General features: G+C 40.1%; 1 protein-coding gene across 1 annotated transcript; it reads right to left on the bottom strand.

The window, feature by feature from the left end:
• Window positions 1–3027: 3027 nt before the first annotated feature.
• Window positions 3028–87055, bottom strand: zmat4a (zinc finger, matrin-type 4a). Its single transcript, XM_028413878.1, is given in 7 exon segments — window positions 3028–3128; window positions 16685–16906; window positions 31602–31758; window positions 51962–52051; window positions 70361–70462; window positions 86856–86947; window positions 86950–87055. Coding segments are annotated over 7 exon segments (870 nt in total).
• Between the last annotated feature and the right edge of the window lie 25496 nt (window positions 87056–112551).

Raw genomic sequence — 112551 nt, 5'->3', positions numbered from 1 at the left:
CCCATGAGGCTGTGCTATGTGCTGTTTTGTGAGGACCGTTAGGTTACCACTGTCCCTGGAGAGGGGCAGCTCATAGCATCAGTTCCCGCAGCTAAAGCGCTTCCCTTAAAGTCTGTTACTCTACTGTTCACATTAAATACTAACAACAAAACATTCCCCACAGCTTTAGATATGCGACACTTTCAGGCACTGAGCATGCATTCATTGGTGACAGAGTAGGACTACTTTGGTTTTCACACACTAACATTGCAGTTAGTAACAAAACATTACTGTTACACTCTACACTACATCACTCTTCCCTGCTGTTTTTGTTCATTTAGAAACTGCTTCTTTTCATCAATCCAGTTTTGGTAACAGGCTGCATGAAAGGGGGGAGAGTCACTACTGATCATTTACACACACTAACCATTTTGTGAAGATATAATGCTGGCTCCACAATCATCAAAGTTTGCTTTAATGCTGAAAATAGCTGCTTGTTGCATCTGTTAAAGGGCCATCAGATGAAAACCAGTAAGCTGTCAAAACAAAGTAATGAGCATTAAAATGCTGCACAGAGTGGGGGGGAAACTGCAGAGCTCCAGAGATAATTCTGTGTGGTTTCATCTCAGAAAGGATTTTTCAAAAGGCAATCTCACCGCTCTTTATCTCCTGAAAGTTAAAAATTGATAGCACATCAGAAGGACAGACATACTGTAGTGTCATTTAATAAATGGTATAAATGGAATAAAAATCAATGGTTGCAACTTTCTTTAGCTTACGAAAATGTTTGTTATGTCACTTATTTACTAATAAATTTACATAGCAGAAACTATCAAACCAAATATTACCTAGAGACAATGTTAAACCCTTTGGTGATAAAGGACACCAGACACATCAAATATCTTCACCCCCTCTGTGAAGCTGTCTTATAAAACAGATAGGCCTTTATTCTTTTCCCATAAACTGACATTAATCAAATGACCTAAAAAGACCTCAGGCAAAGTTGTTGGCTGTGGGGATGAAATCAGGCTGCTCAGGGTGGAGGTCAGAACTGTGTGGGGGTTACAGGGTTTCCTGTAATAGCTCTGTCCCACTCAGAGTGGGGGGGTGGGTGGAAGTGCGTACGTGCGACAGTATGAGTAGATCTGTATGGAAACCCGTGGCTCCTCCATCCGTGACTAAAACACGCTGCGTGTTAAACAGCGTGTCACGCCTCCTGATGCCTGCATCCACTTGGAGAGTGTGCAGCCAGAAAGTGGCCAAGAGGGGGAATTAATTCCAGGACACGCACCATGTAAACCCCATCAGTTTACACCTATTGCCCAGAGCCCACGCAAAAGCTCACATAGTTTGCAGTCCCCTTGCAAACTACACTAAAGTGTCTTTGGCTGATCGGTGCAAAGAAAATAGATGAATAAATAAGAAAGCAGGGGACGGTGGTGTGAGTGGATAGGGGAAAACACTTCACACATTCCCAGTTAAAAGGACGAAAATCCCCCTGAAAACACTTAAAATCATGTCAGTTTGCTGCTGACAAAGTGCTTAGTTTTCATTTGCCCGTTCCTGTCCACTGACCATAACTGTAAGTGGAGGCAGATGGCCGCCCACCCAGAGTCTGGTTCTTTTAAGAGTTTATTCTCCTCAAGGGGGCATGCTGGGTTTCTCTCTACAATATCGACACAAAGCACAGTTATTCTGACAATTCACCATCATTTTTGGTATTTTTGGTTTATTTAAAATAGAAGCCTAAGCTGACTGTTTCAACACAATCCTTTACACGTCCCTAATACAGTATATATGTATGAAATCCTTTGAAAATTAAAAAAATAATTGTTCCCTACAGTTTTATTCTAATGTAATGTGCCAGCAGCGTGGGAAATTGCCACAGGACATGTTTAGAAAGGACTGGCCCCAGGTGATTGGAAAAATACATTTGTCAGTCTAATCATGAGGAAATTTCAACCAGTCAAATCAATGATAACCCTGAAAAGGAAACACGATCTCCTAACACTCTATGACAGTTAAAACAAAGCCATATTTCTAAGGAAAATATGTTAAAAAATGGACATTGGTCACTTCTTGCCACCTTCTCAACAGGATTCAAGCTACATAAAACATGGCTTCAAGTACTTTCTCAAAAGACACTGACTGGTCTTGGACGGTTTGTGTTAGTTTGTCTGTGTTTTGCTTTACACAGCATAAATGTGTGACGTAACTGCGATGTTGTCCTCCTTTTTTATCTTTTATCTTATTAAACGTTGTTAATGACACATACTTATATAAATTGTTATTATGGCTGAACAGTAACTTATGACCTTCATATCAGTTTAAACACGACAAATTGAGAGCTATCTTGCGTTTACAATAATGTGACAACCGAGTGGAGAGACAACCTGGAATACTAATAAATAACTCCTCCAGATGTGGCCAAAGGCACAGAAGGAAAGCCAGCTGGTGTACTTCACTATAATTTTAGAAAGGTGAATACCTACATTTAGTAAAATATCTGTTCAATTTATTGAATTTCAGTAGCAAAAAAAAATGGTTGATGGTTGCAGCTTGTGTAAATGAGATTTTGTTTTAGCCCATTTCTAGATGGAAGTCTACTGGAAAGCAGGCTGCCTGACTGACCTACAAGACATAAAAGCCTGCTCTGTTTGAGATGTTTTCCTGAGTGCTGCAGAGTCACCAGTTAGCTACAGTATAAAAGCAAAAGAAGGCTCAATTAGACAATTTTCCTTAAAAATGTAGACTGAAATTAAATGGAGTGGGGGGGGGGTGCCTTTAGCAAAATGGGCTCATTTGACATTTCTGCCTCAGCTCACTACAATATACTTATCATTTATGCATGCACAGAGAAATGCACTGTATCTGAAGTGCATACTGTGGGCATTCCTTAAGAAGCTGGGGATTTCAAGGGCGCAGATGAAAGCAAAGAAAACAACATATTTCGTGCCAGAAGATGAGCAGGAGCCATTTAGCGTTCTCCACTGCAGCATTACGACTTAAAAGTCAAAAATTAGCTCTGTTTCTGCTGGTGCGATCCACTCACTTGTTTTGGTGCTTTGAGCCCTGCAGATGTGCATGGTACTGCGCCACCGAGTTGAGCGTGACACTGCAGACTTCACAGGTGTAGCTTCGTTTCAGGCCTGGAATTAGAAGAAGACAAACACATGAATACACATCCTGCTTTGTATCCTCCTTGTTACAACACAGTGACATTTTCAAATCATGATATGGTAATGTGACACACTTCTACAGACAGTCAATCTAAAAATCAATCCATCAAAAATGAACAGCCCCACTGTCGACAACCTTTCCTCTATGCAGGAAGTATGAGTCTCACAGCTGCTGGGGCATGATTGCCTTAACAGAGGCTGCTGGTGATGAAGCGAAAAAATCCATTAGACCTGCAGATACACTGAAATGTCATGCATTTCAGATAGTATCAGGGTCACCTCCAAAACCTCCTAAAACCTTTTAAAGTTTGGTTTGCTGTTGTCTTAGGTTAGGGTCCACCAGGGTCCACTCAATCCTCTTACTGTACAATGTGTCCTCTCTGTTAGCCACTAGCTCTCCCTGACCCCCCTGCGGTTTGGGAGCCTGTGACATTAGTTTCCTGTCAGTGGTTTCAGTTCCTTGTACAATATATTAAAACAAAAGCCAAGTCTTAAGAGGAAGGTGTTGTCAGTCCGAAATGTGGCTTCAAGTGTCCTTTTGTAGATTTCCAGGAAATCCACATTCACTTGAAAATCACATAAGGATTCACCACACCATGTATGCCACACCTTCCTTTGCTTAGTTGTGTCCCCTCATGTAACATGCATAATGTTACATGAAACTTGCATCCATCTCATCTCATCACATGTTGGAAGCATCATCCTTTCAATGCTGTAGGAGGATCCTTTGTGTCCCATTATTGCCCCATCAAGCAGGAGGTGGGGTATGTTTAAAAAAAATCAGTTTTATGCTTCTATGCTTGTCCCAGTGTTAGCAAAATTTCGTCTGGGTTTTGGGATTTAATTTATAGGGTTAGCTTGGGAGCTTGCCTTTATTTGGTTGTGGTGCCAAATTCAACTTCTCCCAGTTGATTTAAAAGAGGTGCCAAAAAATGTCCAATAAAGTGTGCTTCACCCTCACACTCGCCAGAGTCCATTTCTCAGTCCTTGAATAGACTGTTCAGTCCAACAACCTGCTTCTCCGGCTGCTACACAATTCGGATCATAATGAGACCTCTCAGGAATATACAAAGGACTATGTGTTCTGTAACTCCAGCTCTGTGTCTAATGTATTATTTGCTGCCTAAAAAAAAAGATCAACATGGTCTCATGGTGCTTTTAGACCCTGATCGTCCAACCACAAAAAATACCATGAGACCTCCTGAAAGTCGTCCTGAAAAAAAAAATTGCTTCACACCCATTTTCCAACGCCCGACAGCCAGTAATCAAAGCAAAAAAGTGACTATGTCATCACCAAGGAAATTAATTCCATTTCAAATTCCCAAACTTAGTTAATAGGTTCCCTAATTTCCTTAAATATCACACAACAGCAGTGCCCTCAGTGTGATGGGGGCTGAATTGAGTCAGCGCCCCGTTGGTGCAAATTATGAGCACCCTGTGTAATCGTTGTCATGTTGTACTAATCTTATTGTGCTATAAAAAATGGCCGCCTTGATTGCCTCGCTCTCACAATTGAGTTACCTCCCCCATAAATATTCCTCAGAGCGAAAGGCCAAGACAAAATAAATGTCACCCCGCACTCATTGAATCACATTTCCATATCCTCCTCAATCAAATTCCACCTTGACTGATCGTTTACTAAACCGTCTCACCTAAGATCGAGCTGCTGAAACTTAGAAAGTGTTTCCTTCTTTCAGGGTTGTGGCAGGTGATGGTAAAAACTTCACACTTTGCTAACAATTTACTTCTCAGGTGTTGATGTCAGCTGTTTCCTGTCTAACATATTGATGGAGGGCAATATTCTCCACAGAGAGAGCAGCAAATCTTTCCTTTTCACTTCCCTGCTGATAAGCTGCACAATAACCACTCTGTCAGTCGGCTGCCACCTGAACTGAGATTTCAATTTTGCACAGCCGTCCCCAGACGCAGTCACGAGCTGACATTAAAGTTCTGCAGTGAGGCCCTGTGACGACCTGCTTCTCAAACAATTTCCGAAAGGGTGAAAGATTATGCCGTGACTTTGGCATCCATCACTGCCAGCCACCTGTGGCTCGGCCCTCCTGGCGCTGCCTTGCATGAGCGATGAAGCAACGGGAGCCATCGGGCCGCTGCAGTTCCTCCCCCTCCATCACCTTTACCTTCCTCCTTTCCTTCTGTGGCATCGCAGGTGAGTCTTCTGAGACTTGTTTTGGTTAACTTGTCCCTTTGCTGAGAAAGAATAGGTAGCTCAGGAGAGGGCACAGTAGAAGAAAAATGTGCTCCTCAGGCTCATTTATTTGGGTTAAGTTGGAGCTAGACAAAAATGCTGCTTATTTAATCTTACAGTAACAGAGATAAGGTTTAAAAGAAAGAAGCCGAAACTGCATATTAGCTGCTTATCTTTAAGCAAAAGCAGCTCCGGTCACACAAACTTCCTGTTAGTTATAACATCCACCCAGTCATTTTTATACCACTTAATCCCTCAGAGTTGCAGCCCAGATCTCCCTGTCCCCAGTGACCTCCTCAATCTCCTTCATGGGTATACCACGGTCCATCCCCAGTCACTTACAGACCAGTAAGAAAATGCACTTCTTCTAGCAGCCTCATGGTCAGTTCCCCCAACACCCCAGGACTGGCAAACTTGTTGGTCGTCCCAATTTTTAAAAAAACTTGGAAACAATTACCACCATCACACTTCTCTGCCTCCCCAACATTCATGGGACATTTTAACTGTAAAATTAGCTCCTCACCCAGACTTGCAGTCAGCATGTAACACATGTTAACAAAACATGCTTATAATAAACATATTTTTATGGCTTAGTTAATGAGAATCCATTCAGCTCTCCAACAGGAGATGCACTGTGACAGTAAATATGAAATTTCCTATTAGAATTAGAATCTAAATGTTCTAAAGTGACAGATCATTAAGCACAATAAAAGAATAAAATGAAATAAATAAAGCAGAAACTGTGGTACTGCTGGGTTATCTAGTAAAATGATGCTCATGTATATTTAGACGATCGGTTTGTAAATTGTGCTTTAAATTTGTGACACATCTAATTATCAATGCACTCCTGTGTATATATGAAGTGTTTCACATTTATTTAGATAGACTGAACACCTTCAGGCAGCAAGTGGATATTCTCATAGTGGCTGTTATAAGCAGGAAAAAGGAGAAGCAGAAGGACCATATTGTGCCTGGGTCTGAGCACCTCCAAAACTGCAGCTCTTTGCAGGGTGTTCCTGGTGTGTAGTAGTCCAAGCAAAGGAAAACTGGTGAATTGATGACAATGCCTATTGATACATGTGGGGAGTGAAGGTTGGCTCTAATGTAACAAACAAGCTACTGCAACTCAAACTGCTGTGAACAGAAAGGTGTCAGAGCACACACAGTATCATGCTTTGCTGCATATGAAAATTTAGCATTAAAACAGGTTTAGGAATTAAGGTAAGAAACTTACTTAACACATGCTACTCCTTAGGGACTGTCTGTGTGTACTTGTGTTTTCACAGTATTTTGTTTGAGCATTTATATTTTAAACTAGAATGATACATTTAATTAACTGCTTAGATGACATCTACTTTTCATCAAAGCAGCTCAGCTTTAGATTACAGCTTATTTTTTGTCTCTCACTAATTTTGTTTCCTAATACAGACTATGCTGTGTTCCAGAGTTAATAATCAAGAATGCTGGAAACCACTAGCTTCACCTGTACACTAACTCAACATTAAGCCACAGATTAGGCTTTCTTATTGGGTGCTGAGTTGTGCTATTTCATTTGGTCTGTAGTAAATCTCTTGTTGTCTTTCGGCTAATTGAGACCTATTGCCTAAACCGTCGGGAGGGTGCTGGGTGGCAGTATGACTGATCAGCAGTGCAGTCCTCTGTGCGGACTGTTTATAAGCAGGGAACAAGGTGGTGCTGGTCCGGGGATTCATGCTAAATTAACCGCAGCCATCTGCCCTGCTCACACGCTCTACATTTAGCCTGTTCCTGCTCTGGCTGAAGGAGCAAACACTAAATCAGAATTTGTCATGAAACAAATTGTTTGTTAGGGCACAACTGTGGGTATTATTATAATGGACTGCTTTGTGAAACAGACCTTAAGAATGAAATCATCACTTAAAAGTGTTTTCCCTCCCATAGAAGCATTAAACACGAGTAGATTGTGCTTTAAAATCCAACACAAGCAGTTAGTAGAGAATATCTATAACAGCATTATCTGGCAACCAATTGACTGCCTGCTATTGGTCCAATCTAATGTTTTAAATTGAACCAGTTAGAGGACTTTGAACTTTAATCAGCCTGTTGATTTTCACCCTCTCTGAGCCTTATTATTAAGGCAGTGATAGATCTATTTTAGAACACACAGCTGAGAGCAACAGCTTGAGCACTGTGACTGAGCCTGTGTAACAGGAAGAGGTGGAAAAAAAGTGAGAAAGATGGAGAAATCACATCTGAGATGCCTCTCTGATTAACAGCTGTGATGGAGTCTGGAGGAACACAATTTGTCTGTCTCTTTGGCATGCTTAGACTGCAGTCTAAATTTAGTGGTTTCGAGTAAGAGCCGTCAAAAACTCAAAGAGCACTTTGTCTTCTTTTAGCAGCTACAATAAGAATCACAAAATACTCAGTGACCAGTATAATGTCAGAGAAGAAGCTGCTGCTTGATCAACGAGAACATAGCAGAGGACAGACTTCTGAGGTCAAATCAGGTAGCAATCCAATAGTGCTTCATCTTTTCCTAAATAAACAAATAATTTATTTATTTCACTTATCAGACAGAAAAAGGAGCAAAATTAAAGATTTTTTTCCTAATAATTTGAAGTCCAAAATAAAAGTACATTAATTTGGTCCACGCTGCACAAATGGAATGTGAAATATAGCAACAGGCGAGAGCTTACATGTTCACAACCACACAACTCAGTGGAGTGGGCATGTTGTTACCAACCAGCAATATAGAAGGTCCACATTGTGTAAATACAGATGCCAAATTTAAATGGCACTATTTTTGGTTACTATGAGCCAATTATGTACAAAGGCCTGAAATACACTCAACAAAAATATAAACGCAACACTTTTGTTTTTGCTCCCATGTTTCATGAGATGGACTTGAAGATCTAAACTTCATTCCAGATACACAATATTACCATTCCTCTCAAACATTGTTCACAAATCTGTCTAAATGTGTGATAGTGAGCACTTCTGCTTTGCTGAGATAATCCATCCCACCTCACAGGTGTGCCACATCAAGATGCTGATCTGACATCATGATTAGTGCACAGGTGTACCTCAAACTGCCCACAATAAAAGGCCACCCTGAAATGTGCATTTTGTTTCTGCTTTATTGGCGGTCTGGGGACCCAGAACCAGTCAGTATCTGGTGTGACCACCATTTGCAGTGCAACACATCTTCTTCGCATAGAGTTTATCAGATTGTCTATTGTGGCCTGTGGAATGTTGGTCCACTCCTCTTCAATGGCTGTGCGAAGTTGCTGGATATTAGTGGGAACTGGTGCGCGCTGTCGTATACGCCGGTCAAGCACATCCCAAACATGTTCAATGGGTGACATGTCCGGTGAGTATGCTGGCCATGCAAGAACTGGGACATTTTCAGCTTCCAAGAATTGTGTACAGATCCTTGCAACATGGGGCCGTGCATTATCTTGCTGAAACATGAGGTGATGTTCATGGATGTATGGCACAACAATGGGCCTCAGGATCTCATCACGGTATCTCTGTGCATTCAAAATGCCATCAATAAAATGCACCTGTGTTCTTCGTCCATAACAGATGCCTGCCCATACCATGACCCCACCACCACCATGGGCCACTCAATCCACAACATTGACATCAGCAAAGCGCTCACCCACACGACGCCACACACGCTGTCTGCCATCTGCCCTGAACAATGTAAACCGAGATTCATCCGTGAAGAGAACACCTCTCCAACGTTCTAGACGCCATCGAATGTGAGCATTTGCCCACTCAAGTCTGTTACGGCGACGATCTGGAGTCAGGTTAAGACCCTTCGTTGAGCTTCCCTGAGACGGTTTCTGACAGTTTGTGCAGAAATTGTTTGGTTATGCAAACCAATTGTTTCAGCAGCTGTCTGAGTGGCTGGTCTCAGACAATCTCGGAGGTGAACCTGCTGGATGTGGAGGTCCTGGGCTGGTGTGGTTACTCGTGGTCTGCGGTTGTGAGGCCGGTTGGATGTACTGCCATATTCTCTGAAACGCCTTTGGAGACAGCTTATGGTGGAGAAATGAACATTCAATGCACGAGCAACAGATCTGGTTGACATTCCTGCTGTCAGCATGCCAATTGCACGCTCCCTCAATGCTTGTGGCATCTGTGGCATTTTGCTGTGAGACAAAACTGCACATTTCAGGGTGGCCTTTTATTGTGGGCAGTTTGAGGTACACCTGTGCACTAATCATGATGTCAGATCAGCATCTTGATGTGGCACACCTGTGAGGTGGGATGGATTATCTCAGCAAAGCAGAAGTGCTCACTATCACACATTTAGACAGATTTGTGAACAATGTTTGAGAGGAATGGTAATATTGTGTATCTGGAATGAAGTTTAGATCTTCAAGTCCATCTCATGAAACATGGGAGCAAAAACAAAAGTGTTGCGTTTATATTTTTGTTGAGTGTATATCAACCTGTTTTTCTTTTATGTCCTATGGCTGAAGACGACCTGCTTTTACCTGTAGTAAGAAGCAGCATGTACTCATTCACTCCACATAATATCTCTCTCAGTGAAATGGATGTGGAGTCTTCTCAATTCACAGCCAGTTCCACATGGTACAAACCCTATTGTATAAACTGGGGAGGCCTTTATGTGATAGCTTGCTGATTGTATCGTTCAACTTTGTAGAATTGCTAATAACACCCAGAATTTCATATGTGTACCTACTGCACTGCATGTCATGTTTTTCTGTTTATCTTCGTCTATGATGAAGTAAGTAAAGTAAGGATGTCTGGTTTTGCTATACATTTGGAACAATATCAATTTTACTCAAATGCAAACTAAAGTAATCAATGAATAATTACAGTGTATTGGTCTCTGAGCATTTCAAAATATTGGTAGCTTACAACTCAGCAACCATGGTAGCACACCTCCTGCATTAGCATGCTGCCCACTGCTCACCTTTGGTTGAGATCCAGCTTGTGAATTTAGACAGGGCAGCATTATATATGTGAACAACCCCTGGTAGACTTGTATTCAGAAACAAGCTGATGTTCTTTTCTCACACTTTGTAGCTTTCTATACTTAAAGTTACACTCACATAATACCATTTTAATCAGAAATCCATCTTCCATCTTATAATTGCAGAAAGTGAATCTTAATCTAACCTAAGTGTCATTGTGTGTCCACTCCACAGGCTGCCACTCACTTTATTCATAAAAAAGCAAGTCTGCAAAGCCAGATAAGATGTAGACATGAAGTTTTAAGTGTTTCCAAGCAGACTTCACAGCTGCTTAATCGCTCAAGCATTCCCTTCACTGAAGAGGAGGAGCCTCCTCATGAGAAGCACTTTGTGAATATGCACAGCTCTGTCTGAATTATCTTTAGGGTCGGTTCAAACAAGACACAGAGCAGACATGAGGCATAATGAGCTGCTCTTTTGACAGGCATGGTAATGGATGGGAGTGAAAACAGCCGCTGTGATGTAGCATGGAGTTTAAGTGAGTTTCGTGTTTTCTTTTCTTTACTGTGATTCACTTTTTACACAGTGTCAGATACACTAGAGAAAATACTAACTCATAGGACTGGAAGATTAATGTCTCTCATTTGATTTCCTGGAAGAAATACAACTTGTTCCATCTTGGATTTAGTCTGCAATGGCTTGCACCGAAGTAAGGCTGGTGGAGACCATTCAGAAACTGAGCTGTCAGCTGGCACCTGTGCACAATGCAACTGAAACCAAATTTGAGCACTTTTGTACATTTCAGGAAATTTCAGATGTAGTCTTTTCAGGTTGACAACTCATAAGAGGCCCATGTGTGTCTTACAATTCAGTTTTACTCACTGAAGGGGTGCTAGAAATCATTTTCAGGGTCCCAACTTGCATTCAGCTTGTTGAATCCCTAAAGGTAATTCATTTAATATGTTTGGCTGCACTCCTGTCTGCTTTGCATCACTGAATATACCATCCGCTCTGGCATAAAATAAGTTGGTCAGTGGCTGTATTTGATGTCTGCTGGTGTTTGAAATCACATTAAGTAGCCCATGTGAGAGTTTGTTTAAATATAAAACAGGGAAAATGAGAGCATGTAGGCAGATTTTAAGAAACAGTGTTTACAGATAGAGGCTAAATAGTAAATGGCTCTATATCTGAGTATGTATAATGTTACTCTATGTAAAGTTAATGCTGAGCCCAACAACGATGTTTCCTGATATCCTGAAGAAATCACAAAGACAGCGCTATCAAAAGCAGCCGGCAGCCACTCTGGCAGGTTAGCGAAGTTCTGGCTGATGGTCAACTGTCTGCTGTCTCTTTTTACATTGTCAGGTTGTCAGTCACAGACTCTGGGATGCTTTTTCACTCAGACGCTCCCACCATTGAAGCAGGATGCATGCAGAGGCTGTGGGTCATGTTCCATTCATCTGCTGCAGGGAGACTGAATGCAGGAAGATAAAAGAGTCTGCAGTATGTCTGATATTTCAGCCTCTTATAGGGGCTCCATTACATTCCCGTGCAATAAAGAGAATTAGGTAGAAATCATCTCCTGGTGATCCTCTATATTCAACATCTTTATTGCACAGGTCTTCCACACAGAAAGTGTTTAATGCCTGCAAAATTCAATGTCAGATGGATCCCTGCATTAAAATCATCATATAAAACGAGTACTGCCCTGTGGCCCTAGCCCAGATCTAGCTAGCTCCCAATGTATCAAAGAAACTACTGTTAGCTCTTTGTATATGTAGAGACCTATTTTTATTTCTGTACAAAAGCACATCTTTAACTGCACTGTCCCTGTTGTAATTCACGACCCAGTGTTTGAGAGTTTACCTCACAACTCATGTTGGGAAATCTACGTATATGCCTGTTCTGTCTCTTTAAGAGTTGAGTAAATATGATATGATCTTCACAAATGATAAACAAACAAACCTGTATGTTTGGTTCAGTCACCTGTATCCCAGATTACAGGTACAGCTGTACAGGCCGTAATCTGGGATAGATGAAGAGCCTGACAGCCGATGATATTCAATTATCAGAGCTAATTTATGCTAACTAAGCATTCATTAAATAAACGAATGGAAAGTGAAAGGCACAGAATGCGCTCATTTAATGTACATGCATAGCCATCTGCAACATGTGACTTGTGTATTAGTGTAGCAATGTAGTTGAGGTTAGCACCTTTGTGCTCGCTAAAGACAAAGACATGCTGCTCTGCTAGTTTTAGCCAAAATATGACAGCCGCTCATCCAAAAGACTCAGAATGTGCTTCCCACCAATACACAAGCCAGGTATGAAGGATACAGGACGAATGTGGAAAGTGACTAGGTTCCATTCCAGAGTGAGGATGCTCTGAGAAGTAGATTCTAGGTAACCTCTTATATTTTGACTGTATTTTTTTGTCAAATTACCACCGTTAACTTCAAGACAAAGCACAATTATCCCTTCTAAACCCACCACAGAGATAACTGAGGAGAAGTGCTTACACAATCTGCCCATTAAGACATTAGTGTCTTAATGGACTATCTACCACAAATTCATTTTCCATCCCATTTACACTTCTGCAAACATTACAGTTCTCATGGTTACAGTAAATGAAACGTCTCATCTCAGCACTGTCCTCTATTAGCTTTGAACAGAATGAGCCTCAGATATAAAAGAAAATTAGAGCACTAAAGGGGGAAGGTTTGATCAAAGAACTTAAAGCTATATTGCTAAGGAGAAGAATCAGTTTTAGTATGAATGTATAGTAAAGCTCTGGATTCTTTCTGTAAGCATTCTGACCTCCTTTTAAAGAAGGTTTTGTTTTTATCCTGTGGTGCTTACAGCTTAAAACAGGAGGGGCAGCAGGTGCGCTTGACCCCTGGAGGGTCTCTTCACTTGCGCTTAAAAGCCTGCTCGTGCCATTATTTTCTCATCTCTATGCCAATTTCTTTCTATAGCTGCACTGTAAACACACAACAACAACAACATGCCAACCCTGAAATGACGGCACCTCCTCCTCTATGGGAGCTGCTGAATATTTCATCATAGAGCAATCTTCAGAGGTAGACTCTGTATTTTTCTTGGTAAAGGGGTGGAGCTGGAGGTCAGGGAGAGTGGACGGCAAGCAGAGGGTGGGCAAGAAAAGAGGAGATGCTGAAAGAGATGGATGCACAAACGGTTCTCTGGGTACAAAATGTGAAGGACTTTTCTCCAGCAGCATCCCACTGTCCCACCAGCCTGGCTGCCTGTGAAGCCTGCTGCTGGTCCCATTCTCCTCTCCACAGGCTCACACTGTTTTTCCCTGATAGGATGATTTGCCACTTCATTACTAATTGATAATCGCCGGAGAGAAACGCTCATTAGTCCAAGTGCTGAACAGTGCAGCGAGCATGCTGACATTTTCAGCCTCTCCATAATGACTGTGTTGATGTTGGCAAATCTGTCTCCTCCTAACACACTGCAAAAACAGGCACTATGAAAAAGAGATGAAGACACAGATATAAGTGACTGTTTAAGTTTACAGCAACACAACATCAAATACTGACTGACTGAGAGCCATGCTCACAGGTGGTAGGATGTAGGATGGACCACATTCACTCTCTGTGAACTTGTTTGTTTCTTAAAAACCTACCTAATAGATGTTTCACATGGACACAGTATAAAAAAATATATAGAACAACCAGAGCTGCAGGCAGCTCCTATTCGTGTTAAAAGTTGTTGCCGCCACACTTGAGCATTGCATAATAATTATATGTTCTCTGTGTTTCTTATTTTTCTCCTTGTCCATGCTACAAATCTTCTGCCATTCTGGTTCGAGACAACTTTGCAACCAAGCAGCATCAGACCCCTATGTTATGTCATCACCAAGACCTGAACACGAGTGCGGTGTGTGTGTTGGTTGTATTTCAATAATCTCTCAACCTTTAAACAGCACCAAAAATCAGCCTATATCCATGAAAGGAGTGGGTTTAAAGCTACAAATTCCTTTGTTTTAGTTCCACAGCTGGGATTAAACACAGATAACCCCCCTCTGCAGAAGGAAAAATTATGCTAAAGTAAATGTCATCCTCCGAAAACTATTAGATGTCACTTTCACAGGGTTATTCTCACACCCTACTTCTTCCAGCTGGCGCACTATTTTAGTTAATCCAAGGCACTTGGAAACATTACTGCATTATTTCCTGATTTATTCACATTCCTCTCAGACTCAGTTTTAAAGTTTGGCAACTTAACCTAAAGACTTAGTTTTAATTTGTTTACTGAGTTGGGAGTGCATCTTACCTACAGACTGTTAAAAATGAGAGTTTAAGTGGAGCTGAGGAAGGTGGAAAATCATGGAAGGGTGAAACTCACAATGTGATTCTGTGACTCAATTAGATCATTTCTATAATTAGGCCAAATTTTAAGGCTTAATTTCATTAAATTGAGGGAGTTGTACTCCCATACAATTGTCCTAAGAATGGAATTGATCAAAAAATATTTATCAGGTTGTAAAATATTCTGACTTCATTTCTCAGCCCTACAGCTGCTGTTTTTTATTTATTTATTTTTATGTAGGCAGGACTCAAGGGCTCTCTGTCTCTATCAAGAAGCTCCACTCTTCACAGTGCATGTGCTGTCTTTCTCACCTCGGTGTCTCATCTTTCATTTCATTAGGCCTCTCCTCTGAGTCCTCCACCTCAAATAAACACAGACAACTTAAAAAGTCCTGAAGCTCTCTTTGTAATGAAGATCTCTGATGCACTTCACACAAAGGCAGATCATTTCTGTGCCGAGATTTCAAAACACACATGCGTATCTATCACAAATGAAAATAAGCAACAATATTTAGCCAGATCAGCCCTGTAAACCACTTAAATGGTATTAAATGTAGCCTTAGGATAGCTGCAGAGCTCATGCGTTTACAAGTGTCTGAACACTTACATTTTATCTTTCTGTAGGACCCATTGTTTCTGTAATTCACTTGGACAGCACAAAATTATTCACTTTACAAAAACAGAATACAAGTTGAAAGGACCATTCATATCTCAATGTTCCTATCCTAGCAGTCTCACAGCCCTTCTTCCTCCACCACTCCATCCATCTTCACACTGGTGTTCTTGAAATAGACGTCATCAATATATATATATATATATATCATATACACAACACATCAACAGCCAACGTGACAAAACTGAACTGACTGCATCCTCTCTATTTCCCCTCAGCCACCTGTAAGTCATACGGAGCCAATCAGGCCTCAAGTTAGGCGGCCATGTCCAATCAGCTGCAAGAACTTGTTTTCTCTCATTTGGTGCGGTCACGCACCAATGCCCTTTACAACACCTCTGGGCCCCTTCTGCTCTTCTGGCAGCCGGCCCTCCACCAGCTGGAATAATATTATGTAATTGTTATTGACATATTGTGACTGGGAGATGATAAGAGAATTCTCACCCCCTCCTCAGTAAAATTAACAGCTTGTGACACGCTGGTGGACTCCACGGGGAGTCAAGCTGACAGCTGCAGTCAAGAGGCCTGAGTCTCAGTCCAACAGTGAAGGACTTACTAATAGTTCATGATGTTTCCAATTGCATATAGCACTGATTAGCCCCTCAGTCACCAAAGTTTGTCAAATTTGTCATAGAAAGAAACACAAACACTGAACTTCCTGATGGTTCTTGAATGCACCATGTGTATGTGTATGGGTCTATTATTCATGACCCCTTCATTCAACATGTCTCAATACATGGCAATGAAATGAATTTCAAATTCATATTATGGCAAAAAACTCAACTACATAAAACAGTCTATCATTATTTTTAGACATGAAGCCCAAATAATTTCAAGAACTTTGAATGTATCCTCCAGTGCAGTCCCAAAAACCATCACATGCTGTGATGAAACTGGCTCTCATGAGGACCACCCCAGTAGAGGAAGACCAAGAATTACCTCTGTTGCAGAAGTTCATTATAATCACTGGCCTAGGAAACTGCAAATTAACAGCATCTCAGATCGAGTCCACATAAATGCTTCACAGAGTTCAAGCAGCAGGCACATCTCAACATCGACTGTTCAGAGAAGACTGCATGAACAGGCCTTCATGCTCAAATTGTTCAAAGAAGCCACTACTGAGGTAGAACCAAGAGAAGATAATTGATTGGGGCCGGAAACCACAAAGAATGGACATTAGACTAGTGGAAGAAATAAAAGAGAGGTAAATCCAATCTTTAGCTATTTGTGCTGTTTTCACAGAAGTGCTGGACAAAATGTAAAGAACAATGAGCCCACACTGATTAAAAAGGTGGCTCTTACTGTTCAGAGGCTGTACAGTAATCTGGGCCATGTCATGTATTGCCAATGTAATAAAAGTTGTATCTCTCTGTGCTGCTTACCTTTCATCTCTCCCATGTCCAGGGTCTTGCCCAGCTGCTCCAGCAGATCTGCTCTGGCAGCGTTCTTCTTGTGCTTCTTGCCATCATAATGTTGTTGAGCCATGCCGGGGTTGTTAAACCAGGCATTGCATAGCTGGCAGTAGCGGTCCGAGTCCCTGCGCTGTCGTGGGGAGGTCATGGGAGACGTTTCAGGTGAGCTCTTTACAGGACTGGGGGACGCCTCTGAAAGGGGAAAGAAACATAGTGAGACAGATGTGACCCACTGAACCTTAAGTATTTGTTATTCAACAATACCATTAGGAGCAAAAAGCCACTATCAGATTTCAGTCACGCCTGATCCCAGGCAGGGACAGCTGGTGGTGATGACAAATATTTGTAATATTACAGTAAAGCTCGGGCGCACACATTTCAACAAAACTTATGACCCATAGGAATAAACTATGCATGTATTAACTAATCTATTAACACATGCCACATCATCATCACTAATGCATTTGTCTGTTTTTAGGTAAGACGGTAACAAACACAATGCATTCTGGATGTTGATGTTTTATTTGCTGGCATTGGGGGACTACAGAAAGTATTTTCTCATTTTTTCTGGTTCTTATCGCACTGATTTTTAAAGTACTTTCACATTTCTACACTAAATAAACTCAATGTTTGTGACAAGTTTATCTTTTCAGTTGCGAAGAATCACTTTAACAACATGACAGTTGTTATTTAGGTCAAAATATGTGTGTTTTTACAGAGACAAAGAAAAAATGAATAATTCTCGACTTTAAGGGAATGATTGAATAAAGAAGCTTTACTGTGTGAAGTAAGTTATGTTGAGAAGAATGCAGACTATTAACTGTGTGTCAACTGTGCCTGCAAACACAAGTTGGCTTTTTAAAGGGGAGATTTGTAGCCAGCGGACACAGAACAATGTAAGGACCTTAATGAGCACCCATCAGCAGCAATGTAACTGTGACTGCGCTGCCTGCTAGTGCAGCCCTCTGAATAACAAGCTGTTATCCCCATTAAATGCCTGAAGAGAAAAACCTAAATTCTACTTGGCAAACGGAATAAAGAGCCTGCTCTTCTCAGGGCTGCCCACTTGTGCCTTCATGCATGGATGACGGCATTAACCCCGAATGAGCGCAGAGCGCGCCTCGACACAAAACGGCACTATCAACTTAATCAGTTTTAACACCCCAGTGCTCCGCTCACCCAAAGTCAACATTTAGGGTTCTCCCATTACATTCCACACACCAGTCAACATTTCAAAATGGCAACCTTAGTGATAAACATACAGGGAAGACAATGTATGGAACTCAGTGTTCTCCTGTGAGTCGGAGCAGAGTTAATATCTGCATTATATTTTACATTTCAGCACTTGGCTGACACTCTCCTCTACATCAGCTTGGTTATAATGTGGGATTTAAATCAGGGACTTTGTGGTTAAGGGGCAGCCTCTCCGGCTAATAGGCCAATGTAAACTGTCAGACTTAATTTAATCTCCATAGTCGTCTTTGCAAGCAGGTCAGAGGTCAGCATTATAACCACAGCCTTGAAGCTGAATGGAATTCACAGGAGGAGGGTTTGCCTTCTAACAAATGAAATCCCAGGACTGAAAGCGAGCAACTCTTTAGCTCATCAGAGTGAGTGCAAAAGCAGAATAAAATACACCAAATTAATTGCACAATACTCCCTCAAAGCAGTTTAGACATTCTCTGGCATATGAGACACATCCTGAAAGCACAGCTCCTGTTATCAGTGATGCTGCAACATTCAGGCAATTACCTGGCAGAGCAGAGACAGGGATGACAAAATGATGAATGGATTCAGAGGGAAATATTTACAATTGTTGGAGATAACAGAGCCAGGCAACAAAAGGAAGATAATTATTACTTCTAATACAGTTCTATGCTCAAAAAAAAGTTACATTATGATTATTATCAGTGATGCTGATTTCATGTAACACCTCAGCTGCACAAGCTTTGTTTAAACAGAAGCCTCTGCTAATTATAATTAGTAGGATACAACACATTAATCCCCCTGCAGGGCTTTGCAATTTTCATATCTGTCTTTGTGTGTGTGTGTGTGTGTGTGTGGATATCAAATGTTCTTATGTGAACAATTCTGTAAGAGATCCAGTTGCCCCCTCTCTGTGGCTGTTCACACTGTCCTTGCTGCACATGGCAAACATTCAAACTGCACGATTTCATGGCACAGTAGCTGCATTTGTGCTATTTACAGTAATTACAGTACTACTCCGGGCTTGGATTCTTATAACCAAATTAAAGACATTAGCAAAGTTACATCAAGTTGAAAAAAAGAAAAGAGAGAGAAATTCTATTTTAATTTGTCTGAGCTTCTGCAGTTATTGACTTATATTTATTTATTTAAGTGCTAAATTACCATTACATAAGATGGTAGATGCAATTAATTGTCAAAAACCGGTTACAGACTTAAAATTTTTTTTTTTTTTTTTTAAACCTCAATGTGTCTCATAGTCCTGTATTCCTAATGCGCTGTTGTGGTCACTGTATACAGTGGCTAAAAAGCAGGTTACACATTAAAGTTAAAGCTGTGCAGTCTTTATTTTTTTCTTTATTACTGAGATGTTGTACTACTCTGCACCGTAGAAAAGAAATTCTTGAATTCTTGAGTCCTTTCGGAAATTCTACCTAGCTGCTTGGGAAGCTTATGCTGTGAAAAATCAATAATGTAGGGTTGCCGTTCTTCATGATGTTTAGTCGACCAGATTGTATTTTTCAGTGTATACGGGGCCTTCCGAAACTGAAAAGGTGAAACTGACATTATTGTTCATCCCAGCCATTGTAATTAAAGTCTATTGGAACTACCACTCACCTTTAGCACTATATAGGTGACACAGACCGTGTGCCATGTAACTGAACATACTTTCAAGTCTGCTGGGATGAGAAACAATGACCTGCAGGTGCAAAAATGCTCTTTGGTGCTTATGCTTTGGTGCTAGCATTTAATCAATGGTTCACACTGATATTGATTGGTACAGCCTACATAACACATGTGGCACACAGTGTAAAAAAAAAAACATCTCTGCACTTTGTATCCTCAATATCCACAGTGACCATTATACCACAGCACTGTGGATTATTAGAGGATGCATCTTTTTTACATAAAAGGGGAAACAACAGTAAAGAATTAACGAACCATGATTACAGGACCTAAGCAAAGATCATTTCTCATGATCAGTGCGACCTCTGCCTCCTCCAGTGTGGTGTAATCAGACTCCGATTTAATATTCTTACTACTGTACTTTACCACACAGCCATTTGTCTGGCAGAGTTTAAAGCAAATTCTTTATGTTGGATACGAGGCTGCACACTCCTCACTTATTACAGGTTGTGTTATTGCAGGATCACTAACCAGAATCATAGATAACCTGGCAGGCACATAAAGGAATAAAACCTCCTTCCCTCCGTTTAGTGCATCATTAGAACCACACTGTTTAACACCACTCTGTGCTTTGATGAAGGGTTCAGCTCAAATCAAGAGGCGGGGCGCACCGCCATCACCAAGAGGCAGATGTGGTGTGTCACCTGCTGCGTAAAGGACACTTTAAACTCTGTGTAAAAGCCTTTCCCTTTCTGTATTATAGGTTCGCTATAAAATCGTGGCTTGTTTTGCTGCAGAGAGATGAATTTGAGAGCTTTCGTCACACTGTGCTAAACATAGAGAATAACACTAAAAACCACTGAGAGGAACGCAGCCTTTTTCCCGAAGCCTTACAATTTATTTGACATTGATGTCTGAGAGGAACATTTTTAGGGGAATTATCAGTGCACCAGGGTATGAATCATCTGAGCCTGATGGTCTTGATTTATCATCATCTAGTCAAGGAGACAGTACACATGCCACATATCATAAAGGCAGCCTTCTAGCTGGTTAGTCAGAGGACACACAGGCACATACACACTGCAGAGGTTTATTGGCTCTCTGCTGCTGTCTCACCTAATGTGAGACTGAAGGCTTCGGCCTGTTGGTTTGGATTGCTAAAAAAAAAAAAGAACAGACACAGGCTTCAAATTTCTTCACCTCCACGGTTTGAGCTGACAGTTTGGCCAACAGGGGGTCTAATGCTATAAGGTTTGATTGTGGAGCCAAACGCTAACCAAAAAAAAGATTATTATTATTAAAACATAAATACAGACACCATTAACTCCAGGCTTGACTAGCTGTGTGAACCTTATAACCTGATGTACCTGATATCAAAGAGGCAGGCAAACCTGGCTGTCAAAAACAACAAGCACCGAGGCACTGTAGGGCACATAGCTGGAGGGGAATGAAAGAATAACAGCAAAAACACACATACAGTGGTAACCCCGAGCAGGATACCAAAACTTTTAGACAGACTAAAATACATTTTGACCAGTAGAACAATTGAATGGATCTCAATCAGATGATTAAGCAACTCCTATTTCTTCATTCCTCTGGTAACCATATCTTCTCTACAGTAGCATTCAGTACATCATTAGGATCATTTCCTGCACACCATGAGTCTAGGTTTCATTGCAACTGATGCAGAAATTATTCCTGTTGCATCAGGTTAGCAGTCATTTTGATAGCTGTTAGGGAATTACCTGGATCCAAACATTTGTGCCCATAATTATAAGCAAGGCCAGAGAGCCGAGAGATTAATAATGTTACGACTCAGCTCTGCTAGGGAAGGGGGAAGTAACATAAACTAGATGGAATTGGTTAAGCAAGGTGCATAATTGTTAAAACAAAGCAAAACAATGGGGTACATGGGGTAACAGAAACAAAATCAACACCTTGTGTGACATTATTCATTAAGTCCAATAAAAGTCTCACAGATATGGGTTGTCAATGTAAACCTGAACAGGACAGAGTGATTTTAGAAGGTTTGGACTGAAGACTGGTAACCGACAAGCTGGTTACATATAAAATTAGTACCCTTATATCTTCGTAACAAAAATGAATTTATGAAGGTTGTGTGTTTCTTGGCTGTAATTAGTCACTATTACATCACTTAGTGTTTGTCTCTGGGGGGATGCAGTCCACTCTTGTTAGAAGCAAAGCTTACATTTCAAACGGCAGCTTTACATAAACAGCCCTTATTTTCACATTCATGCAAATACATTTATGAATTATACAGCAGTATTTGATTTTTTTGGGGGCCTTTTTAAAAACATATTGGGAGTTGGGAGGTTTTGATGCTGGGGCTGCACTACAGTGAACACTTTGCTGTTGGCTTTGTCAGCTGTCAATTTGAAGCTAATTTAAATGTATTTATTCAGGCCTCATGTGGCTGTTTGTGTGAAGATTTCGCTCATCACTGACCAGCTTAGTTAGTCACAGGAAACAGAAAGTCTATTAAAATGTAACGTACTGTACAGCAATGCAATCCTCTCTGTACACTGTTGCCACATTCTCAAGTCGCCTGCACTAGCTCCTATAGCACTGAGCTGTGCTGAAAAATCCAAATCCCCTCTTTGCCTGGCATCTGTATGCTGAAAAATGAGAACTATTTAGCATGAACTGAGTTAAAAATCTGAGGACATTCAGCATCTGTGAGGAGAAGGGGATTAAAGCGAAAACACACACTCTTCTAACAATATCCTCCCCACTGGGCTCTTCCCCGTGACAACCCCCCCTCCTCACCTTGTCTCCGAGGAGGAAAGTCTGCAAGCTGTGCAGCCAATGGAAAGCAAACAAACACAACAGCTTTATCCTGGAGATTTATTATTATGTTAGTCTGACAATGCTGAACCTGCACTTCAGACTGTGTCGTTTTAGATTCTGTGACTGGGATCAGTCACTAAATCTTTTACTAAAGTGTTCTAATGTTCTTTCCACTGGAGGAGAAAACATGCAAAGAAGGCAGAAAAATGAGGAGTGTTCTGGAGATGAACCTTTCTGCTGCTGAATACTGGTTTAACTAAAGACTCTTCTCTAACTGCACGTTTGAACCCATAAGAATAGTGTCACATTTGAGCAAAGATTCTGTGACAAACTTGTAAACTTTAAAGATGAGATTATTTCTGTGGACACGTAAAAATACAAAGTACCTGTTTTAACAAGCATGACTGTATGTTACTGGATCTGGATTAGAAGTTGAAATCATATTCTAAATAAATCAAATCTGCAGCAGTTCTGAGCCAAGAGCTCTGCTTTTCTTTCCTTCCCCCTTCTCATAAAAAAGAGATCAAACAGGCAATTTTCAGCAGCTGCGCTTTTCTTCCAATTCACTGTCTAGATACATCAGTGCTGCCTTTACTGAAATAAATCGGGACAAACTGTCACAAACACAGTTTAGTACCTATTTAGAATGTAAATATCCTCTTTTAATGCTTTACAGTGACAGTGGAACATTAGACAAAGTTTTGAGGCTGGATCTGAATAGTCAGGTATTTAGGTATATGTTTTTTAGCATATGGATAAGTATACTGCACATTTACAGCTATTTTTTTTGCTGGAAGTTTTGACATTTCAGCACGGGTTTCATTCCTCAGCCCTTGATGCTGCCACTTGGTAGAAACAGAGACTCATTGGGCATCATTAGCCATTTATGTTTTTCTCATCTAAGTTCAGATTCCACTTTCTGTTGTAATCCTGACTTAATTGCAGTTTTAGATCATCTACACTCAAAAAAAACTACCTCTTTAGGTCTCATGGCATCTGATTAATGCTAAAGCACTTCCACTGAAATCGCACACTATCATTTATGTTCAAAACTGACAATAGGGCAACCCAATGTCAGAATGGGTCAGTGTGAGACCCCCTTGATTGTAAGAAACTCTAATAATAACAATAAATATCTTAATTAAATTATGCCACAACAATTTCATTAGGGATACACCGAAATGAAAATTCTTGGCCAAACCGAAAACCAAAAATGAGGAAACCAAAACCGAAAACCAAAACACCGAAAAAAACTATTATGCCAATTATTAGTACCTTTGCATATATGGCTATGACTGTGTCCTAACCTCACTAAAATCAAGGCATTGCAAATATGCTTAAATTAATATTGATGTTTCAAAGAACAAAGCAATTACAAAATTATGAAAATATTAGCTTGACTAAATACTTAGCTTGACCCCACTCGTGTATATTATGTGTACCAGTACATCTTATTTAAATAGGGCCAGTGCATAAACATTTTTGTCAAGTTAAAAAAAAATGCCTAGCAGAAAAATAAAAAAAAAATCTGACAGTCACATATATAGTAAATCAGAACAGAATAGCCTTTTTGAGACACTCATTTCACTGAACATATCAGACAGCGAGGGCGCGCTGTGCGCTTCTCTGTCTCCAAGTGGGTTCTACGCATCCACGCGGCCTGGATCATTTCTTGTGCACGCCGCTTTATTCCCACATCCAAGTATGATCTTTATAATGCAGATCAATACCGTGATGAAGGGCAGAGAATCCGAGTAGATCTCAGTGAAAAGTGTGCTGACAGACTCTACGAGTGTACTTTTTAATGATTTCACGCGGTCCGGCTCAACCTCTTTGCTTAGAAGACGCTTTAGTGCTGCGTTTAACGGAATAACGTCAGCTACAGATGCTTTAGAGGAGCTGATCTCTTTAGTTAGCTGTTCAAATGGGGCAAGAAGAAGACACCGCAGTCCAGACTAGCCCGTGCTGGCTGCGTCATCACATCATCCTGTTTTGTTTTGGTGAAAAAATAGTTTTGGCCGAAAACCAAAAATGCACTTTTGGGCCATTTTTGGATGAAAAGTTTCGGTGGACGGAAATTCGGTGCATCCCTAATTTTCATACTGATCTTATCAGAAAAATGGCAGTAGTGGTTAAACTATAACGTCTAGTGTGGTCCAAACAGGGGACACCAACTACAACTTCCTGGATGAAAGTCTGAGGCAACATCATCCACCATCCACTATTGTGACTGTCTGAGCTTGTACAGCTTTTGCAGCCAGCTTAACTGGATCTGACATTTTTGTATTCCTTAGCAATAAACGTGTTGAATATTTTATTAGCTATGTCATCCACACTGTATTAACTGGTGAGGCTGCAAAAAGGCATTGTTCAGAATAAGCTTTCATCAAAATTGCTGAAATGTAAGACACACATCAAATCACAATTCATCTAAATTAAGGCCATCATTCGAGTGCAGCACAGGGCACAGTATTTTATAATAAAATAATAATCACACTGTAACAGCATAATGTTATGGTCCTTCATTTCTGCTAGCTCCAACCTTATGGGAAGGAACTGAGCAGTAAAAATATTGGCTGCATCCTTAAAATATAAATGTATGAGTGGTAGAAATGTTAGGAATGCTTAGGCAGCCCATTAGATAGTTTGAGAAACAGCAGGGAGCCAGAAGGCAATTTAAAAAATATAGGATCCATTTAAATGTTCCTGTTATGATTCATACATTTAAACTGTTGGTTATTTGTTAGAGGGCAAGAACATCTTGAGATAATAGTCCCAGTTAAATATAATGTAAGAGCCATGGCCATGATACAATATGAACATTTTATCCAAATCATGTCTCAGTGAATCAGTGCAGGGAAAATATATCCCACATTAAGCTGCAGATGTTGAAGGAAGTCACATTCATAGCAGCTATTGTGCCCACAGCCCCAGACTATTGGAAACGGGCCACAATGTGCAAAATAGTCCCTTTGAGAAAGCATGAAAATACATGGGCTGTGATTATATAAAAGCACTAATGAAAAACATTCATTCGGCCACCCTGTGCTCTGAAATAGAAAGCCAACATGAATTGCAACACATTGCAACAGCGGCAGCTGATTCCAGTAAAATGCATGCAGATCAGCATGCAATGTGGGGCAGAGGAGGTATTTAAATTTAACACAACTGCGCTTTAGTAAAAAAGGGGCAAAGAAGGGTTATCTCTTAGCCTATAGCAAAGAATGTGTAACAGTGCACCTGCAGTGGAAGCATTAAACATTCATTTTAACTGTCAGAAAAGTTTGGGATTTGAAACAACAGCTTACGCATGGCAACAGTCTGACTGCTGTCTGATGATGCAAATGCTCATCATGGGGGTTTGAATGGGGCACAAAAGAAGGATGAACACCATCTGTTCAAAAGTGGGGGAGAGAAAAGAAACAGAAACGTCGATGCTGAATATTTTCTTTGCTTTTTCACCTGTGTGGATTTTAGTATCCACATTTTCAAAAGCTGGAATTTTTGTATCCAGGCTGACAGCAGGTCAGAACAACAGCAAGTCCCGAGAGTGTGGTGGATCAACAGAGGAACTCAGCCAGGCACGCTGATGTTACTTATGTAGAAATCAATAGCCTGGGCCTCTGGGTGACCTGGATTTATCTTCCTGACATTTTCTATTTGTGACAGATCTAGGTGCCTGTACAACAGAGATGCTTTAAATTACAGTTTCAGAGGAAAAAAAACAAGCTCAATCCAAAAGTAGCAGTTCTTTGTGAGCTGTTTGGACAAGAACAAGAACAACACACTCCAGCTGTTATTGATAGACTCAATCTTTTCCCGTCTGATTCGTGCAGTTTGTATGCATTGATGGTGAGACAGAGCACCATAAAAAACAATTGTGTTGAAGAGTAATATATGGACCTGCTATTAATGTGGCCATTTCAGCGAGCATGATGAAAACTGCCAAATTTAAACCTTTCAATATTAGCTATGTTTTTTTCTGTGTCTATCGGGTAGGGAGGAGGTTTCACGCGGTCTCCCAGTAGTTTGCTAGATGTCAGAGCGATTGATGGCTGTGTCACCCCCTCCTTTGGCTGGGACGGTGCTGCCTCTGTTCTGAACCATTGGCCACAGATGGCATCCTTAATGGCTGTGTCTGTCACTGACATGCGGCACAGAGAGCAAATAGCGGAGGGTGGTGTCTGAGTGCTACATCATCAGATGGCAATTTGAGTTGTTGTAAAGCAAAGTGCAAATGCGTGTGTTAAAGGTCTCTGAAGAGGAAGCTTTCCTGGTATTTTTAGTGTTTAGTCTTTTGAAAAATTAGTATATAAATTGTCTAAGAAGTCTGTGACACATCCAAGACCTACAGGTGGTGAATTCATGTTCACCACCTACAGTATATCACCCAACTAGGCATACAATGGAAAATTTAAAAAAAAACATTTTGGTGTCTCTATCCAACAGAAAAAATCCAACAGCTCCAAGATCCAACAGCTGGCATTGCTAATAAAGCTAAGAAATAAATAGGAATACTGTAACACAGGAGATATCCTGCCATTGTTTTCCCTTAGCTGTGATAGCAAGTGGAGGAAGCATCAAAGAGAATCATGAACTGTTGTCAAACCTTGACCATCTTTGCGTCTGCTGCATCAGAATTTGTCTTGGTGGTGCTTATAAAAAAGGGCCCCCAAGTGGCTCATCAAAGTTTATGACACATCAGATATTCACCCAAATACCTGGCAGCTTTTCAGGACCAGGTGATCGCTCACAACACCGCACGGCAAAAAAAAAAAAAAAAAAATGCCTGATGAAGCTACAATCCAACCCAACTCTAAAACAGGTTGTGTGCTCTCAAATCGCATGCCTGTCTTAAGATTAGCATTGGTCCTGCTTCAACAAATGAAAAAAAAACAGTAACATTTATCGACATTTTGACCATTTAAAAAATATTCTGTGACACTGTTTGATTCCTTCTAGACCTTCCAACATTCCCCATGTTGTTATTGTCCACCCACACAAACACCTTCTGTACTTACTGTACCACAAAACAGCTGTCAAGTTTCAGACAAATCCAAATTCCCCACTGCCTCTGCACTCTGTGTCTACCAACAAATCTGAGTCAGTGAGGTAGTTGGAGTGATGCTCAACATTTGAACTAAAATTAAATTAAATTATATGGTAGAAAATCATAATCCTTCAACAACTATACTATACTTAATGTTAGAACATGTGGGTAGAAAAGAGTAACAACATGTCAAAGTGTTGGGACATGTTAAATTTAGCTCTCCAAACTTTCTCATCATCTCAACAGAAAGAAAAAAAGGTTTCCTTAAAACACTGGCTGCTCCAATCTAATACATAATAATATATAAATGGTTTGCACCAAAAAGGACAAACAATCAGATATTGGATCTAGACATTTTAACAGCTTGGTATCAGGTATTCCTCCAAGACAGGCCAGCAGCAAGCTAAAAATCAAGGTTTAAAGAAGCACCTATCAGTGCTATGCACCAAATAGGAAAACTATTAAATAAAAACTTGCTAGGCATCAGGCTCTGTTTCAGTCACAGCCTAAAAACATAAGATATTTCACCCCAGCAGGAGCACAGACAAATCGATGAAGACCCCAGAATAAAGAAGCAGGATGGTGCAGGAGTGCTGGATGAACATTTGGTCACAACCTTACAGTCATTTCAGGTGCAGCAGAATGAAATGTCCTTTTGGAGTGTATATTTGGCCTGAAGTAGCTGCAGACTTGTGCTGCCTCACTTTCAAGCGCTAATGCTGTTCTAGTGCTGCTGCTGCTGCTGCAGTGAAAGGAATTATTCTATTCATTTTTTTTTCCATTCTAGCCAGAGGCTTCAGTCAAACATTAACTCAAAGACAAGAGGTTTGTGTGCCAATCTAATGATTCCATCCCACCACTTTGGAGGGTAAAAAAGGCTGAGGCAGTATTAACGCAGGATACATTCAAGATGGAACACAGTTTTTAAAAGTAGTGGTAAGAACATAAAGTAAAACACAATATTGTGAAGTGAATATAAATGAGTCAGTCAACAGGAGTGCCAACAAAACCTCAGTAAACAAACAAAAGCTCAAGGCTGAATTCCCCTCACCCAACGCCCGCTCGCTGTGGACTCAGGTGTTGGGCTCCAGTACAGTCTGGAATGATCATGTTTACTGTTTCTTGTTCCCCCCTGTGAACTCTGCTCATTATCATCACAACTGCCAATTTGTAAGTAGACTCAAGGTGAGCAGCTGTCAGCAGATAACATCAGCAGCAGACTTCAATCACCCCGAGGTAAGGAGCAGTTGGTGATTAAAACTGCATGCACAGACTGAAGAAACAAACACAGACAAAATGATTTTAGCTTTCTAGTGTTATCTGACTGTATGGGACATAATTACTGCTAACCAGCTGATACAGTGTAGGATCCTGGACATCTCATGACATCATTTACAGCAGTGTTGTTTTATAGACACCAAGTCCCACTTGTTCTGATGAACTAACACTGAGCCTTATTTTGGAAATCATATGCTTATGTAAGATACTGTGAGAATATGTAATTAAATAGAATATACACCCAAGGAGACAAATGTTGGGTCTTCCAGACAAGCTCTGGAAAACTAGGACCCAACTTCATGTTTGGCTGTTTATGTTTTTTTACCTACTTCTTCTTCTGGCTAAAAAAGGATTAATTTTAACAAAAGTAGGAGTTGCCTGCTCTTAGTCACCTCAGGGGTGAGAATGCTGTTTTCCAACATTCAACCCAGCATCCTGCTCTTACATTCACACTGCATCACCCCACTTTTGTTTGTGTTCTGTTGCAGGAGAGGGGAGAAGTAGAAAAAAAAAAAAAAAAAACACAGCACGGATGCCTCAAGGGGAGCTCGGCCTTGGCGTTGGAGGTCAGATAGTATGAGGGCAGAAAGTGAAAGTGTGGGAGACACAGGAAGTTCGCAACCGACCATTTAAATGATAAACCCTGAGGTGATGTGTCAATGTCAGAGGGCTGTAAGTTTTGTAAGTTTTATAAGGACTTTTCTTTGTTTTTTTTTGTCCCTCTGGCAACAAACACAAAACAAAGAGATATGGTGATTCATAAAGAACTCAGGTTCCATGCCATAAACATCCTATCTGATCTAACCAGTGCACTTAATGAGTTTCATACATATACTAAGGTTGTAGAACAGAAGGGGGGGATTACTCCTGCAGGATGAAGGCTGTGTAAAATCCAAACGTAAAAAATGTCTGGCAGGGTGAATGAAATCAGTCAACTGCTCTGTGAAAAACAATGCAATTAACTCTGAAAATGTTCAGGTCATTAAAAGGTTTGGCTAATAAAACTACTAAAGTACTTGTTACCAGAGGTGGGTGACTGTTGGTGCAAACTCCCAGATGGAAATCTAATATATGACACAGTGCCATTGTCATGTGCAGTACTGTGGTGATGTAGTGGTGTGGCATACATACAGTGTCTACAGTATATAAAAATCAGAGTTTATAACACATGTACTGTACATATATGGAAAATATCAGGGTTTCCCATACATAGACCAATTTGTGGCGGGCCACCACATAATCAACACCCTGCGCCACAAATGATATGTTTTTTTTTCACCAATGTGATTTTATAATATAGCTATCCTTCTGCTCATTCAACTCCGCGCAACTCACACACACACAGCAGCTGATGCGACTGCCCCTCCTCTCCATGCAGTGCCTGACGCCTAGACTGTTGAAGGAAAACTGATATTTGCACAGACAAGGCGGTCAGCGATATCTGGAGTCATCAACGTTACTGATAATGAAACATCGTGCACCCTAATTCACCACAAACCATCAGGCGATTTGAGGTGAAATGTCAAGTATTTGTTTAGTCGTTTCTAATTCTATTATTTATATTATTAATGTAATTATGTGGTTATATCACATTATTTGTTTTAACAGAAAATGTCATTTTACAACACAAGCACAGGTTGACATATGGGCCGAGGTCAGTGTTAACTTCATATATTGAAAAAAACCTTCAGCTTGTAATCCATTCCTTGAATGATACAGAAACTAAAGATTAGAACTAAAGTAGGCACAAATTCAAGTAAAAACTTTAATTTCAATTTGGTGAGTAATTCATGAAACATGACATTTAAAAGAAGGTCTTCCTCTAATATAAAGGCCAGGTATCTGTATGAGCAAACTCATTCTACTGGCCTGTAATGTATGGAGTTGAGGTGGGGAAAGCTCCAGGCAATCACTCTTATCACTCAGAACTGAGAGAATTAAGATTTAACTGAATAAATTCAAAATGCTTCTTGTAGCTTTAAAAATTGTCATAGATAAGCATAGAGGTGTATATTTAACCTGTAAAAACCCTGATGATTGACTCGCCGACCGACGTGAAATGGCGCCAAGAAGCCACCACAAATTGCCAACTTGTCTGTGGGAAACACTGAATATCCATTCTGATTAATTATTAATATTTATATGCTATTTTACATTGGGTGCGTAAATATATAAATATATACAAAACCTAAAAACTAAAAGTGTACATGTGTATAGTTTTAAAAATTACACATATTACATATGTACTGTACAAATATGATGAATTCTAAATAATTTTTGGAACCTTTTTGGCCTTTATTTAAATTATTAAATTATTATTATCCAGAAAACAGGAGGTTACATGGACGGTAAGGTGCCACCCTCCTTTAAAAGATTTCTATATGCACAATACATACATAGGCTAAAACACCATTACTTTGGATTTAGGCCTAATTAATTAAATACTTTGTTTCCTGCAAAGTTGTTTCCATGTGATGAGCATGTCTTACCACAAACCAAAGCCCAGAGAATGATTGCTGTGCCAAGAGCAACAGCTAAATGCAATTTGTTCCTTTCTGGCATGCTGCTCTATAGATTTGGCCTTTGGACTCCTGCTGTGCATCCTGCTCCCTTGCAGCACCTCTGTGTGTGTTTGTGTGTGTGTCAGCCTCTGATAAAAACATCTCCAGTGGTATTTGTTATGACTCCAGTGGTAGAAATGCATATCAAACACTCTGAGTGCTACATATATATTTAAAATCAAGCTCTGGGGTTCTGCCCCACTTCACACGTTCACACTGTAACAACAGCTCGCAGACAATGACAGCACATATGGCATCCTGTTTCTCATTCCCTTTCCTTCTCAATAATAAATCCCTTTGAGCACATGTAGCTCCTCTATTTTTTATACCCACAATGCATTTTTAACAGGGGCCATACCTTTGGTTGTGATGGAGGGCTGCTCTCCCAGTAGCAGTTTTAGCCTCTTAGCATGGATTTTACCCTGGTAGTGTGACTGTGCCACCACTGCTGAGGTGAAGGACATGTTACACAGCGTGCAGCACTTATTCTTGTCCACGTCGCCCTCGTCACTGCCCTAAAAAAACACAGAAACATCTCATCAATCATGCATCAATCCATCACGTAGGATTCAATCAAACATGCGGGCTACTTTTCTAGCCAGACATCTGCACATTGAGCGCATCACTAATCTCAGATGAGGGGAGAACTGCAAGACTTCATGTCTAAAGTATTTAGATCCTGGCGGGGTGCAAATGAAGTTGATGTTCGTGTTTTAAGAGGTGATAACGGGGCCAGAGCGTTCCATCTGTGCAAGCTGCACCGAAAACCCATTATCCTCGGAGAATGGGGAGGACACACAGCGATCCTCGGTGCCCTGAGAGAAGGAGGCTTCTGTTGAAGAGAGGGAAACTGTGTCCTAGCCAAAGCAGGCTGGCTCCTTCAGCTGTCTGTGCATTTGTCTGGTACAGATGTAGTGAGCCAACAGCAGGTCTGAGTGTGAGGAACATGAACTGTCTTGAACTGTCTCGGCTTGACATGAGATAATGAGCCTGCTCACCTTCACGATAAATATACAGCTAAAATAGCTGGCTGTTTTTGTTTTATTATATATATTTAATGTTGTTAAATCTAAATTGAAAATTGTTACTTGTAAGCTTAACACTCTACACACTGCACAGGGATCAGGCTGTTTTAGGAAGTCACCGACAGATGCTCTTAAGTTAAATGAATGCTGGTTACATTAAAAAATAAACAAGTTTAATTATCCTGACTTGTTAAATACAAGTGGTTTAATTCACTGTTAACATGTGTTTCTCTGCTGACAAAAAGAATTTGGAGAGTACACAGGCGTAGCTACCATTATATATATATATACACACACACTATTATAACTATATATAATCTCAACTCCCATATAATAAAACAAAGCAGTTTTGTGCTTCAACCTGTCATCTATTAATCCCTACAGGTCTTGAAATGAATGTGATTGAAAGGGCGCCCAAATTTATGCACATGCCTATTTTTGTTTAAATGCACATAAAAATGTTTCTGTTGGGCCAATAAAAGTTTTTTCACTACTGAAATGTTTCAGTTTCCATAAGGTATAACATATGTAAAATTGAAGTTGCTGCTTCAAAAGCTCAGCAGATGACGCACTGATGCAGTGATTTTGTGCCCCCCCCTATTTTAAAATGACCCGTTTGGACCACCCCACAAAGTCCAGGTCATGCTAAAGCCTTACTGTTTTGTTACACGGCCCCAGGTGATGTTAGGTTGATGTTAAATCAACTTAGAAAAGTTGTGAGGAAGCTACCTTTTACTTTCAGTTACAGTAGACTGGTATTATTTGTCTGGCAACTTGTTGTTTGCCTTTTCTGCTTGTTGATGAAGATTCTCAGTCATCCAGGTCATCATACGTAGAGAAGATTGAAGCAAGGCGGTACAAAAGTTCCCATTGTACTGGAAATAAGTGGTGGTCAGGCCAGTACAATGGGAACTTTTACAGACAGAAGCACGGCTGTGTGATCACCTGTGTCTCCTATTGTGGCCAACCTCTACATGTGACCTATGTGGGTACCCAGACCCACCCACATAGGTCTGTAACCACATATAAACCATGTTTCCCCACCAAACAGTTAGAACTGATGAAGCTGCTTGGATGAGCAGCGAAACATCTTCTAGAAAACTCTACAAGTCCAGACGCCTTGCTTCAAGCCTTTTCTGCTCCCTCCCCACACACAATGGACATGAGGAGATTCCTAACAAAGACATGGAAAGTTAGAGTTGTTTTCGGCATTAACCCATGATGTAATGAGGCCAGGTTCGCTTCTGTTAGCCTACTAGCGTGTGTTCAAACAAAATATGCTGATGTTATTTCATTGATGATATACTGTATATATTTTTAAAGCTCACTTATATTGGTTATTAATTGAAAAGTAATGCACAATCCATCTCCATCTCTTGATATTTAAGGTTGATACTGACAGTGAGTCAGAGGCAGGGCCATCATGTAGGGCCAGTGGAGAAAGTTCTATTTCTGAGGTGAGTGATGATGGGGAAAACTCGATCAGGTGGACATGAGGGAGATTTGCCAGACTTTTGTCTCTGTAAATGAGAGAGGGTGGCAGATATGGAGGCTTTATATAATCTGTTAGTGTAGTAGCTACCAGTATGGTTGACAAAACTGTTGTTTCACTTGGAATTAGTTTCTGTTTTTAAAATAAATGAGTTTTTGTTGAATCTGTCTCTGAAATAGTCATTGAGACTTCTGTAGCTAGGTAAAACAGGTGTTTAACAACCTGTTATTTTTTTTTAATGCTTCCCTCGCCCCTGGGAGAGTAGGTAGACAAACTTCAAATGGTGATTTGAGCAATCTTTACAATGCTTGTGCTTATTAGGAATGCTGGGTTAAAGCCAGGACACAACAGCTGCCAGCTGGAAAGGACTTTGTTTAGGAGCTTTTAAACACTATTTCCTTTTTTACTCCCAAAGGAAGCAATAGGTGATTTCAGCAGTACTCAATTACTCTCCGCACCACTCGATCACTTTTAATTAGCCAACAGAAGGCTTCTTGTCTGCACTGCATTAGTCTACACAGACAGCATTTTCCTTTCCGTAAGACGAAGGCACAAATAGCTGAACAGAATAGCCAGTTATCATTCACCCAGTGTAAAGGAAAATTACAATAAGTGCTTCATTTGTCTCTTGGCTTCCATCCGTATTTATGTAATATTCAAGATGTGAATGAAAGACAATGTGAAGTAAAAAAGAAATAAAAATGGAAAAAAAAAATCATCTCTTGCTCCAAACAGAGACCACGGTCTGTGGCCAAAATCGAAGCAGATCAAGAGTAACTATTCGCACTGCCTTTAGTTGCATGCTAAATGCATAACATTCACCATGCCTGCATAGCATTTAGCATGCATCTGAGCTAAGCTGCCTGTAACACAAGGCTATAAGCCTCTAGCTGATGTGGCGCATTTTACGTCGGATTGTCCTTTGCTTTAGCTTGGGAAACGGGGTGTATAATCATTATTGTTGTTCTAAAAATAACAAAAAAGCAGTGCAACCGTCGCACAATCATATTGCATGGTAGATTAGTGTGGACAAAGGCATTTTATGTTCATGCTTGTACAGCAAGAAGGCAAGAATTTGTTTCGATAGATAACACAGCTGTAATTTAGAAGAGTTGGTAGTAAACAACACTTGCTGTTTTTACACTGTGAAACAATATGATAGTCTACTAGAATTCCTTACATTTCATGTGTGTTGTTCCACCATGGTAGGCCATTTTTAAACTGCCTATTTGGCCTTGTATCTCATCAGTGTAGTCAGTAGGGGTAGCAGGACATTGAATTTTTTATCATATATCAATCCTTTCCTGTAGTGATTAAAGTTGTGTCAAAGGAATGTACTAATGTATTAAAATATACTATATTGTATACTATACTAGAGGTGGAGCTATGGCGTCATCGTTTCAGAAGTTTTGCATATTGGGGCGTGAAAAACTGAAACATGGAAAATGCATCTTGAAATGTATCCACTTTTGGGATCAAAAGATTTTGAGTTACTAAAACCCCCAGATCCATGTGGATGAAACACCCACTTTTGCGGATATGCCCATGCTCAACTATGTGTGGACAAGGTGTTAGCCTGTGTCAACTGATGTGCTCACATGTTCATCTCAATGGCTAATACTGGTTCCTGTCCTTAATAACTGATGGAAACACTGTTCAATGTTTTTTACTATTTTCACATTTTTAAATGTATTAGCAGCTGTGGTATCTGCATGTTTACTTATCGCCCTGTTTACATCATGAGAGTTACTGTTCTGCTGTGAGAATGCAGGATGTCAGTATCCTGAGGTTTGACTGCTCCTGACACCACCAGCTGTTTTGATTTCACCCATTGTTAAGTTCTGTTGGATTTGGAATAAAAACTACTGATTAAGGTTAGGCATTAAAAACAGGTTAAGGGGTAATATCATCTTAACATACACACATTGAAAACATTTTACAAGGAAGACTGTTCCCTTCTGCTGTCTCCATTTTCGGCTACCATTGCAACAACCCCCCACCTGCGTGACCACATAGAGATGTTTTCACGTTTTCCCGATGAGGCTTACTGACATATGGAGCTGACCAATCAGAAGGTCAGGATCCTTAGCCCCCTGTTTTTAGAAGGACTGCACTGGAGTGTAATAGGAACTAAGTCCGAGTTATGTTAGGAAAAGTGTATTCTTTATTATACCATAAAACAACATTACAAGATCCCTGCTCCAGTAAATATACTCAACACCGAAACAGCCAATCCTCTCACAACAAGTGTAATCATGGAAAAAAAGGCATGAAATTACTGAAATGTAGCAATCATAATGGCCTGCTGGAACTATGAAATTGGTGAAAACCCCAAAAGCATTGTTTATGCTTTGATAAACTAGATCAAAGAAACATTGTTTGACTCAGTTACAGCTATGCAGATGAAGGGAAATTTCCACATAAACATTCAGCTCAACCATGCGCATATCTCACAATAAACTTGTGCTTATAAGGCTGGTTGTTAAAAGTCTGATATAGACTGGAAACAGGTGAAATCACCTCACAGTTAAGAGTGTCCACAGCCAGCCACATCATGGTGCCCTGCTTTTTCATGATAGAAGAGAGGTGTTTGGCTCAGGCACAAAGCTCTTCCCGAGAGAAAACTGATGTCTTTGTGTAGGAGGTTCTGAATTGCAGTAAGCAAACATTCAGCTCTCTAAATAAGCCGAGGGCAGAGGGAGTTAAAACTGTTCAGGAAGAGATAGTTAAAGTGTTATTCCATGGTCAAAATGTTCAATTTATCATCCACAAAGGGAGACTTTGAATTGGATAGGTCAGCTCAAAACTGAATTTATGTTATTGCAGAGGTTTGATTCTAATGCTGTTTGGCATCAGGCTATAATTACTTGTATTTGTATATGCTTCTATACAGGGCGCAGACCAATTTATTCTTTTGGTTTCTGTCAGGTATCTGAAAAGTTGTTTATTGACAAATAGATTTCACTCTTAACAATCATGTCTCCAGTGCAGAGCCGTTTTAGAGGAGAACCTCTATTAGCAACATCGAAGCTAGCAGGTGAACACAGAGCCTGATACTGTATTTCCGACAACAGGCCACAGACAGGCAAAGTGAGGCTAACATTTAGTGATAAAAACTTAAGCAGTACTTTTAGTCTGCTGTCACTGAGGAATGCAGTCTTTATGAGGAACTGTAAGTGCCATTAAATTTTGATGTAGTACTGCTGAAATTATTGATTCTGCCTGAATCAACGTTTCACAGCTATTTTTTTTATATTTCCAGAGAGGGTGTGATAGATTAGGATATTAGCTTTTGCAAACTGAGTACAGAATTGCCTCTGCATTACAATATCTGTGACAAAGCTATAATTTACTTAACCAAAACCATGTCTTAATAATTGGAATTTGATTTTTTTTTTTTAGATAAGGAATAAAATGGATGTGGGTTGTATGCAGTCACTTGGCACATGCGGAGATACTCATTGGCTTTGTATACTATAAATTACAACCTTGATAGACTTAAATCACTCACTCCAGTACATCAGCTTCCCTCAGTTGCTCGCACATGCAAAAAGATTGGCTTGGTCACCTGTGTCGGTACAACTCTCATTCATTTGCTCACACTCGTGCATGGATTACTCAGTTACCTGTGCACATACACAGATTGTAATATGTGCACAAAGGTCACTTACATAAAGCCTGGGTTCAATAATATCAGTTATGCTGTGTCCTGAATGAACCAAAGTGCCAACAATGTGCCACTTTGAGATTTTCTCGGTTAGGTAGGACTGTTTTTCAACCAATTTTCTTGATAGCACATTTAATCTGAATGTGCACCGAACAATATAATTACAGTCAAATAACACAACATTCTGCAGTTGGGAAAATAACATTGTAAACAAAGCCTGGACAAGTGTGGAAGTGTTTTACCAGCAGGGGGGCTACAAATTGGCCCCTTTACCGAAATGCTATTTGTAGTGAGCTGTAATCTGGTTCAAATCACCACAGTGTGTGTGTGTGTGTGTGTGTGTGTGTGTGTGTGTGTGTGTGTGTGTGCAAAAAAGACAAAAACACAGTTCTTCCTCCCACAGTGTGTGATAACACTGTGCTGCACTCTGAGTCATTCTGACACACACACACACACTCGCCCCTCCTTCTGTCCTTGGTCTTGTCCTTCGCTAACTCTAACATACACATGCACACACACCCTTCTTTCAGCTACCCACAGCAGCAGATCCAGTACTCATCTTACATGCAGTCATAATAAGTCAACACATATTCAGAAAGAAAGGATATGAGGCACCACCTCCAAATATAAAGATAATTTCATGCTTAATTGAAACTGGATAAAAGAGGAGCTAATTGCTGGGAAATGTAATTAACGAAGCAGTGGGTAGGTGTTGACAGAGTGACAATCACTGAGCAATACTGTACGAACCAACCTACCAGAGAGAGAGGCTTCATCAGTGTTATCAGCACTGTACTCTGAGTATCAGGTGGCGCAGCGGAGCAATGATTCTAATGTGAAACGATAATCCAACTTTGGGAATGTGGGTGAATTTCTGAGAAACTCAGCAACATTGCTTCAAATATCTTTTCCCTTTTTTTTTTGAAAACCCATGAGTCATCTGAAACCCAATGCATGCCATATTTCAGCAGTTATATATGGCGAGGATCATTTTTATGTGTAATCTAAACCTAACAGTGAGAAATAATTAGAGTTCTGCATTGGCAGAATGTACTGGTGTGCTGGGAGGAGGCAGGCAGTGAGAATGGAAGAGAGAGTGGTGGGGGGGTCGCCTCATTCCCATTCATGTGAGGCATAATAAAATAATCTTTTTGATTTGCAAGCAGTAAATTCTCTTTGCTGTCAGCGCTGTGCTGCACATTTTCATTTCAGTCTAAGTGAAGCAGCGTGTCCTTGCCTGCCTGTATTTGTGGCCAAACACAGACAGGCTGTGTGATGATGTTTTACTGCAACCGGACTGGTGTTGTTTTTCTTTTTGTCGCTGCATCACAAATGCTGCGGCGGCAACATGCTCTTTCTAGTACTGGAGTTAAGCGAAGCTGTGCCGCTCTTCGAGATGAAAGCTTTGAGCTGCGGCAAGCCTGGACTGGATTGGCCTGATCCTGGCCAGGCTTAGCACCGTATAATTCTTGGGCTAAATCTGGAGGTCAGGGAAACACTCACTACTCATGTGCATCTCCCCTAAGGCACATACTGAAGAAATGGGACAGTCAAGTGTAAGGGTATCCCTGCAAAAAAAAAAAAAAAAAAAAAAAAAAAAAAAAAAAACAGGATAAAAAGAACTTGGTCCCAACATAGCTGTAGACAATGCTGTCTATTGCTGCCAAGCGGAGCATACAGGGTAGAGCTGAGCAGGGCTGACACAGTAGTCTGCGCTGCTGCTTTAGCCACACACTCACAAAATGACCTTCACATTAAACAGCAGGCGGAAAATACAATCTGACCAGTCCCCACTGCAATGTGTGACAGTGTCATACTATAATATAATATAATATAATATAATATAATATAATATAATATAATATAATATAATATAATATAATATAATATAATATAATATAATATAATATAATATAATATAATATAATATAATAATACATATTAGTCCTTAGATTCAAGAACTAATCTAACATTGAATTTTATCAAAGGAATGTTTCATTAAAACTCGGATTGAATTAATTACATAAAATTAAATGCTTTTACTTTACTGAAAACCCAACTGGCTGACCCTAGGGTTCAGTCAGACAGACAGGCTGTAAGCAGTCAAGCTGTGATTTCATGTGGTAATAAGATATTAATAGGGTAAAAAAAGACTAAAAGTGAGTTATATTTAATGTAATGCTAATATAGTCCTAAAATAAAAGGCTGTGATGCAATTAGGTTTAGATTTTCATCCTTCCAACCTTGAGTTGAGCAGTACTTTTAATGGTACTGACCAAATTTAACAGTACCAAAGCAATGGGTTCTTAATTTCTGTACTAGAGCGTACAGAGACTATCAGAGACTATATTTTCAAGAGAGAGTGTGGCATAATGTCTCATTAGATACATCATGAAGAATTTACATAAACCGTCATCTACTTGTGTGAACAGTCAATATTGATTAGTGCATGTTGAGAGACAGAGAGAGTGCATCCTGTGTTCCTCCTGACAACAAAGTGTATAATCAAGAGGGAGAACAAACAGCACATGGAGTCATTTTCCCACACAAGGCAAATGAAACTTATATGGCCTGTTTCTGAATGTGGGAAACACTGTCAGTCCAACACAGTCAGAGCAAAGGCAAGTCATGATCTTACAGTAGCAGCTGCAACCTGCAACCAGGTGGATGTACCCAAAAATGTGCAGATGCTGGTTTACAGTTTAATAACTGCTGTTACGTTGAGGTAGTCAGCAGTATCATAAATGTAATCTGAATGCTCAGGAAAAAATGGCAGGAGAGGTCATGGCTATGCACCCTTTTGCATTTAAATGCTTAGAACAGGGTAGACATGTTATCACTGTAGCCAAAAAGAAAAGGGACGGAAAGGCTTATGGCAGATGGTGGACGTTTGCCTGTGTTTAATGTAATATAATGTCAAATGGTTTTGTTGCATAACCCTAACTGAACAGCATTTTATATTATGTTAGCACATACAGTGAATTTGTATTGCCTTTGACTGACTGTCTGTAGCAACTAGCTAAGGAGGCAACAGGTGCATTCTGAGTTTTTTTGGGAACATGTATTATCACAGCCTTATCCTGTTCGATTGAGCATGTTTTTCACTCTCTATAAAGATAAGATAAGATAAGATAAAACTTTATTAATCCCGAAGGAAATTCTTGTGCCAGAGGTATCAAGTTACATTAAATGCAGTTAAGTACAGAGTATAAGAGTATAAGAGTATAAGCCACTTTTCAATTTAATTAACAGATAGCAGGGGAATAACATAATTTACTCACACATGGAGAAGGTAAGTAAAGTGCTGAACACCTATAACAACCAACGCTGCAGTGTAAGCATGGTGTTCCGTCTTGTACAATGTCTTATATCTTTACTTTGTCAGCCTGTGATTAAAAAAAAACAAAGAAACAGGCAAGTGTGAATTTTTTGACAAGGGTCAAGTCGTTACAGTCAAACTGATCAGAAATGGCACAGCTTTTTGGGCGCTCCAAGTCAGCATGGGTGAGTACCTGCCAGCAGCGGTCAGAGTAGCCACAAACTGATCTGGCAACAGGATTGTAAAGGATGTCAAAACTGATCAGTATTGCCTCCAACTAAAATAATACAGAATGTGTTGTCATGGTGCCAGACATATTCAAAAATCCTGAAGAATTCAGGCCACAGTGGGTCGAAGCTCTGCTGAACACCTCACAGAAAAAGATTTTACATATTTTCTGCACATTGCTCATTGACTGACACATTTGTCAACATCTGCTGGCTTCCCCTCTGTGTTTTCACAAGGTTAAACAATTCCCTGCTCATCCTTATCTAGGCTTGTGTCTGTGTAACATAATTGTGAACAGCAGGTTCATACTGTGGATGACCCAGCCGAGGGACTTTGAGGATATACTGATAATTTACACCACCTCAGCAAAACGCACAGCTGCGACGACTGCACGCTCAGCGCTTTTCAGGAACTGTATGAAGCGGACAGGTTCACACCCCAAATTAGTTTCCTACTGTAAGGGTCACTGATGATGAGGTCCAGACAGCATCTAAAAAGATTCTGCAAATAACAATCCAAAATTCCAGCTATCTTTTCAGAGTCATGGCTGCAATCCTGAGTGAAGCGAAGCCCCTTAAAATGCATTCCCAGCCCTTTGTATAGAGCAACGCAGGAAAAGCCGAACTCATTGATGGTAACATCCGTTTCCTCTCTCACTCTTGAAACAGAACACATCAGAGGCCACACACAGGCTTCTCTCTGCAAACACTTCTTCTCAAACCCCCTGCTGTGAGAGGGGTGCAAAAAGAATGTGTCTAATGTGGCTAATGTGTGGTGGAATTAGGGATGCCATTTTTAGAAGAGTTTCCTGCTCAAACTACTTTTTGTGACCCATTTTTCTGAGCTAGCTCCCATCATAAACCTGCTCTGCTGCTAGAAAGGTCCAATGTGAATGAGGAAAGGTAAAAGAGTAATTATTCAAGCTTTACACAGAGAAAATGAGAAACACATTACACCTTCCCATGGTGTGGAGAATAGCTTTCTTTTGGAGGTTCCCTTTTCAGATGGGTTCATTGCCTTCAGATATGTACCGTACCTCCTGAGTCATTCTGCGAGTTGAGGGATTTTGCTAAATCGTGGCCTTTTTTCCTGAGAATAATAGACCAGCTCCCTTCAAGGAGCAGAAATTCTCATCTATCCCTTTTGCAGGAAAGCACAGGGGACATTTAAAAATGTGGGAGTGCAGGCTCCACTCTGATGGGCGCTGCGAAATACAGTTAGGGAGACAAAAAAGGAATCATCCTCCTGAGTTCATTCTTCTAACAGCACATGATCGACATTTCAGGCCTCAGAAAATATTATCACTAACACTTTGAGGTGCCTCTTTGTTTACTCAGCTTTGTGTATTGTTGCCTGTGTGCGTCTGTGCTAATCGGTAAAAGGATATTTAGCTGCTCTTTTTGAAATGTCACACAGTGCAGATAAGAGTTAGAAGGCTTTTAGGCAAGAGGCTAGACATGGTGCATCATGGCACTAGGTATGACAGCAAAAATCCAACTTTGAATTTTTATTTATGACTACAAACCTGCAAAATTCAATACAGACTGACTGTGTGTGTATTGACTACACACTTACGCACCAAAAAAGAATGCATTGGATTGTGCTCCACAGAGAAGAAAGGGGAGAGTGAGCGACTCATTGTCATTCTCTCAATTACAGCACAGTGTAAGTTAGTCATGTGCATAATTTTTTTTAAAAACCCCGCTAGTGACATTGCTTTCAGGTTAAACTAGTTTGCTTCTATATTTAACTACTGGATGCAATGCAATATAAAGGTCCCTTAAGGCTGAAGTGTCAAGGAATTTACAATCAAACATGACAAGGCTACTCCAGAAGAACCTGGAAAAAAGAATGACTTTCCCAGCAGCCTCAGTGACGCTTTCTGTTTAGAGCTAATTAGAAAAAAAAAACAAGACTGTTAGCATTACTTAAAGCACAATACTTAATAAGACTCTTGGCACTACAGTAGAGAAGTGGGGGAGAGAAAGTAGTTCCACTTCTAATACTGATGCCAGTGGTTGCACAACACGTCCTTATACATGAACAGCACATTTGGTCAATTTTTAATCACTCCAAGAACAACAGATGGTCACGTTTTCACTGCATGACCAAGATAAGAATTACATTCGATCAGGTGGCTGATATCCATGCATGTAAAGATTTTCAAAGCACAGAAGTAGGTAGAGGGGTCGATGGTGGCTATAACTTTGCTTCAGTCTTTTATCTAGGAAAGCTGTTCCCCTGTGTAGGTGTTGACCCTCATCTTTTTTTAATCATGGTTAAGGTTTAAGCTGCATCTTTCTTGGATGTTTTTTGCATTTTAATGTTTCCTGGCAGGATATAGTAGCTATTTAGCTGCCTTGTTAGCACTAGAAGCAACACTAGCAAACAACTGCAGTATCTGCCATAGAACTGCCAAACTTTAATGGGAGAGGCCTGCAGGATGCTTTTTGGATGTACAGCGTGAGTACTCAGGTGGCAACTTAAGGGCATTTAAATCACTTAGGATGAGCATTAAAACTGAACCCATGATTAGTTTAGAGTCAGGCTTTTCCAGTCGTCATGATTTTCTCCATAGTGTATTTTATTTGTACCGTGCTATTTATACCCTGGAATGAATATGATGTACCTTGTCTACATGCTGTACCCCATCTGCTGTTTAACTGAGCTGAACAAGTCGTAATAGAAATATGCAAATGAGAACATCCTGCATTTCTTACATTATGAGCATGTGTGAGTAACAGATTTCATAATATCTCAATGCAGACGTTTTCGTCAACATGGAGCCCTCTGTAGGCTAATTTACTCATTCTCATGACAGAGATTCTCTTTAGTTTACAATATGGCTCAAGCTCAGAATTCATTGTTCAGTCTTCAGTGTTCCATACCATGTTCAATGAAGTTCTGGCCTTATGCTCTCTGCCCATGCTGCTGATTAACCACACGTATGTTCTGTTGCTGCAAGTGTGTGCGCACCAAGAGTGCAATCTGCTGGATATTGCTCAAGGAGAGGTCGACGCAACGAAGCATAAGATGCCAGTCACTTCTTGTTCAGTCATGGCAGTTCGGGACACCTGTGCCGTCTCCGGCACGACTGCTCAGTCTCTCCATCATGATCCCCTGGCAATGCTGGAGGCCTGATCTAATGGAAAGTGGCAGTTGAATAAACTGACAAGCAAACACCAGAACCAGCCAACCACGTCTGCACACGTGAACACATATAATGGTTATTACTTCTGCTTGGCAAAGTGCTAAATTGTGCATTGATTGGGAGATGCAACACATACTGTAAAGCAAAAAAAGAGACTGATGCAGCTTTTAAACTGTTAAATCTCAATCAGTCAACATTTTGATATTTCTTCAAACACTGAACATATTATATGGAAAGATCCTGTTTCAATGGGTGTCGTATTAATGCTCTAAAAGGCTTAGGTTAGATGGATAGCATTCATTTTTTTTCATCCAAAGAAGAACATTTATTCCAACACTCACCGGCAGGTCTGATCTGCATATTTTTTTTTAAATCATTACAAAATTTGTATGCCCATTAATTACTGTAAAATCAGGCACACTTGTTATGAATGTTATAAATAAATACTTATAAAAATCTAGAAAAATGCTGATAACATTTTTTTCGTCAAAGAAATCCAACTGAAGGTTTCCTTTGTTTTTTAATTTTTGTCCTGATATTTGGAATATTCAACACAAATATATCCACAAATGGGAAAATGCCCAAAATGGCTGGTTAATGTCTCCATTGCTTCTAAGTAGCTACTTCCAGGATTGAGAATAGATGCCCATGTGGAAGTGTTACAAAATTGCAGTTCCCTCTCCGCAGCCTCTGAGGGTCTGTCAACCTGTATATCATTCCATGTTACAGTACAAAAATGGTTTGAACCCTCCTGAAACAGAGCTGTCGCCGGCAACAGAAATTGACATGCGCTGTTCAAACTACCGTAGCTCTGGTTAGGTTCACACTATTGAAGAAATCTCAATGGATTCTGAAAGCTGAGAAACGGCTTTTTTGATCGCTATTACATTCATTACGGTAATGGCGTAATTGCGTGTGTGCCAGGGGCAGAAGTTTTGTGGAGCATAGGAAAGTTAATGTAAAACAGTTTGAGTTTAACTTTGTAATCTCAAAAGTCTTGTTTCTGTACATTTATAGTTGTTTATTTTAGGTTTATAGTTTGTAAATTTGATGAAAATTCAGATCGTTTTTTTACTTTTCTTGTTATTACACAAATCATAGATCACATCACAGAGCATTTATAACATATTAACAAATATGTGCCAGCTTTTGAAAGTTATATTTCATCTGTCAAGAAAACCAGGTAAAATCATGAATACAAAGAACATTTTCTGACAGAATCAAAAAAAGAAGGCGAACTGTTATAATTATAGTAGTAGAAAAGCTCTGTTTCTTCAGAGGAGGATGTTGCCAATTTACACCTCAAATGTTCATCCACAGCCACTGAAAGATGTAAAAGTGAAAACTAATTGTGCCCTGCTTCTAGAAGAGATGTTAAACTACCCTTGTGCAAAGAAATGATAATCCAATCTGTTCCCATGCAGCTGCTCTGTTACTAATGGTAGAATTCTGTCAGGTTTTGTCGAGAAAAAGTGTTATATTGAATTGTGGCCTTTTAGCAACAGGACTCTCTGATGCTGTATTTAGCTAGAGCTCTGCTGTGAACTTACAAAGTGCCCTAAGACAGCAATATAGTATTTCAATTAGCATCTCGCAGTTCTGGGCACCTATGAAAAAAAAAATAAAAAATGTCCACTCTCTTTTGTCATTTGTTGATAAAATGAATGGTAATTCTAGTTGTCAACAATGTGCAAATGATAATCTGAGAAGCTTTAATCAGCAAATGTCTGTTGTTAAATCACTTACTGTATTAAATTTGTCACATCATTCTTTGGCCAACTAATCAATTCATGCACTCATCCTTCCAGTGCTTGTATAATACTGTACATAAATCACAGCTATTGACAAAAAGCCTTTCAGCATGAGCAAAAACTTTCTTAATGCAGTACATTTCAGCTGAAATGTGCAATTTTCAGATCGGTTTTTGTAATAATTTACTGTCCACACATCAAAAGAAATAGCCTAAGTAAGCTGCAAACACAAATAATAATAATAATAAAAAACAACCATCATCTCTCTTCAAAAATAGACTGGTACAAAATCTGAACAATCCACATGACATTTTGCTATTTTTGTCCTCAAAGCCACAAAAAAACCCTGAAAACATACTACTTGACTGACACCCGCCTCCCCTCCCCCCCTTTCACATGAGAGCAGGTTATGGCGGCGACTAGCATGACCAGCAGCGTGTACAGTTGTCAGATGCCATCAGCTCAACCAGGTTCAGATGCCGGGCCATGCCAGGCCGTACGCGCACCCACAGTCTCTGGAGGCAGTGCTGCACGAGTGTATTTTTAGACGGTGCCACCTTATAAGCACAGCCTGGTCGCATCACATCTGTGTAGTTTAAGTGGAGCTCTCTCCCATCAAGGCAATGTGCCCTTTTACCGAGGGCCTAAGGTCAGACTATAGACCCAACATAGATGTGTTGTGACACTTCAAAAAAGCAAAGATGAAGTAATGTGTGAGGCAAGTCCTGGCTTGGTCACTAATTTTCTCATCCTGTTTTAAAAATTAAAACACTGTCTTGTTCAAACAGTAAAAAAGCCCCTGTATATAGACAGGTTTATTTAAATGTTGTCATATTGTTATTTTAACCAACAGCAGCTGCAAAGGTCAGTGAAGCCTCAAAGGTGTGTACTGAGGAAATGTCATTAGATCAAAGTCAAAAAGTATTACCTCCTTTGTGTAAAAAGACATCCATCACTTGTTTAATAAGTAGTTCTGCTTGAAAGTTAATGAATACTTTAAAAATGTAATATTTCTGCACAAATATGACCAAAAATATCAGCAAAAAAGAAAATGATTGGAAGGTGAGTGTCAAAAGCATGTGAACCTTTGCTTTACCTGCCACTACCTAAGCCTACATATTATGTTTTACTTTGTTACTCCATACATTGTTTTATGTTTTGACCTTATATATCAGAAGCATTTCATTGCCTCTCCCACATGAATGTGATTTTCTGACATTTATATTTCAGTAAGCTTTGAGATTGCAATCAGAAGTGAATATTTATAATAAAATACCAAGGTAACGTTGAATAAATGTACCTGATTAGAGACTACAGACAGCTATAGCTGCAGTAGGAAAGAGTGAACAGTAGTAACCCCAGCCCCCATCAATCCTATCAATCCCTCTCCACCAGCAAAACAGGAACCTTCTCGCTCCTGGAACAGATATTAACCCCAAATGGTTGATTTGATTTGAATAGCAGTGAGGTCCAAAGGAGTTGTTCTATTACCTCCAAAAGCCTCCCTTGGCTCTCACTCTTGACAGGATTCTCTATCGAACCACTCGACCCAGAGATCTCTCTGTCCTCATCCCGCAGAGATCGCTGTGACTATTAGTCGATTTGTGAAATGCAGATGGTGCTATGTCTCTATGGGCACATTTAATGGTTGCTTTTCTAGTGGACGTCACCTCGTTACGAACAATACAGTCACTGTGCCACCTGAAATGTACTGTACAGTGAATATAAAGGGTTTTTGTTTGTTTTTGTTATTAAACTGCATTTCACTGCATAATGTCTATGTGAAAAATTTAAATCTTGAGGAAATTGTTCTCAAGGCTGGATTTAAATTAACTTAATTTTATTATACTTTGAAAGGTGTGGCTTCCAGATTCATAAACTAGCCCAGTCTCATTTTTTCCTGCCTATAAAATGCAATGAATAAATCATGTTTATTAACCGAGATAACATGCAAGGCTCCCTGATTTATTGAACAGGTTACACACACTTTATAGACATTGACTTAACCCCACTTAGTTTCCATTCCACTTTAATTTACTGTATTTTCTAACATAACACAACCCATATAACAATTTTCAGGATGTACTTTTATTTAAAAAAATCTATTTGTTAACAAGGGCTTGCACTTTATAAACTGTCTTTCTTTGAAAATCATTTTCATAGTGCAAATTAATAATTAACAGGTTCATTTTTGAGGAAGTTTGGTCCTCTCTGTGAGGCATGCTGCCATGACAGAGTCCTCACCTTTTATATGTACAGATGCAGTCATGTCTAAAATCACAAGTGTTTGATCTACATATGACAAAATTTAAATATATTTGTCCTGAAAAGGCTCCTTTGTGTTGATCGATTAAACAATTTAATAGTCCTGTTGTACCTACAGGTGATAAATAGTTCCCAGACCATGCATTTGCACAGAAACTGAGCACCCACCCATCAAGAAGGCTTTAGATAACCATCTAGGTCACATCACATGAACTCCTCTGAAAGACTCCACTCCCTCTGAAATCCCCTGCTTGCTTAGTAATGCTACACTCCAGATAGATATTGGGGGGAAAACAGCTGTATCTATGTACAAACATCCCGTTCCCGTTGACACAGCTATTACAAAGCAGACAGATTCCACCTGACAGCCATACACAAGATGCTAACAGCTTTGATATTGAGAGCAGCCAATATTAAACACCACAGTGGGAAAAAAAATACATCACATAAAAACGCTACTACCTCAGGCACTTTGTCAAATTCTGAATGGCTGTATATGAATATTTTTCCTTGATCAACACACAATGCTGCAGCGATGGGGGGGGGGGAGCATGTATTTAGGTAAAATCAATATGAAGAAATGAGATGCAAACAACCGTGCTCATCAAGAAAACATAATGCTGTTCTTAAATTAAGGCTTAAGGCTTTCAAGTGGCGAATGTTTCCATGTCATGTAATATATTTGTCAAGTGCTCCAGGCTCCAGGCTTAAGTGGAGTAGAGGTTTGCTGTCAGTCACCCAAAGTGGTCAATATAAAAATGAACATTCAGGTTTAAACGTGCTTATTTCTAATGTGAAGTTGGACATTTTAACATGGAGACTTATGGGGAAAACATGAGGTCAACATTTCATGCCTTCAAAATAAGCCTATTTCTGCCACAGGTTGGAGCTACTGCGATGAAAAATGCTAACTGTGGAAGGGAACGATTTTCCTTTAAAATGTATTTATTGTTATGATTTAGAGTATGACAACCCATGATTTTTTGTCCTTTGTTTTTAATGCCTAACCTCAACCAGTAGTTTTTAATGCATCAACCCAACTGTGAGAGAAAACAAAACTTAACCACAAGTGAGAACAAAAGTTAACACTGACTGAAAACAAAACAGTTCATCATGTCAGGGGGACTAAAACCCTGGACACCTGAGTGAAGGTCCAACACACTGTTCGCACCTCCACTGTCTACCAACGCAGAATGTTGATTTCCAACATTGTCCCACAACGCATCCGACCTGTCTACCAATGCAGAATGTTGACCTACTGTGGCATTCATGTTGTGAATATCACATAATAAAATAGGTTTATGTGTATGGTTGCTAGCTTTCTTTGATTGTAATACGTTATGTTTACTTTACCTTGAACATTGTGTGAGTTTAAGTGTGTTACGTCTAAGCCATTTCCAAAGCTTCTATTCCAGCCAACAATCTGTCTGTCTGATTGCCTTCTAGTTTTATCAGCAAGCTGTCAGCATTTCTCTTGTTTATGGCTTTTTGGATCGCTGAATAATGTACACCTGACATAGCTTTCTGCCTCTGTCTGCTTATCCTGATAACAGTAACCTCCGCTCCGATTGGATCTCCACCAATTCCTAAGAGATATACCAAACTCTTTAGCTACTAAACGCTCCCCTATGTTAATCAGATCCTTGCTAATATCTTCTGGCCCCATTAGGTGCCTCCTGCTGCAGTTGTAGAATGTTGATGAGAGTGGCTAGAATGAACCAAAACTGAGGTGGTCAGCTGAACAGACAAAGGGAGAAGCTTCATCATTGAGTCAAATCCAATTCACTCCGGCAACATCGCAATTATGTGCAATGCATTTTTTATATTCACATTTTATTGCAGTCATTTTGAAACACACACCCGGATGCTGGCGAAGTGGTCAAACAGTTTGTTGTATCTGCGCTGCCTGACAAGAAAGTAATGGAACACACCAGAGAGAGTCAAATGATACATGTTCCTACATGTGTCATCACTCATCACTGTGATCCTGCATGGTTTCACTACAAATGATAAAAGGAAGAGGAGAAAGAGCACATACACTCCTGTGTCTCAGACACTGAAAAAGGCATCAATGAAACTGTCACAAAATGAAATGTGAGGAGGAAGAGGGAGAAGAAACAAAGCAAGTAACAGAAAATGAGCAAAAAGCAAAGAAAAAAATGAAGATATGGAAAAAAATAAGGGAAATGACAATGGTGATGGGGGCTGCAAGCTAAAAAAAAAACACAACAAGAAGCAAAAAAGGAGGTTGTTAAAGAAAAACAGAAAATAGTACTGGAGGTATCAAAAATTCTCAGTTCCACGTGAGCATGATGAACTGGCAAAACGATATTGGCTGTTGATCTTCTGTCCTCTTTTTATGTAACTGTTTGTATTAATTAAATTAAACCAGTGAACAGAAGGATGTGTTGCATCACGACATATCATGAAATCTTTGTGGAGGAAAAAAAAGGATCGGAAAGACTGCAACTTTAATCACATTTAAGTCTTAAGTTTTTAACATATATTTTTACCCGAGTACATGATACAGTCCATGCATGCAAATACTTTTCTCTCTTTGCACTCCTGGAGTTTCATTTTCCTTTTTTTTTCCACTTGAAGGTTCAACAATGTGTGTGATGTTTTTATATTAGCTTCTCAAGGATACTTTTTCCACCTTCTTGTTGTTTCTAAACACAGAGCAAGGCTTTCCTGTACCTACTGTACATACCCTGTCTTGCTACTGATAAAAACAATTATAATATATGTGCTGGATTAGGTATGCATCAAGGTCAGGAAACACAGTCACTAACATGAATCGCCAGCAGCAACTCTGACATCTGTAAAAGTGAACATGTCACTGCATCTATCTAGCCTACTGAAATCACCAGCACCGTCACATATGTATTTTTAAGTTATTCTGTATTTCTTGCAATAAGAATATTTTTGTCACTAAAATGTAAAAATAACAACAGCAATTAACAATCTCTATATTGATCAAATAATTGTGATTATCACTTTGGCCATAATTGTGCACACCTAAGAATGATTAGTATGAGAAAATAAAGCATAGGAGCATCAGAGGAATGTGACAGGAAGGGTTAGAAAAGCAGAGCATGTTAGATGGGTTAATGGGGAAATGTACAACTAAACAGAAACACAGCAGCAGCAGGACTGGATGATGAGCTGAGTCAGCAAGACAAAGCAATAGTGTCCCATGATGTATCTTTGTCTGGGTTATGCTATGCTGATAGATGGCACACCAGCAGTCTCCTCACTCTCCACTAAAGCCTCCTCCTCCGCCCCATGCCAACCATCGACTCAACTTCAAATTGAAATGGCCCTTTTGCTTTGACACCAATATAAACTCTCAGCACACACCATGAAATCTCAGCCTTTTGATGCTTATCTTAATGTGGGCCAGGCTTCAAAGTGTATGTAAAAAAAAAACCCACAGATTTCTAGCTGTAAAGGCTACACCAATGAGACAACACCCAAACGCACCCAAACTTTTTAGCAAACAAGGAATGACAGGCCACATAATTGTGTCTGTCAAACTAGTCATGTTCTTCCAAAGTACATGACAAGAGAGCCAGATGCCTCACATTGTGTCTTTGTGTTTGTGTTGGCTTCCAACCACGGCGCCGTCAGTGTCGCATTGTTCAGTGGTCTAGAAATGTGGCACTGCTGTTTATCTGTCAGCTATTATGACACACAGGGGTGGGTGGGGTCACATGGGTGTTTTCCCTAGAAGACTCTGGCAGCTGTGGACTGATGTGTGCACTATGTGTGTCAGTGAATGCAGAGACTGATGGAACCGCAAGGACAGAGGGACACTCACATTGTCTGTTCTGAGCTTCTTGGCCGGGCAGCCTCCATCCACAGGATGTAGCATGTAATACAGCCGCACTTTGTTGGCGTGTTTCCGACTCTGGAGGAGAGAAAAGGAGGAAATGTGGAGAATCTGTGAGATAGAACTGAAACATTTTATTCTTTTTTTTAATACCTCACTGATGTCTTTCACCATGAATATACCCATTTAACTCCAAACAACAAACAGGCACAACAATTGGACTTTGAGCTTTCTCATGGTCATGGTCATGGTCATGCATCAAGTAAAATATAACCAAACCTAACCTTGAAACAGTGATGATGAGGGCTAATGTGTGACAGAACTGGGAAAAAATGCCCCGAAATGCATGAGATTCAGGGTAAAAATGAAATATTTTTGTTATGCTGACTAAAATTATAAACTCACACAGATTGGCAATATTTACTCTGTTGTCTTCAATACTTACATAAAAATAATAATACAGTTTTGATCAAGTTTTAACTGAATATAACTGAATTGAATTATCACTTCTATCTGACACATCTGTGCCACTGCTCCACACACACACACAGACACACCACAGAAACTACAAGCAGACAGGGGGAGGAGTCAGCACACAATGTTTGGACCATCCTTCTACCAGATTTTGCTTAAATCAGATCTTCTTCATGTTAAAAAATCTGCATCTCAGTCCTGTTGTTTAAAACACCATTATGCATGTTTTGCTTTGTTGTTGTTGTTGCTTTTTTTGTCACATTAATAAGAACATCAGTAACAATGTAAAAACAACTTTACTGTCCTGGACCTCATTCATTCTGGACTCTCTTGAGAGTGCCCCTTTGGACTTTGCCCTGAACACCAGTAAGACAGAGATTACGTGTCCAAAAAGAGACAAATAAATAGCATGGACACACAGCTTGACTGCTGCACCTTTGATTCTGCTAGGCATGATCATCCTCTTTTGGCCAACTGGCTTTACAGATATGCTCTAAACAAGATGTCTAGTGAGAATACATCCATTTTCCCCCACAACCAGCAGCCAGACAATGAGAACAGACTGTTCACTTATTGCACATACAGACCCTGACATGTGTTGTACCAAGATAATGAGCCTTATAAGCTTCATTTGTGAAGGGTCATAATGATGCCAACATCCCATGAGTCAGACCAATGCTTAGTGTGAAGTATAAATACACTCTGACGCCCGAACCACTGCTATCATTCTGAAACTATCCTCATTATTACAGCACTAAAAAAAAATTTTAAAAAGTCACCTGATCTAAAAAAAAAAACCTAATAATTCTGTGTTGAAAGGTTTCCCTGTAAGTAAGGTAATCTCCTCTCATTTGAGAGATATTAGACTTCAGCACTATTAGATCAATCAGTGGTGGTTTTTTTTTTTTTTTTTAAGAAAAAAAAAACATATTATTTACTAAAAAGTAACCCTATCACAGCATGCTACTTTAGCTTTCATGCTTTTTCCGATACAAACTCCTGTGTCTGTCTTAGGTTAGAGGTCCCATTAAAAATAGGTGAAGGCCGACAAATGATGCACTCTGCTGATCCCTGATACTGGACTGAATTGATAATTAGCACCCGGTTCACGGAGGGTGAAGCAGGAGTCCTCTTACCAGCAGCCCATCGATCCCCCTAGGATCTGATAGCACACAGCCGTGACAGGGGAAAGACGGGATTTGGGGAGGACAGATTATCTGCGAATAGTACTGTTTTTGTACGCTTCGAACGTCAAGGGAGATGATACAGAGGAACAAGGACAGCTTAAATCTCCGGTAGTATCAGTGTTGCATCATCAGAGGATGCTGCAGCGTCTAGTGAGGCATGTGGCATCATGCGACGTGCGCCCACTGCCTTTCTAAGTCAGGCAGAAGGATAAGCACAGCCTTCACAAGGGCAAAGACTAATTCATCCTGCCTGGTCGGAGAGGGTAGGGGCAAGGCTGCAGGAATCTATTTGTCTTGCCTGTCTGGTTTCCTGGCAAACGTAGAGAAACCTGAGATCTGCCACTCCTTTAAGGGGGAAAAAGACCAATCCCTCTCATTTTTAAACAATATTTACTTATATTTTTTAAATACCAGCATTCGCATTAATGTGAAAGAACTAAGCATATGGTGACTTTATATAAAACAATCTTTTTTTATGCATTTTAGGCATGCGAAGTGGTTCTATTCATATTGTATTACCCTTTGAATATAACATGCTTGCTGCAGACACAGAGAATGTTTCAAACTTGGTGTGATGAAAGAAGAAAGGAAAAAAAAACATTTGAAATTCTCATTTTCTTTACGACTTCCCACTAAATAGACAGACTAAAATAAATACTGGGACTTCATTACATAAAGGCAGAATCAGCTCTGTATTTTTTTAAGTGTTTGCTCCTGTGCTAAAAATATAATCTAGATCTGTTTCACCATGCAGGAAGGGGTGAACATTATAAGGGGAGATGCTATTCCACAAGGGGAACAAGGCAATCAACCAATTTTTCTGTGAGGTCACTGCCGATAGCATGAACAGATCCAAAATACAAAGCACTCTTTATTATATGGGATATATTGCGCAGCTACATCTTTTTTTTTTCTTTTTTTTTTATTCAAATAATTCATACACTGCTGCCCACAAAACAATGCTCTGACTTACAGGTCTGACAGGCAGGGGTGGAGGAGACTATCCAGTGGACAGCTGTGAGACTGCATTATGCAGCAGATGGCATTTGAAAGGAAGGAATGTCTTGTTTAATGGAAAAACAAACCTTTTTCTTACATTCAGCAGTCTGGAAAGCACACGAACACCTAAGAACAAACAGTTTATAAATGGCCAATCTATAAAATAAAACTTTCTTTTAGGCTTCTGGCAAAATAAAGTAATAAACTTAACTTATTAGTAGTTTGTTCCACTTTCTCTTCTGAAAATTTGATGAAAGATAGCATTTGGAAAGCTGATGTCATTCATGTGGGAGTTTTTTATCTTGGCTCCTCTTCCTGCCAGCAGGTCCCAAGTTGCCTCCTCCCACTGTACTTTACCAAATGCTAAGCCTGCCTAGTGTTATTCATGCATCTTTCAAACTGCAAAACAAGTAGAACTTGTAAGATATTGTTAACTTTTGTCTTTATATTTAAGCTAAAAGTAGCAGCAGTCTGTATGCGACTACTTCCCAGCATATTTCTGCAGATCTAAGGAGGAAACCATATCTACAGAGTTGGTTATCTACTTGTTTCCTCACTATAAATGATGATGTCAGTAGTGCAAGCACAGTCGGTTTACTGGGCACAAGCAGCCAAAGCGACAACCTATTTGTTTTATCACACATTTTTTTACTAAGAGACGAACCAGTGCAGTAAGACCACACTGTCCTCTTGTCTGTGCATACAGCACGTTGGCACATCAGTGAAGCTGGCACATTGCCATTTCTGCCACAGTATGGAGTCCTGTGTCAGTCTCCATCGCTGAGCGAGACAGCTCGATCTAAACTAATATGCTAATAGACTCTGTGGTGAAGGTCACACTGAATGACAAAAGACAACAAAGTACTTGTAGGTTCAAGTGTGTGAGAGCCAATTTGTTAAATACTGAAGACATGCTACAATAGTTATTTTATTTTAATTAGAGCTTGACCAATAACTCCCTATGAGCCTGAAGACTGCAGAAGATCCTCCAGCAGGGCCTTATTAGGAGTCCCAAAATTCTAGACTTGTCACCAAAGGTGACAGTGCCTTTGCTTTGGGCCTCTCAGCTGTGGAACTTCCTGCCTTGGGACCTCAGGCAGGCAACCTCAGTGTACACTTTTAAATGTTAAGACTTACTTTAACCATATGTTTTATATTTAAAAATGTCTAACTAGCCAACTTTACTTTTATTATTATTGCCACTGTTACTCTTCTGTACTGAGCAATGGGCTAAAATTTCTTCAAGACAATATGGACGACTAGTGGGTCGCAGCAGATTGAATGCACATACAGTACTTACATACTTACACACATTTGTGTATATGTAATACTGGATCATTTTCCATCTAATTCTCGAAGGTTAACAAACTTTCAAGCACCAGTGTGGTTTTGGTTTTCAATTAACAGCACCAATTTCCACAATGTCTAAAGCATTTGGCAGGTTAAGTTGTTCCAGCAGTTTCCAGTTCTTCTTTGGATTCAGGCTCTTTCTCTTTCTTAAATGACCTGATAAATGAGCTTGTTTTGCTGACAAGTAGGGTCAGCCCAAAACACCCTTGAGTGTTTTGCTTCTCACACTAGACTGGTGGTTGTGTGCTGGCAGCCTCAGTGAGCCCTCTAATTATAGAAAGTCAGACAAAAAGCAGTCGTGACAGAGGTCAGGTATGCTTCTCAGCACTCAGGACGCGAGCTGAGCTGTCTCACTTAGCTATCCCTGGACAATTTAGGCAGAGGGTTTTTCCATGCTTCGGTTAGCCCCGGGCTTTGTGTGGTTACTGAATGTTATTGAAGCCCCCCCCCCCCTCCAAAAGCTCTGCAGTCCACTCTCAGACGGGCATTATCTCATGAATCACCCCTCGTTTACATCAAAACAGCAGGCTCACATGGGCTTTGTGGGGAGTTTCTTTACTCAGAAAGACCTCCAAGGATTTAATGCTTCCTGCAGAGAAAGAAGCAAAGTTTGGCTAACAGTGCTTCAAAACAAAACAATGCAGCAGAATGCAGAGAGTGCTTCAACTGTTATGTAACACATTTAGCTATGTGAAATAGCAACAGGAGATGATGGCTGATTGCCTTTAACTGGATGAAACTGTGATGAAACTGTGAAGAAAGTGTGGTATTGGCAGATCTAAATGGACACTAAACAGAGAATCTACTCTATTGTTTGTTTTTCAGAAATTAACTTCTCTATAAACTGTTCTTTGGTTTAGTCACCACTGCATTAGCAAATTGTTGCTATAGCTTTATGGATAAAACATTTCAATACTGTTGTGTGTGTTTATAGCTATGTATGCATGTTTGATGTCCTCTGAAGTTGTGTACACACATGTGTAGGTGATGCAGGGATTTACTCCTGTTGTGAGGACCTGAATCTGTTTGTACACTGAGATGATGGGGGCATGTCTTTCATATGGGGACACGAAGATTGGATTCATCTTCATGGTTCTCACAAGATGCATCTTCCTGGCTTTGGTGATCCTCTCATGTTAAGCCACAATATAATGCAGTGCATGGATAAAAAAAAAGGAAGTTGGTAGTCTGCACACACATTTGTGATCCCCAGAGTAGAAATACAATCATGTTTTTGCAGTACAGTTCATGGATGTGCTTCTTAAAAGCATCCCACTGTGATCATCAGTAAAACGTCCTTACATGGTGTCAGAGTAGCACTCCATAAATAATTGACTTAGCACTGTATATCAACATTAATGGAGGACCACTGAACATGTCGGCATACATTAGTAAAGCAATGCCATCGCTGTGGATGACCCAAGCTAATGAGACACTTCTCATTATGGTGCCTTATTAGGCCTACATTGGAGCATCTGAGCAGCTTGCTACCATTAATGTAATGATAAATTACTCTACTCTACTCATTGTAGGACATCTATCTCTGAGCTGACACTCAATAGAACAACCAAGAACATCCTAAATTTACATTTAAAACCCAAGTCCATCAAGACGTTTCACTGGTTCAGAGGCCTTATGAAACTACATCACCAAAGTTATCAGGACACCCACCAAAATTACCTCAGTCAGAGTTGGATTGTTTCTGGTTTTAAAAATAACACGGATTGATAGGAACCACACATTCATATGAAGAACGGCAGGTCAGATCATCAAAGCTGCGCTCTTCTCAAGAGTTAACCTGGCGATTGAATAACTGCCTCCTTGTGCCTCCTCTCATTCTTTTTGTTCGGGAAAGAGGCCAGCTGTACTAAACAGGATTTGTGCTGTCTTCTAACTCAGGATTTGCAGAAAGGACACAACACTAAATGCCTTTTCACTCTGGAGCGTGTATTTATAAGGCGCCTGTGTAATGAAATGAAAAACGATGGAGGACTAATGGAAGTGGCTGGATATAGGGAGCATCCGTGCTTCCTGCTGAGCCTGGAATAGACCTATCCATCAGCACAACCTGCATAAGAAGCACTGGGAGAGGCTGAATATATTGGCCACAACACCTCTCATTTCAAATAATTTCCCCTGTCCTCTTGCATTTGTCAGGCTAATACCTGCCAACCTATACGCTGCCTGAAATAAAGCTCACTTCAACAACACGAGCAATCACAATCAGAGAATAAATCTCAGCACGAGTTCCATTTGTTGTCAGGACATGCAGCTACTTCATTATTCAATGTTGACAGTGTGATTTAAATTAGCAGCTGTCATGCCACCTCATTGGCTTTGTAACTAATTGGACACCTCTGATGATTATTAGATGGACTCATTATGCAGTGTTTTGTGCTTAAAGTTTAACCCTTTCCAGACTAAAAGAGTACAATGCAATGTGATTAGGCTTTTCATCCATGAGGCAAGGCAGCAGGCAGAGATCAAACACCGCTGACAGAACACTGTCACCAAAGTAGGCCATGCAGTCAATTCTCCCCACTCCCACCAAAAAACACGATATCGACGGCAAACAAAACCCTCTGAGATCAAAGAGAACAGGCCCGCCGGCTTTATGCAACGTATTAGAAAGCACAAATACGGCTACTTCACCACCTTCCAGAGAAACGACAACACATGTCCTCTCTGTTGCCGTTTTTCCACCACTGACAATTGTTACCTGCAGAGCAAAAGGAACGATGTATGGATGACACACAGGACTAACACGATGTGGTAAATTTAAACAAAACAAAAGGTGCTTCAAGGAAACGTCGTGCTGTCAGGAACAAATGTTAAGTGTAAATATATTATGACTCTGTAGGCGATTCTCCCTGAAATGCCGGAGGACTTTTCACTCCACTGATTTTCTCTTTGACAGCTCCTAATATCATATCTCATTCCTGCTCCCCGAGCTGAGAAAGCTTTTGTTCTTCTTTCCATCAGCGGGTTTCAGATGATGATTTCTTATGAAAGTGGACTGATGAAAACTGCATGTGACACTTGCAAGCAAAGCGGTATTTTTTCCCAAGCACTAGGAGACAAAAACTTCTCAAACAACATTAATTACCTTTAAAATATAAAAACTTTTACAATATCCTCATTTTAATGATTTTGAAGTGGTGGGTGGAAACTTGTTCTTAATTCCTGGACTTACATGTTGATGTTGAAATGTTGATTTAAATAATGTTCATTTTCTCCACCATCATACACTGCTCAAACAATAAAGGCAACACTAAAATAACACGTTCTAGTTCCCAATGAATAAATTATTCCAATTGAAAATCTTCATTCATTACATAGTGGAATACGTTGAGGACAAAATAACATAAAAATGATCAATGTTATTGAAATGCCTCCCCCACAATTACTGACCCACCACCAAACCGGTCATGCTGGAGGATGTTGCAGGCAGCAGAACGTTCTCCACGGCGTCTCCAGACTGTCACGTCTGTCACATGTGCTCAGTGTGAACCTGCTCTCATCCGTGAAGAGCACAGGGCGCCAATAGTGAATCTGCCAATCTTGGTGTTGTCTGGCAAATGCAAATGACCCTGCACGGTGTTGTGCTGTAAGAACAAGCCCCACTTGAAACATGCATATTAGTGGTATGCTGGAGGTCATGTTGCAGGGCTCTGGCAGTGCTCCTCCTTGCACAAAGGAGGAGCATGGTCCTGCTGCTGGGTTGTTGCCCTCCTACTGCTGCCTCCACGTCTCCTGGTGTACTGGCCTGTCTCCTGGTATCTCCTCCATGCTCTGGACACTGTGCTGACAGACACAGCAAACCTTCTTGCTACAGATCTCATTGATGTTCCATCCTGGATGAGCTGCACTACCTGAGCAGCTTCTGTGGGTTGTAGACACCGCCTCATGCTACCTCTAGGGGTGAGAGCACTGACAAAATGCAAAAGTGATCAAACATCAGGCAGAAAGGATGAGAGCAGAGAAATGGTCTGTGGTCAGCACCTGCAGAACCTCTCCTTTATAAGGGTTGTCTTGATAACTGCCTCTCATTTCCACCTGTTGTCTGTTCCATTTGCACAACAGCAGCTTGTTGATGTTCATCACATTTCTACACCAGTACACAGATTTAAAGTGCCTATAAAAGGTATTACCCTGTTGGATGTTCTGCCCTTTTATTGTACAAATAGTGTGCACGGTAAACATAGCACTGCGTTTATAGGCACTTGTATTGGCATTTTATTATATACTCTCACCAATTAAAATCAAGATAAGGACTGTGATCAAAAGTAGAGGAGGAACTTTCCTTCCTCACTGCTTTTTGCACAATTAACGATAAAAGTAAACAACAGAGAGTTGATGTTCAGAACAAAGACAGAAAGCCTTGTAACCAAGCAACTCTTGTGTATATCATTCTGAAAATAAGGTTATGAACATCTCCAGTAGAAAAGCACAGCCTGCGGACACAAACAGGCCCTTAATGTCAATATATGTTTGGTTTTTTTTCTATGTTAGGACACTAACATAGAAAAAAAAATGTGTCATGCCATCAATTTGTAACCATGACAACAAACATAGCCTGCTGTGTTCATCTGTATGTATAGATAGGATTTTTCCCGAAACATTTACTTTCACATGACCTGGATTTACACATTAATCCAGTGCTGGATTGATTGATGATGAATTAACATTGGACACACATCTGAAAATAAAGCCCTGTGAACATTTTTAGCAATAGCACACTATTGCACTGACAACAATATTTTAATGATATTTTAATAATTAATGAATACATCTACTTATACTTCTTCACTGAGCTAGTGTCACAGTGTTTGGACTGCAGTAAATTAGTATAGCAACAAAACAATCACACCACCCAACCAAAGGTGAGACGCACAATGTTGAAAAATTCAGCTTGTTTTGAAATGTTGCCTCGTAGGGCTGGAAGCATGTGATGGGGAAGAACATTGGTTGGGGGGGGGGGGGTTATATTCAAATAAAAATCCTGCCTGGGATTATGAGCTGAGTCATGCCTGAACTGTGAAAGAATTCAATCTAAGCACGAGTGGAATCTGCATCTCACGCTCTTTTAATTCGACACGCTTCATGGACTAATCGCCTCGCTCTCAGAAAGATTCCAGGCTGTTTTAAACTCGTTTAATCATCTTTGGAGAGCTTGATAGGACTGTTTCACCTATCTCTCCTTTCTCCATTTTGTTTTACAGGATGGACTAGCAACTGATCTCTCAGGACTATGTCTATTAATAAGCCCTCCTTCCTGTGCTGTGTTTCCCTGTGAGACAGGCTCATAATTAAAGTGTTTAAACGGCATTGCTTTAGAGTGAACTAAATAAAAAGGGCTGAGCATCTCAGTGGTGCTGTGTTTTTGCTTACAAAGGAAGCTTTGGGCCACTTTTCATTGTGCCAACATGTTTGGAAGCATTTTATTACCTTCTTCTTGTGTGTGTGTTATTATCAGTTGGCACGGAGACAGACTCCTGAGGCGGTTACGTTTGTCTCTCTCCATTTTAATGACAATAATGAGGCAAAATGGCTTTACTGTTGATTATGCTTTCCACTGATCACACCCAAGGTTCACTGGTACAGCACTTTTCAGCCTCTTCGATTATCAGCAGGCACCACAATGATTCAGTCTCATTTCACATAGTAGATTATTTTCTGTCAGCACTAGAAATGGCTAATTCTTCCATCCCATTAACTCTGAACCCTGTAAAAATGACAGGTGATGATGGATGGGTGCAGCATGGACATCACTCTTCTAGACGCAGACAAGAGCAACTAGGGACTCTCCAACCGACCCACTGCTACTATTAGCAGACCTCACCACTGGGCTAAATGATGCATGGGAAGTAATTAAGAAGGGATCATAGAAATTAGTTTCTTTCTTTATCTGACAAATATGTTGAAGTCGTAAAAGACCATGCTCTGCAGAAACAGCTAGTCTGTCAGCCCAATGCTCACGCTACAAACTGATTTCAAGCCTTTGTTTTCAAATTAAAAACGATCTTTGCTTTCCTTCCCTTTGTCTCTGTTGAGAGCGATATAATCTGCATTTTATTATATACTCTCACCAATTAAAATCAAGATAAGGCAGGACTGTGATCAAAAGTAGAGGAGGAACTTTCCTTCCTCGCGATTAACGATAAAAGTAAACAACAGAGAGTTGATGTTCAGAACAAAGACAGAAAGCCTTGTAACCAAGCAACGCTTGTGTATATCATTCTGAAAATAAGGTTATGAACATCTCCAGTAGAAAAGCATATGTTTGTTTTTTTTCTGTTAGGACACTAACATAGAAAAAAAATGTGTCATGCCATCAATTTGTAACCATGACAACAAACATAGCCTGCTGTGTTCATCTGTATGTATAGATAGGATTTTTCCCGAAACATTTACTTTCACATGACCTGGATTTACACATTAATCCAGTGCTGGATTGATTGATGATGAATTAACATTGGACACACATCTGAAAATAAAGCCCTGTTGCAGAAACAGCTAGTCTGTCAGCCCAATGCTCACGCTACAAACTGATTTCAAGCCTTTGTTTTCAAATTAAAAACGATCTTTGCTTTCCTTCCCTTTGTCTCTGTTGAGAGCGATATAATCTGAACCAGAAAGCAACTAGTACTCGCCCTGAGCTACTGTGCTTCACTAATCCTCTTCCTCAGAAATCAATTTTTGTAAAGGTCAAAACAGAGCGGGCATGGAAAATGTAGATTAGCTCGTCAATAGCTGACACACTCGCCCATACGCCCACATGCCACAGTTTGGTGATGATGAGCGTATGTGAGTGGAGGGAGGTGTAAACTGCTGAGGGTGTATAAAATGTTGACTTGAAGGCTTCCTGAGCTCACCTGGAAAGAAACAGAAAAGAGAGAACATTTCGAGAGGATCAGACTGCAGAGGCAGACAACCACTCAAATGGATTTAAATGTAAGGATATGTCTGTATGTATAAACCCTTGATCTTGTTTACTCATTAACCAGTTGTTAACAGCTGTTTGTTGTTTGTGTCAGCATGTTTGTAGAGTCCATCATTCCAGATGGAAATATGCAAACAGCTATTGTTTACTCATTTCATTTCATACTCTTCATTGTTTTAATAAAGTTTGATAATGGCATTAAAATTACACACAGAATAGGTACGAAGTTTATAATGTCATTTCATCACTTAACACTGATTATTGGCTGTGAGAATACATGTGTGCTTATTCATTGTCATAGGGCCAGAGATTATAATGAGAGTCTTAGGAGAACAGAATTAGAGGAGGAGCAAAGTGGGGCATCAATAGTGTGAGACTTCTCATGGTTCAAATGGTTAATGTTGGAGAAGAATCTCCTAGCTTGATGGTCTGGACACACACACACACACACGCTAGGATCGGGACTCGGTATCGGCAGATACTCAAAATCAAATGACTCGGACTCGAGGGCAAAATAAACCTGATCGGGACATCCCTACTTTATGTCATTATCTTTATCCTACAATCAATGATTCAAGGTCTTATTTGCCATTTGCACAAACAGTCAGGTATAGTCAGGTAAAAGTCAGTTTAACAGCTATATGGGCCAAAATCTCTCTTGGTACTCTTACATGTCCAAGCGTAACACTGACGGCAGCAAACATGTCTTTCTGATAAGATATAAGATCAGGTCATGGTATCACATGCCTCCTGTATGTAGGGTTAAAAATACAGGTCTGTTTAAACAAGCAGAGTTTTAAAACACTTTTGAATAGGGTCAGTGGATTATCCTTATAAAGCACAGTGCATGTGAACCATTTTAATGTAGACTATCATTTCTGCTATTCTCATACCATAGTGACTGTACTGTAACGAACGGCCCACTTGATGCACAATAGAAGCACATATAAGTTCATTCACCCTGAATGAGTGTCTGATAATCACGAACAACATGCAAATGTTGTATGCCGGGGACAACTGGGGATGAAACATACCCAGCGGGCATCCTCGAGGGCAGATGATATCAGCGCAGCCAGGCACAGTTATTAAGTCCTGTGGTCTCCTCCACACATCTAAAGCTTCATACCTATTCAGCAGCATGATTGAAGTGCTGAATACAGCACACGCAACACTCAGGAGGACAAGGGTGACGAAGCGGCTCAGAGAAAGAGGGAGGAGCTGTAGCATCACAGCTGCACGGCATGTGAAGTCATATTAGCGCATTTTCCTACTTGGCCAACGTATTTTGTAAGAATCTGTCCAAACTGTCAGCACTTTTATCACAATTTTCTAAACCAAGGCTACACTTTGTGCCACCAGCCAGTCCAGTATACCACCAACCTTGCTTTCAAGCCTCATACTACATTATGCACGACAACATGTGACCTTGAACGTTTAACCAACCTCTCTTCCAGTTCCTGGTCGGGAGAGGATACCAAGACAGGACAGTGAGAAGTGTGTGTTCAACAACACAGTGTGTTCAACATGCCAAACAATTAATAAAACATAATTCTCCCCTTGCCCTCTTCAAAAAACTGTGCTTTTCAATCTTCTGATCCAAGAAAAATAAAGGGCTACTTGCAACCAATCGGCATCCTCTAAGCCTGAGAAATAAAGCTGACACAGAAATGCAAAAAACTGCTGTTCTTCCAATAGTTACTTGAGGGTGGCTCAAAAAAAGTACATTGCCTGGACCACCTTTTTAAAATGACCAAATTTACAGCAGACATACACATAATGATGACTGTAATGACATACTGTAACAACATTCTGAAGCAGGACAACCACTGAAGCCTAGCACAGTCAACCTGTTTTTTTTTCTTTGTGGACAGTAAAGGCTTATGCTACTGCATGAAGTGCACAACAGACAGTGGGACAACTTTTAAACAGCAGTTTTAAATGTATCTATTGACATCTGTCTGTAGACAAAAATATGTTAATAGTTAATAAAGTAACATAGAACCATAAGATTGTGGTGATCTTTGATAATAAATCTGCTGCATTTATATAAAGTTTATTATGAATATCTTCCATTCAATGAAACTGCAATAAAAACTTAAACCACAGCAGGGTAATACAGTGAAGAATGTTGTGAGAGATGTATCTGAGATAATGGAAAGCAATTAGCGAGAACATGAAGTGGACAAAGAACACAGGAGTCATCACATGTCAGCCAAAAGCTAATGCTAGATTTAAACTCACCGAGTACTGCTGCTAATCAAAGGTCCACCACTAATAATGTAAAAGCTCCAGATGAGAATCACATTCACAGCATGGTGCAACATGCACAGAAAGTCAAATATGCTGCAGCCTTTGTGTTAGCACTGAGGCATTATGAAAAGAGACTCTCCAGTGCTGAAAAACACCAGCTGACAGGCATTGTCTGTTGATGTGGAGTATAAGATTATTCAGGCTAAAGTTGCTGAAATACACTGTGTGATGGATGAATAAAACTGGGCTAAAGGTAGTCTGCTGTTACTACTACTAATACTGCTGAAACACACACATTTAGGTTTCCTATATTTTTACTAAATCATCCAAGGATATCTCAGTACCCAGTCACACTTTCACAATGGCATTTGTAAAGTTTAGGCATATCGTGCGGTTATTTTGAGAGGCTCCATTTTTAGGTTTAAATTAAGTGTTCAGAAATACAGTTCATAACAAATAATAACAAAAAAATCCTGATGTCATCATGATGAATCACGAGTTGTATATTCAGTCATTTAAAGAACTAAAATACATTCCTTTGATAGTCCCTTGATATTAGCATGCCTCTAATGCACATAGACCTCTTCTCGCACACCTCACTTAATGAGTACTCCTGGGTCACTCCTCTTTCCCGCATCACTGTGAAGTAACAGGCAGCAGTTTAAAGGAAGCTCCCCTGCAGCGCTTGCAGCAGTGCCGCCTGTCAAGAGAGGCTGCAGTGCAAAGCCCAAACCAGTACACATGCAAAGAGACACATGCATAAATTAACATGAGCCACACAAGTCTTTGAACTGAGAACCACAGGCCGCTCTGATCCACTCTGCAGATGAGCGCTGACTTTGATGTGTTTGAAAAGAAGGTTTAAAGATCAATTACATTTGCAGGCTCCACTGTCACCCGAAGATGGCTTTGAGTTTGGAGTTTAAAATTCAATTAGGAGCAATGCAAAAAAATTCAAAGGGAGGCTCAGTAGATCAGATATCAGCACATTAATGCGAGTTAGATGACCAGTCTGTCAAATGTTCCATGTGAAGGGGGATATAAGACGACTGCTAAGACTTCACAATTTGACAAAAATAATCCTCAAGAAACTCATAGAAAAGTTGCTATGAATTCTAAATGAATGTTATGAATGGCATCCTCCCCCTGCACAGTGATTGAAGTGATCACTGATGGAACAGTTTCACAATAAAAGCCTGTTCTGTTGTATTAGCATGTGCAGGTACAAAGCCCTATAGAGACTGAAGGAGAGAATAGAGGCTCCAACCACAACAATAGGTTAGGTGCCCAGGATGCACCATTATACTGTATTTCTATTTCCTGCACAGGGTGGAGGTTTACTTTCATTTTGTTACTAACATTTCTTTCTTTACTTTCCTCAAACTTGTCGGGTGAGCTGGGAAGAAATCCAGCCAAACAACACTGTGATTTTGGAAGTCATTGACAACAATGTTCTGACACTGACGTGAGAGGATGTATTGGAAAAACAGCACTATATATTTGACCACATTTATTTATGCTAAAGGCATATTCTTATTTTTAATGTTAGGTGGTCAGAGTTGTTCTGGCAATTTTGAGATGCAGAGACACTCTATCTAGTCCATCTGTCATAACTAGGGATGGGCGAAAAGCGATACCGATATTAAAGTATCAGTACTTGTTAAATACCAGCTCAAGGCAAAAAACAAAAAACAATTTATGTTGAGTAGCTCACATTCTTGATGACACAAGAAACCGGCCAGACCACAATCAACACCCGCCGCCACAAATTGATTCCATGTTTTTTTTTCCCCAACGCGATTTTAAAATATAACTATCCTCCTGTTCACTCAACCCCGATCCACTCTCTCTCTCCCTCTCATTCTTGTTCACACACATACGCATACATGCATGATACTGCTGATTCGCCTGCTCCTCCTCTCCATGTGCAGCGCCTGACGCCTATAGCCTATTGAAGGAAAACCCGAAATTGTGGGATATTTGCGCAGAGAAGACGGTCAGCAGTATCTGCACTCTAATCAACGTTATTGATAATGGAACATTCCGCACCCTAATTCAGCATAGACAGAGCTGGTGATGCAGCAAACAATTAAACGATTTGAAGTGAAATGCGGTTATGGTGGAGATAAACTACGGTATGCCTATAGTCAAATGAAGAATAACACCAAAAGCTGTTTCATTATGAGTTAGTTGCCATGTTGTACCTTTAGTAGTATTTACGTATGTCGTTATGTTAGAACTAACTTAGGGAAATTAAGATTGAACTGTACATTTAAAATGTCTTTACATATTATTGAGATTGAACATCCCTAATCATAACTATTCATGTTAACAACTGGATATAATTCAGCTCAAATACTAAAAACCGCTTTTTTTCCCCTCAGAGACAATTTATATAAGCCTGAGTGTTCAAATCAAGTTTGATTTTGTTATCAGCACTTTAAAGAGTATATCTTCAAACACAACACAAAAGGAATAATTATAGATAAATCTATGCAAACAGAAACAACTTCTGAAGTGTCATCTCTATCCGAAAGTAAAGTTTGCACATCCCTTTTTCCCCCCACTTCCTTTTTGTTCGTGCTGTCGTCACCGTGACCCAAACATGTCACGATGCATTAGACCCTAACTGCGCTAAAAAAGAAGCCAAGATCCGCCTCGTCTCCAGGAGGCAACAGGCCAAGTGCTGTATTCAGCATTCACCACACAATAACAAAATGAATATTTGATTGGGATTGGTACAGCCACTTCCTGTCTCCTGCAAAGCCCTGAAGAACAAAGCAGGTCTCCTGTTACCCACAGACAGTTAAAGCTACTTTAAATAGCACGGCACGGCAGCACAGCAGTGAGGATGACGCCCTGCAGGAAATGGAGTTTGACTTCTTAAGAGTTGCTGAAGAAAAGTTGAAAGACAAAGCAGTGCAAACTTAAGATAAAGTGACAGTGTCAAAGTAAATGAATAAATATTTATATCTCATTGGTGAGATTTCACCTCGGGAACACACCCATTCATTCCATACCAGCTGCTCTGAAACGCACCACAGTGTTCATATGAGCCCCTTCAGCTTCTGTTACTGTCACACAAAGAAAGTGACAGAGAGTGAGAAGCAGCATCTGCAGACAATGAGAGAGGCTCAGGCAGGAAGAAGCTTTACTTACTGAGTTTGGTACCTTGAGGTAACTGATCAGGGTTAGGCAGTGGTTTTTACTGTGTTAGGCTGAAGGTGCAGAGCTGCATGAACACCTTTGAGTTGACTGGCTTCGAATTCGGTCAGAGAAATGCCAAGGAATCGGCTATTTATATCAAATGATTACACAACTGGATTAGCAGGAAACAGCTCGTCTTTTTAAAAGGAGCTCTTAAATTATCCAAGCCATAATGAGGACAAGACATACAGGAAAACATTCAATCTTAGTTAACACAGCCCTGCACTAACCCACACTAACCTTATATGTACCAGACACTCCAGGATTTCGTGATGTTGCGATCGCAACTATTGACGCAAATTCAACCATTCCCTCTGAATTCTGCATGCAAATTGCAATTCCTTGCAATTTTAACCAATCACTGCAACTTTTCTGCAAATTTGACCGATCCCCGTTGTTAACCCTTTCTGCTTTAGCTTCCTGACCGTAGTCGGAGCACAGGGACGAGCTATGTTGCTCGTGGTTAACCAGCATCACACACAGTAAAAGTTTAGTTAAGACCAGAGCACTCTCCTTCTTTGCAGGGCTGCAGCTTTACTGTCTTTTCCTCTGCACTGTACATTTGATTCTTGCCGCTAACAAAACAAATCAGGCATACAACCTCTTTCTCTCTGTCTCATACACACACACACACACACTCTCGTGCACACTCATGCACACTCACACTGTCACAAGTATGCACACACACGCATTCACTGCCCAGTCTCCTAAAGGAGACATGCCGCTCTGTCAACTCCCACAAGTCGTTCAGCCCCAAGTCAGCAAATTAACTTCCTTCCGTCCTTGTTACGTTTAGAAGATGCCACAGACATGTCATGTGTAATACAAAAGAATCACATTCTGCATGGATGTAGATTAAACGTTTGCACAAAGAGTACTGTTTTAAAGAGTTATTCCACCCTAAAACCATTTAAAACTGACATTTATGGGTGTTAAGTGGCAACCAACATGTGGTCAACAGGAACCCCTCCACAGACCTAACCATCTCATTTAGGATACACCCCCCAGCTGCACAGCATTCAACAAGTTGTCACAATGTTTTCAAATGAAAGATTCTACATACCCTCACACTTTAGATTCTCAGAGGTAAGCAAGCTAAAAGCTACCGGTATATTATATATTTTATTATGCAGAGGTCCTAAATGTCAAAATAGTGGCCTTGTTAATATTTAAAGCACTTAAAACCCAAAGACACTTACAGTAAGCTATGTACATACATTTTAAGATTGTGCTGTTCCAAATTGAACACGGCAAGCTGTGCAACCAAATGAATGGCAATATTTGACGGCTCTTCTACAGAGCTACGTAACCTTAGCTACCACATTTTGCAGTTATTATAGACTACTAAATGAGCGCCATATACACACTGATGACTATCTGACAAAAAAATAGAGGCGCTTTATACACTATACATGTGCATAGTGTAAGTTTCAGTTCAACAAAAGCTTCTGCTAGCATTTAAACAATTCTAAAAATTGGTTGGAAGTGCATGTTGGCATACACATCATAGAGAGGTCTGATTTAAGACACAGTGCTAGCTTGACACCTGTGTTTACTCTATTCTTCCATTTGCAATCCAATCTAAAGTTACAAGGACCTGCTGTATCCCTGATTCATTTTTGCAGCCTTGTGCAGTAATTATGCTGTCAAAATAAATACAGCAGCAATCTATTGGGGTTAAAATGTCATGGCTCATGGCACTATTTTAATATCTGAGTTTCAGAAATTATCCACGAATACCTTTTGAAGTATGAGCCACTGGGAAATAAGAGCCAAACAGGTTCAATTTTTCAGTTTAAGAGTTTCTACAAATGAGGAAAAATACTCAGGTGTGTGTGGTGTGTTTATTGACAGTGTGTCAGCTACAGAGCTCAGGTGTATGGATCAGCCGAGTGTCTCTAGAGAGACAAAGTCAAAACAGAGTGACCTTTCATTAATGTAGTGTGGTGCATCATGTGAGGTATTGTGCATCTTTACCTCATAATGGGCCACCCTCTGGGACTCAGAGATGAGCTGAGCGCTGCACACTTTGCAGTAGCTGTCTGTGAAAAGCCCTTGGTCCACTTGTGTTGACTTCATCTGGAGAAAAAAAGGGAAAAACAGATGATTAGTGACCTGGAGCACTTTGCGGCAGGTGGAACAGAACAAATAATGTCTGTAAAATAGGGGGAAAAAAACAGTCAAATTGTGAGTATAAAGACAATCAAACAAGGCGTTCCCTGGATGTCAACAACCAAAAAAAAGTCCTGAATTAAGTATGCACACAAAAAAAGCCATCTGATTTTTGTTGTCACTATCATGCAGCTGCGCTTTGTAGATCTGTAGGGAGCAGCAACTAACCAAGCAAGATGTAATAGAGCAAGTAAACAATAATCTCATTTCATACTTGCGGTGGTGTTGATCAATAATTTATTACCTTGAGCATTTGAGTTTGTGACAGATGCTGAGCAGCTTTTGCAAGCAATCGAGTCAGAAAACGAAAACATTTAATAACAAAACATCCCACTAAAACTTCAGGCGCAGAGCTGAAATTACATTTGATAAATAACAACAACAACAGATCACTCCGACAGAGAGATTTATTTTTTTTCCTAGAAATGTATATATTACTTATTGGGATTCAGAGGAGACCCAGCTGCACAAACCTTTTTATTTCCACAGCTGAGCCATCTCTGCTTTCTATTACTAATTCAACCCCAGCTTCCATTAGGGGCTCACATTTCATATTTGGAAGCAGTCAAGCTCAACTCATCCTCATTTACTCAGGCACGTCTTCATTAGGAGCAGCAGGACAGATGAGGTGACGTGGGTATGAAAGCAAATTCTAACCAACTTGTTTGAATAACTTTCCTAAAAAGGAGCTCTGTGTTGTATAGTTCCTTCTCTTTAGCACTTCAATGGTGTGAAATCCGTTTCACATCCACAGCCATTAACAAAAGGAGGACAAACTCTTAAGTATAGTAAGTCATGATAAATACCAACAGCTCTGCAGAAACATCTGAGGGATTTCAGATTCTAGACCCCCCCTAATGATTTAAATCCTTAAGCCGAGCTGACTCCTGTTTGTGAATCTACTGACAGAGCCTTGACATTAAATACATAAGTGAGAGCCTGTGCTGTCATTTAAGGCAGTTAAGAATATTACATGTTAGAAGCTGCAGTATATTTCCCACATCATCTCTTGATGATGAGTAAATAAATGATACATGCTGTGAATTGGGAGCACTTCTACTATATCTGTGTCTAGCCTGAAGATACAGATACAGAAAATCATAAACACAAGCAGTATTGAAGTGAAATGGAAGAATATCTATTACCTGCTGGATTACACTACTGTAAAAAGGGTTAACGGTATATGATCTAACCATATATATAAGTAGGCTGCACATTGGCGAAAACATAAAGCCTGCAAAAAAAGAGTTGATCTGCTAGTTATGTGTGTGAGGCTAATGGTGTACACAATTCTATGTGGCTCTGGCCTTAGCTAGAGAACGAGCACAGAGTTTAGCATGCTAACCATCAAGCTAACCTTCAATCGTTATTATCACCATTCATATTTACATTACCCCACTACTGATGCAACCAAGCCTTGTCATGTTTACAACATAACACTCATATGAAGGAGAATATAACATCAAAATATGTAAATGTAGCCTTAAAGTATTCCAAATCGTAAGTGCCACTGTGCCTGTGGATAACTTGGCCATTTTATCTATTGCATCCCAGGAAATGAAAATGATTGATAGGCTCAGGGACAGGAAGAGAGGAACTGGGTCACCACTCTGCCAGGAGGAGATGATCTAATGAATGATACCATTTGATTACATGGACTGTTTTTAGAGCGGGAGACATATTAGGGAATAAATGCATATTTTAACCTAGAGTACCCCTTTAAAATAAAGACCTGTGTGGTACTACAAAAGCCTAATGTACATTAAAGCTGCATAAAGTCTTGAACCCATATAAAACTTAACCTGCTGGGGGAGGCATTCAATAGCAAGTCAGTATGTCCATAGAAGATAACAACGAATTTAATCTGTGAACCCGCAAAGTGTTAAAGCAATGGTTTTAGTTTAAGTTTTGCAGTGTTTATGTCAGTCCAAAAACAGGCTGTGGCTTTTTCTGATTTGCTTTTTATACAAACTTAGCAAATGCAAATATCTTTATTGTAAATAGATTGACAAACACTGTGTAAAAGGCTCAGGGCAAAGCAGGTTAATCCCAAATATGTGCAAAGGCACGAGTGCATGTGTAGCTGAGGAGTGTAGGCAGGCACCTCACAGTCTGTGAGTGAGTACACCCACTGTGGTCACCATTGTTCTATGCACATTGACAGAAATAGTCCCTCTTATTTAGTGAAACTGTCACTTTTTTGTGGTATAAAGTTCAAGCCATATAGGGGACTTAAACCAGCACTTAAACGCACAGTAAAAATGGAGTTTGTCATGCTGGGCCTCACAAAATTATTCACATCAGTGTGCACAAAACCATATATAAAAGAACATCCATATCACAATTTCATTTAACATGAAACATATTTCAAACTTAAGTAACTATTTTATGTAATATGATGAGACTGGGTTGTAATTCTGCATCTAATATAATAACATATAATAGAACTTTACTATGACCATTATTTTGCACATTCTGTGAAATGAAAAAAACGTATGCTATGATATACACTTAGCATAGACCAGGTTTAGGACCTATACTGCAGTCTGCAACCAGGGGGCAACTGAGCTGTTTTGGCCTCACTTCTGGGGGAGCTGTCATGTCACCCCTCTTTATACACAGTCTATAAGATTTAGTGTGCTTTCCAGATGGGCACATTTCCCTTTACAGCAGGTTGACCTTCACGTTGCAGTGACTTATACCAGGAAGTGCTCTGCTTCTGAGCTGCTGCCCTTCTGCTCTCTGGTATCTGGCAGCCCAGAGGCCACGGACATACAGATGGGACAAGGATAAAATTGTGTCAAGGGACTGAGGTGTCAGACAAACCGCCAATGAAGAGGAGAAATATAAATAAATCAGAGCTGCGTTTCTCTCTCTCCTCTTTTAATCGGTGGAGAACAGCTTTGCTTCCTCTTCATATTCTACAGGACAAACAACATAAATGAGAGCCTTTGAGAGCTCTGTCAGCTTGTGCCAGTGTTGGACCCGCTGCCTGTTTTTTGCAAGGGTGCACAGATGCTGGAAATGAATGATTAATCACCCTAAATTCTGTTAAGAAGCAGAAGCATCAGCAGCAACGTCAGGAGCAGCAGCAGAAGCCTGGGAACAAAAACTTTCCTTAGCGAAATCAGCTTTCTAGTTTAAGATCGAACTCCCTTGACCCTACAATGAAGAATTAAATATGAAACAATAAAGAAAATAAACTAATTCCATATCTGGTCATAGCTGATGGCACTTCTACAGAAGTGTTACAGTCTGTCTTCCTCTTCTCATCCTCATCTCTTTTCATTAGCTATAGTCATTTCCTCCTGACCCACCCTGCTGCTTCAGCAGCCGCAGCTGCCCTGAAACCTGGTAATATCTAAAACAAATTAAATGAATAGCAGAGCCTGATCTGATTTTTAAGTTTGCCCAATCTCAAGTTCTGCATTCACATCTCGGCTTGTCTTGGTGCATGCCTGTAAAATATCCAATAAGTCCACATCAAAAGTCAAAGGTCATTGTCCGCCCAGGAGTAGAATGGAGATTATTCACAAGGTAACTGTCTGAAGACGATACTGTTCTGTCAAAAGGATTAAAATCAACTCACCAATTTGGCAGCGTAACTGGATAAATGTAAACTGCCTGTAAGGAAACACTGTGAACTGTGGGACTGACTTTTGTCAGTAACAACAGGAGCTTACTGATCACGGCTAACTCCATATTTATAAGCAGGTTTTTCATGTCATTACATGTGTTTCCTCCACTCTCCTATGCAATATTGGCTAAAGTGGGGGTCCCCTAGAGCAGTGGTCCCCAACCACCGGGCCGGGGACCGGTACCGGTCCGTGGGTCATTTGGTACCGGGCCGCACAGAAAGACTGAGCAAAACATATATTATTCATTATCTGAGTCTGAAAGCTGTTTCATTTATAAATCGATCAGATTCATCCGCCTGTGCCTTTAAGCACCTGCCCAGACGCTTGTCTCGGTCACGGGATACGGAACCCCAAAATTAAGCCCACAAGCAAAAATGAATAAAAAACAAACGTCTTTGGAGAGCTTCTTCGGAAAGGGGAAAAGGCCAAACGAGGAGACAGAAGAAGAGGAGCCTACCCCTTCAAAGAAAAAGAAACCTGCGTTTAAAAGACTATATCAGGAGTCCTATTTAAAATACGGATTTATTGCAACAGGTGATTCTCACACACCAAGTCCGCTCTGAGTGATGTGGCGACAGACTCGCAAATGAGGCAACGAAGCCTTCAAAACTGCGAGACCGAGCACCCTGCATTAAAAGACAAGCCATGGAAGAAAACGTGAACAAGAATGACTGAAGCAATTAATGACGGCCAAAACAAAATTACGGAGTGGACTGGACATAAGAAACACGCTTCGGGTGTCATGTCTCCCATTATCCCTAGATGGGACCGCCTCATTGCTGAGAAAGCTCAAAGGCCCCCACTAGTTAAGCATAAGAGTAAGAGTCTGTTTATGCACTTTTTTTTTTGTTTTTTTTTCTGTGCCGGTCCGTGAAAGTATTGTTTTACATGATACCGGTCCGTGGTGCAAAAAAGGTTGGGGACCGCTGCCCTAGAGGAGCTGGATGAAGCAACTTCTGTTAGGCGTCTAGTCGTCTTTACTCTGCAAGTTGATACTGTGACCCTGATGGACTAAGCGGTTTGGATAAAGGATGATGGAAAATCTGTTTTGCTAGTTCACAGAGACACCTAAACTGCAGACACTTCAACCTTGAGTCCAAATGGATATTCTGCCAAGTGATTGTAGCCTTCACTAGAAATAAATGAAAAGCAATGGCTGTCACTGACACAATTATTACTCATTTTAGTGACCAGATGCAGCCCTATGATTGGTTTCTGCACACTGTTACTACCCCTGTTTGTTGGTGTATTGGTATTAATTAAATCTGTGGCTGAGTCAAGTGAGTTATAGGTAGGCATTGTTAAAAATAGTTTGACAGCTACACTTGTCCCAGAGTGTCTACCACTCGATCACAGGTAAAAGTCACCCTGTGTGAAGTACAGCTCTCCTTAAAACTGCTGTTGACTAAATTAACATGTTTTTTTTCCTTCGCAATCAATTCATTAAGCTAAGGGATTTTACTGTCATATGATCTGCTATAATTGCTATAACTCTCTTCTAATGAGAAAAACAGTATAATTGAATAAGGGGAGGCAATCGTAAACTGGCAAGGGGTTCTCCTCCAATTCAATCATCAATATCTGATCAGAGCAGCTGTTGTCAACATCATTACAGCCAGGCTCTCTCAGCTCAGCACCCTGAGCTCATTACGGGTCTCACATTGCCACTTGGGTGAAGGAGAGACACGGGACAGAGGAGGAACAACGCAGCACGCCCCGCATTGACGATCAAATTAGCAAGAAGCCTGCTTGTTCCTCACACCTAGTCAACACTGTTTTCTGTCTGACTTTGACTATGACAAGCCGCCAGCAAATCAGCGGAAGCAAGCTGTGCCAGGCTGGGAGCCTGAGGCTGAGGGGAGGAAATAGAAAAAGATGATGAAACAGTGGGAGGGAAGGAGTGTAGAGATGAAAGGGAGGTCAGAGCGGCAAGTGGCCAGCAGATGTTGCACCTATAAAAGGTCAGTTGTAATTCGTTAGGGAGAGCATTAAGCTGGGAAGTTGGACGGATGCCCATGCAGAAGAGATGCACTCACACTGGCCTTTCCGGTCGATCCCCCTTTGGCTGAGGACAGCCCACATAATAAATTCTTATCGCCAGCTCTATGGGACATGACTGCTGTCACAACACAACTACTCTGACTCTGATGCCAATGTCAGGTCTAAAGCAAAGAACATTTGAAAATCCTTTTATCCCCCATCACACCAACACACACACAAAAACTACTGAAAGGAAAGATAGCAACACAGCTAAACTCTGTTCATGTGTGAAGGGAACTCGACGCGACCTCAGTCGCAGTCTTGAACTTCTCAGGCTGAGCCTGGATGCCGTCGTGTAGTGTGAACTGATCACCGACCCAGTTGAAGAGCAGTTGTTAAGTGTGTGACCCCCATCAACATACAAAATCTGCTGAAGCCAGTGTGTCCTCTAGTCTAGTCTTTTCGAAATCTGGTAAGACTGATTCCCAAATGCTTGCCTCATCCTTGGCTAATTCATTTAGAATGCTGCTATATACACTTGGGGTGATTCTGCACCTCCCACACACACAAGAGACCTCCAGACTGTTCCCTTCATCCCTTTAGAGAGATGCAGAAACACCTTTTTAAGGGGAAAGGGTATTTTTATGTTCACACCAGCTCTCTCTCTCTGTGCCTGTGATGATGAATATATGCGTATATGCCCTGAACCCTGTACTTACTTTAAAAGTTTGGGCAGACCGGATAACATGCCACCAGTCTCCGGGCATCCTAAGGCACTTCAAGAGCCCACTTGGTCATTACTGAATTTAGGACATAGAAGAACTTGTATTATTCATGATGAACAGACTTTAATTTAAGCAGTATTAAACAGGTTTATAAATTATACAACGCTTTAGATGGAGCTTTTGCTTTCCACTTTCAAATCCTATGAGCCAAAAAGCAATCAGGTTTACACACTGTAGGAAAATAATGTTAATCACAATAAGATTTGAGCAAACTACTTACATTAAATAACTTAAAACTAATTGTTACATGGCGGACCATAAAAAATATAGATGTGATTGAGTTCTGATGCATTGTGGAAGTAGTCTTTTCAATACCTCAGCGCCCTGTGTGCCAGCTGGATGAATTAGTATTCATTGGGCACAGGAAGGCCTTTCAATGGCAGGAAATTACTGTACTGTATGTATGGAAAGAGAAGAAGACTTCTTAATGTAAGACTATAAACTGTAGGTGAGCGCAACGGTGGCAGAAAATTGGGTTTTGATAAGGTTAAAATGCAATCCTGCAGTTTTATAATGGAACTAGGAAAATTCTAAGATTTACCTTTGAGTAATTTAACCTAAGGTGAAATATCAAAACTTAAATCTTGGACATGAATCTAACTGTTTAATTTATTTTTATCTGCCATGTTCAGAGATGTCAGTGCTGACAGATATCTACTATAGTACAGAGTGTGTGAAGTGGTTGACACCTTTTTGATTACAAAGACCATGTGACTGATCTGAGACATTAAATAACAAGAGTAAGCAGACAGTGAATGTGAGTATAGCGTTATTTTAGGCCTTTGAACTGTGGATCAAAACACAATGAAATGAACAGACAAGTTGTTTCTATTTATATGCATTTCATTATTTTAGAGGCAATTTAATGTTTGTTCTGATGAATGTTAAGAGATGTTAAGCAGCTGCATTTAGTTGATGTGTGTATTTTTGTCTTGAATCTCTTAGAGGGACCAGACATGATAAGAGAAAATAACCACAACAGGAGAGGGCAGTGTGTACACTTCGTCTAACAATCAATGAATTGAAATTAGTGACCGGCGGTTGTTGTGGGGACAGGTCATAAAGTACCAAGTGGGAATATCATGTGACCAGAAGCTTGTCAGAGGTCAGAGCTAGAAGCTAATCACTGCACTACTACAGAAGACGAAGAGGACCATGGTGCCAACGGCTAAAGTACGTCCACAATTCTACATTAACCCAGTCTGACAGCCATTTTCAGCATCCACGTGACACGGAGTACTATTTGTGTCCCATCACCACACTTTAGAAGCCTAATATTTTACATCCAACCCAACTACCAGAGAGTTTCAGGAATGGTTATCCTCCCATGGTGGGAATGATCATGATTGCCCACATACTCTACATACATCTCTTTGAATAAATTACACATTTTTTGAAGTTCAATTCAGTTTGAATTTCCTCAATTTAAAACAATTTTTGTATGAGTTTTTCAGGGTAAAAAAATAATAAAGTAGAACTGTGGGTGACCCTCAATCCTCAGAATAAAGTATCCTCCATGCAGACCTGTTTAATGGAGAATAATGACTACATTTGGACTACCATGGTAAATCTGAAGTTGGTCATTTATTCCATACGCAGTTCTACGCATTGTAAAACTGGCAATTAATCATCGCCACTCCACATTAAGAGTATCAGTTAGAAAGAGACGAGCTGAGAAAATGTGTCTTTAAGCAACTGTCACAAAGAACTGCTGAAGCGCTCAAAGCAGTAAAAGTCATAATGAGGCCGTCTTAAAAAAAAAACGCAGTCCGTACATTTCACTCCATATTTTAAAATCTTTCACAGTGACAAGTTCCAGGAAGTATGAGCCAGTGAGTCTGGGAGTGAATAATTAGTCAGTATTATTGACATTCAAACCACACCTGAACAGTGAGAGTGCATTTCCACAATGGCAACACGAAGGGTGATGATTACTCACCTATGAAGGTGTTAAGAGCATTTCTTACACTGAGCTCACAAGTCCTCAAAAATGCACCACCTATTTTTAGCCACTTCACAATAAAAACCTATTCATTTTCATTAGCAGTCATTGAATCAGCTCAAATTCAAGCTAAGAGTTTTGACGTGATCCTGACTTTTTTTGCAACGAAAGGATTCAGCATCCATTATAAGTGTTATTTTATTTTCTGTGACTGTATTTTAGGCTGTGACAAATCATTTGTTGCTATTCTTTTGCCAAAAAGGAAGGTGCAACTGAAACATGTGCAACTAGTTACATAAACTTAAATGTGATGTTCATCTTGTGACCAAATGTGTGAGAGTCTGCAGCTGTGCTCTTCATTATTTAACTTAACTGCTCAATGGAAGTTGGACACCTTAGTTTTTACAATAAGAATGCAACAAGCAGGAGATACCTTTGAGCTTGTTCCTGCCTGTATATTTTCTTATAGCCTGCGTCCCAACAGGTATAAAGACTAATAAATGTCCATATTAGCAGAATCAAATTGAATTTTTAGAGATTTTGTTGTGTTCACTTACATTTCGCGCTTGTTTTCTACCACTTTGACTCTTTCATGCATGTTGGGTTGTGTCTTTAGTGTCAAAAAAGACTGTTTTAATGCCCATTGGTTGTATTTAATGGTCTTAGTTGGAGCCTCACTAATACAGATTAGTAGCAAGCCTGTCACAATATATGTTTGCCTTTTTTTTTATTCTGCATTGTTCTGAACTACAGGGGGGTGGTCAATGGACAAGAAGTCAAAGAGCGAACAACTATTCACATTCACAATCATACCTACAGCCAATTAACCTAACATTCATTTCTCTGGTTTGTGAGAGGAAGTCAGAGCACTCTGCGAAAACCCACACAAGCAAAGGATAGAACGCAGATTTGAACCAGGCACCTCCTTGCTGTGAGGCGGCAGTGCTCACCACTGCACCACTGTGCGACCCTATTACAAAACATATTGGAGAAAAACATGTTTGGGATCATTTATTAATGTTGTCAGTTTGAACTTTGTCGTTAACAATTCAGTCAACATCTCAGATGAGCAGATGTCTTGACAGTAAGTTGCAAACTAGGTTGTGAAATACAAGTATTGTCAACGTGAAATACATCGTGTTAGTCATGCTCAATGTATTTGTTGTGAGGTAGGTATCTGTCCCAAAAAATCCACCATTGTTTGGGCTCTATTTACATAATCTATACAGCACACTGTAATTCTACCCCACTTAAATGTGTGTTGTAACTGCATGGATCAGTGCGGTTATTCTCATGTGTGGTTCCAATGGAAATGGATGTATTCATGACTTGGTCTCACAGGGCATACCTGGAGTAATAGTCCATCTTGAGGGCTCCTAAATTAAGACTCGTGCTGCAAGCAGCGTACTGGTATCAACATGCCATCAGCTTGGCTTTTATTTGAGGAGAATAATGCATAGAAATGGAAAAAAGAAAATGAACAGGGCCTCTCTAACAGATGTCTCTACATTTAAAAAGCCAGCTATGATTATAGATTGAATTTATGAATAGGGTTTAATGACATTTATTGTAGCCATGAAGCCTTTGTATTACATATCCAGTGTGTGCTATTACTGTCAAACCTGACTACAACTCTATTTAAAAAAGCTAAGGGAAGGTTTTTTTAGATTAAGTTGTGTATATCAGCACATAATCGTCCTTTGCCACTGGTGCATAGCAAATTAAACCATCCAATCAATCTCTGCAGCCAGTGATGATGAAGTTGTCAGAGGTTATGGTCCCCATATCCTACAATATTTATCCATAGTCTCCTCAGCTACATTTTCCTGACAAAAACAGATGAGGTTTATAAACAGCCAACACAGCAGAGAGAATCAATCACGGATTTTGTACAATGACTACAATTGTACTTTTTAAACGGATGGCACTGTAGTTATCTTTGCTGACCTGTTGCTCACAGTGAATGATGATAAAGAATAAAGTGAGCTTGTCGGTCACCAGCTTTGGAGGACCTCCAATGCAGCTCAATGGGGCCAGATATTAGTCTGAAAACAGACAACGTAGGCAAGAATCCTCCAACTGAAAAGATGCCGTCTAAAAGTCACAATGATGTAGCACTGAGAGATAAACGCCGCTCAAGGCGGAGAGGAAGGCTCTTACTTTATGCAAAGATATCTATGGTGTTTGATATACATGCCTTAAAGTGTTCAAATCAGAGACTAGGAATGTTTTATGGGATACTGAACTCCATCCAGGGATCCTGTTACTGCATCTGCCAAAAATAAGATGTCTGTCTGTATATTTTAACCATAAACAGTTTCTGAACCGCATTAAATCCTAATAATAAGTCAATGCTGTGATTATGGATGCATATTAGTTTAAATAATCAAAGTAATTTTAAAATGTGGTCACATCTTTGCTTTGATTATTGGTTGTCAGACTGTATGAGTATGTGGGATGATCCTTTCTAGAGAGGCTGGACTTTATTTTACCAACATTTTTTTTAACAACAGAACAAGGGGAGTGTGTGTTCAAACTAACTGGTGCTGGCAAAGGCCCACTTATGTTCTGATAACGCTTATTAACGGACACAACAACACAGAGCAGCAGAAGTCGGATTACTTGATGGTGGATCTTTTGTATTAAAGCTAAAAGGAAATACTGATAATGTTCATGCTCACGTGCAGACAGCTGGGATAGGCTCTAGCCCCCTTGGGACCCTGTACTACAGAACCAAGTGGGTTCAGAAGATGGATGTATGGATAGATAATATTAATAAAGAGATAAGTAAAATTTATCTGATTTAACTGGCAACAATGCTACACACACGTCAAGCACATCACAAGATCAAGTGTGAGCTGTGGAGTAACAGCACGACCAAAGTGTGGGAAAATGGTAAGATCCAACATTAAAGTAAGGTCAGCGTGGTTACAACTTCAATAAAATTCTCTCATGGTGGCATCCTTCATAGCCAACCAAACATCAGAGCTTTTCAGAAAATGTGTTTTCCCACTGCAGTGGTGATTGTGAGTATACAAGAACATCATCTGGGTCTAAGGTCACCGTTAACAATGTGTAATTAGGGGTTCAAGTCATACAGACACAGTCGTACTTGATTAAAATAATATAATACTAAATAACATTGGTTGCATGTGCTCAGAACTCTGGTCTCGGTTCTAGAGTACAATTTTCAAGTCATCTATAAAAGCTGCGATACTGGACCCACATACCCTGAGCTACAAACAGGAAATATAAGTGCACTAATGGGATACTTGAGATCCCATTAGTGCACAAGTGATCCAGAACTAAAATACTGTACTTGCAATCTAAATTTTAAAAAATATACTGTCAACATTTTCACCATCCTCATCTTGAAAATCATTCATCATCATCAGCGTCTAATCTTCTACAGTAGGGTGTTTGTGATAATCACTCTTCTAGCCACTCTGAATGTTGATTAGGCCGCCACTTGATTGCAACAGACCACGCTCTCCATCTCAGTAGACGTCCCAAGCTCAGACTAATTGACAGTCTTGCTAGCCCAACACAACTGCATATATTATATATAAGGATGGAATAGGTTGATACAAACCAAAACAAAATATATGACTGTTTGGGCACGAAGTCTGCTTATACAGAGACTGGAAAATGATGTTAACCAAACACCAGACTTTAACCCAGCAGGCAGGGTTTCCATGGTGGTACCACTGGTGACCTATAAAAATACACATGGGATTCACAGAGTTAAAAGGCATGTGACAGGCATGACATATGACAAGAGAAGTAAAATCTTATCTCTTCATGATCTTATACAGCTCACAATCATAATCAAAAATCAAAGATGCCTTTTTTCAATAAAATACATTAATTTTTGCCAATTAAAATGAACATGTAACCTATTTTGACCCTAACCCTTAAAAAATGAATACAATATAACCATACACCCTGCACCTCTGACAGGACAGGAAGAGTAACTGGCAAAATGCTGCTATTAAGAGCTTTCATATATAACTATATAACATGTTTTCTTCCTTCATGTTTCATGATCATGTGACATAACTCTTTGGGTCACTTACAGGCCATCGCTGCCTGGGGGCATCTAAAGCAATGGTAGGCTTTTAATTCCAGTTGACTTTTAGTTTGCTAAATGTCACATAATGTCATGTTAGAGCTTGGTATTAGGATGAATCCAGCTAAGAGAAGAAACCAGCAAAGAGGACTGAAGATAAATGAGACTACCTGCTGCTAGATGATTTAGAGAGGGGAAGCTACAAAGAGGAGAGCAACTGTCTGACCTCCCTGTGCTCACTGTGACCTGTGAGGTCCATAGAAACTGCAACCTCCATCAGCAGCAGCAGCATTTTGTCCAGCTGGTGCTCCGGGGTCAGTGAGAGACTCCAGCAACGCTCCCAGGGGGACAAATTAGCCTGGCTGAATGAGTGAGACTGCATACTTCCTCTTCTAGAGCTCTCTGCACACTGATATGCCACCCATTCTATCTCTTATCATCCTGCTGGCTTTGGCTTCAGGACAAAAAAAAAACAAACACAGAGCCAAATTGTAATGCCATGTCTGGAGGTCAAAACAACGAGCAGTTACTTTGTGTTTGTTGCTAAGTGGCCTATTCCCATGCAGTGTGACCAGAGCGGCGGCCACAGATCTGATGAGTGAAAACATTAGCACACACGCCGGGCAGGCTGCCTGCACTTCAGTAACATAATCAGCTTGGTGTTCAGCCAGAGCAGACATTTAGGGCAAACGTTATGTCGCAGCAACAATAAAATTCTGACACCGGCCAGCCTAATGAGATAAATTCTTTTCCCAGGCGGGCACAACATCAAATAATCTGCTGTCAACAACCCAAATATTACAGAACAAACCTGTTGCATGACACTGCGGATTCATGAGGACATAACATTAAAAAGGAGTCATGGATGCTAAGCATATTATCTCTGTGGCTTGTCTTGTTCACTTCAAAACAACTGTGTAAATAATCATCTCAAATTATGACATAACACTTAATGATGTTTTATGATATTTATAATAATAGAAAATAAATTATGTGTTGACCTTCTATGACAGAAATAATGGGGACAGAAGCAGTGAAGTGAAGAAAAGAGAAAAGAAGTAGGCCAATTTTAACTTCACAAAAGCAAACAATTATTGATGACATGAAGCTTCAAAGTCTCTTCACAAATTACAGACAGCAGAATGAGAGAACTGAAAATAGAATGGATGATCTGAAGGCTTGAAAAGCCACTGGAATATTAAAGAAATGGTTGATGAAGGTGCTTTATAACTCATTATTTTTAATGCTCAGCTGAAATGACCTTGACAAGTTTATGTCATGGTAACATTTATAGAACCATTTTTCAGTTTGTAGGATAAGGAACAGGCAATGATATCATGCAACTTTAAATGAGGCAGATGTAGCTGGGAGCGCCTGCTCTGTGAAATGCTGCATTATTCTTTTTTTCCCTCATCCCACTGAGGGCTTCAGAATGAAACACATCATGCATATCGGGCTTCTTGAGTATTCAAATGGTGCGGTGAGAGGAAAAGGAGGAAGCCCCCTCTGACACCTTTTGTACTCTTTAAACAAACTCGCTTTAAAAGATTTCCTCACATATTATATTATTGGCTGATGCATTAGAGGCAGTTCCTTTATTGTCATTCATTTAAAGCTTGAATTTAAATCATTTCCTGCATTTAAAAAAAATGATTGGCTGATTCTCATACATGAGTATGAGCAGGATAGCTTTGTTTTATGATTAAAAAACAGATTATCTAACATCATATGTTACCTCCACATAACATAAGCCACATCACTTTTGATCATTGAGTGCTAGCTTCCAGATTTGTATATGTGGGGTGGATGTTTTTAGAGCATAATGTACATAGGTCATATACATAGGGCATTGTTGTGTGTCCTTGGGCAAGACACTTTACCCGCACTGCCTCCAGTGTACTCACTGGTGTGGCGCACCTTGCTGGTCATTGCATGACACTGCTTGGCAGCAACCTTAAACAATGTCCCTTTGGGATTATTAAAGTATCTAAAATAAAAAAAATAAATAAAAAATAAAAACATAGTTATGTATGAGAGTGTGATGTCAGAAACTGCAGCATAACTGAGGTTTGGACTCTTTCTCCCTGTGAAGAATTAGTTTTTGCTTTAAGTTATTGTCTTTGTCCTATACAATCAATAAACTGGAACCACTGGCTTGAAACAACGATGGCACAGAGTCAAAAATCACTGCGGGGACAAAGAAGGCAGAAGATAACAGCTAATAGAGGAAGATGTCAACCAGAGGGTATGCCAAGAAAAATGAGTGGAGCAGAATACTGAAAGCCAAGATACCCTCACATACATAGACTCAGGGACTATCCATCGACAGAGCTGACCTATATGACCTGGAGAAAACCAAAGTAACGTGCACAGATTGCACATTTAATTACTGCAGAAATAATTAATCTCACCTCAAACCAAAACATCCTACAGAGACTCTCAAACCCCTCAACAATCTACAATACTGAAAGCTGTGAAATGATAACAAATGCTAAGTTGATGGACATAAGGGAAAGACACTTACTATACACTACCCTGGAGAGGAACCATTGTGTCAAGAACACATACTTTAGGTGAGAGGACACAGAGGATTACCACGCACCAAGGAAGCAAAGGACATCATAAATGGAATCTGACAACTGTGAGCACAGCAAAACAGCAACACCTCACTGCATGAGGCAAGAGAGGATCGTTTTCCAGATGTCACAAAAGAGCGTAAAACTATGCAAGTGTCATCAATTAGGTAATTAATTAAAGGGAGGAACAAAGACAGAATCCTTAATGAACATCACCACTTATCACAACTGTTACCATAAGATATTAGAAAAAAAGAAGAAGAGAAAGAAGAGGAGAAATAGAATTGATTCAGTACATTTGAATGTATATTTGTGTTTTTCAAGTTGAGATAAATAGCTGGGCAGTCTTCATTTCATCACTTAGGTCAAACTGTGTGCCTTTAGCTTATCTAAATCACTAAATACCTGAATTCACCATATTATAAGCAAAAATCTCTTGATTATGATCAATCCGAATTGCATTATTGAGTTTTAACTGCTTCCATAAAGACTCTTTTTTTCAAACAAGCTCTCCAGCTCCCATGCCCTCTTTCTCAGTCTGACACTATAACCCATTTAAGTCAATTGATCTGAGGAGAGTTCAGCACTGTAAACTCTCCCAGAGGTGTGTTCAGCTCCCTCTGCTACACCTCTGTCTTTTAATCCACCTTAAATGTCACCTTGAAAGAATCGACGAGGCGTCTCTGTGTATGCAGAGCAACCGTGTGTGGAGCTCTGGCTTGTGCTGAGTGTTACTTTGCTTGATGAATACAAAGCTGTAGCTGTAGAATTAACCTTATTTTGAAAGTCTAAAACAGATCGCTGAGGGGTTTCTTCCTCTGGAGTGCAGGAGTTTGAACAGTGTGTACTCAAAGTTATACCTCTGGCTGGCACAGGCAGAAATACAAGAAGCGTTTCTATTTTATTTTATTCATAGTATGGGGGGGGGGGGGGGGGGGATTCCCTTCAAGGATCCCCAGAGTGTCCCCATGCAGGACTTGCGTACAACGAGACGCGAGGTCAACCTTCACCAACCAGGCTGTCCCGTTTACTTTTTAACCTCCCCATGCGCACCGCGGCGCGCAGGCAACGACGCTGCGCTGCGCTGCGCTCGGTCTCCCGGCGGTGGCATGCAACAAGAACAGAAATCAGCATGCAACACGACAAGCATTTCCCCTGCAGGATGCAGTACAGCATCTACATAAAGTCACACTCCCTCACTCACTCCTCTGCACGCATGCACGTCTCTTATCACGGATAGTCCCAAACAAAACAAAAAGGAGAAGAAAAGAAAAACAACACAAGGAACGGACGATGATCGCAGCCTATACCTGTAACTCCACACTGTAGCCCTGATACAAGTGCGTCGGGAACACCGCCAGCTGATGTTGCACTTGGAGGGAAACCGTATAATCCATTAACCAGAGGATGCTGAAGAGCGACAGACTGAGCGGGAGACGCGTCTGCTGCTGGCAGCGGTACTACACTGTAGTACAATCTGCCGCTGCTCTCCGCCCCGCTGCGCTCCCATTGGCCGCGCGGCGCTCATCAGCCGCGTCAGCTCACAAAGACAGGAGGCAGGAGGTGGCAGTTCCCATCAGCAAACAGCATCTGCTCACACCATTCACACATGCAGCAGCCTATACACACAGACTGACCACAGGGCTTTACATGAAGTAGTGTAGTTATAATCACTGGTTTTGAAATCAACAGGAGACCAAATGACCTGGAAAAAATAATAATCAGAATACTAAACTTTAGAAAAATCTCAGACATCTGGAAGCTAAGAGTGGCCATCACATGTATTTTCTTCTACAGCATTAATTATTATAATTTTTTTAAAAACAAATGTTTAGGTTGTTGTCAGCTCCTCCATAGTAATCCCATGATTTACACATTAAAACGCACAAAAGTTGTGGGTTTTTTTTTCTAGATAATGAGATTAATCAAGACAATATCACAAGAAAATGAGCTTATGGCACCTGATGTGCTAAAAGGGACTTATACACTAATGCTTCATTGCAGTCATCAGCCATCAAAGGGTGTCCAAAATATTTTGGCATTACTTCTGGAGAACTGTCTGTGGTAGGGCACACGCCTGTCACTCAAAGTGATTACGCCCATAAGCATGCGTAAGCCATAATATAATTAAAACGAGTGAGTAATCAAAGTGAGTAATTTAAAAAAAAAAAAAGAAAGAAAAACCTGTACAGTTGACACCAGAAGTGAATTTATCAGAGGCCGAATCATTTTTGTACCGGGCTGTAAAAATGTTTATTTCTACTATAAACTTAGACATTTTAAAGATGGGGACACACTACACAATTTTTTGCATGATTTTACCCACGATTGCCTTTTGGGCAAAGTCTGCATGAGTTGGGGACAGTCGTCAAACAAACAGCGGCAGCAAGCCAACTGTTGTCAGTTTGTTTACTTGTTCTTTTTTCTTTTCCTTCTTCTTCTTCTTTGGGTTTTTGGTGGTTGGATGGCCTTACCGCCACCAGCTGGTATGTTTGGTGCATTCAGTTGGCTTTAGTTGGTCTGACAAATCCTGTAGTCTATGCGTCATCAGGAGCAGTTGTTAAGTGTGAGACCCCCATCGTCATATAAAACCTGCTGAAGACAGTCTGTTAGTGTGTGCTCCTAGTGTTTTCAAAATCTGGTAAGACTGGTAAAGTCATGTAGTGTGTCCCCAGCTTAACATGGAAATCTATGAGGATTGACTCGTTTTTGGAGCCAGCCCCTAGCAGCTGCAGTGTAAACTGCAATTTTTTAACACATCAGCAATGTCTTCATGTCTGAGCCTCTTCAGCTGCACACAAAACCTGCAGTGACAGTGAATGCGCCTCAAATTTCAGCCTTCTTTTCATATCATCCCACACGTAGTGCCAAATTTAAATATTGTTGACAAAATGTTGTTGCTACATCCCAATCACTGAGTTGCTGCGACTGTTCTGAACGTTTCTTCACTGTAACCCGGCCATGCAATGTTCATTTGGCTTTGGAGTGGACTGTGGTCTGAAGAGGCAGAGAAGCAAGCTGACTTGCATACTGTGATCAGTGCATCTAGCGTAAACTGGGACATACTTGTTATTTTCCTGGCTACTACAGAAAATAGTAGGTTTTGTTTTTACATTGGAATAAAAGTTTCATTCCAAAAGTGGTTATAAATGTTATGTCAGTTTATTCTCACAGGCAATAACAAACCGCTTTGTCTGACAGAGAAAAACCTTGCAAGCTTTATAGTCTTTGTGCAACCGTTTTTGTATCTCTTTATTATCAATGATGAGTTAAAATTACTTTTATGATAATATAAAGATGTGCCTAGACTCCATTTACCCCATAATATCGAATCAGACTGCTCATGTTGGTAGAGCAGCAGTCGTCGTGCCATTTAAATAGCGAGCGTCAAAAGAGTGTGAAATACATACTGTTAAGACAGTATGTCTTAACAGCACCTCCGCCTTCAAGGTCTCCTCCAGAATGTACGCTGAGGTTTAAAGGCATGCATAGCTGCAGGACAAGATTTATGTGCAAATAGGGTAACGCATTTTGCAAAATATCTCCACTGCTGATTATTCCAACTAGGTCAGAATACCAGGTCAGATCAGAATTGCATTGGTGAAGGGAGGGGTGAAGAAAAGGGGGGTGGGGGGTGGGGGAAACAGAGCAGGCTAAAGTCTTTCATCTGCCCTTGAGGATGGCGCCAGAGGTCCAGATGGTTGAACCATCACAACAAGCTATGTTTGTAACAGGCAACATGTCGCATGCACAGGGTCCTTAAAGCATCACATTTCCATTTTTCAGCTTTTATCCATAGCATCTCGCTGTTAGCCATCAGGGTGGCAGTTAGGCAGCAGGGTACCTGAGCGATAACTGACGTGCCAGCTGATTTGACCTTCCAGTTGAGTACAGAGCCGGCCTCGCCATCGGGACACTGAGCTCCCTGCTGGAGAAGCATTCTTTGATCACAGCTGCATGCTGGCCACCAAACAGAGCTGAGAGAAGAGAAAATGTGTCAGGGCTAGATGATCTATTTTTGTTCATCTGTAGATTCCTTTGCATCTCATTACTCAGTACTGTGTAGTAGAAATATTCATGATATGCATTAGAGAGGAGTGGTTGTAACGGAGATCTGAATATTAATACTTCTCGGTTTTACGTCGTTTCCAAAATCAGATTGCCACCTCTTTTAACACATTAGCTGCACATTAAATGTATTTTCAGTGCACTTTGAATGCAGTTAGTCATATACTACTGCACTGAAGCCTCTCTAATGTCTTATGAGGCATGAGCAGCCGAATACAGGTCATTCCTAAAGGTGGATTCATGGGTGAAATTGCTGCCTCTACTGATAGAATACAATCTTCCGGGGCTCCCTGAAGACAGGAGCCAGAACCATTTCCCCACAGACAGTGGATTCTTACCTAAGGTTCAAACAACTGCAGAAGAATGAGGAAATATTATTCTAAATGCAGCAGGCTGATGCAATCAAGCTTTTAAAACCTGGTCCGGTTTGTTGAGAGAGGTGGTGGCAAACATGTCTGTCTGTGGCATACATGCTGTTCTAGCTGCCGTTTGTCAACCTTTTTTATGTTTGTTTTGTGTTATTTTGAGACAGTGAACACAACCATCAGTCACATTCAGCTTGGTAGCCCATAGCAACCAACACCAAGGGTACTGGAGTAACTTTGGCCCTGAACACAAGACCAGAAGCCAGCTCATAGATTCTGCCTCAGACAACAGACTACTTACAGTGTAAGTAAAAGAAAACAAATAATTTCAAACAATGATGACCAGTCACACACCCTCTACCTGAGTGTTTTTGGTTGGGTTTGTTTGGTTTTCAGCTGTATAAGCTACAGCAAGTTGCCTGTCCATATAAAAGCCCAAAATTGGTGGATATGCAGACATGTGTGAAGGAAGGGTGTAAAGACCAAAAAGATTTGGACAAGAGCATAGTCAGCATGATCTCAATCTGAAATCCATGGTTGCTTATGTGAAGCAGATAATAGCACTCTGTTGTTAATTCACAACGGTCATCAGTTTTCAGCATGAACAACTCTGTAGACTTCAACAGAAGTGCTTTAATGGCAGGATTAGTCACAGTGTAGGATAACACTCACTTTACCAAATAACCATCTATAAAGGTTGTTTTTATGTATAACCTAGGAATATGCTGCTGCTATCATGTCCTATGACATCAAAGGAAATTACATAGTTTAGATGGTGAGCGTCAACCATAGACTCTACTGAACATAGGTTTCTAAGGTGCTGTTAAGAAGGCTCCAACCATGGCCATGATGGCAGCATCTGGCCATGGTTGATAGAATAAAATTGTAGTATGGATGTTGCAGTGGCTAGATCAGAAGGGAATTTTGAGATGAGATTGACTGGATGATATTATTAGTGTTTTCAATAAAAAGTCAAAAATTTAAAATCACAGCCTGGAATTACCTCAACACACTCACACACACATCTCCAAAAAAGTACAGAGGCCAGAGAGAGGAGACAATGGGCTCCGGGGAATAGCATGACAGCAGCAGCAATGACAGACTCTGACAGGTGAAATATGAGTTCCACTGGTGCAGGCAGCAGGAGGATAAGCTGACAAGAATCACACACATACACACACAAACAAGCATTTATATCTCATCATAGTGCACCCTTACAAATTCCTCCCTCTCTTTTTCTCAAAGCTCTCATACATCATGGCAGATTCAATAAAAAAGCACAGATGATCTTGAACTTTCTTCTTGATAAAGAGGTACTGTAGACACCAGGGTCAGATCAACAACAATGAGCGGGAAGGGGGTAAATACGGCACCTACTCACCATATAAATCAAAGTTTTGAAAGAACTTCAGCAGTTATTCAATCAAACAAACAAAAAGTTACACTGTTGAGAAGTTTACTTACTTTCCTTGAACTTGTGTTCAAGCATCAGCAGACACTGATGATAAAATATATGAAAATATGAAATATAAATTTACTTACAAATGATCATTAACATCGCACATAACATATTATGTCTAACATACATGTTGCCTGCCTTCTGTTCATTTATCAACAGCTGTCCACTGGGTGGACACCATATATCAGACTTGCTGCTTTAATTACAAGTTGTTCCTAACAACAATGGGAAACGGATATGTGAAAAAATGTATATTATGCCTGCTAACAACCTGCTAACAACCAATATGGACTATGTACAACATATTCCATATTGGTTGTTGAAATTTCACCAAATCTGATTCACATACGCTTCTTGTATAGACACTCCAGAGTTATGGCAAGCCAATCTTTTCACCAAAGTGTTTGTTATGTTGTCTTTACCCCAACCAATGTTGCCAGTCTAACAATAACACACAAAATAATGCTGGTGCCAATAGGTCAGTTTTTCAGTATTTGTAAGTTTCAGCCTCTTCGGGTTTGGCAACATGCTTTCATTCAACCACAGGTGAAATGGAGTGACCCTAGTTAGCCGCTCCCCCTACCTTTAGACATATGAATACCACGCTGATCACTGCTTGACTGATCACAAAGGGTCACGGTTGACTAGTGAGTTTGATTGTATCGTTTTCCTGCGCTGTCTTCCCTCTCTTGTCTGCCGTTCACTCTCTAAATAATGCAGGTCTTCTGATTTGTATTCTGCATGCAGCCTGGTAGTGAATGGGCAGATATGGTAAGCGGACATAGAAGGCTGGACATACTCTGGTGCCCCATTGTTGAGTGCTTGATTGGAACTGCCTGGTGTAGCACAGGAGAACAGCAGGCAATTACTCACACACATTGCCATTATGGGAAAATATGGGTTTGCAGACAACAGTACAGGAGGTTGAGTAGAGAACAAGCGCAAAGCATGCTTTTTCTGTGAGGTACATGCTCATGGATGAATGAAGAGCTTTCAGGTGACACAGTGTTGATGCACAGCTGTTGACAGATTTGTGGCTTTTGCCACCTACAATTAAGCACTCATTTTACTGCATGTGTGTGTATCATGCAAAACAGAAATCCATTTTAACAAATGAGGTAACTTTTGAAGCTCTGCAACACACTGGCGACCTTCCAGGGTCCTATTCTCTAGCCCATTGATCCCCGCAGTACAGGACAAGGCAGGTTAAAAATGGATGGAACTTTTGACATAAGAATCTGAATTTAAACCAAACTACTTGTATTAAGCATGTTAACTGAAATTTCTTAAAGGTCGGAATTAATTGGAATCCACAGATGACAGATCAAATTTGTAGCCAAGTTGGAGCACATTGTTTCTAGAAGCAATTTCATATATTAAAAAAATGTTGATCCACTATTACTGTAATCACAGAGTTAATGCAAACCATTACCACACAAGTCTTACACAGAGATGCATTCTTGCCACAGCACAAAACGTCTGGTCAAGCTGAGTGGAGGCATCTGGAACTCAGTCAATGCACCACAGCTGTGAAAAGAAAAATACAGTATATCTCATCTTGTGAAGACTGGTCCCTACAGCATGAAGAGGACATGTAAATTATTCAACAAATCATCACACAGGTTAGCTGTTGGGACCAAAAGTAATTGGACCAGGTGGAAATGAGAGGCAATGATCAAGACAAGCCCTATAAAGGAGAGGTTCTGCAGGTGATGACCATAGCCCATTTCTCTGCTCTCAACCTTTCTGCCTGATGTTTGATCTCTTTTGCATTTTGGCCTGAGGACCACAAGTGGAGCTTGTTCTTACAGCCCAACACCGTGCAGGGTGATTGGCATTTGCCAGAGAACACCAAGATTGGCAGATTCGTCACTGGCGCTCTGTGCTCTTCATGGATGGGAGCATGTTCACACTGAGCACATGTGACAGACGTGACAGAGTCTGGAGACGCCGTGGGGAACGTTCCGCTGCCTGCAACATACTCCAGCAGGACCAGTTTGGTGATGGGTCAGTAATTGTGTGGGGAGGCATTTCTTTTGTGCTAGCCAGAGGTACCCTGACTGCCAATAGGTACCAGGATGAGATCCTCAGACAAATTGTGCGACCATATGCTGGTGCAGTGGGCCCTCATACAGGCACGTGGAGGCCTCACACACTGAGCCTCATTTTGACTTGTCTTGAGGAATTTCTACTGATGTTGGATCAGCCTGTAATGTGATTTTCCACTTTTATTTGCAGTGTGTTTCCAAATCCAGACCTCCATAATAATAATTTTGATTTACATTGATTATTTTTATGTTTTTTTGTTCTCAGCGTATTCCGCTATGTAATGAATGAAGATTTTTAACTGGAAAATTTCGTTAATTCAGATCTATAGGACGTGTTACTTTAGTGTTCCCTTTATTTTTTGAGCAGTGCATATTTCGTGGAGGAGGAGAGTGGTGGTTTATGAGTAGGACTGAGTGAGTGAGTGATTTGCTAATGTTTTTATCTTATAAACAATTTCTAATTTTTTATTTTTTTCTTGTTATTACACACTGTTTTGAGCATCTATAACATAATAACAAATACTGCCAGATTTTGAAAGTTTTACTTATCCTGAAAAGAAAACCCATTTATTGAAGAAAAAGACAAAAGTACCGGGTGGCCTGTTATAATTCTAGGTAGTAAAAGGTTAAACTGTGGACAGATTCTTTGCTAGATTGGCTCACTAGTATATCTAGTGGTTGCAAGTGTTATTACACAAGGGCTATTTATTCTCTATGAAGATGTCTAACATGCTTAAGCTGATATAGCTGTGACTGCAGAGTCATCTGGCCCAAGAGTAGATCACCGTTGTGTGTTCTTGCATTTTTTTTCCTTTTGTATAATAGGCGCCTATATTTCTGAGGTGATGTCTGTTGCATGGGATGCTACTGCAGCTAAAGGGTCTTTACAGGCTTATGTAGCCTGTAAAGTATAAAGAGTATATATGAATAATTGTTTGAATAAACTTTATTTACACATACAAAATAATAAGCAGCAGCAGTTACTTTCATTTTGGGGTTTTTAGCGCTATCACTATCAATTTTGCAGATTGATCAATAATGGGAAATAATTTTGTGCAAGTTTGTTACAACTGAACAGTTTTGTATCACAAGAAACAGTGCATCTGTTTCAAACAGCGTAAAAACAGAACAGTAGCCTGCAGCTTTTTAACTTGACACCACATTAACATCAGCTAGTTTTGTTTTTGTCGGTTTTTCAGTAATTGTGCACATCAGCCTTAAAAGGCTGATGTGCACATATTGCAGATTACGACAGGATTACGACAGGATGTCTTTGGTAATACAGTCACAGACTTCCCAGCCTGAGTCAAGCTCTTCTGCTCTCTGGCAGACACGCTCTCTGAACCCAAAATACGACGCGAGCCTAAACACGCAGCTCTGAGTCAAGAATCTCTTGGCAGTTTCCCGTCTTTACATCTCAACACCCCAGGGTGAGAGTCTCTAGGTCATCATAGGCATCATTCCATGAACCACATGAAGCTGGAGGCCACCTTGAAGGAGCTATGACTCTATACAGCTACAAGGGCATGTGACAGCGAAGGGCTTTGTCCTGCATTTATTATGACTAAACTCGTGCTTCTTCCAGAGCTTGTTTTTATAGTAACAAACGCAGCACACAATAAAGTCTAGAACCAGTATTTGCATATGCAGGCTTGTGAATATGTGCATAAAGACACCTGGCACGCTTCCAGCAATTACACTGTTTTAAGATGCAGCTGTTTGCATGACAACACACATATGCAAACAATTTCCACTTAGGTGCACTCAGAAAATGAACGGGCACAAACACACTGCAGTCATGCAGTGTTCAGCACCGATGCTGCAGCCAATGATGACTAGATTGTTTGCTTCTTGTTCAGCTGCAAAGATCAATAGTTTAGACATTTTTGAATTAAGTCATCACTACCTGGAACATTTTCTGAGTATTTAATTCTGTGACAAGCAAAACCATTACTTTATGACAGATATTCCCACGTGTACTGGTGCTACCGCTTCTGCTACTGTAGAATCTCAACTACAGTTGCTTGTGACACAAATGCCATTCCAACTTTTGGGGAAGACTGACTAATCCTAATCTATAAACATGCATACTTGCCTGTAGAGATAAAATTAACCATTGCCTGGCGTTTTTTATAACACTGTGCTTCACTCAAAATGGTTAACTTTTTGTCTCAGACCAGACAATCATTTACCTCAGACTGGCTTCAATCCAGCTGCTCCATCAATGAGGACTGACTGATGGACAGCTGCTGAGAGGGAATCTGACCAGATGGCCAACAATAGGAAATGTATTTGTCTTAGCAGTTTTTATATTATGCAATCAAGGAAGTATCCTTCCTTGGACATATTTCAAACATTTTCAATTATGCATGTATCCTCTGCAAAGTAGAATTGCCCACAATCTTTTGTGCATATACAAATTTGTAAGGGTTGTAGCTAGGGCTAGGTGATATGGCTTAAAAATAAAATATTTTTTTATTTTCACAGAAAACTTGATTTAATTTTTCTGTTGTCCGCTTTCCTAAAAACATCACATTGTGAAAACGTCTCCTGCTTTGCTGCATGCCTTTGTTTGAGGTGCTGAAATAATCAAAGAAAACATTCTGAATTTAAAATTGACAAAGTGTAGTTAAATTAAATTTAAATTACGGGCAACTATTCAAGTCATAGGGCAGGCTGTGGGCATCAAGTGAAGAGAGAGGCTGGTAAATGGATGATAATAAATGGCAAAAAAAATCCTTACTTTTACTGCATATTTTACCTCAAAAAACTAGCTGACAGCAAGCAAAGTCTTCTTACTTAAGTTTAATGTTAATCAGCCTGTTATTGCTGGATGGACTTATGTTAGCAAATCCGAACCACTTCCAAACTAGTAGAGCCTTTGCTCAGTATTTAGTAGAAGCACCCTTTTGATCTAATACAGCCATGAGTCTTTTTGGGAAAGATGCAACAAGTTTATCACACGTGGATTTGGGGGTTCTGGTCGTCCCAAACGTCTTCCATTTAAGGATTATGGAGGCCACTGTGCTCTTAGGAACCTTTAGTGCAGCAGAATTGTTTTGTAATCTTGGCCAGATCTGTGTCTTGCCACAATTCCGTCTCTGAGCTCTTCAGGCAGTTCCTTTGACCACATGACTCTCATTGGCTCTAACATGCACTGTGAGCTGTAAGGTCTTATACAGACAGGTGTGTGTCTTTCCTCATCAAGTCCAACCAGTATCATCAAACACAGCTGGACTCAGATGAAGCTGTAGAACCATCTGAAGGACGATCAGAAGAAATGGACGCACCTGAGTTCAATATATGAGTCACAGCAAAGGCTCTGATACTGAGGACCATGTCATGTTTCACTGTTTCTTTTTAATACATCTGCAAAAATGTCAACTATTCTGTGTTTTTCTGTGTGTGTGCTGTGTGTACATTAATGAGCTGTAATACAGCAAATGGCTGTAATATAACAAAGAGTGAAACATTTAAGGGGGCCTGAATAATAATAAAAGTGCAATTTAGGAATAAAAAATTGTAAGTTAAAAAAAGTACTAGATAAATAAACTGGTTTATTAGACTGAGTTCATAAAGTCTGATTGATTTATGTCTTGCTGAAGTTTTACTGTGAAGGTCATTTGAGAGTTCCTGGGACAATAATAGTAGTAGATTTATTTACAGTTGTGTGTATTTCTAAATTATTAGCAATAACTTCAATTTGTAACACTGTTGGATTAATCACAGGTATGAATTGATTTAAGAATCAAATGATGGTCTCCTGTATTTATTTCCTGCACTGTCTGGCTTGCGTTGTTGGCATATGCGCAGCATCTGCAGAGTTTCTGCCACTGAGGGCCTTCAGTCCAACCAGGTGATTTATTAGGAAATACATGCTAGATCAGCTCCCAGCAGCACTACATGGACCTGTATGGCTGGCTGTGGGCTCTGTTTGCAAATGTCATTTATCATCCCTCCCACCACCCCCCTCCGTTCACACAGAGGGAGGAAAATCAACATGGGCCAGCAATTATGAGCCAAGACTGAAAATTTAATCAAAGTTTTGACACTCATTCAATGGCAGATTCACAGGTTCTGTCCTCACTGATGGACATTTTTTAGCTAAAATGCCCTTTTGCAAGGCATTGAAGCCAGAACAGGCACTAAATGTCTAAAAACTATACTGCATCATGCATGAACAAAAGCTCAAATTCACACACACCGTGTGCTAAAAGCCTTACTGCATGCTAGCTATTTAGTTCAGTGGAGGCACAGCTTTGTGCTTTACGCTACAGAGCTTAGGTTAGGCGTACACACATATTTCACGCCAGCCCTTTTATTGAAAAACATGCAATATGTGAAGAGCCAACATAAAGAACACCAGATTCCAATCTGTTGTCATACAAAAGCACAGCACAGGTCACCTCCGTCCACTGCACTGATTTACAGCCTTTTGACAGAGCCGCACTTAACAGTTCATTTCCTCTCAATTCGAACGCCTCTAGCTTCTAAAACGGCTGCAGTGAGGGCAGTTGGCTTGGTATGGAACCTTTTCTTGGAGTTACAGACCGTGATGTTTTCATCTATAGAAGGGCTGTGATCAATGGAAAGCTAGCGGAATGCTATTTTTTAGCAGTTGTCAGTGGTGTTGTAAAGTGGTCAAGCCCCTGTGAAATTGGGAGCAGAAAATAGAGCACTGCCCTTCCAGGCTGTCGGCTCTGGGGGCACACTCTGGACCTTGCCTCTTTTACACTAAAATCTACCTTTTGTATATCTTTAGTTGTACTACTAATAACGCCATTATTAACATTACGAACACTAAGAGTACACAAAATAGCACACTTCTCTTACTTTAAATAACAAAAATGAACAAGATCGGAAGATGATGAAGCCTCATTCAGTAGTCATGAAGGTATCTAAATGGCCTTAATAAATCACACTCATGATGCTTGATCTTAATGACCAAGTATGTTAAAGCCTTAACATTATATACAGCACAATAATTTTAATAGGCAAGATTAATAATCGTATGCCTTTGTCATAACACACGCTGGCAGTAAAACGAACATAATTTCACTGGTGAGAGAAAATATACTGGTATATAGAATCTCATACAATACATTGAGTAACTAAAACATGTCTCTTCCCCTAACAGTCACAAAAAGGCTCAGAAAACAGAAACAGAGGAAATATATTAAAAAAAATGGAGCTCCAGCTGGTTAACAGTGAAAAATAATATGTGTTTCTATCCCCATAATATTACTGGGGTTGGATATTTTTCTTTTTTTCTACATGTATTGTAAATATTGGTCTTTGTCTGTGTTAAATTTTCCTTTTAATTAGACACAAAATATGACACACATCAGAGCAGAATTAGAAGAAATTCAGTGAATTGATGCATTACTGCTGTCATGCTGGACAACAGTTACACACAAAACAAAGACCCATGTGTACCTGTTTGACCCAAAGGTGGACTTGGTGTCATGTGTAGGTACCAGCATGCTTTCTTACCTCATTACTCTTGTGGCAGTGGTTCTACTGTAGCTGCTAGAGGAGATAGTGGATCACATTTACTTGGAATCATCCCCGGGCTGTTACCTTGCACTTATCCTCACCTTGCCAGACACAAAAAAAAGAGAGAGAGAGAAGAGGATTAAAGCTCAGTGCCTTTGCCAGGGTGATAGGAGAGGGAGGAAAACAATGCTAGGCAGAAAACCACTCACCAAATCCTTCACTAACCTCATTATAACCTCAAAGAGAGATAACTCAGGCAGAAAGGGGAAAATCCCTCAGCTCTCAGCCGTGGCGGCTTATCATCATCATCATCATCATCATGGACTCTCAATTCTCTTGATTAAAGTTTTAACAGGGGATGATCTGCCATGAGCTAAAACACACAGCAGCTTTTCATTGCTTCTAGTGTCACTACACTGAACCACCTAGGCTTATTACATAGGTTATACACCCACACGTCAGGCTGCTATCTGCATTTCTGCAAAGATCTGTTATTGACCCTCCAGTGTTGTCTGGCTCAGATATGATTAATATGATGCGGGTTATATATTGATTGTAGAGTGGGTCACCAGTTCACTGGTTGTCTATGGGAAACCTGTCACAAAGTGTTAAATCTAGCACAACATCCAATCAATAATTGTTCCACACATGTAATAAGCTTTCTCATTAGTAATATTAGAAGGGCTTGATTGAAGTACAATTGTGATTGAAGTATAATTGTGTTACTGTCAGCAGTTGAAGTTCTTATTTTTAGCTTTTTTTCTTCAGTTAACTTTTTTTTTCACTGTCTGTTTTTGGAGGGTTTTATTCTTTTTTTAATTATTAAAACTTTGGCTTTTGACTTTAGTTGTCTACCTATTATCCATTTTTGACTATGCATCATGCCTTCTTTGGCAAAGTTTTAGCTCTTAAACCATCAGTTTTGGTGCTCTTATCTCTAGCAAGGCATGTTTAAAAGCTATGTCTGGCTTTTGAGCTTTCTTTAGCTTTTATCTTCAGCTTTCCATCTTTTAACAATACAGTGATATTAGCCAAATTTTACCCTTGCCATAACTTCACTTTAGCTTAGTCAACTCAGCTCTAAATGGCAAAACCTATAACACAGGTAAACTAACAGAAACACAGACTTCAGATCTGATAGATCCAAATAAGATTGATCTAATCCTCCTCTTTATGTCGTGAATTTTCATACTATCAACCAAATCCACCATCCTGAGATTCCTGCACTTGCTGTGATCATGAATCACACAGTTACTCATTAACAGTTCACCCAGTAGAATGGCTTGTTGTTAGAGTATCAGTGGCTCTTGGGAGAATCAAGTCAGAGGTGGGAAAGCAACACATCTATGTGTAGAAACAGATCAATAGTCCACAGAACCTATCATCAATCACTCGGGATCTGAGAACCTGTTCCTCCACCTACCCTCATTCAAGATGATGAATAAACTACGACTCCTGGGACTGTCTAGTCTCAAAGGATTCTGATTTCAGTAGTGGTGAGACTTGTGCTCCATTTTATGCATTATTTTTTATGTACAGTGAAAACGATGGAGGAATAGAAACCGTTCTGTGCACTGGATGTGCCTAACATCTGACCACAGTAGTGTTAGAGAACAACGCCATCGTGTGGTAGTCTAAAGACAAAACACCCACTAAATCTGTGACATGAAGGAGCCAAAGTTTCATTCATTCATCATTACTTTTTATAACACTTTAGAAACGTACTGGTTAAAAACAATAACCCTCCCTAAATGCTATTGAAAATCAAATATGATGTGTAGCTGCCACCATGTGAGGTAAGCCATTCCACATTCATATTTTTACAGATGGTGCCTTTAAGGCAAACCAGTCCTCCTATTTCCCAAGTCCCACATTAAGAAACAAGTATCTCTGCTTTGAATAATAAATTGTCTGGTGGGTTTCTAAAAACAATGTTCATTTAAATCATTAAAGATACATCAAGATTTAGTCATATGATTAATAATTCAAGACCTCTAGTTATGTAAATATTGTTCACACTCAGTGATTGGCTTCCTTCCAAACTATCCACATCTAAAATTAAGGTGTAAGAATATAAAAACAGGTGTCTAGTGTCACAGTATGCACATCGCACAAGCTTCATTCTGTCCACACACACAAACAGGAAGATGTGTTAAAATGTTACTATGCTGAGAATTCAAAGGATTTTATTTTTGTGTGATTCATTGGTTTCTGTTTTACCTTTTTTCAGAAACAAGCAGAGGAATCAAGGAGGGGGAATATAAGCAGGGTTCACCCCTACACACCTCATTTGATAGCATTTCAACCCAAACCACTGCCACACCACTCTGGCAACCACAGGCACACAATAAGGGCTGTTTCCATTTAAGAACCATTCAAAAGAAGAAGAATTTAGAGATTCCAGAGAGGGAGAGAAAAAAAGTAGGCCTAAAAGTAGGGAAGAAAATAAGTTACAATAAGGCACACACACATGGCAGTCACCTCACAGGGGAGGCTGGCTGGAGTCAGTGGGGAAGGGGGTTGCTGCTCGTATGCCAGTCGTGCCCACAGAGATGGAGGGCTGCCAGGCAGCTGCATGTTGGTCTTGGCATCCAGGCGTAACGTGAATGGACAATAAGCAACCTCCTGTGCCGCCAAGCACACGCAGGATTGAATATCGGTGTAAATATCCACCAGGATCTCACCTCATCCTCTCCTGGCTAGAACAGAGGAGTGACGGGTATCTGGGGACTACACCAGAGGTCAGGCAGTATGTAAGAATTATACCGTTATCTCAGACTGAGCCTGCTTGAGATCAACATCATTGTGGGACCAGCTGTCAGCCAGAAATATTGGCAACTTTGCAGCTCTGGCTTTGATTTAACAAGTACAAGCAACTGACGCACAAATATTTTACCTACATATACAAATACAAGTCACATAGAAGGGAAATATCTCTTTTTTTCAGGACTCCTGTATCAAACTGCATGAGGTCCAGAGCATATTGCTTTGGTACTCCTCTGATGTATCACTAGAGGGAGCCCAATACCATCCCCTCAGACCACTAAAAGTTGTTATAAGCATATGCACTAACCCCTAAAAAAAGGTACTGCTAGAAAAGAGTATAGAAGTCCACATTTCACCCTAAGAGATCTATCTGGCATTTTAGACGCTAACGCTACGATTAGAAAATTGCTAACTGTACCTGTTCAGCATACAACCTAATTTAATAAAAAACACCAAAATTGTACATGTTCTGTCCAGTTTTAGAAAACAGGATACAGCTTGTTAAATAAGAAAATAAATACTTTGCAGTTTAGAGAAGATTTTGGACCAGTTACGCTAAGCTTAATTTAGTCCAGTAGCTTTTTACGGTCAGATACCTTCATCATAACAATGCATAGACATAGACATAATATATGGCATGAAATATTTTAGATAGAAATGTGTGAAAGTGTTTCGAAGCAATAAGGTTCTGTTAATGTGGTTCTTAAATTAGGTGCAGAAAACAATACTAACATCACTCTGTACTGTAAAACGTGTTTTTCCAACTTTTTCCTTTTGCTATCACCATCTGAAGAGAGAGTAGCATAACTGTCAAGCACACATTTTTAAACTACAGATTTACTCTCCACCAGTGGTTTCCTGTTACAAGTTGTATATCTACTTATGACAGCTTTATTATTGAAACTACATTTGTTTTATTAGTCATATTCATTCATGGTTAGGTTAGAACTGCTAAATAAAAGCATACTTTAACAAAAATCGTGTGCCTCTCAATGGAATAACATGATTTATGTTTTTTTCCATGTTGCCTACATCCATTGACTCACTACTTACTGTGACATGTGCTATGGCTTCCCACAATTAAGATTTATGACAGCCTTTGAGGTAGAACTGTGATTTTCTGTGGGATTTCCCTCCTTTATATCGGGCCATATTTGGGAGTGAAGCAAAATAACATGACCTTACTAAAGGAGCAAAAAAGCATTTGAATGACAGGTAGACAGAGAGTGTGTACTCTCAGAGATATCCAGGGAGATTAAGCATATTTTTACAATCTATTCCCTGCCCATTATCTGGTTGGCTCTTTCACTTTCTACTATAGACACAAAATAGTACATCTTCTGTATCCAGAAGTTATGCAGGTGAACTCTAGTTCTATTTTCTTCCTCTAGATCATATCAGTATGTCGATATTGACCTTTTAGTGAATCAGCCAAGTAATGGCGTCAATAATGGGTGCTTTCTTTGACACCTTTTTAATAGCCTTTCTAGAGGTTTTTCAAACTGTCATTTTCTTCTGTTTCGAATGTTAACACATTTCCTATCAGCAGCTTGGGTACAAAAACAGTCCTGTAGGTTTCAGCTTTCGAAAACCCACCTCAGCTGAAGCCCAGACAGTAATGTTTTTCGCTGACACTGCTGATCTATGACCTGATACTGTTGCCCTAACAGAAACACTATGTCGTTCATTATGGGCCCTGCAGGCTTGGACAAATAGCAGTTCAGTCCCGCATTCAGAGCCAGTGAAATACGAGCCGGCCCCTTTTTCCAGACTCATTCTTTAGATTATCCTTCTGTCCACGGTTCACACAGACATTCCTCTATTTCTACAGTAACCCAGCTAATAATGGCGATTGCAGCACAAAGTATGCATTATATTACAAGGCAGAGAACCAGCAATGGTTTTTAACAGTCGTTCATTTTCCTAAGGAGCTGATCATACATGGTATGCTGAAAATCAATAAGACTTTTATCTAAAATAAATTGAAGGACCTCATCTTTTCCAAAAGGCTCAGACAGCTTTGTTGTCTTAAGGTTAGAGGAAATCTTCACACCTTATCTATTGTGTCATAGATAACACTCTGACCGATTGTTGTAGCCGACAAATTTTGCACACGGTTTAGCTCTTCAATTGCACACATGTCTTTATATTCTTGTAAATAATGTTTTTACTGTTTTCTTTACCTTTATGGATCTATGTTCAGTATGCTGTGTGCCTGTATATTGCTGCTGTAACAGTACAATTTCCCAGCTTGGAATGAATACTTCTATTTTATTTTATTCTATTCCATTTGTTATTCAAATTTCATTTTCAGGCCCACACTATTACTGCCCACTGAGAGCTGTACAAAAAGGGGTCAAATTCCTGTGTGTGCATACTTGGCCAAATAAAACTGATTCTGATCACGCACCTTTTCAACAATACAATCTGACATTACAGGAGGAAAAGCAGGAGACGAATTTCATTTCATGAAATTCGCTTTCAATGCAAATCATTTCATGTGCCAGTCATTCCCAAAACATGCAGCCATATTTAGCTTTGCTGCTCAATTTGGCACCTGAAGATCACCCATGTTTTGCTCTGACATTTGAAAAGCTCAGTCTTGTTCTTTTACTCATAGCATTGTTTTCATTTTTAGAATGTGGTGAATGATACACGAAATTAACTACTATCCATTCTCAATGTAAGACAAAAAATGTTTGTGTTTGGCCCTGCCAACACATTTTCTGGCCTTCCATCTAACCCTTCCAACATTTTTGTGCTTTCCCTCACAAGACGCCTTCATTTTCAACACACAGGTCATTTTTTGTCTAATTTCCACAGCTGGAGACTAGCAGTTTTATATACTATATTTGTGGTGCTCAAGTAACAACACGTCACAGCAGGTGGTCTGGGAATGTTTACTTCCATACGTCATTACACCTGGTTAGCAAACAACAGTACCCTGCGCGCCCCCAGTATAGGGTACCAAACTTTCCTAGTGTCTTAAAGCTACAAAAAATAATCATGAAGCACAACTAAATCTTTTACAAACTATTTTCTGTTGTGGCGCGTCCCTCGCACAGCAAGCGCTAGCAAACATGCTACGCTATGTTGAATGAAAGCTAGGTGTCTGCAGATAAGAACAGACCAACCCTCACTGAACCTCAAGAGGACAAACCTTAACTTTGAACAGCTATGGTTTTAAAATGTGCCTTACCTTTGATGTGTCATGACTATACAACGTTTTTATATATTCCTGTCATATTTTGTCTGTCAGGCGAGCCAAGGTAGGAGGAAAAACCAATTCTGGACGTGACGTTTGCGGCCATTTTGATTCCGGAAGTATCCGCGCGAGACACTCCCCCTTTCTCGGACTGAGTGGCATAATGATTCTATTGGCTCTGGTGGTCTCGTGAGGATGTCAATCATCCAATTGACCTGATAGGAATGAAGAGTAGAGCAGAGGATTTAGCAGCATTTTTAGTACAAGTATTATTGTATATTATTTGCTCTGGTTAGCATTTACTCTAAAAGTTAAATATGCAGCTGTATAGTTATTGCAATGCTTTTACAATAAGCCTTTACCACAATGCTTCAGTTCTTCAAATAGACCTTTTAGATGGACCAGTGTTTACTTAGGCCACCATCACCCCACACAGCATTTTCAGAAAGCTCTCCAAATGGAAAAGATGATGCCATCCCGCACTCGTAGTTTGTTGTGTTTTTCGATGATTGGCGCGCCTCCTCAGTTTATTGTGGCTAAAACCGATGCAGCACAATGTGTTGATTTTCCTGCTATGAAAAGCCAAAATGTTTGCTGGAGAGAAAACGTTAGATGAACACATCATTTTCAAAACATGAACATGCGCCATGCATGCACTAATAGCATGCTTATGGTGTCATGTTGTTTACAGTTTTATTTTATGTTCAAAAGAAGCAGAACAGCAAGCACAAACTGTGCTGTCAATTTCAGTACTTAGCCAGAAGGGGGAGCTCTATGTCAGCCTCTCTTTAAATGTACAGAACTATCATCGTATCTAACTAAAATTTCATTCAACTTTCAACTTTTTCTGCAATTAGCATTAGGGTTAGGTTTAGAATTGTGGTTAATGCTTTGACAGCTATAATTAATCCTGTGTTAGCTGTGTAAACTTCTGGTCATGGTTAAATAACAAAAACATCCAGCAAACACCCCATGGAGGAAAACATCCTGGCATAAGGTTAGAATTAAAAGCAGATCATCAGAGTTTAGGGTAAATGCATCCATCCATCTAACCTCCACAACACTGCTTTTATATCAGTGCCAGACAGCCTATTTCACAACATCTCTTTCATTTAGTCCTTTTTTAAAGCCCAGCCTGAATTCTTCAAGGGTTAGAAGAAGCTTATCATCAGTCGGTTGTGACAGAGTTCATCACGTCTGAGTAGGAGTTTACAGTCTTTCCCAATTACACTTTTTTTGGCTGTTTTCCTTTGCCTGTACTTGGCTGTTATACTGAGTTCCTTGCTTCTCAGGCAGCACATTGACACATATTCAATGCTGTGCATTACTATTTGTGCTAAAACATGCGGTAAATTCATCATAAATTCTTGTAAAGCCTGGGGTTGACGGTTTGAGGTCGATGTGGTACCTTGTATATGCATTTGGTACACCAGCTGTACAGTGGTTTAGAGGACAGCGCTGCAAAGTGTCATCAATACCGTTCCAAAGATTTTCGGCTGCTCTCAGACCTGCACAGCTCCCGTTGTCTCAAAAAAACCTAGAACATTATAAAAATGCCACTCCCTGTTTGATCAGTTGCCTTCAGGCAGACGGTACAGATTAATCAATGCAAGGTCAAACTGACTTAAACACAGTTTTCACCCAACTGCAATAATCACGCTGACTGCGCTGTGTACACTATGCAATATATGTACAATGGACCAGTGCATTTGGGTGTGCAGATGCTTGTTCATACCGTTCTTATGTATTGACTGTGTGTATGAATTGACAGTGTGTGTATGTCCCATCTGTGTGCATACATAGTCATGCTACATAGGGGTATTTATTGTTATTTATTCCTTTTTTTTAAATAACTTTAGCACCCAAATTATATTTTAATAGATTCAATGAATGATGCACTGACTGGGAGCACTTTAAATGTTGTTGTACCTGTGACAATGACAATAAAGTTCTATTCTATTCTATTTGATTCCAATTTAAAGCTACCTTCCAGACAAGGATTCAGAGCCCCACTCGATCCTGGATACTGAATCTAATGAAATTAGTGAGTATCTATGGGTTTTATAAATGCACACAGTGCTACCTTTTTTAGACAACCACCCAATTTATGCAACAGCTGCCCTAAATGAACAACATTGTTAACCTTTGATATTCTGGTTAGTAAAAAACAAAAAGAAGGCAGCACAGAAACCATTTACTCACTCTATTATTTCTGTCACCTTAGTAAATGTAAATGCAAACTGAACAACAACAACGGCTATGATTATTGTTTGATTCTGATTGGTTAGTCAAACAAACCATTGCTATGCAGAACAGACTGCCATGACATATATATACTGCTATAGTTAGAGATGCTATCTTGATAGTGCACAGCAATACATTTATATAGCAGCATATTAGATCTTACATTATGACAATTGCTTTGGTAAAAGTGAAATCTTTAATTCATTTACAAACTAGTGAGTACTGCATAGGGATGTGTGGATATTAGAAGAGTGCTGTTGAGTTGTGATGTGGAGTTTCTCAAGCTCTGGGTCAAGAAACTGACATTTTTAACACTGATATCTTCAACTGTTGCTGGACTGGTGACATTTTATGGACTTAGTGATGGAAACAGACTGATTAACTCCTCCACAGTTAGACTACTGAGAAATAAGCGTAGAAAAACGTGTGGATGAGGCATGGGCTTCTACTTACCCACACACATGAAACAAAGGCCCGCAGGGAATCTTCTTCTTCTTTTTTTTTGTTTGATTTAAGTGAGCTATATAAACAAATGGAGCTGGAAAAATCCTCCCACTGGAATATCATCCTGACATCAAATTTATGAGTGTTTTCCCTGCAGTTTATTTAATCAGCGTGAACACAAAGGCTCCAAATCATCAGACATGTTGTGAACAAACCACTGTCAAAAGCTGTGCCCAGACTTGATAGGCTCATCACGTGGTGCCAACCAGCCTCCAGTCCTTTTTTCATGAGCTTTAACTTGGCAACAGCTCGCAGTGTTAACGTAGCTGCGAACAAACACAACGGACATAAAAAAAGGAGACGTGATTTTTCTGTGACACCTAGTCTGAGTGAAACAATGCTTTCACATGAATCATTTACACTTAACATAATGATGACAATAAAGTTTTTGACAGGAACTTTGTGCTGGTTGTCATGCAGCTGAAGTTATAAATGAGAAGTGAGAGTTCACATGACAGATCGTCTGTCTCCTGGAGTAACCGTTGTCACACCTGTCACCTCTCAGCCCATGACACTGAGAGGTGAGTGAGAGTACAGGGTGAAGCAGATACTGCTTGTTGGGTTGGTGCTTTATTATAGCAGTCAGTGAACACAGGCATGGAGCAAAGGGTGCAAGCTATTACTGAACTTGGACCACTGTAGTAAAGAATATAACCTCATTTTATTGGATCCATCTATCCATCCATGCATCCATCCATCCATCCATCCATGCATCCATCCATCCATCCAACCATCCATCCATGCATCCATCCACAGAAACACACAAAACAGACAGCTCACACGCACACCTATGGTCAACTGACTTAACATGCACATCATCGGAAAAAAACACTGTCAAAAAAATAAAATGTTCATGAAAATGATTAAAGTAGCTATTGTCAATATGCTGAGTAAAAAACTCTAATTATCTTAAACTCACTTGAAGATGATACACTAATTGACCTCACTCATTCACGTGAGATGTTTTTCCAATCATTTTCATTCATCCAATTAAAATCAAATATTCATCCATGTGTTAAATGTCACCAGCTCAACAAAATTAAGGAGAGACTGTTTTTTTTTCGATTCAGGTGGCTTGAACCGCTCATATAGCCACCTAAAACAACGAATGACATCATACCTGTTCAGCCACCATTTTCATTTCCTGGTACACATAGTTAGCACTCCATTAGGCTATATGACTCTACTCTTTCACCCTCTTGTTACAGCTGGTATAGCATGAAGTCGGTGTTTGGGTTTAAGGTGTCGCGTTATCGTCACAGTTTTGATGCAGGTTTGTATGGAAGGTCTTTTCTGCCAAGAAAAATAAAAGCAGAAGCACTGAAAGCTGTTCAAAAAAATAATAAAACAAAGTCATAATCATGATCAGCGTTGGGAGTTTACACTGTATATATATATATATATATATATATATGTATAAAGCTCCTGTGACTCACTGGACAAATCTACACCATATAGAATTATAGGCCTCAAAAAACCAAAGTGTAGGCCATTAAACAAACAGACATTCTTTCTGCATCACCTGCAACCACGATCAACCATAATTTACAAAATTGTTTATAATGTTTTTGTCCTTTCACATCTGAATCTTACCGGAAGAGTACGTTCACACAAGTCATTAGAAAGATGTGAATTATTTTTACCTGAACATTCAGTATTTTCCAAATGGAGATGTGCCAGGAAAACTAAATATGCAATGTGTGTTCATTTCAGGTGGAAAGCCCCTATTTTGTTGCATAAATATATCATGATAACATAATAAGTAGGCAGCCACAGTTCAAAGCCGCCCTCTGCAGTCAGATAAAAAGTCGGCCGTGGAGAATAATCACTTATGTGCTGCAGTCACAAAGGATGTAGAGTGAAAGCTGCCATTATAAATGAGTAACTTACCTTTTGATGGATTCACTGCTCATTTTCCAGTCGGCTGTTTAAAATAATCAAAGACAAGTCAAGGGATTCTTGGTTTGTGAGTCATTACAGTGCCCTTCCAGGAGTAAGGTTTCCAAATTTGTAATTAATTTATACATTTTTTATGGATGATTTAATAGTGAAAAAAACTTCCTATTTTATCAAAACTATGATTAATGAACCTTAACGAAGTGTTTTGTGGCAACTTTAATGTTGCAAAATCAGGGTATCTTAATCTTATCTATTCTAAATCTTCAAGTTTAGCACTTGTCCACAAAGCAGATAACTGTTTAGACCTGGATGTCACATTAAAAAGAGTTCAAACTTTACAAAATCCTGATTTTTATACCCCTTAAATACCCCTAAACACTCGGACCATGCCTAAAAGGGATTGCTGTGACACTTTGTACAAACATTCTTGGTGTACAGTGGATCTTCTGACTTTAATCCCCAGCAGGAGTTGTTTTCTAGGTTTGTACATGATAAATCCTATTGACAGGGGTGTTCTGAATAATGGATCTCAATGGTAATCTCCATCATCCTGCACTTTGTCTCCTTTTCAAAATCCGAATTTTCCCAATTCTAAACCACCAATGCTGAGATTGATTATAGATTGTAAGATTAAAAACCTACTGTGCATGTTAGCATTGTCACAGTGAGGACAACACAGACTTACAGTGGAGCGTTTGTTTGACAGTTGGTGGTGATCACTGCTTGTTTTGTTACTCCCTCTGTTCTTCTTCTGTTTATTGTTTACAAGTCGGAGGGTTTAAAACACATTTCCTGTTGGTGGATTAACAAAAAAAAAGAAGATAGAGAAGTGTAGCTTTTTTGTGTAAAATGACTGTCCTAGACAGTGTTGCAGAATGAGTTAGAGAGTCTGATTCATTTGAAATTGGCAGCAGTTTGGTGTATGTCTGTGCATATTTTCCTGTTAGCACATTGCCAGATGTATGAGGGTATGGCAGCCTTATCCAGTAACTTACAAGTGGTTTTCTAGCTAGCAGTTAAAGAGATCTTATTGAACAAGGACAGAATGACACATTCTGTCAGCTGATTCCCAGTGAAACATCCAAAACTACACCATTCCATCAGGTTCATCATTTTTCACATTTTTGTGGTACATCACCTTCCTACACTTGAATGTGAATAACTTCTAATTGCTTCTTACTGTAAATGACTAACATGTTACCAGAAAAAACTTCAATATGCTGTAGCTCATTTAATTGCAATTTCTTTTTCCTTGGATGTAGGGAAAAGGTCAGGCTTGATGGATGGGACAGACTCCAGTCAGACTCCTTCCATTACCTTAACCTTAACTACTCCTGCAAGCACATACTCACAAATAAACAACTCATTCAGTTGATTATATTACATTTACATTGACAGTCAGAACAGAGGATATGGCCACATAAAGATGATGGAGGGGGTAGTTGATGGGACTAACCCTGTAGTGGACCTTCGCCCAGTAGTCTGGCATTCCTGTGGTTTTAATTTAAATGCCACATCCATTTTGTTTTCATACATGATTGGGGTTAGACGTAAAAAAAAAATATGTCTGGGTCAAAACACAAGCTTTTATAACAATAAACGTATTTTAGTAAAATGTCTGCAGCAGCCATTTTTAATTACCATGGTGATGAGTCCTGCCCCCATTCAACACATACCCTAGCCCTAACACATGACCTTTACTTAACCCCTTACCCTTTCATTTTAAGCTAAGCTTTAACCAGTAGTTTTGAATAGCTAACCTGATCTGTGATCTACTTAACAGCAACTGAAAACAAAACAGCTCAGGGTGTCAGGGGGCTACAAACCTAGGCATGTACCCACCCCATACTCCATTGGCGATGGTGTATTGATCCCATAATTGGATGACTTGGATAAAATCCATTGTGATTTAACAGGTGATGAAAGTTAGTTTAGTTTATCTAACAGCTGCTTGTGGTTGGTTGTGGGAACAATGTATGAAATTCTTGTTCATTTTTTGGCTCAGGAAGGCATTATTGAGCAACCAATGAACTTTTACTAAGCAGTCAGGATGGATACAGCTTATTTGAGGCCATGGGGTTCTCGCTCTCTCTTTCTCTCTCTCTCTCTCTCTCTCTCCATGCGTCACCTACAGCACTATGCAGCCGGAGAATTTCTTGTTAATGTGTGTTGCAAACAGGGAAATGCAGCCAACATTACAGCTTTATTTGTCAAATAATTTTAAATCTTGTAGTAATAAGAGAAAGCAAACTCACTGACTGTTTTTGAATTTATGGTTTGTGGGAACAGATTTCTTTTATCAACTGCGAAACCAGTAAGTGGAAACAAGCGAGTAACGTGATATTAAAATGGTTTCTGCTGAAAGAGTGACAATAGTCTGCAACCCTCAGGAATAAATCACCTAAAAACTTCACCTTCTGTGCCTTCTGCGCTTGTCTTCATGGTTTTTAATGACCGACTATAAATCCTCATTTTTCCTCACCACATGTTTTTACAACATGAAGCTGGTCACTGGTGATTGATAGTCACCAAAGCGCTCCTAAAAAACAGCAAGGTCGTGTTGACACTGGCAGCGTACGACTTCATCCAGAGACTCGTTTTCGTTTGTGTCGTCGCCCAAATCTGAGGACAAGTCTCAGCAAGAGGAAGGACTTTAACCGGCTCGCTGAAAGCCGTGAATTCAAATCAAAGCAAATTAAAAATCCAGCAGCTGGAGTGGGCAGATGCAACAACCAAAGCCCTGATGCAAAAACAAAAGCCTGATTTGATTATAGATTCAAATGATCAGAGGAAACGCTCTCACCTATCAATCTGTGTTTACTGCATACCTCCTCACCTTCCTCTGTGACGGGTACAAATTGCAGCAGTCATTTCAGGGATCCGATCCAAGGACTGCAGGAATATAGTTACTGGAACAGCAAACCTACAATGACATCATCCTCTTAAAACTAA

This window comes from Parambassis ranga, chromosome 9, assembly GCF_900634625.1.
Source record: "Parambassis ranga chromosome 9, fParRan2.1, whole genome shotgun sequence".
Classification (NCBI taxonomy): Eukaryota; Metazoa; Chordata; class Actinopteri; family Ambassidae; genus Parambassis; species Parambassis ranga.
This window is presented reverse-complemented; position numbering and strand designations above follow the sequence as displayed.